This window comes from Acomys minous (genome assembly GCF_964271855.1).
Source record: "Acomys minous genome assembly, chromosome: 1".
NCBI lineage: Eukaryota > Metazoa > Chordata > Mammalia > Rodentia > Muridae > Acomys > Acomys minous.
Window position 1 is genome coordinate 76,124,041 of NC_140483.1, and position 144,179 is coordinate 76,268,219.

Consider the following 144,179-nt stretch of genomic DNA (forward strand, 5'->3'; position numbering starts at 1 on the left):
TTATTAATTGTTGACCGTAAGGCCTGGGCTGTTGTTGTTCTGGTCAGGAAGTCGTCTCCTGTAAAAATATTTTCCAGGCTTATCCCCACTTTTGCTTTTAACTAACTTAGTGTCTCTGATTTTATGTGGAGGTCTTTAATCCACATGGATTTGAGTTTTGTCCAAGGTGACAAATATGAGTCCAGTTGCACTTTTTTACACATAGACATCCAGTTAGACCATCACCACTTGTTGAAGATGCTATCCTTTTTCCATTTAAAGGATTTGGCTTCTTTGTCAAAAAACAAGGGACCATAGGTGTGTCGATTCATCTCTGGGTCTTTGATTCGATTCCACTGATCAACCAGCCTGTTGCTGTGCAAGTACCATGCTGTTTTAATTACTGTTATTTTTAGTATAGCTTGAGATCAGGTATGGAGATTACTCCAGATGATCTTTTATTGTACAAGATGTTTTATCTATTCTGGGTTTTTTGGTTTTTCCATATGAAGTTCAGAATTGAACTTTCAATGTCTTTAAAAATTTGTGTAGGTATTTTGACAGGGATTACGTTGAATCTGTAGATTGTTTTTGGTAAGACGACCATTTCTACTATGTTAATTCTCCAGATCCATGAGCAAGGGGAATCATTTCATCTTTTTATGTCATCTTCAATCTCTTTCTTCAGAGTTTTGAATTTTTTTTCAAACATGTCTTTCACTTGCTTGGTTAGAGTAACTCCTAAATATTTTTTATTGCTTATTGATAATTTGAAGGGTGTGGTTTTTCTAAATTCTTCCTCTGCAAACTTGTCATTTGTGTATAGGAAGGCTACAGACTTTTTTGAGTTAATTTTGTATCCAGCCAATTTGCTGAAGGTGTTTATCAGCTGTAGTATTTCTCTCATGGAATTTAGAGGATCACTTATGTAGACTATCATATCACCTGCAAATCAGGATAATTTGACTTCATCCTTTCACATTTGGATACTTTTGATCTTTTGTTGTCTTATTGCTCTGGCTAGAACTTTTAGTACTATATTGAAGAGATATGGAGAGAGTGGGCAGCCTTGCCTTGTTCCCGATTTTAGTGGAATTATCTTGAATATCTCAACATTTAATTTTATTTTGGCTATTGGATTGCTGTATATAGCCTTTATTATGTTGAGGAAATTGCCTTGTATCCCTGATATCTCTAAAACTTTAAACATGAATTGGTGTTGGATTTTATCTAATGCTTTCTCTGGATCTAAGGAGATGATTTTTTTTTACTTTCACTTTGTTTGTACGGTGTATTAACTTAATGATTTTCCATATATTAAACTATCTCTGCATGCCTGGAATGTAGCCTACCTGTTCATGGTGAATGATATATTTTATGTTTTCTTGTATTTGTTTAGCAACCATTTTGTTGAGGTTTTTTTTTTTTTTTTTTTTTTTGCATCAATGTTCATATGAGAAATTGGTCTGAAATTCTTTTTCTTTGTTGGGTCTTTGTGAGTTTTAGGTATGAATATGACTATGGCCTCATAGAATGAATTTTGTAATGTTACATCAATTTCTATCTTATGGAGTAACTTGAAAAGTATTGGTATTATTTCTCCCTTGGAGGTCTTGTAGAATTCTGCACTGAAACCATATGGCCCTGGGCTTTTTTTGGTTGGGAGACTATCAATGATAGCTTCTATTTCTGTAGGAGAAATGGGACAATTTACCTTGTTAATCTCTTCTTCACTCAATTTTGGCAAGTGAAATTGATGAAGAAAATCATCAATTTCCCTTAGATTTTCAAATTTTGTGGCATAAATGCCTTTGAAGTAGGATCTTATGATTCTTTGTATTTCTTCAGTGTCTTTTGTTATTTCTCCCTTTTCCTCTCTGATTTTTATTGATTTGGATACTGTCTCTCTGCCTTTTAGTTAGTTTGGCTAACAGTTTGTCTAACTTTTTAATTTTCTCAAAGAACCAGCTTTTGAATTTGTTGATTCCTTAGAATGTTCCCTTACTTTCTAATTTATTAATTTCAGCCCTGAGTTTGATTATTTCCAGATGTCTACTCCTCTTGGGTGTTTCTGCTTCTTTTTTTCCCTAGGGCTTCCAGTTGTGTCATAAAGATGCTTATGTGTGATGTTTCCAATTTCTTTTTTAAAGGCACTTAGTACTATGAATTTTTCTCTAAGCACTACTTTTAATGTATCCCACAAATTTTGGTAAGTTTTTCCTTCATTTTCATTGAATTTCAGGAACTCCCTGATTTTTTCTTTATTTCTTCCTTGACTCCGGTGTCATTTAGCAGAGAGTTGTTTAGTTTTCATTTATGTGTAGGCTTTTTGTCATTTCTGTTGTTGTTGAATTGCAGCTTAAGACCATTTTTATCTGATAGGAAACAAGGTATTATTTCAATCCTCTTGTATCTGTTGAGGCTTGCTTTGTGACCTCCAATGTGATCAATTTTGGAGAAGGTTCCTTGGGCTGCAGAGAAGAAGGTATATTCCTTCTTGTTTGGGTGAAAGTTTCTATAGATATCTCTTAGATCCATTTGATTGATTACTGATGTTATTTCTCAGCTTAGTTTCTGTTTCAATGACCTATCCTTCAGTGAGAGTGGGGTGATGAAGTCTCCCACTATTATTGTGTGGGATTCGATATGTTTAAGCTTCATTAACTGATCTTTTACAAATGTGGGTGCCCTTGTTTTGGTAGCATATATGTTTAGAATTGTGATGCCATCTTGGTTGACTTTACCTTTGATGAGTATGAAATGTCCTTCCTCATCCCTTTTGATTAATTTTGGTTGAAAGCCTATTTTGTTTGATATTAAAATAGCTACACCTGCTTGCTTCTTGTGACCATTTGCTTGGAATATTTTTTCCAACTTTTCACCCTGAGATATGTCTATCAATATGAGTGATATATGTTTATTGGATGCAGAAGAATGTTGGATCTTGTTTATGCAACCACTCAGTCTATGTCTTTTTATTGGAAAATTGAGACCATTGATGTTGAGCGATATTAATGACCAGTGACTGTTAAGAGTCTTAATTTTGCTGTTGGTTCCAGTTGAGCCTTTGTGTAGTTTTGTTTTTGCCATGGTATAGTTATCTATTTCCTCAGTAGTTTTGGTTTGTAACTTGTCCCTTTGGAATGAAGTTTTCCTTCTAGTACCTTTTGTAAAGCTAGGTTTGTGGATAGGTACTGTTTGAATTTGTTTTTGTCATGGAATATTTTGTTTTCTCCGTCAATGTTTATTGATAGTTTTGCTGGGTGAAGTAGTCTGGCCTGTCATTTGTGGCATCTTAGCGTTTGCAGGATCTCTATGCAAGTCCTTCTGGCTTTTTTGGTCTCTGCTGAGAAGTCGGGTGTAATTCTGATAGATTTGCCATTAAATGTTATTTGTCCCTTTTCTCTTGCAACTTTTCATTTTTCTTTACGGTTCTGTATATTTTATCTTTTTATTATTATGTGATGGGCATTTTTTCTTTTTCTGGTCTATTATATTTGGTGTTCTGTAGGCCTCTTGTATGTTTATAAGCATCTCTTTCTTTAGATTGGGGATGTTTTCTTCTATGATTTTGTTGAGAATATTTTCTGGGCCTTGGAGTCGGATATCTTCTCTTTTGTCAATGCTTATTATCCTTAGATTTCTTCTTTTCATGGTGTCCTTGATTACTTGGATGTTTTGTGTCAGGGTTTTTCCAGACTTAGCATATTCTTTAATGGTTGTTTCAAGATCTATGATTGTATCTTCTAGACCTGAGATTCATTCCTCAATCTCCTTGATTCTGTTAGAAAAGCTCACCTCTGTGCTGCTTGCCTTTGTCTCTGTGGTCTCATGTTCCTGTTTTTCTTCTGTCTGTGTGTTTATCATTGAATCCATTTTCATCTTCAGAACTTGAACTGATTTTTGATTTCTTTCATTTGATTGTTTATATATTCCTGAGTTTCTTCCATTGACTCTTTATAGGCCTTCAGAGTGTGAACTGTTTTATTGATTTCTTTCATCTGATTGTTTGTATTTTCCTGAAAATTTTCCAGTGCCTCTCTACCGGCTTCTTTTATGTCTTATACCTGTTTGGTTGCGTCTTCCTGCATTTGATTAAGAATTTTATTTGCTTCCTCCATTTTTATTCTCATTACTAAGTATTTGAAGTCATTTTCTTGTATTTCCATTGAGTTTGAGTTCTCTGGGTTGTTTTCTTTGGGATAGATGGAATCTGGAGACACCATATTGTTTTATTTTTTAAAATTTTTTACACATGCTTTTACGCTGTCCTTTAGGCATCTTACTGTCTCTGTTTTTGTTGGGTAGCTTCCAGAGTTGGGTGGAGGGAATCTGATGATAGATTTACCTGTTTTCTCATGATTTCCGTAGGCCAGAAGCTCTGATGCTTCCCTGGTCTGGAGGACAGGAGGCTAGCCCTTTTGTTTTGGACTCTCACAGCCAGTGACCCCCAGCTCCCGTGTACTGTGGGTCCTGCAATTGTTCTGGGTCTCTGAATGTGCAATAGGTCAGGCCAAAGTGTCCACAGCTTTCTGGGTCCCCTTCTAGCACTGGAGCTCTCTCCAGGGACTGAAGCAGGTCAGGGGGTGGTTTTCTGATGTCCACTCTACTTCCTGTCTCCCTGAGAATTCCTTAGTCCTGGAGCTTTGGTGCTCTGCTCTTCTGTGTTTCTGGTAGTGTTTCAAGCCCCAGAGTGCTTGTGGAGTCCAGGTTAATGTCACAGGGCCCAAAATGTCCACACACTGAGTCTAGTTCATGTCTCTGTGCCCAAATGGGTCTCAAGGCTTATTCTATGCATTTAGTCCAGTTAGCACTGAGTGCAACCTTGGTCTTGGGCCCGAAGTGCACACTGAGCTCACCGAGTTCAGTTAGAGTCTCGGGAACCAAACTTTCCCACTGAGTCCAATAAGAGTCTCAGGGCTGGGACTGCCCTTCAAGACCAGCATGAGATTTCCGGGATCAACCCATGCTCTGAGCACAGCTAGGTTCGCTGGGGCCAAACTGCTTGCCAAGCTCAGCTAGAGTCTTTGTGTCCTTTGTGCCCTCCAAGTGCAGTTAGTGACTATGGCCCCAAACCGCATGCCAAGCTCAGTCAGAGTCGCAGGGGTGGAATTGCATATCGAGCTCAGCCAGGGATTCTGGACCCACACTGCATGCTGAATTCAGCCTGGGACTCTGGGCCTAAACTGTGTGGAGAGTCCAGCCAGAGCCTCAGGGCCATGATGCACTCAAAGTTCAACTAGAGTCTCTGGGCTCAACTGCCCACCAAGTCCAACTAGGGAATCTCGGCTGAATCTGTGCACTGAGCTCAGCCTGCATCACAGCAATGGAACTATGTGCTGAGCTGAGCTTGCATCTCCTTGCCAGAACTGCATGAGCTGAGCTAGCGTCTCCATGGTGGAACTGCTCACTGAGCTGAGCCTGTGGCTCAGAAGCTGAACTGCGCTCTGAGCTCAGCCTGCGTCTCAGCAGAAGAACTGCGTGCTTCACTGAGCTAGCGTCTCTGGGGCCAAACTGCATGCTGATTCCAGTTTGGGTCTCAGGGCATGAGCCCTGCATCAAGTTGAAGTTGGGTCACGGAGCCCAAACTATGTGGTGCGGCCGAAATCTTGCTGAGTCCTCCCTCCCACAGAAACTCCCACTGGCCACCACACCAATCACCTCCACCAGAGGCCTCTGACCTGGAAACCTCAGCCACTGACACTGCTGCTGCCGCTGCCATTCCGGTCTGAGAAAATCTGCACTCCTCCTGTGTGCAGGGGCATGCAGGTTTTCTGCACTCTGGTTCCTTCAATCCGTGGAGCACTCCTGCTGCAGTGGTGTAGGTACCTCGGTGTTGCTCGTGCAGAATTCTGTGCAATTCCCTGAATTGTGTACTAGAGCTTCTAAGCATGGTCCACACTGCTCACTGCCATCTTGGATCTCTGCCTGTAGTTCTTTGTCTAGAGTTGAGTTCTCATCAGCTTTCCTTCTTCCACATTAGCAGGTCTGCTGGCATCATCTTTGTCCATGTCGTGTTTAGGCATGGTGATGGTGTGATTTTCTGGGTGTACATTTCGGCATCTCTACAACTGGATTCAGAGGTGAGACCACAGTCTCAACCCATATATCTACAACATAACTAGCACACCAAGGGCTCAATAATCATGGTTGAAGATGGACAAGAAAGATTATGAAATCTAGATAAACATATTGAGTTTTTTGTGAGATTGTGTTTCACCTTAGATTTGAGGACAGGGTTTCATACTGAATCTAAAGTCTCTGATTTGGTTATATTGTTTGTCCATGAAGTTACAGGGATCTTCATATCTCTACTTTCCCAATACTGAGATTACAGGCAATCTCTATGTAGCCCATCATTTTCCTTGAGTGCTGGGCATCTGTACTTGGATCCTCATGCTTGCAGGTACTTTTCCAAGAGTTCAGTCCTGAAGCCCTGACTCTTTTTTTTTTTTTTTTTTTTTTTTTTTTTTTGGTTTTTTGAGACAAGGTTTCTCTGGGTAGCCTTGGCTGTCCTAGACTCGCTTTGTAGACCAGGCTGGCCTCGAACTCACAGCGATCCGCCTGCCTCTGCCTCCCGAGTGCTGGGATTAAAGGCGTGCGCCACCACGCCCGGCCTGAAGCCCTGACTCTTAATGGGCCCAAACAGATGCTGTCAAAACAAACAAGCACAGGCTTTTCATTCAGACTGATTTGATGAGAAACAGTGCTTTTTCCCATCACCAAGACACAATTTCCTGATATTTAAAATGAAAACTAGGATCCCTACTATACTGGGTAATTGAAATGATTATAGATAACAATTTTAAAATATCTGTAATAGTTCATAGCACAAAAGGATAGGGTATATGTTGGTTTCATAAGGACACCATCTTGTTTTCTCTCAATAAATCTCTTATGTGAGGTTTGTTATGTCGTGTGTTGCTGTGGTATTAATTAGATCCCAACTGCCAGAATATCTTTCCCCACAGAGCTACAATAATTGTATGCAAGAAACATTTCACTTGGAGCTGTTATACTTACAGCACATGGGTACTGGGCATCCCCAGGCATGTGCCCCAAATGCTCTTACCCACAAACTCATCTCCATGGGCCAAGGCTCACTCTGTATACTAGTTACTTTCCTGCTGCTGTGATAAAACACTGTATCCAAAAACAACCTATGGGAGAAATCTTATTTTTCCTTATGGTTCCAGAGGGTGAGAGTACAAATTGGAGGGCAGCATGGCAACAACGGAGCATGACGGCAAGACCAGGAAGCTGAGAACTCATATCTTCACTGCACACAGGAAGCATTGAGAACAATGAGAAATTTGGAGAGTCTATAAATCTTGAAAGCATGTCCCCAGTAACATGTTTAGTGTAGCAAGTTTCAACTGCCTACCATTCTCAGATGTATGACCATTTGGAGACCAAGTGTTCAAACACATGAGTTGATTAGGGACATTTCTCATCAAACCACACAGCATTGTTTGTACAAACTAAAGCTGGTGAAACCTGATTCATCGATAGACCAGCATTAATTCCTTCAGAAGACATTGCCATATTTTAAGCATCTACCACTAGACCTGTTTTGTTAACATTTCCTCAAGCAATTTAGCAAACATTTATTTACTCTGCACAGGCACCAATGATAGTCATTTTAAATATAATTCCATTAAAAAAAACTTAGTGGTACCAGTGAGTTTATTAGGCGTTAGTTTTGTTATTTTTTTCTTCTCCTTTATTAATTTATTCTTGTTCCATCTCAATGGTTATCCCATCCCTTGTATCCTCCCATTCTTCCCTCCCTCCCATTTTCCCCTTATTCCCCTCCCCTTTGACTGTTCCTGAGGGGGATTACCTCCCCCTGTATATATTCATAGGGTATCAAGTCTCTTCTTGGTAACCTGCTGTCCTTTTTCTTAGTGCCACCAGGTCTCCCCCTCCAGGGGACATGGTCAAAGGTGAGGCACCAGAGTATGTGAGAAAGTAATATCCCATTCTCCACTCTACTGTGGAGAGTGTTCTGTCCATTGTCTAGATCTGGGTAGGGGTTTAAGGTTTGGAAATCTATCTGGTGCTATCTCAGAAAACTGGGAATAGGGCTTCCTCAAGACCCAGCTATTCCACTCCTTGGAATATACTCAGAAGATGCTCCAGCACACAACAAGAAAATTTGCTCAACCATGTTCATAGCAGCCTTATTCATAATAGCCAGAACATGGAAACAGCCTAAGTGTCCCTCAATAGAAGAATGGATTATTAGGCATTCTTTTTGGGAAGGGTTAGGGCTTACTTAGGCTAATAAGTGCTGTGTACTTGCTGGTGAGTGACTGGTGCTGTGTACTTGCTGGTGAGATACTAGGGATCTTTTATTTATCATGGCATTAGGAGCATAATGACAACCACACCTGTTTAGTGAGGTCTCTGGGTAACAGTGATAGAGAACATAATTTCAAAACTGAGATCTCAGAAGAGAGTGACTTTAGAAAGCACACTAAAAAAGAGCATGTAAGAGAGTTATTAAGGGACTAGTGAGAGGAGTAAGTTGGCAATAGTGCTTCTGTATAAGGATGAGCTTCTGAGCTCAAATCCTAAATAACCACATAAAAAGCTGGAGAGTCTAAAGTGCTAGAGTTACTATAGAGAGACAGGAGGTAGACTTGGAGACTGGGAAGGCTGGGAACCAGCTGGCCTAGTGTATACAGCATGCAAGTAAGAAAGAGAGTGTTGCAAAATGAGGTGGCATTTGAAGACTAACAACTGAGATGGTTGTTTGACATTGGTGAGAGCATAGTGTATGGGCAATAAAAGTTAGAAGAGAAGGCAGAATTAGTAGGGTGCCTAGGTTTCTAAAATTCCCCATGGTTATCAGTCCGCTGCCATTATCTTTGTAAATAAAGATTCAGGTTTGTCTGGGACTTTGTATCTTCCCAGTGTTTCTCACCAGCAGGCAAAACAGAGAGGTCCTAAAAGAAATGATTGATGCATTTAAAGCCATTCAGTCCTTTCTGTAGTAGCATTTCATATGAGCTGTGTGGTTTGATCTAAAAACTTGTGGGATTTCTCCTGTTGAGGTCAGGAGTTACACACAAGAAGCAGAGCACAAAGCAGACAGCTACCTTTTTGCTGTACTCAACTGACCATGTGACTTCTAACAACCATCTCTCTCTCTTTGGGGTATATATCAGAGCTTTGAATGATCATCTTGATCATGAAGTTGAAAGAGTGAATTTGTAATTCCTGACATTGACCAACATTCTTATCGATCATTACCCATTAGATTATGAAAATGCCATTTCATCCCTGCATTGTAAATATGTTTGTGGGCATATATCACCCTTGTAGAGCATTTCCTCTGAAGTGTGCTATTTTTCTTCTCCCCTTTTCCTGGTAGAAAAAGCATGATATAATTTCATCCAATATGCATGCTCATTTAAATGCAAATAAAAATGAAATAACAAGTAAGAGTCACAGGATTGATGATTTCCCCACATACTCTGCACTTCATTTATGTGGATGTCTGGATATATAGTGGCTTTCATAAATGCATTGGCTTAGAGCTTTTTGTCCACTAATTTTGAATAAGTTTTCATGCTTCTTAGTAAGCTTAAGCACTATAATTGCTTGCATTTAACTGCAGCTTGAAGTGGAGAGATTACATCCACTTTTAAAATTCTGTCTTTTCTTTCATTCAGGTTTTTTTATTTCATAAAGATTCTTCATATATATATATATATATATGTGTGTGTGTGTGTGTGTGTGTGTGTGTGTGTGTGTGTGTGTGTACCAGAGTAGATTTATGTCTACATACTATATTGATATAGATGACTGTGAAGGCCAGATACCTTTGTAACCTCTGGAAGTGGAATGACAGGAAGGTATATGTTGCCTGATAAGGGTTTGGAGAACCAAATCTGGGTCCTCTGAAAAAAACAATTAGTGATTTTAAACACTGAGCCATCTCCCCATATACTCTTTACTTTTTATTAATGCAAAATAATATTTTAAAATGTATTTCTTGCAAAATCTTAAGATAGACCTAGAGGACAACAATAAGGTTAGGAACCAGACAATGGCTGGATGTTTCATTTTCCTCATCAAGGTCCCATGATGGAGGACTTATCTTAGAAAAGCCCTTTTCTTTGAAGACGCACATGACAAACGTTTTGGAATGTATGGCTTCTGAACTTGCTCATTCTTCCTACAGTAACCCTCTAAGAAGCAGAAAAGTTTCAGCCAATGAACAAGGTCTCGGTAGGGGAGATAAACATTTTTTTTTAATCCCAAGAGTGGGATGAGGAATAGAGCAGGATGTTTACCACTTAGATGTGAGAGAGCTGGATGTTTTTCTACTTAGAAGTTGAAAACACTTTGTCTGTGTGAGTGTGTGGGGGGCTTGGTTGTTGCCAGGTGAAAAACATAGTTGAATAGAATGAGAGGACATATATATATTCCCAAAGCGGGAGACTGGGCTTTTTGTTGACAGATGGTTTTTGGTTGTTCATCCCTGCACTACAAGATGCTCCTAGAGAGAACTTCTCCAGGGAACCATTCAAAGGTATGGACTCCAGCTGAGGCTTCAGGTTCCAGTTGTTCCAGGTTCCAAAAGCAATTTTTGTGTAAAAGATGGTCTGCTTAAATCCTGATGAATACACCAGGAGAAATGTTGCTAGGAACTGATACACAGGCCTCATTCTTGTTTTTCTTAATTTCCATTCACTTTTTAAATTTTTTTTATTAATTTATTCTTGCTACACCTCAATGGTTATCCCATCCCTTATATCCTCCCATTCTTCCCTTCCTCCCATTTTCCCCTTGTTCTCCTCCCCTATGAAAGTTCCTGAGGGGGATTTCCTCCCCCTGTATATGCTCATAGGGTATCAAGTCTCTTCTTGGTAACCTGCTGTCCTTCCTCTGAGTGCCACCAGGTCTACCCCTCCAGGAGACATTGTCAAATATGAGGCACCAGAGTTCGTGTGAAAGTCATACTCCATTATCCACTCAATTGTGGAGAATGATCTGTCCATTGGCTAGATCTGGGTAAGGGTTAAATGTTTACCGCCTATATTGTCCTTGGCTGGTGCCTTAGTTTGAGCAGGACCTCTGGGCCCAAATCTGCCTATCATAATGTTCTTCTTGTACGTTTCTAGGACCCTATAGATCCTTGTACTTTCCTATTCTCCCATGCTTCTCTCATCTAGAATCCCAATAGGATGTCCTCCCCTCTTTCCCAGTTTCCTGGGAAGTGAAGGCTTTCCTGGGACATACCCTTGGGCTAGTATGCAGATATAAGTGAATATATGCCATTTGAGTCTTTCTGCTTCTGGGTTAACTCACTCATTATGATCATTTCTAGCTCAGTCCATTTGTCCACAAATTTTGGGAATTCCATTTTTTTAATAGCTGAGTAGTATTCCACAGTGAAAATGTACCACAGTTTCTTTATCCATTCTTCTACTGAGGGACACTTAGGCTGTTTCCATGTTCTGGCTATCATGAATAAGGCTGCTATGAACATGGTTGAGCAAATTTTCTTGTGTGCTGGAGCATCTTCTGGGTATATTCCAAGGAGTGGAATAGCTGGGCTTAGAAGCTTCTGTAAGGCAGGAGACACTGTCAAGAGAACAAAGAGACATCCTACAGACTGGGAAAATATCTTCACCAACCCTACATCTGACAAAGGTCTAATATCCAAAATATATAAAGAATTCAAGAAACTAAACACCACCAAACCAAATAACCCAATTGAGAAATTGGGCTTGCAACTAAACACAGAATTCCCAACAGAGGAATATCAAATGGCTGAGAAACAATTAAAGAAATGGAAAACCTCCTTAGTCATCAGGGAAATGCAAATCTAAACAACTCTGAGATTCCATCTTACACCCATCAGAATGGCTAAGATCAAAAATTCAAGCGACACCACATGCTGGCGAGGATGTGGGGAGAGAGGAACACTCCTTCAATGCTGGTGGGAATGCAAACTAGTACAGCCACTTTGGAAATCTATCTGTTGCTATCTCAGAAAACTGAGAATAGGGCTTCCTCAAGACCCAGCTATTCCATTCACTCTTATTTAGAGTAGTCAGGTTGTAAGGGAGGTATGCTAGTTTAATAAGTTAATAATAAAGTATGTGTGTAAAGGCAAATGAGCCTACAGATCTCTTTCAGTAAACATTTATCAATTTGAATTTTATATTTGGTGTGTGTGTGTGTGTGTGTGTGTGTGTGTGTGTGTGTGTTTGTTTGTGTGTATACAAACCAGAGGACAACTCTATTTATTCAGGTATCATTCTTCAGACACTATCTGCTCCATACTTTGAGACAAGGTATTTCACTGGCCTGGAGCTCAACATGTAAGTCCAGACTGACTGGCTAGCAACCTTATGGATCCTATTACCTCTTACTTTACCTCATTATGTGAATGGCTTTTTTCCTAAATACATTTCATATATGCTTTTGTTATATTAATTTTATATAAACTGTTGAATTTCTTAGCAGGGTTCTGCCCTTTAATTGCTTTCATTTTAATATAAACAGCTATGGGGAAATTATAGGCAATTTAATAAAGAAACTCTTTCCACTTTATTATCTTTGGGATTATAAGTGTGTGCCACCACACCTACTTTTCTATTTGTACTCTGAAGAACAAACTCGGTACTTGATACTTGCAATCCAAATGCTTTGCAGGCCTAGTTGCCACTCCAGCTTTCATGCACTTTGTAACTGTCATAAGATGCTGATACACTTCTCTTATTCAACTGTTTACAACTAGTTCTTATTTTTATCACTGCCTGGAAACATCCTCCCAGAAGAATTGCAGGCGGTTGATCACCAAACACCTAGGCATTTGTTTTACCTCTGTTGAAAATGATAGCACTGGGATGGGTGCTCAGATGTGGTTCCTTGGCTAGTGCAAGAAACACTAGGAAAATTTTTGACAGACTGAAGGATAAAAATTTAAAGAAAGAGTGTGCCAAATGCAATGGTCAATGACTATCTTAAGAATTCTCATGTTATTGCTCCTTCAAAACTTTGAGAAAGTGATTTCCTCAGCAATGTTCCATGTCATCATGGCCACACAAAGATAAGGGTGCATGTGGAGACCACACATCAGTATATAAGATTGAGAGAAATTGGAAGATACCATACAATGTTGATATCAGGCTTACATGCTCACATGTATTGCTTCCTAACCCCAAGTTAGACATGATGTTATTTTGCTAGAATTTTAATGCTTTAATAAGTAGAAATGAGCATAGGCAGATGCCTTGGGCTAACTACCCAATCAGCCTTTCTAATGGGCAAGTTCCAGGTAAAACTAAGACTCTCAGTCAAACATCAAGGCTGAATAAGACTGAAAGAGGTGTTGGAGGTACACACACACACACACACACACACACACACACACCGCTATATAAATAAAACCCAAAATTATCTGGTCACATTGCACTGTACTTTGTGTAGCGCTTAGCCATCACGCCACCCTTTCAGGATTCTGGCACTCATATGCTCCAAATGTCTATGCTCAACTTGCTCACCCACATTAGTATTGGGTGCCCAGTGCCTATCACACCCCTAAAATAAGGATCTTGGGGTGGCATCTTGAGAGTTGTGCACTTGCCTTGCTGTGTAAGGGACCTGGCAACCTCTGCTCTGGAGAGTAGCAAGCTGAGAAGACCAGCAGTAGCCAAATGGATCCTTTTCCATATTCATGTGCTTTGTGTGACTTTTCTAAGCCTGACTGTCATGGGCTGCTATTCTAATATCTGGCTGGATTTCTCTCTGTCTCTGTCACTTACCCTTCACTTCTGAGCTTTTATAACTTTGTTCTTCTGTTTCCCACCTGGAATACTCTGCCTCACTTACTGAGAAAGGGCTCACTTGAAAATTGCCTTCCAAAGGCAAATTCAGACAGTCAGAAAATGCAGACAGGTGCAAAGAAGTTTAAACTACTTATAACACATGCAGAGAGAACTTCTATTCACACAATGACGTTGCTTTCAAGATCTCGCTACAGAGTCACACAATCAACATGCAGTCACACAGAGGATACACACAGATCTCTCTCTCTCTCTCTCTCTCTCTCTCTCTCTCTCTCTCTCTCTCTCTCTCTCTCTCTCACACACACACACACACACACACACACACACACACAGTGAGATAGAGAGATTGCATTCCCCCACACTTAGAAAATCAGAACATAATATACTTACTTATTAATTTTCTGTGTATATTTGCATGTATATGACTGTTTGCCTACACGTATTTATGAATGAGCACCATATGTTCACGTGGTCCAGAGGAGAGAGGTAAGATCACTTGGAATAGGAGTTTCAGCTGGCTATGACTACGATCTGTGTATTGAAACAGATCTCAAGTTTTCTGCAAAAACAGTAAATGTTTTAAAAGGAGAGCAATCCATCCAGGCTCTATAATATTTTTTTGTACTTAACATATTGTGACTATCTTCCTATATTAACAAAAGTATTTTACAATGCTTTTAGTATTTACATAAATGCATGTCGTGTTCATAATTTGTTAAACACTTTTGGGGATTTAGGTTATTTTCAACTTTTATCATAAAAACAAAACAAAACTGCAAAAAACATTCTTGAGGCTAAATGTTGCATTCATAATTATCTTCTTATGACTCATTTTCAAAAGAATTACAAGTGCCTTCTGAATGTGAGTGTTCTGAATCTTCTTATTAAATCAACTTGGAAAAAGTACTTGGAAAAATTGCACTTGCACTGACATATATAGGTATATTTCCTCATTATTATTCCTTAGGCAATGTATTATAATACACATATATACTGTTTTAAGTATTATAAATAACCTAGAAAGGGTTTAAAGTATATGAAAGATGTATTAGATTATATACAAACAATGCCATCGTGTAAATGCCTGGAGCAGCAATAGAGATGGGTCTTAGACCCAATCTCCCATGAATACTGTGTGCCAATTGTGGTATTCACATTTACCTCCCTTTATACACACCACAAAATTATGCTTCATGGGTATTGCTGTATGTTTATTCAACACCATATTGATGCACTGATTTTTCGGTGTCATTGAAACATAAGATGACATCATCTTATTTGATTATAATTTGAGTTAAAAAAACACCATATTTCTGTTTTATTTTGCCTTTCTTCAGTAAATAGTAATGTTGATTTCAATCTGCATATATTTATGTTATTTTTATTTCTACTTTTTTATTTTTGTTGTTCTTATTTACCAACTTTTATTCATTCCTTGGCACTCGTATTTTTATACATTTTCGTCTCCTCATAGCTTTATAACCTCCCCTTTCTTGTCCTTATTTCCACCCCATAGTCTCCTTTATTCACGTGTACAGCTTATTTCTAATTTCATGTCATAATCCCATATGTGATTTTATGTATTTATATAATCTACACACCACACATAAAGCAAACATAAAATATTTATCTTTCTGAAACTGGCTTGATTTCCTTAACGATTATTTCCATTTGTATTCATTTTTTAAAATGATATACTTTTTTCTTTATGGCTGAAGACTTTTCATTTTATGTGTATGTCACATTTAGCAAGTCCATTCTTTTGACTGTGGACAGAGCTGCAAGAAACAGTGAAGGGGAATCATTTCTGTGATGTGCTGACTTGGAAAACCAGGACAAGTGGGTGTAGCTGTCATTTAGGGAAGATCTCCTTTTAGATTTTTTTAGAAATCTCCATATTAATGTCATCAATGATTGGACTAGGTCATATCTCCACTGTCGTTGTGTAAGGGATATAATTTTGTCCATATCTTCTCCAGAATTTGTTGTTACATGTTTTGTTTGTTTGTTTCTTTGTGCCTTTCACTTTGATTGGGGCGAGATGAAATTTCAATGTAGTATTGATTGACATTTTTCCAACAAACCTAGAATCACATAGGAGAAGGGATTTTGGGCATTTCATTTGGGTATTGTCTTTTTTTAATTAAATTTATTTTATTTTATTAATTTATTCATATTACATTTCAATGGTTATCCCATCAATTGTATCCTTCTATTCCCTCCCTCTCATTTTCTCCTTACTCCCCTCCCCTATGACTGTGACAGAAGGGGACCTCCTCCCCCTGTATATGCTCATAGCATGTCCAGTCTCTTCTTGGTAGCCTGATATCCTTCCTTTGAGTGCCACTAGGCCTCCCCATCCAAGGATGTGGTCAAATAAGGGGCATCAGAGTTCGTGTGAAAGTCAGGCCCTACTCTTTACTCAATTGTGGAGAATATACTGTCCATTGGCTATATCTGGGTAGGGTTTTGAAGTTTACTGCATGTATTGTCCTTGGCTGTTGCCATAGTTTGAACAGGACCCCTGGGCCCAAATCTGACTATCATAATGTCCTTCTTGTAGGTTTCTAGGACCCTCTGGATCCTTCTACTTTGCCATTCTCCCATGCTTCTCTCATCTATTGTCCCAATAGGATGTCTTCCCCTTTATCTTAATTACATTAGTTAAAATGTGAAGATTCATCCACTGTGGATGACATCATTCTTTATGTAGAAGATTCTAAGTTGTATAAGAATGGTCAATGTATTCTGACAGTCATACATGCATGAATTCATTCCCCTTTGCTTATTGACTGTTATGTTACTAGCTATCTCAAGCTTTGGAGCTGTGATTCTTATGTAATAAGAGGCTACAACCTGGAATTGAGAGTTAATATAAACTTTTTATAGATAATTTGTTTCTGTTCTGGTGTTTTGTCAGAACAACAAAAATGAAACTTAGACACCTGTGAAGTTGAACTTTCCTTATTTCCTTTCCTTCCACATTGGAGACCCTGTGTGAGTTTTCACCCTTTAGCTAAGTAAATCATATTCATTTTTTTATGAGCTGGCTTAAATACTCTGCTTTGTATTGGCTGACAGCAACTTATATTTCAGTTCTTGGACTGAAGAACTCTTTCTTACTTGATGTTGCATTACCTATCCTTCTCTTCTTGTTTGAGCTCTGATAGCTTTTCTTTCAAGACTTCATAGAAAACTACTAAAGGGAAGGTCATGTTAAAATGAGTAAATCAAAAGCACCCAGAAGCATGATATTCAGGGTGTTGGAAGTTTTACTTTTTAAATATGAGCTCTCATGAGCCACAGAGATTCTGGTTTTCCTGGATAAGCATGTCCATATAGTATAAGACTGACTGTAAGTTTTGATCATCATTCAAGATTTTATTTACTTCTCTTGAAATGTAGGTATGGTTTTCAGGTGTAAATTAAAGCTTTGTTACTTGGAAAATTGGTTCTATGTAAATCCTTGAGACAAAAGCTCATATTAGGCCAAATTGTAAAGAGCTGGCTTTTAACAAATGAATTCATCTACTGAGAATTTCAAGTAGCATCCAGATCAAAGGATAGTGATTATCTGCTAATTAACCTAGTTGATGAATGGTAAGCAGGTACTTGATGATGTGAAGCCTGTTAAGCTTCTGCAAAAAGCATTACCCTATTTTTAGGGAAACATCGTTACTTGTAGTAAGTTTTGATTATATATTGACATTTGCAGAAAAGAGTTGGTGGGACATTGTCCTTCCTAGAAGTTGTGTGATTCATACGTGTGGTGAATTAGGAGTCATGACAGTGAAGAAGGTTCTGTCTAACCATCCTCCCCTTCTTCCTCCTCTGCTCTCAGTGTGATTTAAATGAGCCTTTTCATTTGTGTGAAAAATAATAAGAAATCTTATTGAAAACTTGATATCAAAGTAATGACATAACTATGGGTATTTTCAGCATTTTTGGTGCAATGGTTTTCAAAGGAAAGGTTGGAGATATTAAGGACTCCTAAAACCCTTTCAGGAGGACTGTGAGATTAAGCCCTGTTTCATAATATCAGAAGGATGTTTTTATGGTGTTGACATTTTCACATGCATGCAAAATTATGGGTATAACTGCTCATACTTCAGCACAAATTGAGGCAATACACCAAAGTAGTTGTTGACACAGATTAACTGCAAAGGAAAATACACTGTTTTGCCACAAGAATGGTGATGACAATAATGTAAGAAATGTCTTACGGAAGTAGCAGAATGACTAGTACAAATATCTTCCTGATTTACTATGAGGAAATTCTAGCCCAGCACATGTATAAAAAGCCCAACATGGCTGGGTTTAACCATGACCATAGCACAGTGAGGGGCAGAAACAGAAGGCTTACTGTGTTGTCATCCAACTTTAAGGCTTAGTGGACATTGTCTCAAGGGAATAAGGTTGAGTGTTTTAAGTGTACAACACAGAAAATTTTGTCATGGCTTCAGCACATATGTCCATGGGAACATGCATATCTTCTCCCTGTGTACACATACCTCCCTCCTTTCCCCACCCTCTCTCTGTGTCTGTCTCTCTCTGTATCTCTGTCTCTGTTTCTCTCTTTCACACACAGACACACACACACACACACACACACACACACACACAGACACACACACACACACACAAGTATGTATCTAACCTTGAAAAAGCTATAAAATTTAATGAGTCAATATTTTCTAAATACCACATATAAGAAAAGTATGTAAAGTCAAAAGTTCAGTTAAAGTAGAAGGTAGTCTTGTGAGATTTTCTTGTAACAGAGTACAAAAATTAACCCATGTGGTTTCCCGCTGTCTAATGCAATTCACCTAGAGAAACCATCAATTCCATAGAGTATTATTTTATTTGTTATTTGTGTGTGTTAATGAATGTGTGTGCATGCATGCTTCCTTGCTCATGTCTGCATGCATGGAGGTTATTAAAGAGCCAAATGCTGCTATGCTATAGTTGAAGTAAGGTTATGTTCATATTATGATGTAGTTGGGAAGGTGGTTGGGGAATCCCAGTTTCTAAGTTTTCCAGGAAAAATTACCTGCTTTTATCAGGTTGGATCAGAGCTTATGTTAATGGTCTGATTTGTGTGTAACCACCTGTAAACATCCTCTTTCCTCATACTGTCACACTGTAAAGTAGTGGGATTAGGTCTTCTATAGTGACTTTGGAGTGCACAGCACAGGCCATAACAATGGGTCACTTCCCATTCCCCAATATTTGTGTGTAATGAACAGGTGAGTATATATAAGTGTCTTTAAACTACAACAACAACAGCAAAATGTCACCTGGTTTTTGTTGTGGTGTTAGGAGGAGGGGAGAGTACCCATACATGGTCTTCATTGACTGGTTATAGACTGCTATGGCCTGGCCCTGGTTAAAAGAATTGGAAAGAAAGCCAGTTCCTGAGCATTTGTGCCTCCAGAAGGTTTGCCTGACCTCTACTTTTTCAAGATGATAACAGAGGATTAACCATGTCGAGTCCAATCTGTAGACCCATGTACATAGTGTTTACCTTCATATTTTATGCTAAAGGTAATCATGAGTTCATAGCTGAAGTCAGAGGAGGAGAACAGTTAAGTAACCCAGCATGGATAGACATGTGGACGGTGGATCAAAAAGATTATGGACCATTAGTAGCAACCATATTTGGTTATTTAATGCATTGGTGTGTGTGCGTGTGTGCGTGTGTGTGTGTGTGTGTGTGTGTGTGTGTGTGTGTGTGTGTGTGTGCATGTATATAAGGGTGCATACATGCTTATGTCCAAATATCAACTTTGGTTACCATTCATAAGTCATTATCAATCTTAGTCTTTAAGAAAGGGCCATTTACTGAAAATGGAGGTCATTGTTTCAGCTAGTGAACCCCAAGGATTTGTCTGTCTCTACCTCCCCAGCACTGACATTATAAGCTTGGTCCCCCAGACCTGGCTTCTTTGCATGAAAATGTGGGCATCAGGCTTAGTTCATCATGCTTGCGTACCACGCACTTTACTGCTTGAACTATCACTCCATCCCCTAGCTACCATCCTTTTCAAAAGTTCACAACTCTTCCACATTGTTCTTAAGTCCTTTCTTACCCTGATTTATTATATGCTACTATCTTACATAAATAGGAGTGATGTGAGTTTTTCTTAGATATCAATTTATACTACACATTTTATGAAACTGTCCCAGTTAACTCTCACATAATCCAAGTATCAAGTAAGCATAGTTATCTACTGTCATGGCTTGTGTGTTTCACTGTGGCTTATGTGGTTTGGTTGTATTCTCTATCTGATTAATCCAATCACTAAGAGGTAACTGCATGTCTTCTTAGATGAGTGATAGCTGAGTAAGCTGTGATAAAAAACCTGACCAAGGGCAACTTGGGAACAAAGGTTTTATTGTATCTTACTACTCTCAGGTCACAAGCCATTTTTGAGGGAAATCAAGGCAGGAATTCCCAGCAAGAACTGAAGCACAAGCCGAAAAGATAGCTTACTGATATGTTCCTCCTGGCTTATTCAACCAGCTCTCTTCTTTTATCCAGTACTAGATGGAACTGCCTGGAAGTGTTACAGCTCTGAGGGGAAAAGTTTCCCCATGGAAGTGTTACAGCTCTAAGAGGAAGGCTTCCCCAGTGGAGTTGTCACAGTTTGGAGGGGAATGATTTTCTTAATGCAAGTGTTAAAGCTGTGCAGGAAATGCAAATCTGGCAGCCAGGAGCCAAGAAACAGCACAAAGTCATACCATACAACAAACCTCACACAAAAGATTTATTGGGAAAACATAAGAGGATGGCTGCCTCTGCTTGGCCAAGAAGCACCAAGGAATTGCACAGGAGACAGGCTTATGTGGTTTTGTTTTGTGGGGAGGAGATATCCAGGGTGGAGGTTCATGATATTTCAAGCCTTGAGACTCGAGTGAGCCCAGGCATTGTTTTGTTCTCATGCTCAAGGACTGGTAGGTTTTGGTATTTTTTTTTAAACCCAGAGTGGGCTCCAACCTTTTACACCACGCTGCCTACAATGTTCTCCTATATAAATCATCAATCAAGAAAATGCAGACAAGCTGGCCTGCAGACCACTCTTGTGTGGACATCTTTTCATTTCTGGCTCCAATTTCCAAAATGACTCTAGCTTTTGTCAATTGATTAATCTCATTAATTAGCTCAACAATATCCTGATGAGCTCTTACCAAATGAATTACAAGAGGTGAGCCTTGGCTTCAGGAACTGCATCATTGAAAGAGGTTCTTTGTGTAGAGCTCTCTCTTGTCCCTGTCGGATTCTGTTTCTACATAGTGACCAGTCTGCTCTCTCATAAAGTCACACTTCCAAGATATTCTGCCTTGCATCAGGACCAACACAATAATGTACATGAACATTAGATCAAAGTGTGAGACAAATTAAATTTGCCTTCTGCTTATTTTCCATGTATTTGTTTCAATGAATGACAAAATATGTGAGGTCATACATCTACCTTTATCAAACTAGGAAATCGAGGCTCAGAAATAGCATTCATTCACAGCAACTCTACTGGCAAGACTGAACCCATGTCCATCTTATTGCAGAGAACTTTACTTTCATGGACACTTTTAAATCCTTTCCATTAAAATTACCCTCAGTGTATAAGAGAGTGAGTGGATTCATTGACTTGCAAGGTTCAATGGCTACTACTTGAAATGCCCATAACAGTAAGGCAAAACCTCAAAACTATAACTTTTATTATATTTTATTTTTTTTCTTTTTTATTATTAATTTATTCATATTACATCTCAGATGTTAGCCCATCCCTTGTATCTGCCCATTCCTCCCTCCCTCCTGCTTCTTCCCCTCCTCCCCTCCCCTATGTCTGTGACTGAGGGGGACCTCCTCCCCCTATATATGCTCATAGGGTATCAAGTCTCTTCTTGGCGACCTATTATCCTTCCTCTGAGTGCCACCAGGCTTCCCCATCCAAGGGACATGGTCAAATATGGGGCACTAGAGTTTGTGTGAAAGTCAGATCTCCTTCTCTACTTAACAGTGGAGAATTTCTGGTACATCAGCTAGTCTGGGTAGGGGTTCGAATATGCTTATATTTTCCTTGGATGGTGCCATAGTTTGAGGAGGAGAGAATTCTCAACAGAGGAATATCAATGGCTGAGAAATACTTAAAGAAATTCTCCACCTCCTTAGTCATCAGAGAAATGCAAATCAAAACCACACTGAGATTCCATCTTACACCCAGCATAATGGCTAAGATCAATAACTCAACTGACACCACATGCTGGCAGGGATGTGGAGAAAGAGGAACACTCCTTCATTGGTGGTGGGAATGCAAACTAGTACAACCACTTTGGAAATCTATCTGGTGATTTCTCAGAAAAATAGGAATAGGACTTCCTCAAGACCCAGCTATTCCACTCCTTGGAATATACACAGAAGATACACTACCACACAGTAGGGACATATGCTCAACCATGTTCATAGCTGCCTTATTCATAATAGCCAGAACAAGGAAACAGCCTATGTGTCCCTCAGTAGAAGAATGGATGAAGAAACTTTTATTTTAAAAACTTAATATCAACATTGAATTCTGCTCTACCTCTTGTCACATAGACTCCCCCTGTTACCTTAGAGAAGAATGGATGCTCCTGGAATAGATGCATATTTATGGAGTGATTTTAAGTACCTTTGCTATCTTGATGCTTGCCTTAGGAGCCTTCTGTCTCAATCTGAGAAGCACGATATTACATTGGCAACCTGCCTAGAGTATTAAAATTGATCATCATTGTCCCCTGAGTTATTAATTTATTCTGTTGTAAAACACAATGATATATTTGGGCTATCACCTGCCACCATTTTGACACTTCCAGACTCTTTATTGAGCCTGTGCCTATTTTTTAAATGGAGCATCCTATAGTAATGTAAGAAACAACTAGGTAGGAAGGAAAGAAATTGATTATGGTCTCTGGATGTCTGCTGCATAAATGTTTCTTTATAGTTGACTCATTTTCTTTTAAACATTTACTACATATTGACATCAAAGACAGTTTAAAGGTGCATTAGCTGTGAAAGATTTCCACCAAAATATATTATTGGGAAATTGTATTGTCTTCAATGTTAAGGAGCTCAGCTTCCTGTTAACATTAGCATTTAAAATTCCACTCAGGAGTCTGGGACATTATCTCAGTCAGTCAGATGCTTGCTCAGCATGAGGACCAGAGTTAAACCCCACAGACAAAAGAAGGAAAGCTAGAAGATAGCGATAAGTGATATCAAAAAATAAAAAAGTGTGTCATTTGGACATGACATGATATTTCACTCAAGATCTTGATATTCTTGAACTAGTTCATGACAGTTAAGCACATTAATGGACCCATCAACAATTCACCATGGATGGGAGAGAGTCCTGTGAGGCATCATCTCTCCCCTGAGGGACTATTGACAGTTTTTGGCTGAGGGATTGTCATTTGCTTCAGTGATGTAAACACTGGTAAATATCCAGATCTCAAAAATTAACCTCTTATTCAAGCACATGCAGTTAATGTTAATCAAACTCTGTGGGTCACACATATAACAAGGGTAAAATATGAGTAGGAGGACTTTTAAGGAAGAAAGGGGTTCCAATGAAAGACTGAAGGAGGAATGAGAGAGAATAATGGGGGTAAAACAGGTAAAACTTAATGTATACACATAGGAACCTGTCAAATAATAAAATAAAGTACAAAAACACATTTCTAAAAATGCATCACACAGACACACACACACACACACACACACACACACACACACACACTTCTTCCATATACACAAACCTCTTCTTTCAAAGATCTGTTGTAATCTACAATACAGTTGAGATTCTCTGTTGGCCTTCAAAGAAAAAGGTCAAAATCTTGAGCCTGTAGTTAGATTATGGTGAAAGGAAGGCCATGAGTCCCCTAAATGTTGCTGTAACCTATACCTTGGACCCTAGGTGGCAGGGTGAGATTGGACAAAGTCAATGACACAGAGGCAGGAGCAGACTCATTTATTGCTAAATTAGAGCATCAATTTTTGTCTCCCTCCTAGTTTGGTTCCCAAACTGTGATCTGCTACTGTGACATCTCCAGGATGTCACAAGACTATGGACAGTCAATCTCTAGGCATGCCTGGTCTTGGGCCAACTTTTTATGAAGGCCCCCTTCTGTGCAAGTGTGTTGCTAGGCAAGCCAAATTGTTGCTCAAAGCAGGTCTCTTTCTCTTATAAAAACAAAAACATGTTGAGCATGGTTCACAGTGACACCTAAGTCATTCAGAAACAGGGTCATTTTTATACCATAGGCCTCAAAGAATAGACTTTATTGTTAGAGGATCCATGTCGAATCCATCATCCATAAAAACACAAAATGCATATGTTTTGATTCTAACATCAGTTTCAGCCATGGCTGAGCAATATCTACAGGCTTTTGCTTGCCTTTCTGTGGACAGTGTCCATGTTCAACTTTGCATCTCCAATTTGACTTTTGGGATTTGAAAATCTTTTAGCAGTGAAGCTGCAGCCAATGTGCATAGAAGGTTCTAGACAAAAATACAGCTCTTATCTCTAAGAGAATAAGAGATAATTTATTCTGTATCCAAATATGAGTAACCATGGTCCTCAAACACAGATTCAGTTGACCACAATACCATATTGCATCAGATCCTGCCTCTTGTATGACTCTGACTCTGTATATAAACAACTTGTATACTGAAAACACACACACACACACACACACACACACACACACACACACACACACAAACACACACATACTTGTGAGCATGCACTACACTACCAGTACCATACTTTCCCTGTCCTCTGGGGAACACAAGCCAAAGAATTGTCTTCTGTAATTGGATTTTTCTGGTTATGTTACTTTAAATTGCTCTTCTTGCTCTGCTCTTCAGTTATTCAAGGATGATTAACTACAGATGTCCCTTGCAGCTTTGAAAATCTATAGTTCTGTTTGAATGTTTCTTCCCTCCAGGGGACACTTTTCTTTTCCTCATTCATTTATAAGCCAAATTTTTGACATTCCACGTGGATGGCTCTTATATGTCAGATGAAGCAGTTTATACTCCTGGGTGTGCAGAAATGCTGAGAAGTACCACCCCTTGATTGCCAACCTTTTCTTCTGTGTGAAAGACATTCATCACTTTTTCCTTTTAAGACAAAAGTCAGTTATTCCTTATAATCTAAGCTTTCACAGTAAGAGAGTAATATTCACCATGGGGATCATGACCAACTATTTCCTAGGAACATTTTTTTCTTTTTTGTATGTATATCTATGAGCATGTGTATGCACACTCCTATGTACATGAAAGTGGGTGTACATTCACATGTGTCCATGTACATTTACAAGTCAGAGCACAATTTTGAGTGTCATTCCTCTGATTTTATTTATCTTATTTATTGACACAGAGTCTCTCAGTAGCCTGCAGTTTCTTAATAGGCTATACTTACTGACCAATCAGCTGAAGAAATCTGCCTTTCAGTCTCTTCACTGCAGTGGTAATAAGACAGCCATTTACTCTCTGTACTATCTCCCTAGCTCTTCTGATAATATTTTCTTTTTTTATGCTTAAAATTTCTGATTCTACTTCCAACATGTTTGACAAGCTGAGAGCTAGTTACCTATGAAAAGGCAGTGAGTGTATGACAGGGCACTCTGCTCTCACTGGCAGCACCAGATAGTTTCCAATGAGGATGGCACTGAATAACAAACAGGTTTGTGCTACTGCCTGCTATGTACATAGCTCTCATAGTGTGAGATCACAAATTGATGTGAAGACACTTGCTGTGGGATGGTGATCTAGGCAAATGGAGAAGTTGTGAAGGCAGAGTGGTGAGGAATGCTTTGCCTTAATTCTGTTTGTTGCACAACAGTTTCTGAGTTCTAGGACTCTATCTTGACCTGATTGTTAAATCTTATATGTACATTGTTGAGGTTTAAAGGAGAAATGACCTCCATAGGCTCATGTGTTTGTACACTTAGCCTCCACTTGGTGGTGCTGTTTGTATATGCTGTGGAAATTTCTTTAGGTGGAGCCTTCCTGGTAACATAGATTATGAGGATGTGCCTTTCGGTTCTCTAGCCCAATCCCTTCCCTGTTCACTCTTCTGTTCCTGAATGAAGATACAGTGCAACTGGCTGTCTCCTGTTCCTACCACTTCCCTTACCAACCATGATGAATTAATCACCTTGAAGTGCAGTGACAATACATTCTTCCTCTTATAAACTGATTCTTGTTAGGTATTTGGTGACAACAATGAGAACAATGATAGTACACATACTGACCTGTAGTTGCACTTACAAAATCTGCCATTATTTATCAAAAATAATTGGTGGGCCCTAGACTTTGCATCTTACTATATTTTCAGAGTGTAAAAAATAGGAGGCATTGTCACTATTTTGACTATTAGAAAAACTGAAGCATATTGTCTAGTTCTAGTGCACTATTACCACATACTTTATTAATTACTTTTGATTCATTCTTTGATAATTTAATATATTTGTATAATATATATTTAGGTCATATCAACTCCTTACTCTACTAACTACTCCCAGAAATCCTTTTAACTTCCTCCTTATTTTAAATAAAACCTACTTGGTGGCAAATGAGTGACAGTAAGCAAAGTGTATATTATCAAAATGTATAACATTTTCATGGGACACAGCTGATAAAAAAGTCATAAAAACCTACTGAATTAAGTTAGTGTTGCCTATGTGTGCACTAGTATTGTGTAGGTCACTGGCAAATGAATATTTACTCAGGGGCCACAGCACTGAATTAAGATGACTCTTCCTATTGCAGAATCCTTCATATACCAATAGAAATTGTGACTTCATCCCCAATCCATGCTGGAATATTATCTAGCTTGAACTAAAGCAGCTCGGATTTCTCTAGCTCTTGTAATATTTCTCTTCCCACTTCAACAATTTTCTCTGATCCTTGTGGGGAGTGGATAGTTATACAGATGTCTCATTTAGGTCTAAGCACTACAAGTTTCTCATTCTCTGCACTTTGACTTTATGTGAGTCTTTGTGTTAAGACTAGAACCTACTTCATCCAGCAGTTGTTTACTGCACATTTGTTGAGGAAATGAATTGGTAAATTAAATTTGAAATTAATTTCATGAATGGCAGAGTCCTATCTTCTCTTTCTCTCAACACACTTGTATTACTGCACAGGTCTCTGTACTATATAGTCAGTTCCTCATTGTCTTATGCATCACTGTTTTATGTGATTGCCATGGGGATATGTGAATATGTGAAAAAACATCTATTCACCTTGAGGCAGTGGATAGAAAGCAAAGAAGAGATTACACTCAGTTCTAGCATTGTGCACCAATGAATTTTACCTAAAGAAGCATGAATGACTCAAAGAGAATTGAATAACAGACAGACAAACCATATAAGGGTAACAGCTCATAAAACAAACATCTACAGAGCTGTCTGTAGGGATTACAGGCAGATCCACAAAAAGATTCTCCTCTTTTCACTAATTAAAAAAAAACTTTTATAACCCTGAGCATATGTTTGGTGAAGCATTTATGTTGTAGGAATTTTCTTAGTCTTATGATTCTTGTTTGCTTCACAGGCCTTATATGTTTGGATTAGTTTTTCAGTTTTATGAGCCTGGTTTCTCCTTCCATGCATGTGTGTGTGTGTGTGTGTGTGTGTGTGTGTGTGCTTAGATCACATTGTACAGTTTTCACTCATGAGTACTCCCATGGAATAATAATAAACTTATAAATGATCCAGAATCAGTCATCTGACAATAGTTTTGTATATGTTTTGAGCCTTAGTAGGGCCTATCTTTCAAAGTCATATTTTATTTTGCATACTGGGAGCCTAGGCTTTTATAATGTCAGTCATTTTGAACTCTAAACTATTTGTGCCATATCAAAAGGAACAATATGAGGCCACGATAACAATGTCTACCTAGAAGAGCAGCTTTTCACTGTAAATGATGTCTCTGGTGTGCCATGACCTTCACAACTTCTCTCTGAGGCAGGTGGACCCACTCTCACCACTAGAGTTGTACCTGGCAAAAGGTTTCTCCATGCGAAGCCAATGCTAGCTCTCTGTGATGTCCCATCCTCATCCTTTCTCAGCAAGCCATGTGAAAAACGAATCTGCTGTCTCTCCTCTGGGCAGGATACCCTTTTCTTTTTATGCTGTTTGGCATATCCCACCTGCTTTGGATAGAAGCTAAATGAGGCAGGAATCCTCAGACTCAGGCACAGACTCTGATGTTAATGCACCTTCAAATTATCCCTCCCTTTCCATTTAGCTAAATCTTTCTACTGCAAGATGAGCATGCCCAGGGGTATTTTTGCTCATCACTTTCATTTTATACTCATAGAACCTGGAACTTGTGTTAAATGGACAAAAACTGTTTTTAGTCTCTTTTAAGTTTGGCTTCAGACTCAGCAATCTTTGGAATGCAGTCGTCAACTGACTATGCTTTGTGTATGGCCTTGCATTTTCAGGAGTGCTATGCCAATTACCCTTTGGAGTAATATTTTTATCAGTAGTGTACCAATGCCACAGAAACTCTCCACCTAGGCTAGAGAACTAAGTAGGTTTCAGTCCTGCTAGGCAGTTTGTGGACCTTTCTTATAGGATTCATGAGTATTTGATGAGTCGCCCATATGGTGACGATTTCTCTGATGCTTTGGTGGAAAGAGAAGAAGCAAATAAGTAAGTCCACCAAATGGATGGCGGCACCCATAGCCACTGACTGCCTAGGATGTTAATAAACTCACTTCAGGGAAAGGAGAATTAAGGATGCACAGACAGAATCTCTTAGTAAAGTGCCTGTCGTTTCCCTGTGGCTGTAGGAATTACAGTCATCGGTGAGGGTAGAGAGAGGCAACTGATGGTGAATGTGGCCTGCATAGCCCCAAACCCAAGCATACAGGGTCTCTGGTGGCTTTGTTTCTTGCTCTAGCATTCTTTCTATTGCAGAACTGTTACCAGATTTCTTTACAACGTGGAGTCTGCATTGTTCTGTCACTACCATGTCCGATAGCTCTCTGGTGCTGCAGCTATTGCTGTGTGGAGGTCTAGAGCATATTTTCAGTTTCAAGAATTGTAGTCTCCAACAGGGACTCCTTCCAATATCCATTAATGGTCACCTGGCTGCTCCTGCCTTGGGTGTTCTAATAAGTAGAGATTATCTCTCCCAGATGAAACATTCCAGTACCATAATTGCTTTTTAATTAAGCCATCATTGTCTATGGGAATTAATGACTCTTATCTCCCCATGAAGGAGGAAAAGAAGACAGTGTCTTTTTGTATGCTGTTTCCAGGTTGACACAGACTTGTTAACGGAAATGAGCTCAATCACTTTAGTAAGAAATGGCGATCAATTATTGCGAATCTTTTGTTAGCAATTCTTTCTGTGTCTTAAGAATCTTTCTTTTTTTCTATCTATCTTTTTTCTTGTTATTTCTTATCTTGTGAGCACTTTTAAATAGTAATTAATATATGCAGTGCTGGTACTACCTTGTCTGGGCCTACTAATTACTTTTGCTTGTTTGTTTGTTTTGTTTTTTGAGACAGGGTTTCTTTCCGTAGCCTTGGCTGTCCTTGATCAGCTTTGTAGACCAGGCTGGACTCTGAACGCATGAAGATCCATTTGCCTCTTCTTCCTACTCCTTATTGCTGGGATTAAAGGCATGCGGCATCATGCCCTGCTTTGATTATTACTTTTAATTCTCGAGTTTTATGACAAAGGTGAGGTAGTTAGTGCCTCTGTGTTAAAAATTGAATAAATAATATACAACATACTTGATATAAGTTTTAATGTAGAAGCATGGGGGAGAAGGCACGGGAGTTATTCTCTGGAGGACAGAGAGAAAGATACAGATAGATGAAGAGTAAAAGTGTTACAGTAATATAAAGGGAAAGGAGAGCAGTAAATGAAGGGGAGAACAAGAGAGAGTAAGTGAGTTTGCCTTTTTTTATAATCCTGGGCAATGAGAAACCTAGCGGTAGGGAGGTAATAATGTCATAGGTTATTAGGCAGACTGGAGACAGTATGCTAACACTCTGGTCATCAGTTTCCATTACCATTATTTCTTTTTGTCTTCTGTACTTATAATATCCTTGTGATCTCCAGCATAAACTTCCAGCTGTATAGATATGATCCATAACATGGTTCTTGTCTTTTTATTTTTATGTCTCAGTTCTTTTTCTTTCTTTGTTTATTTATTATTTATTTAGAGATGCACGTGAGTTGTATAGAGGCCAGAGGAGGGCATCAGATTTCCTTTAGCTGTACTAACTGGAATCTGGTGAATCTACGCAGGGACTGGGAACCAAAGTCATGTTCTCTGGAAAAGGCACTCCTAACCCCTAAGTTGTTTCTTTGGTTCATTTCTGTCTTGTGTAAGCATGGCATGAATAATAGAAACATGAGTAGATGGAAATATATTCTCACTTATGGTTTGGTTTAATATTTAAATATTTCTCTGCTTCTATTCCTTCCCCTATTCTGGAGCAAAAATAATAACATGAGGCTATATTTAGTAAACATTTTCATGAATTATTAGATCACTGTGATAGGAGAGTGCCTGGAATTTTAATCCACCAAACACAAGCATTTGTACTACTTTCAAAACCCTGATCCAAAGCACTTCTCATTACTATGAATGACTGACATTTGGTGCAGTACTAAGCAGGTTCTATTGACTTCTCATTCTACCACAGGGGAGTTCGCCTTTCATGCCTTATGAGAGAAACATCTATTTACAGTTGATGGTAACACATAGGAAGAACCACAACTGGCCAAAGTGCAGAGAAAAAGAGACACTGAAAGGTTGACCCCTAAATGGGTTATCTATGTCATCCCTCTTTCCAAAGCTCAGGGATAAATGAGGAAAGAGGTACAGAGAATGTCTTCAGAGCTGTGGGGGAAAAAAGGAAGCAGTGTCCTTCTGACCCAGTAAACACACAGCAGTTATAGTCTGTGTTGGCTCAAAACAGACTGACTCTCAGCATAGAGAGAGGAGATGTACATACAGTACCCCAAGGGCGAGTATGGCATAAGTATGTATGTGCATGTATGTGCATGTATGTTGAATATGAGTATATTTGTGTATATGTACATGAGTGTGTATATGTGTGTATTTATGTGCCTGTATATGCATTTATATTTATAAATGTAGGTTCATGAGTGTGATTATGTATGTATATATTTGTATGTGTATGTGTACATGTATGTATGAATATTAATACATGTATGTTTGCAAATGGACTTGAAGGTACATTTCCAGCTTATAGCTGCTGGGAAAGGGTTAGTTTTCTTTATTAAAGTAGGCCTTTGAAAGTCAACCAATCCAGTAGAAGGCCACATACCCAGGAATATATGTGAAGAATAACTTAGATTTCATGGGATTAAAAAAAAAAAGAATGCAGAAATGTGGGTGGTCAGGGAGAGGGGTATATCTCGGAGGAATTGTTGGATAAGCATGAGGATCTGAGTGTGGCTTTTTAGGACCATGGAAAATCTGGTCATGGTAGTGATGGACTGTAACCCCAGTGCTGGAGGTGGAGACAGGTAAAATCCAGGTCTGGCCACCCACCAAATCTAGTAAAAATGGTGACCTAGATGTTTACTGAGAGACCTCAAAAATTAGGCAGAGCAGACACAGCAGACATCTTTAATCCCAGCACCCAAGAAGCAGGGGCAGATGCATCTCTGTGAATTCAAGTTCAGCCTGGTCTACATATTGATTTCCAGAACAGCAAGGGCTAGCAGAGAAACATTGCCTCATAAAAACAAAAATTAAAATAATCATGTAGAGTATAATAGCAGACACCCAATGCCAACTTCTTACCTTCACATCCACATAAAATCACATATGCATGCGTACATATACACATACACACACATACAAAAATATACATGCATATATATATATATATATATATATATATATATATATATGTTTAGTATATACACACACGTACATGCATACATACCTACATAAACACACACACATATATGTGTATATATATATTAAACTCATACCTGTACAAACATGTACACAGATTTAGAATACACCCATAATACACAAACACACACACACACACACACACACACACACACAGACACACACACAGTGGGATTGGATTCAGTGTTGCATGTCTGTGATCCCAACACTTGGAAGACAGAGGCAGGAAGATCTACACCATTTTGAATACAGCTTAGTCTACATTAACTCCAGGCTAGCAGGAACTCTACTATGGAATGTTGTCTCCAAAAATAAAAACAGTAAAAACTAAACCACAGGAAGGTAAAGACTTTTATTGCCAGGAATACTTGTGTGTGTGTGAGTGTGTGTATTGAAGCATTTAGCTGCTCTTGTATGAGCCCTGAAAAAGCTAAATTCAAGGGGCTGAAGGGCTCAGGATCTGGAGAGCTAAGAGCCAAAGTCCTAAATGATAAAAAGCTAAAGAGCTCAAGCTAAAGAGCTCAAGCTAAAATCTCAAGACCTGAAGAAGATAAGGTCCCTTAGGCTTCCACAAGCTCTCTTAAATACCCCTCAACTCAAAGTCCCTCTTATTCTTTAATCCCTTTCAGCTGGTTTCTTGCTCTACCTCTTTACCTAGGCTTAATATTATTAAATATTTTGTACACATTGGTCTTGGATTAAAGCTGTGTGTTTAGGATGTCCAACTGGGGAAAAGACATGTTTTTACAGTTTACAATCTCTGGGATCACAATAAGATCAAAGGCAAGTTTTTATAGTTCACAATCACAGAATCACAATGGGAACAAAGACCCTGCAACAGGGTATCATCCTCTTTTCTGTGTATGACTCCTCCTACTCAAACTATTTCCAGGCTTGAAACTCTATTGAAACTTCCTGTATTACCCATCTTTCTGTCACAATAACAAATACATGAGATATACATCAATTTATGAAGAGAAAAAGTTCATTTGACTCTCTGCTTTGGAGCTTTTAGTCTATGCTCAGTTGGTTATGTTTTTGGGTCTGTGTTGAGGCAAAATTTTCTGACAAAACTATGCATGTCATGACCAGAAAGAAAAAGACAGATAGAGTATATATATATATATATATGGGCCTGAGTTGGGGTGGGGCTGTAGATTAGTGGCAGAATGCTTGCCAGGTATACATAGCCCTGAGTCCCAGACTCAAATTAATCAGGCACTGTGGCAAATTTCTGTAATCCTAGTCTTCAGGAAGTAGAAAGAGAAAGGCCAGAAGTTCAAGATTATCCTCAGCTAGATAGTGAGTAGGAGGTAAACTTAGTACATAGGACTTTCTTCAAAAATCTAAACAAACCAACAAATCAGAAAATGGATGGGATTAGAATCCCATATCCTCCTTCAAGAGCCCCCTGTGGCCTAATAAGATCTGGTAACACTCCATGTAATAAAGGTCCCACCATTGTCCATTAGTGCTAACATGGGGATAGGTCCTTAACACACAAGCTTTGAGAAGACATACCATATGCAAATCAAGCACTTGCTAAGTCATAAATGTTTCATGCTAGGCTAGGTGTGGGACTCTAGCTGGATGCTGTATCAATCCATCATGTTAGGCTCTAGTGACTCTCAGGTGGGAAGAAACCTGCCCAGGGCCATCCTTTCAGGACTGCTCTTTCCATAGTCACTATAATTTTTCTGCATGTTGTTATCTATGACAAAAACTGAGTTGTAGAATCTTCCAGAAAAATTATAGAATGCAACTCATAATTCTATGACATCCATGTAAGCATAGTGGTAAAAATAGTAGAAGCATCATCTGCCAAGAGCTTTGAAGCTCAAGTGAAAGTTCTACATGTATGCTGAAGAAGGGAGCCTGTAAGCTGCAACAGGCTAAAGGCTTCCTGAAAGTAGAGTAGATAGTAAAGAACAGTGGGGATTTATTGTCTAGACATTGAAAAATAGGGTCCCTGCTGTGGGGACCACCATTCCCATGTGGAAGCAGGTGGGAGTGTGTTCCTGGAGATGAAGGAAGGAAAAAATAAAGAAGTACATGGAAAAAGTAAGTCAGAAACTGGAAGCTTGTAGTGTAATGTAAACAGATTATGGTTCTAACAAGTTAGCTTAGACCTGGGAGAGAGTTGAGGGTAGCTACTCTATGTATGAGTTGTCGGTAGAAGTATAACAGACAGGGCTGTGATGGTTAACGCTGTCAACTTAACAGGGTTTAGAAATATGTGTAACAATGTCTTAAAATTTCTGCCACTGAGTTTCTAAACTCGCTCATTAAAGGTGAGAAGACTTACAACTTAATGTGTCTGGGACAACTCCAAGGCTGAAGTCCTGGACTGAATAAAAGGAGAAAGTGAGCTGACCACCGGCATCCATCTCTTTTTTTCCTCACTGTGAATGCCATGTGACCACACTCCTCCAATCACCCTTCCCAACCTCAATGGAATGATTATCTTGAATTGTGTCTTAAAATAAAACCTTCCTTGCTTAAGTTGATTTGTCAGGCATTTGGTTACAGCCATGATGAAGACAGTCTGTGAGTTCACTTCTGGATCCTGCTCTGGTTTCTAAGTTACTGCCCTCCTCAGCAAAGGTCCTTTTGCTCTTCTTGACATCCCAGCCCACCAACTTCACATTACTTTGTCATTGAGATACAAAGACACAACAGTGTTCCTCATTATAAGGGATGTGTCTGCATCTGTGTGTCTTCATGTATAGATGGGCAAAAGAGGCTGAGTCATATATACTCACTCTGTTTTCATCCATTTCTTCCCTAGAGAGATGCAATCACTTTTGCAATGTGGCACTTGTCCCAGATGCCACCAGAGAAGAAAAATATGACATTTTCAACTCTTCATGGCTGCTAAGTGGCAGTTAGTCATTTGAGGACCAAACTCATCTCTATAACATTGTCAAAAAGGAGCTGAGCTGAGGAGAGCTCATTCATACAGTGCTCACCTTGGAAGCAAGAGGACGTGATTTTGTATCCCTAAGAAATGTGGACAAAAAGATGGTGGTAGTTTGTGCATGTACCTAGAGCAGGGGAGGTATAAGGTAAAGAGATAGGCAGATCCTGGTTGTTTCTGGCTAGCTACCATGCTAACCAAAGTGTTTCATGTTTGAGAAAGAGAACCTGTCTGAAAAAATAAGGTGGAAAGTGATAGAGGAAAGCAGTTTGATGTTAACCCTTGGCTTCTACTTCCATACATATAGACATGTACAGAGTACACATCTCCACACATGCACACACACACACACACACACACACACAGAGAGAGAGAGAGAGAGAGAGAGAGAGAGAGAGAGAGAGAGAGAGAGAGAGACAGACAGACAGACAGACAGACAGACAGACAAAGACAGACAGAGAGCGAGATGGAAACAGGGGGAAATGATACATAAATGAGCAACAGGGTTCATGACATAGGCAGCTCCTACTCCCCATATAATGGGGCTCACCTTGAGACTATGCAGACTATTGACTACATCTGAGAACAGGGTCTAGATCCACTCCATTCATGGTCCTTTGTTGGTGCATCAGTCTCTGTAGGTCCCCTTGGGCCCAGATTTGCTGCTTCTGTTGTTCCCTTTATAGAGCTCCTGTCTACCTCTGGCCTTTCTATCCCCCACCTCTTCCCTAAATCATCTTGTGCTCTGTCCCAATGTTTGGCTTTGAGTCTCAGCATCTGCATTGATCCCCTGCATGGTAGAGTCTTTCAGAGGACTTCTGTGGTAGGCTCCTGTCCTGTTCTGTCTCTTAATACTACTAAGCTTTTAAACTCAAAGAATAATTGAAATTTTCCAACAAATAGATGGAACTAGGAAAGATCATTGGGAATGAAATAACCCAGACTGAGAAAGGCACACATTGCATATATTCACTTATAAGTGGATATTAGCCATACAATACCAAATATCCACACTACAATTTACAGACCTAAAGAAGTTAAATAATAAGGAAACCCCTAGAGAAGATGCTTAATGTTCACTTAGAAGGGCAAATAGAGGGGGCATTAGAAGTGCTTGAAAAAAACAGCCTTAAAAAATGTTTCCCTCCTGGTTGAAGTGGTTCATGTTTGTAAGTCTAGCACATGGGCAGGCAGAGGCAGGGGGATCATTTTGAATTTGAAGCCATGCTGGTCTACAAAATGAGTAGACACTCAGAGGCTTCACAGAGAAAAACTGTCTTTGAAAATCAAAACAAAACAAAAAAAAAAACCAAAAATATTTATTCTGATAGAAAAAAATCTGACATGACAAGAACTCTACAGGAAAATGAACAGAGTAAACATATCTGGATGCCAAGGTCTTACATAGATCAAAGCACCAACCAAGGGCCATGCAAAGACCACATATAGGTCCCTATACATATATACCAGATGGGCAAATTAGTCTTCATGTGGGTTCCCTAGAAAGTAGAGTAGGGGATGGTGACACAGAGACTGTCGCCTGCTTTTCTATCACTTTCCTCTGGAGGGGCTGCCTTTCCTGACCTTAATGAAAAAGAATGTTATTTCCTAATGGGACTTGATATGATGAGGTGGATTGGTGGTTTCTCCTTCTTCTGAGGATCAGGGAAGGGAACATAAGGAGAAAAGGGTAGAGGGTGGGACTGGAAGGAGAGGATGGAGGAAATTGTGATCAGGACTTAAAGTGAATAAACTTATAAAAATTTCCCTCTTGAGCAATTATGCTCAAAGTTGTCATTTGGTGTCTAGAGGCATGTGTGCAAATATGCTCACATATGTAACCTTCTTTTGTGAACAGCTACTCCAAATACATACAAATCAATTCCCAACCCCTGCTACAAACACAAAGATTTATAAACCACCTACTCTGGTGCCTCACCTTTGACCATGTTTCCTGGTGGGGGAGACCTGGTGGCACTCAGAGGAAGGACAGCAGGTTACCAAGAAGAGACTTGATACCCTATGAACATACACAGGGGGAGGTAATCCCCCTCAGGAACAGTCAAGGGGAGGGGAATAAGGGGAAAATGGGAGGGAGGGAAGAATGGGAGGATACAAGGGATGGGATAACCATTGAGATGTAACAAGAATAAATTAATAAAGGAGGAAAAAATAAAAAAATTAAAAAAAAGAATTTCTCATAAAGTAACAGTACTTCATTGTCAGCTAAGATCCCTTCATTCTGTAATCTGGGAATCATTTCTGGCAATTAACATTATAACTTTAAATGTTTTTGCTGCTGAATTTTTTCCTCTATTATTAAAAGGATTGGACTAAAAACATTTTCCTATCCTGAAAAATTGCTTGCTTTGCAATTTTAAAAAGCCACCATTAGCTATTCATTCACTGGAATTCCTGTGGTCCAGGCACACAGTACTCTCTTCAACTTATCCATTGACAAACATGTTAGGAGCTTTCTTTATGGGAGATTTTAGTGTTTTAATCTTTAATTAGTGTCATAGTATAAAAACATTAACACAATGTGATGGTTCAGTAGTTAAGAATGTTAGCTGCCATCTAAATGGATATGAATTGCTTTTCTATAACCCATGTCCCACTGCTGCTCACAACCACTTATAACTTTATATCTAGGGATCCAGTGTCTTCTTTATGACACTGGCATGCATGTGTGTTTACATGCCATATATACACTCACACTACACACACACACACACACACACACACACACACACACACCTAAAATAATTTTAAAATAAAAATTTAACCCCCATTCTGAGCAGCAACATGGTAGGTATTGTGCAAACCTGTTTAATCCCTATGAAAGTTGTATCACAGTTTGATAAAAATCATCACAGTGTAAAGAAATCCAGTAAAAGATTCAAGGCTATTCAGGTTCAGAATGCCAGCGGAGGTTCGATACTAGTTTTCCTGGTTCCCAGGCTATGGTTCTTTGCTACGGTGCCATCTTCAAGTGGAATGACCAATACCTCTCTCTCTCTCTCTCTCTCTCTCTCTCTCTCTCTCTCTCTCTCTCTCTCTCTCTGTGTGTGTGTGTGTATGTGTTTGTGTGTGTGTGTGTGTGTGTATGTGTGTGTGTATCTGTGTGTGTTTTCTTGTGTTTATGAATGTTTGTGACTAAGTGCATATGCCTGTGTGTGCTTGTAGAGATCATAGGCTGTCATTGGTTGAGTGTCTTTCTTTATCACTAGACCTTATATAGCCAGGCAGATTCTCTCAATGTACCCAGATCTTGCTGACTCAGCCAGTTATCTAGCCTTGTTATTTCAGAAATATTACATTTATTTGAGTGCTGAGGCTCTGAAATTTGGTCCTCATGCTTTTGCCATGATTTCTTTGCCTTGCAGAGCAATCTCCCCAGATCCAACACTAGTGCTTATAACAGAGAACACATATGACTTTGGCAAACAATACCCAGGGCTCTTTACTGTGGCGATGTCTAAGGGGCATGGTATCATTACCATTAACTAATAAAATGAGCAAACTCTTCAAGAAAACCCTCCCATTAAGACTACAAGCTTCTGTAACTAATACATTTTTATTTAATTACAAAGGCTCCAGAGAAGGAATGTAATTTCATGCTTCATGTTCTTGTTTCACTTATTACTTTAAAGTAACTCTGTCACTAAAAGCATTTTCAAGAGAAATTGCTGCAGAGGATGTAAAAACATGCTTACATGTTTGTATAAATAAAGGGTGCCACAATAAGGGGCGGATAAAGGCTCATTATTAAAACATCTATAACTAAAGTATTGAGCCTTTCTGCACTAGTATGTACAAGTGAATCATATTAGTTACTGCTGAGTACAAGCTAGGAATAAGCTGGGATGATAGGCAAGTGAAGCGCTCAGGCAAAGAGTGAACTGTGTATTGCTTTCTAATTAGAAGGTTTATATTTGAGAAGGTATTATGAAAACTGAATATTGTGCTTCTGCTTGACTTAAACGTTGGGATTACTGTTTCTTAATAATTTTTATTATATATTTATGTGTGTATGGAGGAGGGTGGTACTTGTGTGGTCACAGGACAATTATAGAGTATTAGTTAACTTCTTTCACCATGTAAGTCCAAGGTCACTAAGCTTGGGGTTAAGAGCCTTTACACCTAGTAATGTTATATGGCCTGGTAATACCCTTATATAGGAATTTCCCTCTATTTATCTGTCTGTCTCTCTGTCTCTGTCTCTCTCTGCGTGTTTCTTTTTCTGTTTCCTTGTTTCTCTCTCATTACTCTTTTCCTTCTTTCTTCCCTCTTTCTTGACTTATTTCCACAATTCTATGGAACTTTCTAGAGGAATTTTGTGAATCCTCTTTTAAATAGTAGTATCCAGGCATATTAGGTCAATGGAATAAAACATTGGGCTTCAAGAGTTTATCACTCCAGTTAGTAAGCCCTCAACTTATTAATCAATGCAGAGATTTCATGCTTCTATTTTCTTTAGTGAAGAAACCCCCTTTGTTAAAAAGAATTGTTTTGTTTTGTGCATACGTGGACACAAGAAAACAAACTTATGTGTCATTTTGCAGCTACTGTCTGCCTTGTTTTTCATACAGAATCTCTCACTGACCTGAAGGTTGCCAAGTGGGGAGTTAGCTGGCCAATGAAACCCAGGGTTCTGCATCTCTCCTTCTTTAGAGCTAGGATTACACATGTATCCAATAAAGCATTTCATTTCCCAATTATGATAAGGGTCTATAAGCTCTTGCTGTATAGCAGAAGTTTGAAGAGAAACATGAGGGAATAAGTGGATAATAACATCTAAAATCCTACTCAGGTAGCACACAGGTCACAAGAACATGTATCCAGACCCTGCTTTGTGTCACCATCATTCTTAAGCATCTACAGTTCATTTGCATGTCAGCAATGTCCTCCCATGACCAGCAAATGGAAGAAGCAACTTCTCTGAAAGGCACTGTAGTTGCAGCATTCTTCTTGCTGTTCATTTGCTTGAGTGAGTCTAGGGTTGAGGTCATTATGAATCTCAGCTTCTCATTGCCAGAAGACTCAGCTGGGTTCTGCTTACTGAAGCAATCTATTTGTGTGATAAGGACTACACTTCTGCCTCTTTCTATTAAGTCTGGACTTAATTGACAAGGCCATGGCAGCCTGCTTGCTATCCCAGCAGATGGGATGTGCAAGGGAGAGAAAGGTCTGAGGATTAAGTCCAGACACCTTTCACTGAACATCAGCATAGCCATAGGGACTGAGTCTTGTCTACCCGTAAGAGGCTGGGTAGGGATGTCTGCTAGCCACAAACTGTTCCAGCCACCATCACCTCTTCCCAGCAGCTGTTATTGCTGGCATGTGCTGGAAAATTTTGTTTTTATGTGACATTTATCTCTTTGCTTACTAAAACAAGGCTGTCCACATATAGCTCTTCTTGAGGAGACTTCCATTGCTGACTGCTGGCAAACTTAATATTGTTTCTGTATATCAAAAATTTTGAGTTTTACTGAATTACCCAACAAGCCATATCTTGTTCCTATTCAGATGCCCATACACTAAGGAAAGTTGAAGCATGATTGGTGGATGAGGTGATCAAAGCCTGACCGAAGCAGGTGAATCTCTGTTTCAGTACTTCCGTCTGTTAGGTTTATATATGCAATTTGGATTACTTTTAAATTTTATATGTTGGCATTGGAGGAGATAGCTTATCTGATAAGCACTTGTCTTATTACAAGCATCAGAACCTGAGTTCCATCTCTAAAAGCCACATAAACCCAAAAAATATGACTAACATGGCATATGTTTGCAATCCCAGAACCGAGGAAGCAGAGTCAGGAAGATCTTTGTGCTCTTTGCCTAGCCAGCCTAGCCTTCCTAATGAGCTCTAGGCATCAAGAGACAGAACCGTACAAAAATAAGATGGAAAGCACCTGAAATATCACATCTGGCCTCTAATCATGCATACATATCCACATATACATGTGCACGTGTGTGCACATTGTTACATACATACATACACACACACACACAGGCACACACATGCACAGGCAAATGAACAAGTCATTTGTTGAGTTCTAGTCCTCAAATAGATGGTTTTATGAGGCAGGGTCTTTGGTATGTGAGCAGTCAAGAGACAGTGCTCTTATTATTGCTTGATCCCAGGGAGCTTCCTTGGTTTGTCTACAATATGGGAACCTAGAAAGAAATGGAAATCTCTGAATCAGGATGCAGGTCCTGACAAGATAATAAAATTTCTGGTTTTACTATCTAGGAAAGCTCAGCCTGCAGAATCATGAGAATTATATTTCAGTTTTTGTAAGTAATCTAATTTACATATCTGAAGATACTAAGATAATATTCTGAGGATACAACCGCAATATCATACCCTATTTTTGTCATCTGTTAGGAAATGCTTCTGCTGAGATGGAGTTTTTGTTTACTGTAGTAACTTTCTCATAATTATTTCTATTCTCCAGTGTAAGAAGATATGGGATTGTATCTTTTTAAATTTGAACACTAAATCTTTTCTGTATTTTATCCTTATAAAATGGTTAAAATATTCTGTCTCAGGCTAGATGTGTTGAATAATTCATAAACATTCCCTTCTTATTTTAACTGCCTAAAAATACAATGCCAAATTTCAGTTGACATGCTGAATTTCATAACTTTAAGCAATAACCAATTGTTCCACTGGTATTTTTATACTATTCTTTTAATTGTGTTCCAGCTTAATTTTAAAAATTGTATATATGTTTCTATGATAAGTCATTAAGTTTGCATGTCTAGTAAGTTGTCACAAATACCTTAGTGTTTGTTTGTTTTGTGGAACTGAACAAGTTTTTTGTGTGTATCATTTTGTGTGTGCACATGTGGATGTGTGCATGTGGTGGCCATATGTCAATTTTCATTTTCTACTTGAGGCATTATCCACCTTGATTTCAAAGACAAGGCTTCTCACTGGCCATTTGCTTGAAGATTTGGCTAAGTTGGCTGGTCAGAGATCCTGAGGGATCCTCCTTTCTCCACATTCCTAGTGCTGTGATTATAAGGCAGGTCATCCTGTGAAATGTTGTCATATGTGTTCTGGCACATTGAAGTAAAGTCTTCAATCTTGTTTGGGAAGCACCTTATCATTTGAACCATATCTACAGCCAACCAGTTTCTTTTCAAGACTTGAAGAAAATGAAGGAGCACTGTTCTACTTTGCTTATAATTGCTATGATAAAGAGCATGGCAACTAACTTGAGGAGGAGAGAGGGATTATTTGACTTACATATTCCTACTCAATCTGTATGGGCTAGATTTGTGTCAACTTCACACAAGCTAGAGTCATCAGAAAGGAAGGAGCTTCAGTTGAAAAAATACTTCCATGAGATCTGCTGACAAGCATTTTCTCTATTACTAATCAATGGGAGAGGACCCAGTCCACTGTGGATGGTGCTTTTCCAGGGCTTAGGGTCCTGGTTTATAATAACAAATCAGGCTGAGAAACTCAGTTAGAATCATCCATTCTGCCGAGTTTGAGTTCGTGTCTTGATTTACTTCAATGATGAACTTTGATATGGAAGTTTAAACTGAATAAACCTTTATCTCCCCAACTTGATTTTGGCTTATGATATTTCATTGGAGCAACAGAAACACTAAAAACGACATAGTTTGTGTTCATGATATCAGGGTCCTATGACTCCTTCACCTATTTCAGAAGAGCAGAGACAGTGAACTCTTTTCCTCCAGATAGTCCTGACTTTTAAAGATTTTTCTGTATTAACAAGGAATTGCATTGTTCATTTCCTGTTGCAGGTGTTTCCTGAGGAAACAGTGTCACCCACGTGAATGGGACAATTATATCAACCCATCACCCAATTGCTAATGGAGCACTGTAGAAGAGGGTGTAGAAAGAATATAAAGAAAAGAAAATGAGGAGAAATGCTATGAAATGTTATTTATCGACAGAACATAGCCATTGTGTCCATAAACTTACTATAGCTGTGGTGACTTGTATAAGACCTGAACAAGATCAAGCCACCAAGACCAGTCATGTGGTAATTAACAGATGCAATGGGTTAAAAAGTGGAGAAAGCAGGAAGTGAGGTGAGGGACATTTTGGAAGTTATAGGGGAGTTAAGGGAAGGTATGATCAGGAATCATTGTTTACATGTATGAAATTGTTAAACAGATCAAATAAGTCCTTTTAAAATTGGAGTCATTAAAAATATGATACAAAATAATCACAGTATTTGGACAACATGTAAGATAGAAAAAGGTATATAGCTGGATACAGCAAGAGATTCATCTGTGCTTATATTATCAGGGGTGCTTTCACCCCTTCAATTACTTCTAAAGAGTGGAACCTCTTTGGCTTTCAGCTCCTATTTGGGATTCCACATTAAGAGATTTTAGTCAAGTGACCATATTTACAAATTTTTCCCTTCAAAAGATAAGTTTGAGTCTCACAGGCTGGGAGATGAGCATCCTGAAGGCAGACAGCATTTTATCAGTGCTACTTTATGTTCTTCATGGAAGAAGAACATTGAGAGGTACTAGATCTGATCATAGACGAGCACCACAGCAGAACCATATGCATTAGGAAATCAGACATGTGTTGGTCAAGCACCACCAATGTACCAGGTCCTTCATCTTGGAAAAACAATCAGCTCTGAACATTTTGTAGCTAGAGAAGAAAATGTCATGAGAGGACTACAGAGGCAAGAAAACTGCCCTTTCTTACTTGACTTGGAGGACACAAAGACAATGTAATATAATCCTAGGATCCAAGGAGAACAAGAGGGTGAGCATGCCCTCTGTGGATATTCATATCTGGCCCTGATTTTACATCTTCTTATTCTTGATTTTGGTTAGAGTTTCTTATATTTGCTTTCTAAGCATGTGAAACCATATGGTCTTAGAATATTTCAATGCCTGAGAGAGATGTTAAGCTCTATGGGAAGCCTGGGTGTCTTTTTGCTCACAAACAGACAATCCCTGTGGAGGTGGAAATGTTAAATACGCAGAGTTTTTCCTTCACGGGAAGGAATGAGAAACTAATTTTCTCTCCAGGAAGCTAGAGTGGATATACTTTCTAACCCACAAATATTTGTTCAATGTATGTCGCTGAAGACTTTCTGGTACTGACCCCTCTGCAGATGAGATTTTATAAACTTGTTTTCCTCTGCCAATCTATAGAAGCCATGTGTAATGAAGTTGTCACATGTACTTTGCTAAGACTTTTAATTTAGTCACATTTTGATCCATATTTAGATACCTGTTTCTCAAAGAGGTTTAGGTGTGCTTGTTATGCACATGGGGCTGAATTAGCCATTGCAAGAATATTTTTTCACAAGCTTATGCTATATTTAAATAAGTTTAAAACAAACAACTCGAGGTAAGACTCCAGAAGTTTGAACTAACGAGGGCTACTGAACTGAATTGCAATGAATAACCTTCTGGTCTCCCACAGCTTGTTTCATTGTTGGTCACGAAGGTCACAGAAATTCCTGCCAAACACTGCCAACTATTTAACATCATGAGGATCAGGGCATGTATCCTCTCCATTAGAATTTTTAAAGGAGGCAGCTGGAAAACATACTAACAGTTGAATTCTGATTATTTTCCAAAAACTTTTCATGATATGTTTATATTTTATATAGAGAACGGGGCCTCTTGGACTTAAATCATTGTTAGTTTGCCTTTAGCACTATGGCCTTAATGGATAACCTGTGGCAAAAAAATTTCTCTTTGATTTCTTTGCACCCTGTCTCTCTAATGCTTGCTCTCCACTCATTTGTCTGCTGTCTCTGCAAGGTTCAGTTTCTGTCACTGGTGCATACTGGTGTAGATTTGTGAAAACTGGTTGTTTTACTAACTTTTCTACTGCCATGACAATACATCAAGTCCAAAGCAAATTATAAAATAAAACACTTAATTTGTTCTCATGGTTGCATGGGGTTAGAGTTCATGACCATCACGGTGAGGAACATGGCAGCAGGCAGGCAGGTATGTTTCTGAGCAGAAGATGTAAGCTTATGTATTTTATTTACAAGCAGGAGACAGAGATAAAAAAAACAGAAAATGGTTCAAGTTTTTGAAAATTCACAATCTCCCCCATTGATACACCTCTTTCAACAAGGTCACACCTCCTAATTCTTCAGAAATAGTTTCACCAACTGCTGACCAAATATTCAGATATAGGAACCTATGGGAACAATTCTAATCAAATCACCATATCAGTTCATCCAACCACTGACTCTGGCCAGAGGCTCACATATGATATCCTGGATCTCACCAGCTTGTGCAGCTAGATTGGCTTCTCACTGTTTTATAATCCTTAGCCACCCTCTGTACCTCTTGTTCTTCTTACCTGGTATATCAGATTTGGTATGAGTGTATAGACATATGTGTAGGTGTGTGTGTGTGTGTGTGTGTGTGTGTGTGTGTGTGTGTGTGTGTGTGTGTGTATTGTATGGTAAGCCAGGAGCATATGATAGATGTGTTCTCAGTTGCTTACCACCTTGTATTTTTAGACAAAGTCTCTCAATGAACCTGGAGCCCACTGACGCAGCCATACAGGCTAGTCACCAAGCTTCTCTAATAATTCTATCTCTTCTCCCCTAACATTGGGAATACATGTGTTTGCCACCACACAAAACCTTTTAACCCTGGTTTTTCTAGTTGATCAAACTCAGTTCCTCATGCTTGTGCTATGAGCATTTTATGAATGGAACATCTTCTCCTGTCTCCCATCTCCATTCTTTGGCTTTCTGGCTACAAAGTTATGAAGTGTCACTTTAGCAGAGGTGGTCAGGAGTCCCCTAGTGAAAGCATGTGAAGAATCAGGCTCCATGGCCATGCTTAAAGGACCTTCATCCTTGAGAGCCATACACTCAGATTGGGAGTGGAGAGAGGATGCGTTTCTAGCCAAACATACCAAGCTCACTTGAACTGTGAAGCAAACAGCAGCTCAAAGTGCTGTGATTTCACAAAGTTTCCTACAAAAAACAGAGGAAGCCAGTACTAGAGCCCATATATTGGGCCTGTGAAACTAGCATTTTATTTTATATTTTTTAATATGGTTTAATTAGGATCAACATAGAAAGAGAGGAAGGAAAAAGGAAAAATGCTAAATATTTTTTTTAAAAAAACCTCAGGAATCATATTGTATTTAGTGAACCTAAAATTACACAAAGTACATTCAAATATTTATACACATATACATATATAACTTAAATGAAACCATACCACTTGGGCCAACAATGTTTCTCCTAAGATCCAAAGACTAAGAAAAACCCCAGTACCAGGCTCTAGTAACCACCTTTCTAGTTGTTGGTCAGGAGAGTTCCAGAGAATTCAAAATAAATCCAGGATATTGCTTTTTGTTATCTCACAGAGGCTGATAGCAAGTCCCATTACTGAACACATCATGTGTCACTACCCCTCCATTGGAGTCTGTGTGACAAATGTTACTACAGAACCCAAGGCAATGATCCCAACTCATATGGAGAACCTCATGGAAACCTGTCTGGTGTTCTTGCCAGGAGAAACTAACTGCAGCCCTGCTCCTTTTCTCTTATCACTCATTGTTTAGTAACATTCTGTTTTCTTTTTCTGCCTTTGATTTTATTTATCTTATCAAAGAACTTTTCACACGTAATTATGTTGCCAGGCAACCTTTTACTTGAAACTGCAGCCAGGGGTCATTCAGTCAAGTTTACTACTAGGTTCCATTATACCTGTTAATAAAAACATGGCTAAGAATTAGTCACCAATGAATAGTTCATATTATGATTTACTAATAATGTGTTTGAGTAAAATCAAACTGCCTTGACTCACAGATGTTTGGCATAATGAGAGAACATTTGATAAAGAGGGCACATGCACTGATACCAATCTAATGACTTATGAATGATTGTTCAAGATTTATGATAACATAATTACATTGCATCCTATATTTTTGACTTATATGGACATATAATGTAACCACACTCCCTTGTTGAAATGTGTATAAAAACTTGGTTTGCTTGTCTCCAAAATATAGTCAGACTCAAACTTACCCTGAGTTGTTCTGTTTGTCACTCGTCTAACTTCAGACGACTGATGCTTTGAAAACTCCTGACCCCAAGGACCTATACACTATTGAGACCATCAAAACCAATTATGCTCTTGGGATACAGTACTGAGCTGGATCCAACATGAAAATCTTTCTAAAGACATAATTTAATAGTATCAGAAGCTATGCTGAAGACTGCCAAGGAAAGAAAGCAATCAGTAAATCGTCCTACCTGTGACATCTGTGAACCATAGCAATCACAAACATGGCAAAATATCCCTAAGTGTGAAATAGTGACACTCATAACTTTTTGGTAATTAGCAGCATTTGATTGGCCATTAGGCCTTCTCAGTAGGAGGTAAATCAACACTTCGTACTGGAAACCTACCCAATTACCCGAGTCTCATGATGTCCTGGACCTTATGAAGAACTTTCTATCACCATTTTAAGAAACCAGAATAGTTTGAACTGTATTCTAAATACTTATCTTTATACTCACAGATAAATGTAGATCTCCATTCATCAACAGAACTTATTGGGAAAACTTTGAGACAATAACAGAAAAACCATGACTAGTCAAAATGCAGAGAACCACTGTCCATGGAGTGCCAAACTGTAACCAGTATGTACACAAATGTGCCAGACAGCATCACAGAAGGAGGGGTGGAAAGAACCATAACAGGTAGAAGACCAAGAAGTCTGCTATGAGCCTGTGTCTCCTAGAAATGACATGGAAGAGAAGCTTCACCCATGATATACTGAGAATGTGGCTGCCTAAAAAAAGCTGAAAACATCATTAATATCTTGTGGCTTGAGTGTGAAATTCCCCCTATAGTCTAAAGGATTTGAACACTTACCCTACAGTGGGTAGTGCTATTTGGAAAGTTTGTAGAGCTTTTAGGACAGGAATCTTGCTGAGGAAGTATGTTACTGGTGGAGTGCCATGATGTTTTATAACTAGGACTTACTTTGTTCCCATTCTCTGATTCCTGTATGATAATGTGGTGTGAAGAGCGGTTCTCCTGTTCCTGTTACTTTGCCTTCCCTAGTATAATGGACCTTCCACTGTAATCAATCAGTTCTTCCTTAAGCTATTTTGGTCAAGTGCTTTGACACAGCAGTGTATAAATTTACTATGAGAGTTTATATAATTTTATTTATTTATTTTTTAAATATTTCACTTCTATGCCCAGCATGTGGTTTCTTGATGCTAGCTAAGAAGACACTAGGCTTCTCTTTGTGGACTCAACCTCAATATAGTCTGTTGGGAGAAGTAAAAGAGAATGAATCAATGAATTTAACATGAAGAAAACTTGTTCCTTCCAAGACTCAGAAGTCATTCTTCCAGCTGAATAATTCTATTATACAGGTCAGCTTTTTGTTTTAACCAAGTGGGTAACTCTCTCATCCTGAAAGAATGATCATTTTGGACAAATGAATTACTTTATGCCAAGCTCAGTGCTTGCATATAAGAGTGCTAATTAAAATTTTATTACTTGATTTAAACTCCTATCTCTAAGTGTCTTCTATAAATACAAAGTACCTTTTATTATTTTTCTTTAAATAACCCTGTGACAGAATATAAGTTGCTCTCCTGGAATGTCAGTGTCTGACAGGGGCTGTTCCAAAAAGAGAGGGGCACTGAGCATGAGGATGGAATGATGGGGTTGGTCTATGTTTGTCTGTCCCAAGATGAAATATTTACCAAAGATAGGTGTGAGAAGAAGTATATATGGCAGAGCATCTCTCAGGGTGAGGCAGCTGTCTCCATACTCCATCTGGGGACAAAATCACTATTTCTATTCCTGTGACTCTTGAACCAGTTCCTCTTCTTAATGTATGTCATTTCCTGGGCTGCATACAGGTTGTCAGTGCAGCTTGGCTGAGGTTTAGTTTTACAGGTGGAAAGACATTAGAAACGGCTCAGAAATAAAGGCTAAACTGAGGTTAGCAAAGACTATTTCAATGACAATGCTAAAAAAAAGGATATTCCAAGTATCTATACATATAAAATGTAAAATTTTTCTGAGTCAAGGAAATAAAAATGATTAGATCATCCAAACCCAAATCAGTATGGGTTGACGACTTCATTTGTTTACTCATCATTTATCTGCTGTTAGGCCAAACTGATCATGTTAAGACCATGCATAACTGCAGTCATTTCTCATAAATCCAGGGTCCTTCTGTCATCTTTCCTCTGGGACACTGTAATTGAATTTTAAGGGAATTTGTTGCTTGTTTGCTTGTTTTATGTTTAGATATCCATCCTGGCACTGTGGATACAAGGCAATGGGTGCCTCCTGCCTGGCTGTTCAGTGGTCTCTTGTGCATTTCTCAAGCATACTCCCTTTCTGCTTTCAGGCCCCTTCAATTATGATCACAAACAAAAAGTCTGCCAGTTGGAGCCAGCCTGATTGTTACTGTTACTTTTCATATGTTTATTCTAGGAATTCTCCTCTCATCTTCTCATGGCAAGTTTGTGGCATCTTTCAACATTCTTTTTGACATCTTGACACATATGAATTCTAATGCTGTATTAGATAAATGACATGCATGGTGTTGATGACACATTGTAAAGGTGAGAAGTTTAATTCTGAAGCAGAAGGATTTGACATCACATATGGCTGGAAATCTAGCTTCATATTCTTGGCTTGGATCAGGTTTTCTGTGCCACTATTGCTGCACTATGGTTCTGTGGTCAGTGCATTCTTACAAGGCTAGTTCATCTCCTCAAGACTGTTTGAGATTTTGCCTGGGGATATGTGAATAAATATTTACTCATACCCAATATTGCTCAAGTAAAGAACAAAATATTAATTTTTCCAAAGCTCAATTTGTTATTGTGATAAGTTCACTGGTGTTACTTACAGGAAAACCAATGATTTTAAGGTACCTGCATTACATAGAGGTACACCACAGGTTGAGTGATGTCTCAGAAAAGATATATCCTTGGAATTTCATGTATAATTTACATGTAGCTCAGCAAGTTGAACTAGAGTAGATTCTATGCTCCCCAGTAGTCATTATTGCTTTTATAATTTTTAAGAGTGGGGGGTGGTGGGTTCTTATGAATCCTGTAAATTTCATGAATTTTCTGAGACTTGTGAGATGTATTCATCTTAAGTCTTCAGAAGTCTAATATGGGAGTGGAAACTTTCTATTTAGAGGAAACTTATGAATTGCAGAGAATGCTGCTATATGGCATCTAATTTTTCTCCCCCTTGGGTCTCAAGGTCATCACACTTCTTCACATATTGCAGTAACACTGTGTTCACTTCTAGGCAAGGAAATGAAATTGGGAACAATATGTTTTCTCAATCTCGCTGGGTAAATGAGAAGCCCACATGTGCCTATCAACGCCTCTCTCACCAGAGTGAGCATGGAGCACCTGTACCTATAAAACATAAGATAAAGCATGCTGGATCACTGAAGTACTGGAGGCTGCCCAGAACCCCAGAGGATTGAGTGTGAAATGGACCTGTGCTTGTTAAACCCACTGAAGTTTTTTAATTACTTGGTACTATGCATATGCTTATTATAACCTGTGATAAATGGTACACACATATGTGTATGGGCATGACAGTTAAAGAGCTGTCAGAGTGAGTTTCCACAGTATATTCCAAGGCTACCCAAAGAAGGTGACCCATAAAAGAAAAGCCTTCAGTTATGAATAGGATACAAGAGAATTGTAACCAGATGGGAAAATAAGTGGCTGGGATATTGAATGATAAAATAGTTATGAACATGAGAACCAAATATGTAGGCATGCACTTGAAATCCCAATCCTGGGAAACTGGAGACAGGTAGATCCCTGGAGCTACATGCCAATGACATACATACACAAACATGCACACAAGTACACAAAGAGATGATGAATAGAAAGTTTACAAAGGTCAGTAGAAGCATAAGCCTAAGTCTGTCTATGTATATGTGGGGTGAGCTGTTTAAATGTCTTGTGAGAAACTAAATGATTCCTTCGGTTTCAGAAACATTCACTAAGTGGCCACTGCCAAAGAGGATGCCAAGGACAGATGTCCATATCAACTGTGGTCTTATTACAATAATATGCTCTGACTTTATTTCAGACTGTTAGCAACCTTGCTAGAGATCTGTCTTGGGTGACTGGACTTAGTCCTGCCAACCATAAATTCGAGAATGAATAGTTTTGTGAGTAGTGAAAGGGTTTCACTTTCCACAGTATGTACTTCTACTTGACTTGCATATGGGTGTCTTTCCTCCTGGTGTCCAGACAAGCTTTCCTCTATCTCTCTCTATGTCCCAATCTCCTTCCCATATAAGGATATGTGTCATGCTGGACTGTGTAAGATCTCTTTTTGCCTTTGCCATTTCTTTAAGTACTGTCTGTTCAAATAGTCCCATGCATCAACACACTGGGGAAGGTGTGTCTATTGCAAACAAAATATTTAGAAATGTCAGACTCAAACTACCACTTTATGAGTCAGGAGCCTGGAATTTTCACTCCTCTTGGGTGATGGCTATTAATTTCGCTGGTTGCCTCATGAGCTGAAAGGATTGTTGTGATTCCTTGAATTACATGTGGAATAGATGCCAAGACCTTGTGCATGTTGATGTTGCCTGTCAACATGACAGGCTCTAGATTCACCAAGCAGATAGAGTCCTGAGCATGACTATGAAGGACATTCTATATTTGGTTAATTGAGGGGCAAGACCAGCCATAAAGAGGATGACTCCATGTGTTGAGCTTCTGAGTAAGAAGAGAAAGTGAGATGATGCCAACCTCTCTCTCTCTCTCTCTCCCTCTCCCTCTCCCCCTCCCTCCCTCTCTCTCTCTCTCTCTCTCTCTCTCTCTCTCTCTCTCTCTCTCTCTCTCTCTCTCTCTCTTCCTGTGACCAGAATTCTCCTGTTCCATCTTGAATGCCTTTCCCTACACAACGGGCTCAATTTTTCAACTGTGAGTCAAGTAAACCCTTTATTCCCTAACTTGTTCTTTTAAAATATTGTCTTAAATAAATGATAAAACACACCCAGATGCTTTGCATGGAAAGAAAAAACAATTGCTTGAAGCTTATGATGGAGGGTAGCTGAAGGCACAGTGATATAAAATACATGTGAAATCTAGAGGAAGGACAATAGTAATCTCTGCCTTCACTTCAGCTAGATTTCCCTTTAAGCATTCATAGCTGGTGGTCTTCCTGCATCTCTGAATGTTTCTTACAGTGTCTCAGTCCCTAACTTGTAGGTAGCCAAGGTGAGCAAAACCAAGGCTCTTGAGCTGTCACAAGAAGTTAGAAACTGGAGAAAATGCTTGTGGGGATCTCTGGGCAAAGTCCGATGCTGGCAGCTTAATAGGGCTGAAGTCAGGAACGGACAGCAGTGTTGTGTGGCCTTAGCTCCATGGGTCTGTGAAACATTTGCTGGTGGATAGAACAGCACCTAAAGCATTACTTGAAATAGCACAGTGGACACATACAATCATGTCAGGATGTCTTCCATGGAGTCTGTAGCATTTTGAGGGAAGGTAAAACATGAGACATTTTGCATAGAAGATTTGGGCACATGGGGATTGGAGCACTTTGCTTGGAGACTTAAAAGAGACAAATAAAGGAAGCCAGGTAAGAAAGGGGTGACATTCCACCATAGACTGAGAATGAAATGTATTCACGAACAGTCATAGGGGAGGAGAATAAGGGGAAAATGGGAGGGAGGGAAGAATGGGAGGATACAAGGGATGGGATAACCATTGAGATGTAACAATAATAAATTAATTTAAAAAAAAGGAAAAAAAGAAAGTTAATAGTACCTAAGATAATAGGACCCATTATGAAACACATAAAAGCCATATAAAATATTTGCTGATAAACTAAAAGAGAGAGAGAGAGAGAGAGAGAGAGAGAGAGAGAGAGAGAGAGAGAGAGAGAGAGAGAGACTATGTCAGGGAAAGGTTCTGCAAAGTTGATGCTCTACCACTACTGGCTTATTATCTGAGGGTACATAAAGGATAGTGTACAGTCAGTTTGTCATCCTCTGGGACTGATGCCCCAGCATGGGCCATCAGCTTTTTAAATAGAGTGGATAATTATCACCTCAGAGCAGAGTCTCTGGGAAGCCTAGGCATGTAAGGAGAGAGCACAGTGTCAGCTCTTGATACCATAAGAGAGTCATGATAAAGTTGATCTTTGAGTGTCCAAATGAATTGGGCCTGGGATAATGTTTGTCACTGTAATTAGGGACATTTGTGGTGCAGCAGCATCACACACAAAAGCACGGATAGTTATGGGGTGCTGCTGCAGAGTTAGAAGTCCGGCATATCTGGATATTCAACTTAGCTCAGTCGATTATGGCTGCCTTTCAGTGGGGGTCGCTCTTCCGCTGATATGGGGACCCCAAAATCCTCGAAGGAGCATCACATAGGCCTCAGGGAAAAATAAAGACATAACCTTTTTCATAATAAACACATTCACAAAGAACATGGGAACTATTCCACTCTATGCTAAGGAAATCCAATCTTCAGCAAATGACCTTTAATTACTCTTTCCCAAGCCATAGGATAATGAATTTATGTGTTTTCCTTCTTGTGATAGGATCCTGTGCTACTGAATGTAAAAGAAGTAATTTACTACTGCACGTAGATTAATTATCTTGTTAAATTTATCCATTGTGAATCAGATACATTCATGCACAAAACCTTCTTTATTGCACAAGGTTTATAAATAAAAGTTGGCTGACTTGCCCTCTGGTGTTCACACCATGACTCCACCATGACTGTACCTTCACTTATTCTGAAGAAGAATCTCCTCTGGATGCCCACGGCTTGACTGCGGCTAAAGGCAATCAAAGCAGCAATGGCTAAATTGCCTTGGTAGTTGCTGAAGCCTGCTCCATTATTGCAGCTAGCTTGGTGCAGACCACCTGTGAAGCAGCCCCTAGGTCTGCCTTCTGGTCAGTTTTGGATTTCTACCCACATCCTCTGCTGTGCACAGCAGGTAAATGAAGAACTTTAACACATTTAATATCATCATAAGCTTGTGGAGCTCCTGAGTATCCACTGCTGTCTGATACCAGCAATTGCATTCTAAAAGAATGGTAACACTCTGTGGAAAACTCTTTCTGCACCCTAGGTAAAGGCACAGACCTCACACTAAAGTTCTATAGATGATCCGGAGAGAAACAGGAACTTTGATCTTTGTTCTCTGCAGGAAGCAAGCAGCACCTGAATCAAACTACTCACTCTGGAATCCAGGCCAGCATTCTGAAATCTGAATGACAGATAGGGGCTGAAGAGATGGCTCACTGTACAAAGGTGTTTGTCACCAAGTATGAGGACTTGATATCTGGCACCTACATGGTGGAAAGAGTGAACTGTCTCCCATAATATTTTTTGGCTTCCATATTTATGTTATGGAGTTTGTGATCTCCCTGTAAACACAAAACGAGAATTTACTAGGAAAGTGTACATAGCATCTCTTCTCCAACTTTGGGTAGCAGTCAGAAGTTCTCAGAACTTATGTGCTAGACTCAAGGAAAGAAGGTGAGCATGAAAGTGAAGGGTATGTGCTGGAAAGGTGCTATAGAAAAATTCTAAGGAATCTGGGCAGAGAGATTAATTTATTAAATATCATATGAGCATCAGAACCTGAATTCAGTTCTAAGTATACACAAAAATGAAGATGTAGTGCTTTATACTTGCAATTCCAGTGCTGAGAAGACAGAGACATAGGGATCCTTGTGGCTAGATGCCTAACTAAACGAGCTAAATATGAAATCATCAGAATCAAGTGGGACACCTTGCCTCAAGTGACAGAAAAAAACAGCATGGACTATGGTCTTTACATGTTCCTGTGTATACACACACACAGACAACAATGCTCACATATGTGCACACATGTGTGCACATGATCACACACAGGCACACAGACACACAGACACATACACACACATCTGCATGAATATACATGCATACACAAATTCCCCCAAAAACATTGGAGAAATTATAAACCACAGTGATTTATTTTTTATAGTTCTAGTTTGGGGATCCAGGGTCAAACATCTGGAAAATTCCATATATGATGAGGGATCACTTTTTGTTTCCTACATGGCATCTTATTGCTGTGTGATGAGACTCTGTAACCTTTTCTATAAGGGCAATATACCATTCATGGGCACAAAACTAGTTGGAATATAATGCTAGATTCCAGCTGTAGCTCAAGAGCAATACCCAAGCATCCTTTCTTACTCAACTAAGTAAAAATGAAACACTGTGTCTCTCTAGCTAAGAGATTTCTAAACTTTATGAGGCCTCAACCTAGAGGTGAATTTTTAACAAAGTGTGCATGGCTACACTCCTGCCTCCTGCTCCTCATTCCTTTTCTGCTTCCTTCATAGGAATAAGAGAGCATGGATGTAGACTTATGTGGGAAATAATCTCTGTCCTCAGAAAGAAACCCTAAATTCTTCTATACTTGTCTTTATTATTCTAGTCAGAGCCACTTCCTTTTTATCTGTTTCTAGTGCTGGATTCTGAACTCACCTCAATTTCTGCCATGAGGATGTCTGTCTTTCTGTCTGTCAGTCTGTTCATGGGATAAATAACTTTTCTTATATGACAGCCACACTCCCTGTCAGTGTGTCTTAGTGTTCTTGAAGCTGCATTAGAGATTTTTCACCACATCATGGACTGATAAGTTCTTGTGTGTATGTGTGGTTGAGTGTGTATATGTGTGAGTTTGTGTTTTGTATAGACCTGAGGATAACCTTACCTGTTTTTTACATCACATGTGCCTGACCTTCTGAGACAAGATCTCTCACTGGCCTGGAACTTGCCAATTTATCTGGGCTAGCTGAATAGCCAACTCCAGAGATCCTTTCATGTCTGCATCCAGGTGATTGCGTTATAAGATCTTGACATGATGCCTTGATCTTATAAAATGGGTTATGAGGCACCAAACTCAGGCCTTTAAGCTTGTGTGGCTGTCTTTTAAAGGAGAACCATCAATATAGTGTCGCATTAAGTGTCATAAGCTTGATTTTATTCACTATTTAGTGTGATCCTAATTCTTCCATGGCTAGAAGAGGATGAGACCCAATTGTATGAGAAGAGTTTGACAAATTAATGGCTTACTACTCATTTTCCATCATGGTTGCATGTTCCAAGTTTACTTTTCTTCATTGTTGTCAAGGCTGTCATTCAGAAAAACTTCTTCCTGAAGTCAGAGAACCTCCTTCCCCAGGAAAACCTGGGTGTGGGATACTGCCATAAAATTCTTGTCCTACTCATCCAGAGAAGACCCTTGGGTCTGGTTTCTTTGCTGTTACCTTTCACTGGAGACACAAGCTAAATGCAGGGTATCATAGTGCAATGCTACTCAGATGAGCATCACCAAATACTCCTCATCACAGTCATGTGACCTAAATACCAAAATAGAATAAAAAAGATGAAAGCCTTCTGGGAAGTGAAAAGCAAGATCTGTTTTTTTCAGATAGCCAGGCTTTCATGGCTCATAAATGGCTTTAAAAGCAAAAAATGCCCCCCAAGGCACTGTATCTTAATTCCAACTGTTAATGCATGGGTGGAAAGCACAGCAGATATTATTTTCTATCCTGAGAAGGTGCATGAAGGGCTGAAGGATTTTTTTTTTTTATTTTTTAAGAGGCAAAACTATAGACTCATTGCGGGACCTCTGCATTCCTGAGCACCCTTTCTACAATATACATTAGTATTATGTGCACTACACAGATGCTTGTACACACTTCAGCAACCAGCCCTCTAACATTGTTTAAGAATATAAATTCATCATCATCATCATCATCAACAACAACAACTCCAAAAGGGCTGCTTTTCTGGCTTATCAGGGAAAAGTACATGTTGCAAAGCTTGAGGATTTGAGTTTAAGCCCTGGGACCTACCATGTGGAAGAAGAGAACTAACCCTGCAAGCCTACAGGTTGTTCTGTAACTTAAACACACATGCATGTCATAATATGTGCTCATGGCACGCCAATTCACCCATGCATCATAGAGTCAATAGAATGTTAAAAAGAGTTCATGCCTTTCTTCTTGGTTGGGGCTTTACTATCCTATTTCCAATTGTATAGAGAGTCTTAGGTATGGCTAGGTCATGTGAAGTAGAACACTGTAAATCCAGAAATTGAGTAGCCACATGTCCTCATATATTCTTTTTCATAAGCCCACAGAGCACATCTTGACAGGCATGGTGTTTTCGCATGCAGGCAAGAGGAAATGGTGAAACAATTATGTATTATCTCCAGGAAGGGAAGAGCTGTATCGGCTCTATGTTGCAGATGTGCTAGGCCAGTAAGCTGCTTCCTGGCCTAGCATGTCTGGAACATAAATCAGATGGACAGAACACTGCACCTCAAAAATGACTGTGGGGCACTTGAGCAGATTTTAGGAAATCTATCAGCCTATTCTCTTCCTGCCTGACACAACTGAGATAAAGACAGAGAATGCAACTGAGCTGAGCTGGGTATAGGCTCTAACGTATACTGTCCACCATGCTAAGGAGTCTTCTCGGATAATCCTATCAAACAACTTTCAGCTTGGATCTCTCTTTTACTTGCTTCCAAACTGCCTGTCCCATGAGGGACACAGACAGTGATTTCATTTGAGGAACCTCTAGGCAGGATAACAACAGAGACAACCAAATGCCTAGAGGACAGTGTAAGAAGACTAGGAACAAACTCATAGCCACATATCACCATCAGAAATGACTTGTCCTACCACAAGCAGCCCTGGAGAGATGAACACCCATGAAGAATTTAAATATGAGGTGATGAAATTTTAGAAGCCATGAAAGAGGAAAATAAAACACTCAAAGAAACAAGGGAAAATGCCTTTAAACAGAAAAAAAGAATTGAAAAAATCAGTAAAGAATTACAGGAAAACTCAATCAAATGGAAGAAAGACATGAACACACTATCAAATAACTAAAGAGGGAATTAGAAGTGGCAAAGAAAACAGAAGCAGAGGCAATCGTAGAGTTGGAAAACATAGGGAAGAGAACAGGAACCATGGACATAGCAATGCTATGCGAATATGACAGACTGGAAAATCTCAAGCATGGAAGATGCAATCAAAGTTATTTATATATCAGTCAAAGAAAATGTTGAAACTAAAATGTTCCATACACAAAACACCCACAAAATATGGGACACAATAAAAAGACCAAATCTAAAAATAATTGGAATAGAAGAAAGAAAAGACTCCATGCTCCGAGGTCCAGGAAAAAAAACTCAAAAAATTCATACAGAAAATAAACCCCAACCAAATAAAAAGTCCATAAACATACAAGAAGCCTACAGATCTCCAAATGGATTGGACCAGAAAAGAAACTACTCATGCTACATAATAATCAAAATATTACATAAACAGAAAAAAGAAAGAATACTAAAGGCTGCAGAGAAAAACATCAAGTTGCCCATCAGAATTACACCTTACTTTTTAACAGAGACTATGAAAGCCAGAAGGGCCTAGATGGATATCCTGAAAACAATAAGAGACCACAGATGCCAACCTAGACTATTGACAACACACAGCAAAACTTTCAATCATGATAGATGGAAAAAACAAGATATTCCACGACAAAACCAAGTTTAATCAGTACATAATCACAAATCTAGCCCTACAGAAGGTATTAGAAGGATAACTCCAACTCAAGGAGACTAATTATACCTAGGAAAAAACAAGAAATAAAAAATTCCCCATCCACAAATCCAAAACACAAAAACACATTATACAACCACCAACATCAAAATAAAAGGAACTACAAACCACTGGTCATTAATATCTTTTTACATCAATGGCTTCAGCTCCCCAGTAAAATGACACAGAAAGATTGAATGAATGCTGGTCTAACTGGACAGCTACATGTATAAATTTGTAAATAGATCCATATCTATCACCATGAACAAAAAAAAATTTCAAGTGGATCAAAGACCTCAACATAAAAACAGACACACTGAATCTGTTAGAAGAAAAAGTGGGGAAGAGCCTTGAGCTTATTAGAACAGGAGAAAGCTAACAGAACAAAACAATAGCATACAGAATTGGAAAAGGTCTTCTTCAACCCTACATCTACAAAGGGCTGATATCTAAAATATATGAAGATCTCAAAAAATTAAAAACCGTCATACCAAATAACCCAATTAAAAGTGTGGTATAGCACAAATGAGAAGCTTGCAGAGGAAGAAATTGGGAAAACTACACCCTTCACATTAGCCACAAGCAATATAAAGTACTTAGGTGTTACTCTAACTAAGCAAGTGAAGGACTTGTTTGAAAAAAATTTCAAAACTCTAAAGAAAGAGATTGAAGATGACATGAGAAGATGCTCATGGATCGGAAGAATTAACATAACAAAAACGGCCATCCTACCAAAAGCAATTTACAGATTCAATGCAATCCCTATCAAAATACCTACACAATTTTTTAAAGACATTGAAATTTCAATTCTGAACTTCATATGGAAAAACAAAAACCCAGAATAGCTAAAACAATCTTGTACCATAAAAGGTGCTCCGGAGGAGTCTCCATACCTGATCTCAAACTGTACTATAAAGCACTAATAATTAAAACAGCATGGTACTGGCACAGCAACAGGCTGGTTGATCAGTGGAATTGAATCAAAGACCCAGATATGAATCCACACACATATGGTCACTTGATTTTTGACAAAGAAGCCAAATCCATTTGATGGAAAAGGGATAGCATCTTCAACAAATGGTGCTGGTCTAACTGGATGTCTATGTGTAAAAAAATGCAACTGGATCCATATTTGTCACCTTGTACAAAACTCAAATCCAAGTGGATTAAAGACCTCAACATAAAACCAGAGACACTAAGTCACTTAGAAGAAAAAGTGGGAAAGAGCCTGGAACATATTGGCACAGGAGACAACTTCCTGAACAGAACACCAACAGCCCAGACATTAATGTCAACAATTAATAAATGGGACCTCATGAGGCTGAGAAGCTTCTGTAAGGCAGGAGACACTGTCAAGAGAACAAAGCGACAGCCTACAAACTGGGAAAAGATCTTCACTAACCCTACATCTGACAAAGGTCTAATATCCAAAATATATAAAGAAGTCAAGAAATTAAACACCACCAGACCAAATAACCCAATGGAGAAATAGGGCTTGGAACTAAACAGAGAATTCTCAACAGAGGAATATCAAATGGCTGAGAAACACTTAAAGAAATGCTCAACCTCCTTAATCATCAGGGAAATGCAAATCAAAACAACTCTGAGATTCCATCTTACACCCATCAGAATGGCTAAGATCAAAAATTCAAGCGACACCACATGCTGGCGAGGATGTGGGGAGAGAGGAACACTCCTTCATTGCTGGTGGGAATGCAAAGTACTACATCCACTTTGGAAATCTATCTGGTGCTATCTCAGAAAAATGGGAATAGGGTTTCCTCAAGACCCAGGTATTCCACTCCTTGGAATATATCCAGAAATGCTCCAGCACACAACAAGAAAATTTGCTCAACCATTTTCATAGCAGCCTTATTCATAATAGCCAGATCATAGAAACAGCCTAAGTGTCCCTCAGTAGAAGAATGGATAAAGAAACTGTGGTACATATACACTATGGAATACTATTCAGCTATTAAAAAAAAGAAATTCCTGAAATTTGTGGATAAATGGATTGAGCTAGAAATGATCATAATGAGTGAGTTAACCCAGAAGCAGAAAGACTCAAATGGTATACACTCACTTATATCTGAATATTAGCCCAAGGGGCATGTCCCACGAAAGCCTTCACTTACCAGGAAACTGAGACAGAGAGGAGGACATTCTAGTGGGACTCTAGATGAGAGAAGCATGGGAGAATGGCAAAGTAGAAGGATCCAGAGTGTCCTAGAAGCCTAAAAGTAGAACATTATAATAGACAGATTTGGGCCCAGGGGTCCCGCTCAAACTAAGGCACCAGCCAAGGACAATACAGGCGGTAAACCTTAAACCTCTACCCAGATCTAGACAATGGACAGAACACTCTCCACAGTAGAGTGGAGAGTGGGATATTACTTTGTCACATACTCTGGTGCCTCAACTTTGACCATGTCCCCTGGAGGGGGAGACCTGGTGGCACTCAGAGGAAGGACAGCAGGTTACCAAGAAGAGACTTGATACCCTATGAGCATATAAAGGGGGAGGTAATCCCCCTCAGGAACAGTCATAGGGGAGGGGAATAAGAGGAAAATGGGAGGGAAGGAAGAATGGGAGGATACAAGGGATGGGATAACCATTGAGATGTAACAAGAATAAAATAATAAAGTAAAGAAAAATAACATGTAACCCTCACTGAGCTAATTAGCAAGAAGTCTTCAATTAATGCTCAATAAAATATTGTGAAAGCAGAATTCTGCCTTCCAAAAAAATGTGTGGTATAGAAGTAAACATAATTTTCAAAAGAGGAATATAAAAGACCTGAGAAACACTTAAAGAAATGCCCAAAATCCCTAGTTATCAGGAAAATTCAATTCAAAAACAACTCTGAGATTCCATCTTTCACCTATATGTATTGCTAAGATAAAAAGCCAGGTGACAGCACATGCTGGCAAGGATATAGAAAAAGGGGAACACTGCTCGTTCGCTGGTGGGAGTTAAAACTATTACAACCACTTTGGAAATCAATCTGGTGCTTTCTTATAAAATTGAGAATAATTCTACATTGTTATGGCTGGTAAAACTCAGTCATACAACTCTTGGGAATATACCCAAATGATGCTCTACCATACAAGGATATTTGCTCAACAATATTCATAGAAGCTTTATTCATAATAGCCAGAATCTGGAAACAATCTAGATGTCTCTCAACTGAAAAATAGATTTAAAAACTGTGGTACATCTAAGGAATGGAATTGTATTCTGCTATTAAACCACGGAAATCTTTAAATTTGCCAGCAAATGGATAGAACTAGGAAAGAATATCCTGAGTGAGGTAACCCAGACTCAGAAAGACATGCATGATATTAGCCACATAATACTGTAAAACTACAATATAATACAGAGATTGATAGATCAACCAAGGAACATGTGTGATATGGACCTAGATCCTCTGGTCAGATATGGTAGCACAGTCTCTTTGTGGGATGGACAATGTAGAACTGTGGGAGTCCTTTGGGTATGGTGTCTGGCCTCTGAACTTTAATCACTTGTCCTTGGCAGGGTGGTCATTCAAGGCTATAGGGGACGAGGTTATAGGTAGTACAAACTAGACTTGATTGGCTGAAGTCTGATGTTAGGGGATGAGGGCTCCCCTTTCTGAGAACTGGAGGAGTGAGGGAAAGGTGATGAGGGAGGGACAGGGCATTGAGAGAAGATGAGGGAGTGGGATAGAATCTTGATGTGAATAATTTAAGCTGCAGGACAAGCAGGTAATTTATATTCCTAATCCCACTATATCAGAATAACTCAGAGACTGCTGAAACAATAATGTCTTGGCATAGACAAGGCTTCTTCTTGACTACAGAATCACCATGAATTATTATTAGATGCAATTTTTTGTATGGCATGAGTGATGATTCATGAATGTCTTTTTTTTTTCTGTTCACACAAAGAGCAGAGAACCAGCCTTATTTGTTCTCTGTATCATGCACACCTTCTACACTTATAATGTTAGGACTGTATAATGCTTGTGATAAATTACATGATATCAGAGCAAAAAACTAAACACTGACATTGGATAAGACCTGATGGGGTTCAATACTCTCAGCATGATGGACAATGACATCCTTTGCCCTTAATGTTCCAGCACCAAATGCTTCAGTTCCTGTTCCTCATCAGAAAAAGACAGATACCAGGACACACCTTTGAAGAAAGCTTTCAATCCCAATTCTTCCAGCAATTCAGACTGTCCCACACAGGATTCCAATTAAGCTTAGAATGTCTCAAAATTTAGAAAAAGCTCCACAATGCTATTCCTAGTTTGTTTAACCATTCTCCAATTTTATTTGGGCCCCTACAAAGGTATTATTGATCCCAGAAATAACCTTAAGAGAATTACACCCCATTTCCTTTAAGGGGTGATGAAGTAGGTTTTTGGTTGCTTTCTTGTTTTATAGAGTGTTATTTTTAATGGGAGTTAATTTTAATTTACTATTTTTCTTATTTATAGAGAAGACAAGATTGGACTCAGAGATGTCTCTCTGTTCATTTGTCATTCATTTGTAGGATTGAAGATAAGGGTTGAAAAAAAAGGTGCATTATAGAAATATATAGGGTTGATGGCACAAAAAGCAGATTAGTGAATCTACTCATCAACTTAATGTCTTAATTGTTATTCACAAGGTTATTTTTAATTCAGTGGTATAGAATTCTGTATATAGTTAAAATAAGTTTAATTTTAAATACAGTATAGATTACTCTTCACACATATAATATATATTTCTGCTCTAATCTGAAGTATTGTACCCATATAACTAAATTATAATACAAGGCTTACTTCCAATACTTTGAAAGTGCTATTGTAGGCTGTTTAGGATAAATAAGTTATACAAGTTAAATTTTAGTTCAATAAATAAGCATAATATCTATTAGTTGTCTATTTTTAATCACAAGCATATATATCTTAAGTGGAACAGATAGTTATAATTCTATAAAAAGGTAAGGTAAAATATATAGGTAAGATTTTTAAAAACTGTGAAATACAGAATAAGACATTTAAAGGTTTTTTTTTTTATTACTTCAAGGTTCTTAGACAATGAGACAGGTTAACTCCTTGCAACACCCAGTCTACCTGAAAATTAGGCAAAGAAAACAATGGGGAAAATATCCTCTGCTCTACCTCAGAAAGAATTCTGCTTAGCAAAGATCAAGCTTGGATGCAGGCACAGTCAAATGACAAGCTCTACAAAGACAAGGTATGCAAGTACTCAACCATTTCTGCCTTACAATTATATCTGTCAGATGTATTGGGCCAGAAGAGTGAAGATGCTGCTGCAATTTTATAGAGAGTTTTGGGTGAATGTTCAAATAGCAAATTGTATCTGTAATCTTGTCATTTTGGAAGCTACTAACTTGTACTCCCTATTTACTCAGGTAATAAATTTTATTCCTTCTCAAGTCTCTGATGGGGTTGCAGACCAGGGAGCTTTGTTTTACAATGAAGCTTAGTTGTTTAGGGGTTAAGATGTGTTTAGGTCTACATAGACATTTTAATTTGATAATGAGGAGATGTGAACGAGACTTATTTACATTCAGAATTTTAGACCCACCAAGATAGAAAAGATGTTTTCATCAAGGCTGCCAAATACAAATAGCCAGGACACTAGAAATGCAATATCTATATGATTCCTGATTGTCTCATGGTTCTTCTTGCTATAGGTAATTTATTGTATATGTGTGTAATAATATAGATGTAAATGTAAAAATTTTTAAAAAGTAATAAAAAAGAAAAGTTCATTCAATCCTCAAGAGTCTCATAAGCTATAAATTAGGAACTGCTGTCTTAGGGTCTAAGCTACTACTAGTATTCTGCTAAATTGATGTAGTATCCAACTGACTGCTTTGTACATACCTATGTACAGGTATAAAGTATAGGCTATAAAAAGTATAGGCTCACTCACACAGTGAGTGCCACCAGTTTCCCCTTCTCTTCATTATAAATAAGAAGCATCTGCTCATGAGGGACTTGTCTGCCTGGAAGCCACAGCATTCTCCTGGCATCACACATCAAGCTTAATGGCTGGATGGGAAGCACATGTTTCATGCTCTTGTGGCTTCACCATGGCATCCTGGGCTGGCATTGTGCTAAGGCCAGGGATACCTTTCTAGCTGGAAACAACTGATTGCAATGACGCCTGGGGAAAAGTGGGGTTTTTAGTTATGATGGAAAGACAAACACTGTCTAATTAGATGCCTTTCTTTCTGAATTTTGAAGCACTGTAATCCATTCTGGCAGGAAAGTAAGGGAGTTGGTCATTTTATATACAGTTAGTAAGTTGAGATGAGTGTTGGTGCTCAGTTTTGTAGGATGGCACTGCCTAAACATTGGGTTTCTCATTATAATTCTTCTAATCTAGAAACACCACCCACAGACATTCCCAGAATTGAGTCTCACTGATAATTTAGCTCTTGTCAAGTTGGCAGTCAGTGTTGACCATCACATCTTTCTTCCATGAAGGGACAGCCTTAGCCTACATAGCTGACTTTGCTTTCCCCTTTTGTTTTATTCGAACCCCTTCCTCTTTCCTGAGTTTCATCCATGTCCCCTTTATACCCAGGAAGGTTAATTTCATTCATACTACCTCTGCTATTTCCCTAGCACTCAGATAGCCCAGCCCTGGAACGTGAAGGTCAAAGCATCACTTGGATACAAGGAGAATGGGCCTTACTTTGTTTTCTTCAACTGTAAAATTAACAGATAATTTTTATTGCAAATATTTAATGTAAGTGAAGCAAAGTCCTTGCAGTAAATTACAAAGTAGAACAAAGTGTGCAGAATTCGGATTAGGAATGCAAGATTTTTGCTCTTGTCAATTTTTTTTAGAAGTAAGAGGAAGGCCAAAGACAAGGCAAGAGGTAACAGATGGCACACATTAGTCACTTCTCTGTGGATCTTGACCAAGGAAACTTACAGCAATTGAATTTATTTTGGTTCATGGTCCAAGAGGGTTAGTGTCCATAATGTCAAACCATGATAATGGCCATGAGTGCATGGTGTCTCTTGATAGATGCTGATAGTTGAAATCTTACATCTCAATCACAAACTGAGAAACAGAGATACTGAGTAGAAATGGCACAGGTTTTAAAACTCCCAAAGCATGCCTCCTCTGTATCCTGTCAAGTTGACCATCAGTATAAATCAATACATCCTGTTACCTGGAATAGATTGTGTTGACTATAAGGCTAGTGTCAGGGAGGGACAAAGTGTAGGTCCAAAGTTTTCATTTATTATTCTTTATGGATCCAAATGATAGAGGGACTACTTTGTTCAGTGTGGAATAATTGTGGCATGTAAAAAGGCTCTAAAAATATCACACTGTATGTTGGATATATGCACAGTTTAGAGTCAGTTATGATAAAGAAAGAGTTACAAATATTAGTCCATATTTCCTGCACTTGAAACAATAATTTAGAATTTCTAGAAATCAGCATGTGTATATTTATCCATATCTTAAGAAGCTCATAAAATTTAGAATTAATGAATGCAGTATTAAGAAGTAAATGAACAGTCATCTGTAACCCAAGCCCCCAGGAGTTAAGTATTATTAGCTATTTTGTATGTAATTTTTCAAATGCTTCTTTCTTTTTCAATATATAAAAGGATATATATATATATATATATATATATATATATATATATATATATATATTGGATATAAAAAGATATAGGGTATATATATATATATATATATATATATATATATATATATATATATATATATATGGTATATAGGTATCAGGTATGTAAATTTTTCTTTTATCACTTCTTAAATATCATGAATATACTTTAGAGCCAAGGAACCCTCTTAGCCTCATTTAAAATGATTGGCTATCAACTCACCAGATATGCATGTCACAATTTATTCACCAACATTTTTAATACTATATGTGGGAGTTGTTTTCTGCTTTCAATTATCAGTTACAGGCTTAGGTAACAACCTCTAATTGTCAGATATATGGTCCTGTGACAATTGTTTAGTAAGAATAAATTTGTATTGGACAAGAGTCTAGGTCACCATGATTTCAGTGTGGAGGTACTCAATTCGAGCTTCCAAATTGCTTTCAGAAAAGCAATGCCAGGATTCACTTCACAGAGACAAGCAGGAGAGTTCATTCTAGCACAGCCTTGGCATGTACCACTCAAACTGCCCTCATCAGCTTGCATAGTTTGTGTGTGAAGAACCAGCGATGCGATGCTGTTGGTGTTTTAAATTTCAATATCACATTATTGAACATTGTTTTATGATGAATAGAAAGGCCTGTGATGTTAGTGGCCAAAACAATTCTTCATTCTTAGTACTTTGTAAATTGTGCACAATGCTTTAAATATAGTTCAAAATTGTCACATTTTCCTTCTTAAAGAAAAATTGATTTTCTCCAGCCTTCACTGTGTGATCTTGGGATGTTGGGGGGATTCCCCATATGGACCCTTGAACATTTGCCCTGAGTCTCTGTGATTTCTTGTATCCATCTCTGTTTCCAGTTTGTGCAAGAGGGTTGTCCTGTGGCCTGAGCTCTCTAACAGATTTTTAAAAACTGTTTACTTTTAGTTTTTATAGTCCTGCATCCCTCTATGGCAGCAACTTCCAGATTCATGACCATGAAGACACTGGGAGATGTATGTAGTAGTCTTGACACATCTGTTGCTGTGATGAATTATCAGACAAGGTAACTTGAGGAAGGAAGGTGTTGGTTCTGTTCAAGGTTTGAAGGGAGACTATGCATCATGCCATGGAAGTCAGGGTAACAGTGGGAAATAGTATTGGACCTGCAGTTGGGGGAAAAAGGGATGAGTCCTGGGGCTGAACTGGTTTCTTCCCACTTTTCTTTGCATTCAGCCTGACATTCCAGTCTAGGGGATGACTCAGGGTGGGTCTTTTCTAATAATTAATTTCTGGAGACACCATCACATTCAAATTGAAGTAATATGTCATTACAGCAGGTAACACACTTTCCTTATCGATTCAATTTTTTGAAACTCAATCATATTTCTAAGTTAAAATTACATTTGGTTATTTGTGCATAAGTGTGTGTGTGTGTGTGTGTGTGTGTGTGTGTGTGTGTGTGTGTGTGTGGTGTGATTGGCCAGAGGACAACTTGTAATCAATTCTTTATTTTCATCTTGTGGTCCCCTTTGTATATTCCTTCAAACTACAGGATAGTGCAAAACTCAAAGACAGTGTCTAATTCACAGTGTTTAACACATAAATACATGAGGAAAAGAGTCCTAGATTTGAAGTACCTATTTACCTTTTTAATGCACTTATTATGTTTAACCTTATTTGAACATTTCTTTATTATTAAAATTTTGTGGGCTCCCAGGAGCTCAATAGGTAGAGGCACCTACCATTGCTAAGCTCTATCAAATTGGTCCTTTAGACCCACAAAACAAAATGAGGAAAATGGATCCTCAAGAGTTGGTATCTAATCCTCACATATGTACTCTGGCACCTTCTTGACATCCCTGAGAGTAGACACATAAAAAAAAATGTAATTATTTTTTAAAATTACAGTTATAAAGGAGATGACATTTCAGGTCAAATATAAGATTTATATAATATATATTTATATTTATTATATATTTTTTATATTTATTATAGTTATGTATATGACTTATATAATATATTATATAAAATGAAATTTATATAATATATTAAGTTTAGTTCTACTCAAAAGATCTGCCCTAATTTACATGACTATCAACAATAAATGTAACTTAAGATATTGTCTTTTTTTTGTTGTTGTTAAAGAGAGTTACAGAAATATTTGTATATGTGTAGTCTTTGAAATATGGAGAATTTTCTTATAACATGAATATTGTAGGTTGAAATTTCTTTGTGCAAATGACTGAAAAATTAATTATTCTATTTGGATAAGTAGTTTTGTACAAACATTGACAGCTACCTGTCTCCTTGCAACTTTGTTATCTAGCTTGCCATCCAGTCGTATTTTCCCTCTCTTGTCCAGGAATCTGGGTACATCACTTAGTCTATCTGTTTCTTTACAGCTGCTGTGTGTTAGCAGATCTTTGGAACTGTTTTAAATTACATAGGTGGGAAGTAATTGAGAATGAAAAAGATGAAGAATGAAGATGATGCACTTAATAACAAACTTGGATTTTTTTTTTCTTTTTCATGAAGCTAAGAAGGATTTAAACCTTAAAGAAGTACCAAGAATAAAATAAGGCCCAAGTGAACCATTTGTTACTAAGTGTATTTTACAGGTTGGAGAACTTTAGTCATATGTAGTGGAAAGCAATGTAAGAGGAGAGGGTCACTGTCTACTTTCTATTCACTGGAGGTAACCACTTCCAAGCATGCCTCTGATTCATTTTTTTAAATATACTCTCAACAGTAAAAACATTTTATTAAAATATATAAACACACGGGGAGATAATCATAAATAGAAGGTTACCTTGAATCTTATATGGTTGATTTTATTTATTTACACAAATATTTCTTAAGAACCATTATCACGAATAGTGATGAACAGGCATGGGTACTGCTTTGAAGGTTTCATAAGCTGTTCTATACATGTTTATTGCATGTGTGAGGAGAAGATCACAAGTGAAGTGAGCTGTGTACTTGGTAGTAGCTCACAGAGAGGAAATGAACGTCTTTTTCTTAGTACAGAACCAATGAATATTAGAGGGGCGGGTGTTTGTGAACTTTAGTCTTGATTTTCAACCTGATAGAATGTAACATCATCATGGAAGCAAACCACTTTGTATGTTTGTGAATTCCTAGATTAGGTTAATGAAGGTATTAAAACCCACAAACTGAGGACAGAACCATTCCATAGGATAGAGTCCTAGACTGAATCTAGGAAATCTAGAATTCATCTTTCTGTTCTATAACTTTGGATAAAATAGATCAAGATGCTTCATGCTCCTGATAACATGCCTTTCCAACCATGAAGGACAGGACAGTGCCCTTGAACTGCCAGTGAAATTCATGCTTCCTTTCTTAAGTCATTTTTGTCTGGTATTTGATTGAAGTGAGCACATGTTTAGATTTGTATTCAGGAAAAAAGCCAAGACTATCTGATCCTGAAAACTAAATGAACAAAAAAGGACAGAGCTTAGTCTATGAAAAGATTCAGTATACCAAAAATATCCATTGGTTCTCAAAAAAGAAGCTAGCAAAGGCTGTTTATATAGAATGATAGATGTCAGATTTGGATCCCAGTGGCTGAAGAGTGGGAAAAGCTAAAGGTATGGCACTATTCCATGGCTGAATAGGGCACTGGGTGGAGTTCAGGAGTGACTACACAGGCTCAACTACAGAGGTGATTCAAGCAAGCGATAGGTCATGAACATCACAAAGAAGAGAGAGGGAGAAAGTGAGAGAGAGAGAGAGAGAGAGAGAGAGAGAGAGAGAGAGAGAGAGAGAGAGAGAAAGAGAGAAATGATAGCTGGAGATTATGTGAGTGAGACTCAAGGAACAAATGTAGGGAGAGTTGTGCTAAGTCCCATAGCATGTGGGAGTTAAGGAGGAAGAGATGGATGGAATCACTTCAGAAAGGCACGTGGGTTTTACTATGTGTATTTCTTGTATTGTAGCATCTGTTTTCCCTCTGATGTAAGAGGAAAGATCATCTTATTAGTCAGCAGTGTGCTTCTGCAGGAAACAGAATGAAGAGAAAAGTAACACTTGGAAGAAACAAACTACCATAGAATGACAGCCTAGATTTTTTTGTCAGAAATGTGGCCTCCCTTGAAGGTTTGAATCAGAACATGTAGTGGCACCTAGTGCCTGGGCTATCATTTTTTAGTTAGACAGAGGAATGGAAGAGGCATCTGGCTAAGTTTTTCCAGGCTTGGATTTTATATAGCTCATGCAAGGAGAAAACAAAGGATGGTTCAGAGATATTAAGGTATGAACAAAAATACTGTTAATAATTGTGAGTGCTGAACTAGTAGTTGACTTAATTAATGAAGAATTGTAATGGATGTTACAAATTTTTGTTTTAATCCCAAGTGTGTAATGGGGAACAGACCTGTGAGGGAGCACATAATGTTTATCCACTAGAAAAGAAAACACCTCTTGTGATGGCTTGGTTTTTACTAGCTGAAAAACTCTTAGTATGGACTCTAAGAAGATGGCTATATATGCCCAAAAAATAAGAGGCTGGGCGTTTTGGGCTTGCCATTGTTTCCTATTGTTTGGCAGTTCTTTGTTCCACTTTGAGACAGTCCTAAAGAGATCTGCTCCAGAGAATGCTGTGAAGTTCCACGTTCTGGCTACTTCTCAGGGTTCCAATTACCACTCCAGGTTAAAGCTGCTGTGATTGCAGTCCCCTTTCCTGAATTACTGGTTTTACTATTTAAAAGGTCTGCTGAAATCCAATCAACTATGCCAGTGAAGTTGTTCCCAAGAACTGAGTCTAAGACAGTCCATTACTCCTGTTCCCACTAACCTCTTTTCTCTCCTATCTATAGTTGGAAAGGAGGTAGAAGCATTAAAGAACCCCAGATAAAGTATGTTTGAAAAAAGTCCAAGGATACAGAGAAAGGATAGTAATGGTGGCCTTAGAGAGAGTGTAATTTTAGAACTTCCATACTTAAAGAAATTGGATGAAAAAAGGGCAAGATAAACAGAATGTGGATGGATGTTCTTAGAGTACTGCCATTGCTTTTCTAAACAGAATTGTTATGGGGTGGATTTTATAATGTAGTAGGGAGAAAAGAAAGTCAACTGTCCCTCCATCAGTCACCTGTTGTCATTAGTTCTAGAGTGGTTGTGATGTGTATGTGTATGTTTATGAATATGTGTGTATGTATATGTATATGTAGTTGTAGTTGTAGTTGTAGATGTAGATATAGATGTAGATGCAGGTGCAGATGAAGATGCAGCTGTAGATATAGATGTATATGATGTGTTTAAGGCTGAGATTTTTACAGCTTTCCTATCCTGGGGTTTCCTTCTAAATTCTAGTAAGTGGTCTCACGCTTAAAATAAATTAAAACCAAACAGTGTAGAGTGATTATGGAAGATTCCTGCTGTTGGTCTCTGATCTCCATGTGTATACACTCACCAATACAAACACATGAACACAATCACACACTTGAAAATATACCCAAATCACATTGGGGAAAAACTGTATTCTTACATCCAATAAAAAGCTAGTAATTATTCTTTTCCTTTAGCACTGCAGTATTTGATAGGAAGTAGAATCTCTGGCCTGGATCCTACACTGAATTACCATTTTTTTAAAAAGAAAAGTTTTAATTAGTTAACTACTTTTATGTCTATGAATACTTTGCTTAAATGAGCATATGTGTACTATGTGCATGCCCAGTGCCTATTTAAGTAAAAAATGGACAGCACATCCTGTGGAAATGTAGGTATGGATGACTCTGGGATACATGTAGATGCTAGTAATCGAAGAGGGATCCTTTGCAAGAACATCAAGTGGTCATAATCACTGAGCAATCTCAGTAGCCTCATAATTTTATTCCCTGCAGGTTTTTGTTTTGCCTTGGTAACTATTTCATTCTGACATGTCTATCTTGCCCTACTTTCCTTTGTGTTGTAAAAGTCCTGTCTCTATCATCTATCTATCTATCTATCTCTGTAGGTGCTCATGTGTCTTTGAGAAGACTGGAACACAATGTTGTCTACTGTACTCAAAGAGATCTTAAAGTCAGAGGGTAATTGTAATTAATCTTGATTTTATTCATAAGAAAGATTAAGAAGACTATATTAGGACTGTCTATTTGATGGGATTCAGATTTTAAGGTTTCTGAAGATAGGTGCCCTCAGTAACCACCTCTGTTTTTCTTTTTCTTTTTAGAGAATGTCTCACTATGAATTAGTCAAGCCTGAAACTTTTTATGCAGCTCAGGTAGGCCTTGAACGTATGATCCATCTGCTTCATCCTCTTTAGTGTGTGCCACCATGCCTATTTTATTCCGAGAACTGTAAAGGTACTGGGCTAGGTAGAGAAATACATGGCCAGTTTGCTACCATATCCATTCATGCCCATAGCTGACATTGCAGTTTTCTCTATGTAGATTGCATGGTCTTAAAATATTCAATACTGTGCTCTTGAGAGCCACAATTAATTGAGACAGCTACCCTGTGAGGAGGAATTAGTCTTCATCTTTATTCATTTCTCAGGTTTGCCATAATATATGACCATGTGACAGATGACTTTAAACCACAGAAATTTATTCTCTTCTGGTTATGCATTTGTCTCAAATCAAGATATTTCCAGGATTGGTTTATTCTGGTGGCTCATAAAGAATATTGTTCCCTGTCTTTCTTGGCATCATGACCCTATGACTAAACATGGTTGTCTGTTCTTTGTAGCGGAATATATTTGATCTCTACACCTATGTTTATATGCTAGCTCCCTTATGTTCTATGTGTATTGTTCTCTACGCCCTTATGAATGTATGAGCATGGGTTCTTATGTGCTTGTGGACAGGAGCACATGCATTTGTGCATGCATGAGTGTGTGTGTATGTGTGTGTGTGTGTGTGTGTGTGTGTGTGTGTGTGTGTGTGTGTGTGTGTGTGAAGGCTGGATGATACCATTCATAGTCATTCCTCACATGTGGACCATCTTATTTTTTTAGATCAAGTTTATTACAGACCTGAAAAATTGGTTGGACTGCTTAGCCAGCCTACCATAGGTATCTGGCAGATTCTGTCTCATATATATGAGATTTTAAGTGGGCACCAGAAGGCCAAGATATATTTGAGTGTTCTTTCTGAGGCTCAAGAAAAAGATTCATGCTTACAAGGTAAAAACCTTCACTGAACCATCTTCTCACCCACCCTCAGCTGTTGGATTCTGACTCTAACATAAATGTAAATATAGTTTGATCTTTCATAGACATCCTTAATTAAACAACAAAGACTTGTTCATAATAATTCCTATGTACAGATCCAAGGTAAAAACTTGGAAATTTATTTTTGGGGGCCACTGACTAAAGACCAGGGGAAATCACACTGTAATGTCTCTGTATTAGGAAGCAGTTTGCACACTGTCCATGGCTACTCATTGTCTTTCCTGTTTATCAGTAGGTTTGGCTGGGGATATGAGGCCACGCTATCTTGATATTATAATTAGAGTCATCAGAGGGGTTGCCTTCTTTTCTTCCTCGAACACATACATGAATAAAAGGTCACAAGAGCACACAAGAAGAAAATGAGCAAGTTTCTCATCCTTTACTTACCTTGCTGGTAGCATTTGTAAGTGCCTGTATTTTAACCAATGTGCTTGATTGTAATTTGTTGTGAAACTCTAAGGTGATGAAGAGGGCACTCACCTCCAGCCTCAACTACTTACTGTGTAAATGGCAGCTTTCTGTGTCAAAATGCTAAACCTCAGCTTTCTCTGGCAGTTTGGAACTGGACCAAGAGAGAGTCAGCATATCTCCACAAAGCTTGAGCATAAAAAGTAAAATTTTAGATTTTTGGTTTCCATGTCGTGGGCAGAAGGAAGGTGAGGCTCCTAAGGAAAGATAGAGGTGAAGATTCATCAGAAAAGCCTCTGGTAGACCTTGGATCCAGAAAATCCCTCCCCACTGCCTTTAACCTTCTTGAGACTTTCTTTTTCTTTTCTTTCTTTTTCTTTTTTTACTTTGCTCTTTAACATCACAGATTAAAATCTTAAATATTTTTTTCTTGAAAAACACCATTGTTTTTGTGTTTGCAATCATACAACAAATCTTAAGCATGTTGTCTTTATGGTTTACAATATTTACCTGTGAGCCCTTCTTAGTCTCTGTGAGATGCCCATAGTCACTTGCATGTCCAGTCAATGATGAATAACAAGCAAATCTCAAATGTTTTCTTCTGAAGATGGGTAGCTGTTGATGAGATAGGTCACAAAGCCATTTTGATGCCACAGATAACAAAAAGACAGGGCTGGAAAAAGTTCAGACCTCATTGTTATTGGAGGTTGCCTTAAAGTTCCATCAATAGTATAAGTCTATTTCTTGTTAGAAAAGAAAAAAATATGTCTAAATCCTTCCAGACATCTATTTATAGGATATTGTTCACTTATTTTTAGTTTGTTCTTGTTTTGCCTGGAGATACATATTGGTGTAATATTTGAACTGCCTCACTCGCTCAATTCAGAACACACCATGGACCGTCTCAGTTATTGTTCCCAACAATAATGATTGCTGTTACTGAGGATTTATAGATGTCCTTACATTTCTAAATATCCTGTTATGCCTTTCCATTTCCATAGTAATTTAGATACACTTCTTGTAACATACAGATATCTCTTTGGAAAAACCCTGATGGAGGAACATCTGAATTTACAGAAAGGTGAAATAAGAGTACGGCTATTAATATGCTTTTGTAGAGGATTGAGATAGCAGCTTCCCTGGTGCCTTCGTGTATTCCCTATTCTCTTTACATATCATCAGCAATGTATTAAACATAATAGGCTTTGAATGGAAATGCTCATAATTGTTTCATTAACCTCTTGGGATGGATAGAGCTGTGGATCTAGGGTTATAGTTTGCTGCTGCCAATTGGAGATAAGTCAAAGAGGAGGGGAAACAGTCTAGGAGAAGATAGCCAGAGTCAGTATGGAGGTGGGACTCAATACTTAAAAACATGATTCATACACAGTTTTTAGGAAGCTTCATGCTGGATAAACTAAAATATGCATGAAGTGTTCATGTCTGTGTCCCCAAGTTGCCAAGAGAAAACTCTTTGGAGTAGAACATTAGGCAACAAATGAGGAAGCATGTGCCTGTTCCAGAGTAATGCTGGGAAGCAGTAGTTTTGCAAAGGGGGACTATTTTCTTATGTCTCTCTATATATCACTGACTGTGCTTCCCTCACTGCCATCCTTTTTATGTGCTTGTGTTCAGGTGTACTTAGGTCTTTAAATATATAAATGCACACATAGAGGCAATAGGATAACATCAGCTATCACTCCTCAGGGTCATTAACCATTTTTTAAAAAGACATCTCCTGTGTCTACACTTGGAGCACACCAGGCAAATTATATTGGCTATTCACTGAGCCCTGGGATCCTCCTGTGTCTGCCTCCCCATGGCTCGGAGTATAAGTATGTGTTTCATACCTAGCCTTTAAATGTAGGTTTTATATGATCAAACTCAGGTACCCATGATTGCAAGACAAGAAGTCTACTGACTGAACACAGACTTCTACTTTTCATTTTCCAATTCTTGGGTCATACTGTGAAAATTTCACATTTTGCAAGCTCAAGCCCTTGACCAGAAAGGGAAGTAGAGGCTGTTCGACTTCGTCGTCCTGGGTGTCTGAATTTGGAAGGAATTCTCATTGCTAAGAGCAGCTCTCCAAGGTGGCTGGATTGCCAAAAAAGCAGAATATACTTATAACAAAAGAGAGTTAATTCCTGGATTTCAAGGGTAGGAATGGTGTTGACCTTAACCAGTGTTGGCCCAAAAGTAGAGAGTGTCGTGAATGCAGACAAAGCTACCCTCTGCACATTTGTTCTGTCTTTTTTTTCACATATGGCTTTTACCAATATCTGCAACCAATAATTTCACATTATATTTCCAAATATTTTAATTTCATCATGCAGTCAATATGAAATAATTAATGAAATATTATACATCTTCTGGTATTGTGTATTCACCACTGACAAGCAAAGATGCAAAATGATGTTTATTCTGATCTTCATGAAATACCAAGAGAACATGCTTGTAACAACCCACAAGCTCTGGGAACTGTAGGTGATATGAACTACCAGTACACAAATTGGATTCAATTTGAATTCTCTAAGTACCCTTACTGAAATAAAGGACAAATTTAATGTTCGTTGTTTCTGTCTCTCCGCCTCTGTTTTTCTCTGTGTGGGTTAATAAGAAAGTAGAAATTGAAGTTGGCACAGTGGCATCTGCTTGTAATCCCAGCTATTTGGGAGACAGTTGGGATTACATATTCAAGCCCTAATATAGGGGGTGCTTGTATTGATAAAGCAAAGGTCTGAGACTGTAGTTCAGTGAGGAAGCACTTTCTCACCATGCATAGGGTCTGGAAAACCTCCTCAACACTGGAAAAATCACTTGGAGTCTTTCTATAAGTTCTTCCATATTATTACCTACGTCAGATAGACTGATGGAAAATGTGATATAGGAACAATAACAAGCAGCAGGGTTCAGTAGTGAATGACAAAATTTTAATACAGCTAATGACAAATACATAGACTGACTCTTCTGAGTGATAAGGACTAGTAATGGAATAATAGAATATTGTGACTGACAGCTTTAAGCAGTCTGTGTTTTAGATAGGATATCAAGGAGAACCTCTATAATGAGGCATGCTGTTATTAAGAGACACAGAAATCTGATTTCAGACAGAGCAATCAGCAAGTACAAAGACCACATGGAAGATTTAGGTTTATGAAGAACATAGTAGGGCTTTACATGTTGTGGTCAGGACATGGATTTTCAGTACAACTAGAGGTATTGAAGTTTTGTTCAGAATTTGCCATATTCACAATAGGGAAAGGCTATTTTGCTGCTAAGTAGAGGATGTGTGGTTGGGTCAAAGTGTGGTAGGGTGACAAAATAAGACCAGTATGTTGACTTTTGCCATGTACAGTGAGTATTGTGGTATCTGGAATCACTGCGGTAGAATGGGTGACAGATGTAATTGCATAAGTAACTCCTCCCAATGAAAATATCTCCTCCTGAGTAGGAAAAGAGGATCCTAAGTCTCAGGAAGTAAATGAAGCATACAAAGTCCAGGAAACAACACAAATTTACATGGTTTAGTAAGCTCCTGAAATTTGAAAAGTTCACAAAGTGCTCCACTCCCAGGGTTGTGTAAGCAATTGCAATTGCTTGGAGAGAAGACACCATGGTTTCATTGTCTATCTAATGGATGTACAGGAAGCTTCAGAAACACAGCTTTCATGAATTGTCACTCAGTTGAGTTTGGATTTTCAGTTATTCATTTACATTTGAATCACCTGTAAGTAACTCCCACCTATGAAATTGCAATCAAACACTATAAGAGCTGGACAGAGTCATTTCTTTGGTCTGTAGTCAGTTCTCATTCTTTGGTGAATAGATATCTATCCATTTCTCCTCAGGATAAGGACACAACAAGTGCTCACAGCTAGGGTATGTTGTAGAGGATGAGACATTAGGGCTTGCAAATGAGTTCTTTCTGGGAAACAGAGGCAAAAAGAAAGCTCATGTTTCATTATTACACTTGTAGTCAAGCAACTAGCAGATCTATGGTGGCAAAATAAGTGATAGACAAACATTTTTACTGTGATGTAGTGAAAGCTACATCTGATCCCACTGAGAGTCAGAGGTCTCCTCAACATGCCAGTGAATAAGGAGAAGTTCACGGAAGGCCAAAGTAGGTTTGGGATTGTACTGCCCACATAAACACAGCAAGGATCACACATAAAACTTCACAATTTACAAGAAGCCACATTAAGAAGATAAAAATGAAATCATTAAAAGTATCTTCGAATTATTTAATTTCATATTACAGTTCCAAATATTTTAATTTCAGCATGCAGTCTCTATGAAATAGCTGGTGAGATTATACATCTTCTGGTATTATATATTCAAATTCTGTCACATGTTTCTTCCTTTTAGCCAATGTCAGTTCACTCTATCGAGGTTCATGTAGCTCCAGGTTGTCAAATGAGAAGTGGAACTCTAAAGAAAAATGAGGCTAATATAGTTCGCCTAGGGGCTTATTATATTAGGGTCTGGAGGGGTTAGAAATGGCTTAGTGATTAAGATCACTTCCTGTTCTCTCAGTGCCCATCATGAGCAGATCACAGCCTTCTGTAACTCTAATTTCAGGAGATACTATTACCATCCACTATTATACATATGCACGTATACATACATGCACACATGCCCACATGTGCATGCAACTGAGGACATTTTGAATTTGACAAATTGACCCTGAGTATTTACTTAAAGGACTCTAAGTTGTCAATAAGTGGTAATACGTGTGCACCCCCATGTGCTGTAACATTATTCCCAATTGTCAATCTTTGAAATCCTTCATGCCTAGCAACTAATGAATGAATAAAAAATAAAATTTATATGCATAGGTATTTTATCCAACCATAATGAATAAGTTCATGTTCTTTGCAGAAAAAAACTGTATGTAACTGGACATTAATACATTATAAGAAATAATCCAGATTCAGGAAGATAAATATCATGTTTCTCTCATATGTGAAATCTATATTAACTATGAAAGACATGAAATTACAAGGGACCTATGGGGAAAGATCAAGGAGAATAGCAGGAAGGGGGGATAAAAAAAGGTAACGGTATGATAAAGTCAGAGTGCACCATATGCACATTTGAAACTGTCGCTATATAACAGTATTTTTTTTTAAATAAAACACATAACTAAAAGGCATCACTGGAAAATTATTAAACCCAGGTATACAGGTCAAATAGCAGAGGTAGAGCTGGTGATGGAGAGAAATTCCTGGTTCTCAGACATATCCAGGAACTTGGAATATCAAGAGTCAAAAGAGCTAGGATACAGCAATGCTATTGTGCTGGAAGAATCTATGGCTGAGCTTTGAAGTGTTCACTGGAAAATAAGAGACCAGGACATTTTAATGCCAGGATATGTGAGAAAAAGACTAAGAGAAAGTCTTGGAACAGACAAGTGAACTGAAGTGAATTGAAGAGGGAAAGAGACAAAGAAAAGATCTGGAGCTCAGGGGGCCTTGTATCGCTGCTAAGGACTAAAAGACATCCTTTAGACTTGTATCTTGGTCATAACTGCAGCCATAATGTGAGAACTATGGAAGGGACTGATGTGTGGCATAAGACATCCCTACCAAGTTGTCATCACCAATGAGAATTATTTACCCCAGAGTAACAAAGGGCTGGGAATAAGAGACAAAGAAAGCAGATAGATGGAAATGGAGAAGGGCAAAGTGACAAAGTAAAGGGAAGGGATATTTGTCTTAAAGGGACAAAGAACTGCCTCTGCATAGAGAGGCAAATGACAGTTTATAAAGTTAAAAAGAGACATACACACTACTCACTGTGTTTTGATGAGTTGGCTTGTTTTGATTAGGCATATTTGCTAGGGCAGCCAAAAGCAGGCTTTTTATTGCTCCTTACCCATAATCCTGTTGGCAATCCCCCCCCCAAAAAAAAAAAAAAAAAACTCATGGTGCACCAAGGTGCCATTTCGTGGAGTCAGTTATCTTCGTCTGTCATGGACTTCCTGTCTGGGCTGAATAGACTGTATGTTGTGTCTCTCCAGGAAATGTCTCACATAACATCCTCCAACTATAACATTTGTGTTCCATCCTATTAAAGAATGCAGTATGTGAAGCCGTGTGGTCTTTTAGGGAGAGTGATGCTGCCTTACACATTGAAATTTCAGTACTGAATTTCTACTAACAGCAAGTTCTGTGCTGCAAACCTCAAAGATGATAATTACATTTTTGTAAACATCAGAGTTGCAGATAGGAACTTCTGCGATGGACCCCAAGACAAAGTTTAGAGTGGTTCTCAACCTTCCCAATGCTGGGACCTCTAAATTGAGTTCATCACTTTTTTGTAACCTCCAGCCATAACATTGTCCCATTGTTATTTCATAGCTGTAATTTTGCTACTGTTATGTATCATAATGTAAATCAGATGTGCATATCTGTATATCACTATATCTGATATGAGACCCCCAAAGGGATAATAATCCATACGTTGAGAACCACTGCTTTTGATGGATTTAAACAAAAAAGAGGAAGAGGTGTTGTGGTTGCATTTGAGAAAAAGCCAACAGTGGTGTGCAGCCAAGCTCTGCCCTTCCTGGATTGCAGATCCCTGTACTCCTAGGTACTCCATCTCACCTGTCTCTTTGCATCCTTTCATCTCTGGTGTGGAGGACTATTAAGTGACATTAAGTATCCTAAATATCACCTTCTCCATATGGATCCTTACTTGAAGGACATATTGCACAAAAATGGCCTACCCATCAAGATGAGTCCTTGAATCAGACACCAAATCTCCTGATCTTCCCTTTTCAAGCAGTAAGAAAGGCACAGTCTCCCCCTGGGCTTCACACAAGACCTAGCCAGCAAGCATGCACTGAAACCCCCTAATGTTAAATAAACACAAGCTTTCCCCAGAAGCCAAGCCTTCCTTACCATTGTGATGGCAGCTTTGGCTAACAGTGAAAACAACTGGCTTCATCTCATGGGACATCCATTGACTTCCTTAGACCAATACCTTTCTCTTTATGTCTTGTCCAATGGGAAATCTGATCTTAGTGACAATTGTCTCCTGCATATCTCATCCTTATGAGCATTCCTCTTCCTTGTGGCATCATGTTCCTTTGGTTTGTGTGTGTCTCTGTGTGTTCAGCAGCTTCCGTTACATATCTCATGTCTTATTCCATGGAACTACCCTGTTCCCATATCAACCATGCTCATATAACAGTGATTATTCTCTGTGTCAGGAACATTTTGGACACTTTCCCTCTTTTGTGTACTTACCAGGCCCAGCACCAGGGTGCTCTCTCTCTCTCTCTCTCTCTCTCTCTCTCTCTCTCTCTCTCTCTCTCTCTCTGTGTGTGTGTGTGTGTGTGTGTGTGTGTGTGTGTGTGTGAGTGCTCACAGATTCTCATTCATATGGATTGCAGAGAACACCTTAGTTTTTTGTTAGGGACTTTTTCCTTCTTTTCTTTTTTTTCTTAGGAAGGGCCTGTCATTGGCCTACAATGGCTAGACATTGAGACCCCAGCATCAAGCTCTTTCTGCTTCCCCAGTTTTTGGATAAGAAGAGCATAGCTCTTTTAAAACATTCTGAGAATTGAACTCTGGTCCTTAAGTTTGCAAAGTATGCTCTTTACTGATGGGCTCATGACACTGTCAAAAAGTTCTTAATGTCTGTAAAGTTGACACATTGACAACACTTTCTAGAGGGCCACTGCATCCTGTCCTTCATTAAAAGTATGAGTGTGAGAGAAATCGTTAAAGCAGCTACTATCTCTTTGTTCAAAGCAACATAACTTTTAAGTTATGAATATGTAAGTGAATGGACTTCAGATTTTGAAGGAAACTGACAATTTTGGGCATGTCTTTGAACTGTACTTGACCATTTATGAAACACTAGTACCATAGTTACAGACTGAAGAGTAGGCACAGGTTAAAAAATAAGTAGGAAGACTGTAGTCACTGAAATCCAAATGTATGACTTTATAGAAACCAAAAAAAAAAAAAAAAAAAAAAAACAAAACAAAAAACAAGAACAAAACATACAAACCATCTGGTATTACTCTGCTTATTCTTAAGGGCTGAAAAACAGACTTTTAAAATAAATTTTAATTAATTAATTCACTTTACATTTTAATCATACCCCCTCCCTCCTCTACTTCCAATCCCACCCCTCTCCCTCTTTCCCCCTCCCCTTTCTCTACTCCTCTGAAAAGGGAAGCTCTCCACAACCACCAACCCCAGCTCATCAAGGAACAACAGGACTGAGCATATCCAGCCCTGCCAGGAAGGAGTGATCAAAAGGCAGGCAACCAACTCCAAGCCAGATATAGCCCCTGTTCCCCTTACTGGAAGGACCTAGAGGTCTGAGCTTCCCATCAGCTAAATCTGTGTAGGAGGTTTAAATACAGTCTATGCATGGCCCATAGAAGGTGCTTGAGTCTCTCCAAGCCTCGCTGGGCTCTGGTCAGTTGACTCTGTTGGTCTCCTTGTGGAGATTCTCTCCCCTCAGGTCCATCCTCAACTTTTACACAAGACACCCAATGCTTCCCCCAATGTTTGGCTGTAAGTCTCTGCATTTGTTTGGATCCACTGCTTGGTGGAGCCTTTCATAGGACAACTACACTAGTCTCTTTTCTTCATGAAGTGAGTCTCAGATTGGGCCAGACATTGGTTAAACAGCCCATCAGCTTCTGCTCTATCTTTATTCCCATAAAACACAAATTTAATAAGTGAACCTCACCAGTGGAACAGCTGTGTCCAAGTCATGTATTAAGAACTTGGCCCTGCTCCACCATCCATTGCTGGTTTTCTCCATAAGGCTTTGTTGTTATACAGACACTACCGAAAGAGGCAATAAGTCTGCTCTTTAAGGTTACTGATGCTGAGAGATTGATGAGAATTTGCTTAGTGTGCAAGAAGCCCTGGGTTCCATCCCAGCATTAGGGGAACAGAGTAGGATGGCACATGACTGGAATACCATTCCTCTAGTGGTGGACACTAGAATATCAGTAGTTCAAAGTCATCCTAAGTTACAAGGAGTTTGAAGCCTGCCTGGATTACATGACATTGTGTCTTTCAGATATTCTCCACTCAGCAGGGTATCAGGACAAATGCTGGTACTCTCTGCTGGACTGTGAGTGAGAGTGGTATGGAAAAATAGGATGATAGAAAGAGGCAGAGGGTCAAGAACACTATAAGAAGACCATCAAGGCACGCATATTTGGACCCAGGGAGACTGAACAAACTGATATACCAACCAAGGATAATGCATGCAGTAAACATAGACCCCTATTCACATCTAGACAATAGACAGTTCATTCTCCACAGTTGTGAGGAGAGTAGCGACTGCCTCTGACATGAGCTCTGGTGCCTTCGATGTGATCCCTTCCTCTTGTTGGGGAAGCCTGGCAGCACACAGAGGAATGAGAAGCAGGCTATATGTATGAGACCAGATAGGATGTGTTCATATGATGGGGGAGGAGGTCCCCTTCTGTCATAGGTCTAGAGAAGGAGAATAGGGTAAGAGAGAGGGAGATAGGGGAAAATGGGAAGATAGAATGAGAGGATAATAATTTAGATGTAATCTGAATAAATTATAATACAAGTAAAATATATAAATACATTGTACACATTTTTTTTTAAAAGTGAAAGAAAAGAGGCCACTTCTTTCCCAGTAGTTTGGAGAAATATTCTCTTATGGACTAGCTCAGATTCTAGAAGCTACCTGAATGCAGGGTCATGGTTAGTGGCAGTCAGTGTGAGGCTGTTTTGGAAAGCTACACAGCAAAGGGGAAGTGGGGCGGTATGCAGACATAGAGCCTATTGAACACAGATCAGGAGGCTTTTTTGTGGGGAGATAAATTGAAAGTATTCCTTGTTCCTTGAGAACAGATGGTCAGTTTCCCTACCTCTAAAATTTTATGGAGACACCAATTGTTTTAAAACCTAACATTGAACTTACCCTGGACAGCAAGCAAAGTTTGGAAAATACAATTTCCCCTGACACATTTCTTGTTGAGTAATTGTTAAAGATTCACATTAGAAATAAATATTTGGAAGAATTAATTGTAGCATGACAATTGCTCATTTGTAAATCTCAAAGGTCTACTCCATACCAATCAGGAGATAGAGAGCAGAAATCAGCAATTTAATGTCTTGCTTGAGGAAGGTTTAACAAGTAAGGACACTATGGCAAAGATTTCTCTCTATGTTAGCCATTCTTCCAAGTATCCTGGTCACAGATTTGGGGTGTAGCTGTTTAAAAGAGGGTTCATTAGTTACACAAAATGCCAGTGACTTTCCTAGATCTACAGAAATTAATTCCTAGTTTTCATTATCTATGCAAATCCAAGCTTGCATTTTTCTGTTCACTGAGCAACAAATATCTGTTGCTCTTTAGATTTTGATGGCTTTCTGATATTTAACAATTATATAAACATTAATGAGTATGTGTATTAGGCACAGAGAAGACACTGGTGAGAAAAACCATACTCCTGTGTTTTGCTTTTTAGTTCCATGGGGGATCTAGGCACAGAACCGAAAGCTGGACTTAGGCTTCAACAACTGTGTTAAAAGTTAAGCACTGTAGTATATCAAATGCCTAAATGAAATAATTTATCTCTACAAAACCTGTTTATCTTCTAGAAAATAGAGTATAAACACTTTTTACCCTGCCTCCTTCTTCCATTTATTCTGTCTGTCTGTCACTTTGTCTTTTTTGGCATATGAGTGTGCATCACATGGTATGCATATGGAAGTTAGAAGACAAAATAAAATAATCAATTTTCTTCTACCACGTTGGACCCTGTGGTCAAACTCAGGTCACCAGGCTTTGTAGCATTTGCCCTTAGCTGCTGAGTCACCTTCCTGGCTAAAGATTATGTTCTGAGAATCTGGATGCAAGTAGTGAGGTCTAATACTACCTATGTTCTCTGGATACAGATTCATCACTCCGGAGGCAATAGAAACCACAGAATCAAACAGACTTCTGGAACCAAAGCAGGAGTTCTGTCTCTCTGGACATTTTAGTATGCACAGCAACATGTTTGACTGAACCCCTAGGCAGTAGAATGAGTATTCCCTACTGTTGAAGATATCCTGATTTATTTTGCTTTGTACCACACTTAGTTTCTGTGATTATAGGAGCCTCAAGAATATTATTTACTGTCAAATGCCTGATGATTAGAACAGTGCTAACTGTGGCACTGTGTGTGTGTACATGTGTGTGTGTGTGTGCATATGTATTTACAAACACACAGAGAGAAAGGAGAGAGAAGAGGTAGTTATATATGTGAGAATTAATACATAATATATGTCAAATTGTAGGAATATATATAAGAAGGAGTATACATTGTTACAAAGGTGGCTACATATTTTTTTATTAGTAGAGGGTAAGAAAATGAATACAAAGGGGCCAAGATAGTGGTGACGAAGTCACATGCTGCCTAATCTGTAGGAAAGGGACCACAGATGCTAACTGGTCCCATAGACTGCAGGTGCTCTGGATAACTGATTGGGAGAGATCCACACAGTACGGACCACAGGATTGTCAGACCTCTGGTCATCCAGCACCTCAGGAAGAAGGACAGACTTTTTCACCAAGCACCTGGACTGGCCTCAAACTCTAAGTGACAATCTCTGCCTTGCTTGGCAGGTGAACTGAGAAGTTGAGAGTGAATCTGCTGAAGGGGTGCTTTAATCCTCCTGGACTAGGGAAAGCTATAAGGGTGGACTGGGACCTCTGACCATGCCGCCTTACCCATGCAAGCCCACAGAAAGCCTAGATGCCAGTCAGGCACCCAGTCTGCAGTGGGTGTGGTCCCTGCTGCTGCACACCCTGAGAAGGAAACAAGGCAGCTTTCCTGTGCGGGCAAACTCAATATTTGTGACTGAATCTGCAGTGAGGCTGCCTATATCCTTCTGGACTAGGAAAAGCTATGAAGGTGGTTTGCGGCCTCCGAACCACCCTTTGACCCACAGAAGACCACAGAAAGCCAAAGTGTCATTTGGGCACCCAATCTGCAGTGGGTACAATCCCCACTGCTGCGCACCCAAGAAGAAACTTTGGCCTTATTTGGCAGGTGAACTCAGTTTTGGGACTGAATCTGTGATGGGAGTGCCTGAAACCTCCTGCACTAGGGAAAGCTAAGAGGGTGGATTGGGGCCTAGGAACAGCCCTGATGATGCACAGAAGCCCAGAAAAAGCCTAGGTACCATTTGTGCATCCAGTTTGCAGTGGGTACAGTCCCAACCACTGGGCACCCCAGGAAAAAAATTGGACAGCATTGCTTTCCAGGCAAATTCAGTTTTGGGACTGAATCTGTGGCTAGGGTGCCTCAATCCTCCTGGAGTATGGAAAAGTTTGAAGGTGGATTGGGACCTCAGAGTGCTTCCCCTGAAACACGCAAACCCACAGAAGTCCTAGGCACCATTCAGGAACCCAGTCTGCCGTGGTACTGTCTCAACTTCTATGCGCCCCGATTAGGATACACAGTGTTTGTGCTTGGCAGGATTACTCAGTTTTGGGACTGAATCTGTGACTGGAGTTCCTGAAACCTCTTGGGCTAAGGAAAGCTAGGATGGTGGATTGGGGACTCAGAATGATGCCCCTGAGGCATGTAAGCGCTCAGAAAGCGTAGAGGCCACTCAGGCACGCAGTCAGCAGTGGGTAAAGTCCTGAGCTGCTGCGAGCTCTGACATCAAAACTCAAGGGAGAGCAATCCAGCCCCAAGAGCCTGGTCTGGACCCTGCCTGCAAGTTGCAAGCTACTGGTTACACAGCCACAATGGCATGATCTGCCACCAGAGAGACTGACAGGAGTCAAGTACCACAACAGCCCTCTGACCAGGGCTGGGCAGAAACCAAATAGCTAGCCCCAGAAGACTACCCTGGCACAACTGGTCAAAATGGTCCCAGCCTATCTAGTTCACAGCCTAACTGGGATTCTCACACTCTTGTGAGTGGCTGGACAGGTCAGAGGAGATCAAGCAAATATCTAGTGAACCAACAGCAATCCAAAGGCAGTAGTTACTCTTTCCTTGGCAGGTAGGAGCTGCCTGGTTGGAGCAGACAGAAACCTAAACAATTTCTAGAAGCCAACAGGGGTTCAGACAATCTAAGGTGACCTGAGCCTAGGAGCCGAAGGCCGAGGGCCCAAGGGCAGGATAGTCAAAGTTCAGCCAAACAAAGAAAAAACAATTCTACATTCTCAACCTCAAACTGATATTGGAGCTGCAAAGCACCAGCACCTACCTATGCTGACACAATAGGGAACCCAGGTTTGAAATAAAGTCATCTTTAGCCAAAACCTGGGTACCTGCTTCTCTCAGGTAATAGTTCTCTGACCACCACTGGCAAAGGAACTTGACCTAAAATTACTCACCAACAAACTGCTCTCTATGACCTGTGAAGGAACCCAAAACATACCTCCCAACGTCAGATACATCAACATGACTAAAGGCCAGCATAGAAACATGAATAATAAAACCCAAAACAATATGGCATTTCCAGACCCCAACTATCACAAAGAAAGTAACCTGGAGAACTCAAGCACAAGTGAAATACAGGAAAAAGACATGAAATCACTAGTTATGAATATGATAATGTAGGAAACAAATAAACTCCAAAAAGAAATGCAAGAATAGGAAGCCAAACATGTAGAAGACATGAAAGAGGCCTACAGAGAGTCACTGGAAGGAATCCAGGAAAAATGTACCAATCAGTTGAAGGAAACCAATAAAACAGTTTAGGATCTGAAGAAGAAAATGGAAACAATGGTTAAAATCTGGACAGAAGAAAAACAGGAAGGAGAAGGCTTAGAGAAGAAAGCAAACAACACAAAGACAAATTTCACTAACAGACTCCAAGAGATGGAGGAAAGAATATCAGGTCTAGAAGATACAATCATAAGTCTTGAAGCAACCATCAACGAAAATGCTGTCTGAAAAATTCTTGACACAAAACTTCCATTAAATCACAGACACCAAGAAAAGATGAAACATGAGGATAATAAGCATTGAGGAAAGAGAAGATATCTGACAACAAGACGCAGAAAATATATTCAATAAAATCATTGAAGAAAACTTCCCAAATTAAAATAAATTTATATCTATACAAGAGGCCTACAGAACACTGAACAGAATAGACCAGAAAAGAAAAAAACTTCCTGTCACATAATAATCAAAACACAAAATATACAGAGCATGGGGAAAAGTTTTAAAAGCAGCAAGAGAAAAGGGCCAAGTGAAACTTAATGGCACACCTATCAGAATTACACCCGATTTCTCAGCAGAGACCATTAAAGCCAAAAGGGCCTGGAGAGTGATTTCTCAAACCCAGACCACAGATGCCAGGCCATACTAAAATACCCAGTAAAAATTTCAGTAAACCTTGATGGAGAAAACAACATATTCCATGACAAAACCAATTTCAAATAGTATCTATCCACACGTCTGGCTATACAGAAATTACTAGAAGGAAACCTTCACCCCAAAGGAACAAGATACAACCAAATTTACAGAAGAAATAGATAACCACACCATCGCAAAAACACAACAACACAAACTCCTTGGGGTAAACAACATACAAATTAAGGATCTTAACAATTACTGGTCATTAATATCTCTCAAGATCAATTGTCTAAATATTCCAATAAAAAGACACAGACAAGATGAATGGATATATAAAGAAGATCCAACATTCTTCAGTACTAAAGAAACACATCTCAGCCACAAGGATAGATGTTACCTCAGGGTAAAAGGCAGGAAAAAATATTCTATGCAAATGGTCACAAAAAGCAAGCTTGTGTAGACATTCCAATATCCAATAAAATAGACTTTCAACCAAAATTAATCAAAAGGGACAAGGAAGGACACTTCATACTCATCAAAAGTAAAGTTAAACAAGATGACATCACAATTCTGAACATCTATGCTCACAAAACAAGGGCACCCTCATTTGTAAAAGAACTATTAACAAAGCTTAAACCACACATCGATCTCCCCTACAGTAGAAGTGGGAGATTTCAACACCCTACTTTCACTGAAGGATAGTTCACTGAAACAGAGAAATAATGACATTAATGAATGTAATGAATTAAAGGATTTAACAGATATCTACAGAAATTTTCACCCAAAAACAAAGGATTATACCTTCTTCTCAGCATCCCACATAATCGTGTTGAAAATTGATCAAATAGTAGGTCACAAAGCAAGCCTCAACAAATACAAGAAGACTGAAATAATACCTTGTATCCTATCAGATCACCATGGCTTAAGGCTAGACTTCAATAACAACAGAAATAACAAGAATCCTTTACAGACAGGGAAACTAATTAACTCTACTTAAGACACATGAGTCAGGGAAGAGATAAGAAAGAAATTAAGGACTTCAGGAAATTTAATGAAAATGAAGAAACAACATACCAAAATTAGTGGGACACATTAAAAGTGGTGATATGTGGAAAATTCACAGCACTAAGTGCCTTTAGAGAGAAATGGAAATATCCCACCTAAGCAACTTAACAACACAGTTGAAATCCCTGGAAAAAAAGGAGCAGAAATGCCTAAGAGGAGTAGATGTCTGGAAATAATGAAATTCAGAGCTGATCAAAAAATGATAAACAAAGAAAACAAAGAATCAACAAAACCAGGAGCTAGTTCTTTGAGAAAATCAATAAGATAGAAAAACCATTAGACAAAATAATGAAAAGGCAGAAAGACACTATCTAAATAAAAAAAATCAGAAATGAAAAGGGAGATATAACAACAGACACTGAAGGAATACAAAGAATGGTAAGATCATACTTTAAAGGTATATATATACCCAAAAAATGAAAATTTAAAGTGAATGGACAGTTTTCTTGATCGACTCCATTGTCAAAATTTTATCAAGGTCAGATAAACCAATTAAATATTCCTATTTCTCCTATAGAAATAGAAGCAATCATTAATAATGTCCCCACCAAAAAAAAAAAAAAAAGGGCCAGGGCCAGATGGTTTCAGCTCAGAATTCTATCAGACCTTCAAAGAAAACCTAATACCAATACTTTTCAAGCTACTTGAAAAAATAGAAAGAAGAGAACATTACCAAATTCATTCTATGAGGACACAGTCAACACTGATATCTAAACCCCACAAAGACCCAATAAAAAAGAGAATTTCACACCAATTTCTCTTATGAAAATTGATGTAAAAATGTTCAGTAAAATATTCCTAACATGAATACAAGAACACATCAAAGATATCTTTCACTATGACTAGGTAGCTTCATTCCAGTCATGCAGGGATGGTTTAATATACAAAAATACATCAGTGTAATCCTCCATATGAACAAAGTGAAAAAAAAAAAGCATGATCATCTCCTAGGAGACAGAAAAATCATTTGACAAAACTAACACCCATTCATGTTTAAAGTTCTGGAGAGATTGGTAATTCAAGACACATACCTAAATTTAATAAAGGCTATATACACTAAGCCAATATCCAAGGTCATATTAAATGGAGAGATATACAAGGAAATTCCTCTAAAATCAGGGACCAGAAAAGCCTACCCACTTTCTCCATGTCTTTTCAATATAGTTCTTGAAGTTCTAGCCAGGGCAATAAGACAACAAAAAGAAATGAAGGGGATCAAAATGGAAATGGAGGAAGTCAGATTATCTCTCTTTGAAGATAATAAGATAGTGTATATAAGTGAACCCCCAAATTCCACCAGAGAACTACAACAGCAGATATACACCTTCAGCAAATTGGATGGATACAAAATTAACTCAAAAAAGTCAGTAGTTTCCCTATATACAAATGACAAATATGCAGAAATTAAGAAAATTACACCCTTCACAATAGCCACAAGTAATATAAAATATCTAGGAGTATCTCTAACCAATAAAATGAAGGACTTGTTTGAAAAAAAAACTTTAAATCTCTGAAGAAAGAGATTGAACATGATATTAGAAGATGGAGGGATCTCCCTTGTTAGTGAATCAGGAGAATTAACATAGTAAAAATGGACATCTTATCAAAAGTAATTTACAGATTCAATGTATTTCCTTTCAAAACACCTACACAATTTTAAAAGACATTTAGAAATCAATTCTCAACTTCAAATAAAAAAAAAAAGAATAGCTAAAATAATTCTATACAATAAAAGATCCTCTGGAGGAATGTCCATACCATATCTCAAGCTGTACTATAGAGGAAGAGTAATTAAATCAGCATGGTATTAGCACAACAATATGCAAGTGGATCAATGAAATCAAATTAAAGACCCAGAAATGAATCCATGTACATATGGTCATTTGATTTATGACTAAGAAGCTAAATCTATTTAATGGAAACAGGACAGCTTATGCAACAATTGGTGACAGTGAAACTGGATATCTACATGTAGAAAAATGCAATTGGACCCATGTTTTTCACTATGCCCACAACTCAAGTCAAAGTGGATTAATGACATCAATATAAAACCAGAGACACTAAATCGGTTAGATGAAAAAGTGAGGAAGGGCCTTGAACACATTGGCACAGGAGACAACTTCCTGAAGAGAACACCAACATCCCAGGACTTAAGGTCAAAAATTAACAAATGGGACTGCATGAGGCTTAGAAGCTACTGTACAGCAGGAGACAGTGTCAACAGAACAAAGTGACAGTTACAGACTGGGAAAAGATCTTCACAAACCGTACAACTGACAAAGGTCTAATATCCAAAATATATAAAGAACTCAAGAAAATAAACAACACTAAAACAAATAATCCAACTGAGAAAAGGGGCTGAGAACTAAACAGAGAATTCTCGACAGAGGAATACTGAATGGTTGAGAAACACTTAAAGAAATGCTCAATGACTTTAGTCATCAAAGAAATGAACATCAAAGACTCTGAGATTCCATCTTATATGCATGAGTATGGCTAAGATAAAAGATTTAAGTGACACCACATGCTGGTGAGGATATGGAGAAAGAGGAACACTCCTTCATTGGTGGTGGGAATGCAAACTAGTACTACCACTTTGGAAATCCATCTGGAGCTATCGTAAATGTGGGATTAGGGCTTCCTCAAGACGCAGCTATTCCACTCGTTGGAATATACCCAGATGATGTTTCACACAACATGCTCTACCATGTTCATAGCAGCCTTATTCATAATAGCCAGAACATGAAAACAGCCTAAGTGTCCCTCAGTAGAAGAATGGATAAAGAAACTGCAGTACATTTACACTATGGAATAATACTCAGCTATTAAAAAAATAATTCCAGAAATTTGTGGATAAATAGATTGAACTAGAAATGGTCATAATGAGTGAGTTCACCCAGAAGCAGAAAGACTCAAGAGGTATATACTGACTTATAATTGGACAGTAGCCCAAGGGGCATTTCCCATGAAATCTTCACCTACAAGGAAAATGGAATAGATATTATGACATTCTCTTGGGACTCTAGGTGAGAGAAGTATGGGAAAATGGGGAAATAGAAGGATCCAGAGGGTCTTAGAAACCTACAATAAGAATATTATAATGGGCAGATGTGGGCCCAGGGTTCTGCTCAAACTATGGCACCAACCAAGGACAATATATGCAGAATGCATCCAACCTTTACCCAGATCTAGCAAATGGAAAGGACATTCTACACAGTTGAGTGAAGAGTGGGGACTGACTTTCACATGAACTCTGGTGCCCCATATTTGTCCAAGTCCCCTTGATGGGGAGGCCCAGTTTCACTCAGAGGAAGGAAAGGCTACCACAAAGAGACTGAATACCCTGTGGTCATATACCGGTAGAGAAGGTTCTCCTCAAACACAGTCATAGGTGAGGTGAATAGAGTGAAAGAGGGAGGGAGGGAGGAATGGGAGGATACAAGGAATGGGATAACAATTGAGATATAATATGAATGAATTAATAAAAAATGAGTACATACTTCTGAAGTTATGGTTTCTATAAGAAACTGAGGATTTCAAGGATGAAAGTCATGTTCCAACACAATAGCAAATACCATCTCTTATCAGTACAGTTCATTTTCTTGACCAAGTGTCACACACTGTGGCTGTCCAAAAATGTGTGCTGTACTGCTTTCTTACTACTTATAACTCCTCTTCTATAAAAACCCAAATTCACTCCTTTACCCCCATAATCAATTCTTTCCCTTGCTTTATGTACATGTATAAAGAAACATATCTGTGTGTGTGTGTGTGTGTGTGTGTGTGTGTGTGTGTATGTGGGTGTGTGAATGTGGCAGAAGTGTATGGTTGTGGGATGGCATCAAGATTAAGATACAAAAGAGAGATGGGAAACCACTGAATAGGAGCTACCAAGGATAGAGGATTCACAGGAAAATCCCAAGTTCTGCAAACACTGGCAAAGGTGGGCAGGAATAAAACAGCAATTAAAGGTCATTTACCCACTTGGACCACATTTTTATGTGTAGGACTGTTTTGGAGGAGATTATGGTTGTGGGGTGACATGAAGACTAACATTCAAAAGAAGTTCTGGAAACTACTGCTTAAGAACTAACAAGGCCAGAGCAGTCACAAGAAAAGCCCAAGTTCTCTGATATCTAAACACCAGCAAAGGTGGGCAGTGAGGAAATGTCCTGTAAAGGATTGGTATTCTCTTGGCCGAGCATCATTGAACTTGTAAACTTTCCTTGCTCTCTGGCTACTTCTATTCTTAGCAGTTTACCTCCCTCATTTGTAATAAACTCTCTCTAATTTTATCACATTTCATGAGCCCTTGATCCGACTCTTTGTTCCAGGATATTACAATAAGAAAAATCTCAGCAGGTGGCCTCTGGATTCTGATCCATGTCTGGAACAGTACTCTGATTAGACTTTGGACTTCATGTAGGCAAGGCAGTTGAAAAATTGAATAACTTCAGCCTTATATGGAAAAATAGCTAAAATGATTTCTAATATACTTACATATCCATGATAAAATTTAATTTATAAATTAGGCACAATAAGAGCTCAACAATAACTATCAGTGAAGAGAACATTTTCACAACATACCATTAGAACAATGCCATGAGTATGGTCATTTTTTTTTATTTTGGAGGTGGTACTGTATATGAATATAAATTATGAATTTTTCTAATTCACTTTGCTTTGTCAAAGTGCACAAAGACATTTTCCATAAGTTTAGGAAATGTGCTCATGGCCTAGTTGTAGGCTATGAACTATGAATGCCATGCTCCTGCACTCTTAGAGTTTCTCACAGTCATTTGATAAAATTGGAAGCAAACCAGTGCTGATAAATTTAGTAGTATTGTATTTAAGCAACTATATCTAAGATACACTTTCAATGAGTACTCTGCGGAAGAGGCAATGAGAAAATTATTTTCTTCTTTATTGCTGCTGCATGTTGTTTCCAGGGAATAAATTCCTAGAACTCACCAGGACTTTGGCCTTGATGATGTTAGAGGTAAGTATGGGAGTCTGGTCCCTGGCAACCCTAACAACCTTGAGGCACTTGGGTGTCCTGCAACAGGGCAAAGCATAACTTTTATTTGACTGACTGTTCATGGTGCTTTCTGTAGCTCATCAAACTCCTCTACCCAAACCCTTTTCTTTTTGGTTGGAGAATAGTTTATTGTTCAAAGGGAAATTCAGTCAGAATTTTCTGCTGAGTCTTTTGAAGAAAATCTGATGTAAACCGGAAGAAGTAGTGGTGAGAAGGAAAGGTTTGATAGTTAATGTCCTTCCTGACTCCTTCCCAACCAAAACGTTCTGAATATCTATGCTGCAAATGAAAGGGCATCTGTATTATTAAAAAGGCATTACAAAAGCTTAAACAACACAATCAGCCACTTACATTAATGGTGTGAAATTTCAACATATCATTCACATCAATGGATTGATCAGTGAGAAAGGAAAAAAAATTTCTACCATAGAATGCAAAAACATTCTTTCCTTCCCCAAAGAAGAAATCACCACCACCAATACATACATTTTTGGTACAGTTGCAAATATTCTCAGGCAATCTTGAACTATAAAGATGAGAATGTCCTTGAAATTCTGATATTTATTCCTGCCTCTACTTCTGTCATGTTATGATTAAAAGTGTTCACCACCAAGATAGTTTTTTGTGCCTGAGGACAGAACCCAGGGCTTCCCGCATACTAGTTGTACACACTTCTAAATAGATCACTGGTTAGTACATTTGGTCTTAATAGAGAGTCCATAAAAGTGAAGACCTCTGTTCATTGTCAGCAAGACTGTCTTCGCCTGGTAATTTTTATGCTGCTGGGTTCTGGGAAGGATGCTTTGCAGGCCCCAATTTCTTCAGCCTAGTATAAGACTGCTCTGCTGTGCTGGGACATACCAAAGACATTCAAAGGCAAACTCAGCTCAAGCAATGCTAACTCAAATATTTTCTTCTTAGCAGATTTACTGCAACATAGCACTTTAGCTTTTGACAACTATTTCCAGTAATGACTGGAGAAATAATTCATAATTAAAATAGGTTATAATAAATGACTGCATTCAAACCAGATAAAACATTTACCCCCACCTCTACTGTTTCTTTTAATCCTATTGTTTCACTTATAATACTGTTGATTTCTTTTCTTTCTCTCATAAAAGAATGAAAATGACCATTTCACATCTCAGTTAAAATAAATACAAATTTCTTCCAGCAGGTTCACCAGCAGGTCGCCATTGATTTAGGACACAGGCCAATTAAAATCCAATCAACCTCATTCCCTTATCTCAAGTTGCTATGATTTAAAACAGGGCTGATTGGAGAGAAGCTGGTGCTAGACAGAGTTATTCTTCTTTGCTTTGGCTAGAAGCTAAACAATTGCCTGAGGCAGGTTTCAGAGAGGCAGGTGGCAGAGTCCCTATTAGCCTGCTTGCCACTGTTCTGCCCACATGGATTTGCTGAATTCTCTGAGTGGTGGCAGGCTAGATTTGAAGGCTCTTATACTTACTTGCTGTGAGCCTCCCAGAGTAAGCCTAGCTTGAACTCACACAACCTTTTGTGCATGGTACAGCTCTGAGGTGTCATGAGAAAATTCTGTATCAGTTAATGCTGACCTAATTTCTACAATGCAGAGACACCAAAGGAAAGATGTCCTTGGAATTTCTTATCAACTTAAATGGAAATAATTTGCAAAAACCATTTTCATCTCTCCAAGCTCTCTGCCACATCTGTTTTATGCAGCCCCCTTTACTAATCTTTATAGCAGGAACAACTTAACCTGAAAGGTGAAGGGAGCCATGTGCTCAAGTGCAAGGGTGACAAGGGCTAATGTGTCTCTGTGGCCAAAGACAATTCAGAGCTCTTTTAGTTTCTCGCACACTTACCTTCTTCAGGAGAAACTAAGGAATGATATTGTACAGTCAAGAATGAAGATATTCTAAAGAGCCCCTCTGTTCTTCCAATTGGTATTAGATTATTGAAATAATGTCCTCAAAGAAATTAGAATTTTGCCTGGAAGGTGAGGAAATATCTAAAAGCTTGGTGCTAAACAGAAGTCAACTTTTCTTTGAGAAAGAGATAAAATACAGTTCTGACAACTTTCAGAAACCAAGACAATGAGGAATGAATGAGAGATAACTTTCTTGCCTCCTTTAATACCTTAACGTCTATAAGAGAAAAATGATGACATTCCTCCTTCCTCCTTCAAGGTATGGCTAAGGAGTATGTTTTTGTTGTTATTTTGTTTTATTTTTGTTTTAGATAAGGGAAAAAATAACCTTTGGCCCTTGGAAGGGTAAATATTGAACCAGGCCACTAGAAGAGAGAGAGAGAGAGAGAGAGAGAGAGAGAGAGAGAGAGAGAGAGAGAGAGAGAATAAGAGAAAATGGAAAAACTGGACCCAGTTGCCAAGAGCAAGTCATAAGACCAAGAAGGTATCTTCAGTAAATGATTGAATTATATAGAAGCTGGGGTAAGGGAAATTGAAAGACAGCCCTTGGTTGGAGAAGTATAGGGTAGGGGGTAGGGTGAGAAGTGCTGGGAGGTGTCACAGGTACTGAAAGAGATTTGTAATGGTTTTCTTTGAGACCTAACAGTAAGAACCCTCAAGATGGACTTGGGGTGCAGAAATCAATGTGTATCTTTGTTCCTATTCCCAACATAACTACCTTTCATAACTCCCAAGTTTCTTAATTTTACTGTTACTTGTTTCTTTTGCCCCATGAAGATGAGTACTTGGACTTGCATGTTATGGTTGCCACAGCCAGACTCTGACCTTAACAGCTCTGTTAACATTAAGAGACCAAGAACAGAAGGCCAGTGCTGCACTTCCAAAGACAGAGACCCTAGGCCATGGGGATGTATGGTAGAAGACAGAAGGCACAGAGGTGAGGCTCCTGTTTGGTTGATATAGTGTGTAGTGTATTTGTGTCCACTGGGAACCACTTATGGAAAGGACAATGGAGAAAATGGTTACTTTTGTTTATGAGAGGGCCTGGTTAAATATGCCTAATGAATTCCATGAAAGGTTACATTTTCTCACTGAATCAGCCAAATCCCAAGTTTCTGTATCTCACAAATAGAAAGTTCAATCACAGAAAAGAAAAGAAAACAAACAAACAAACAAAAAACAGAAAATGGGCAACTGATAAGAACTTGCCAAGATATTTGGCCAGAAGAGATAAGTTTGCTCAACTGACAGTTTAAATAAGCCTCTAACTCATGACTAACTCCAGATTTGGTGGTAGTCAATCCATAATTCATTTCTACCCATGCTTCTAGTTTTCAACAACAGTAATATAAATGACTTAACTGTACCTAGGACTACCCTAACTAGCTTTAAATAGAGCCTGTAAGCTTATTTTGTGGTTGTCATTTTGTAAAGTGGAAGCCCCTGCGTGCAGAATTCTTACTTTCATGAAATATAAAACACGTTTGCCAATTAGTAGTCTCTGAGCACCAATTTTAGACTAAACAATTTTCTATTATTCCAGGTTTCCTTCATTTGTTTAGCCAAAAGCTCTTTGTGTCCTATTCTGTGTGGTGGCTCAGTAGTGATATTAGAACTATGTAACTTTATATTCAAGTGGACTTCTCCAGGAGATATTATATGCAAACCTTGCCAAAGTACCACATGGAGAGATATCTGAGAAGAATGCTACTTTGCTAAGAAGAGCAGGGTCTTTCATCTCTTTGGAACGAGTAAGTAAAATCATGGTGTTAGACAGAAGGTTTCCTTCAGGAGGGACAAAGATAGGACATGAAGGACAATAGATGGGATCACTCAAAAGACTAAAACAGGATATAAAGATAATCTTGTTAGTTAGCTAATTGTCAAGACGTAAATATAATGGTCATGGTGCACTTCAGATGAGATCTGTGCATTTTAACCCCACAGCAGGGCTGTTGGTGTTTTCTAGGGATAGATTATAGAGGTAAGAGCAGCTTGATTCTCCTAGAATCTTTCACCTGATTTCTTAGAGCTCAAGAACCTCAAAATATGATGTAAGGGGAACTGTTGAAAGGAATCCATGATAGTAATGTCAGACTAAAACAAATTTAAAATGTCTACCCCAGTCCACTGTGAACAGAGTGCTGTCACCCTATTCCCAAGTAAATGTCAACTTTAGCATGCTTAATCCCTTGGGCATATCCCTTCTTCTTATACATTTACTTAGACTGAATTATGGGTAAACTGTACTTCTTCAAAAAACAGACCATTTTTCTAGATGTGCTCAGATTGCAATAGGCTGAAGGAAGGGGATAACAGAAGTAGAAAATGCATAATCCCCTCAACTTAGCCTAGTCTCCCCCTTTAACAACATAGTCTTGCACATTTCATGTTCCCCTTAAACTCTTAACTTCATGACCTTCTAATGTGTCCTGTCAAATTCTCTTTCAGGACTAAAAGAAACATGACTACTGTTGGGGTCACCATCAGGGGAACTTCTTTGATACAGTGGTATCACAGCATGTGACACAGGGCAGGAATGAGCAAGGAGAGAGGATGAAGTCCTGGATAAAGAGACCCATAATATCTACTTTCCAGACAATAAAATGTCAAAGAAACAAAGAGAGACGTAGGGAAAGCAGATATAGAGGTGCTTGCCACTGCACAAGCAGAAAAGAAAATTTTTAGAGGATGCTTATATAAATAGGAGGATTTAGCATACTTATGTTGGAACATCAGAAAGTATAAAGTCCCCAAGAAAAGAACACACTTATTTTCTTTTCAGAATGTAAAGGCTAATGGAAGTTATGCTAAAAGCCCCTGAGCATGCAAGGAAATAATTATTAAAAACTTGAGGGCTAGAGAGGGCTCAATAGTCAAGAATGCTTAGCGATCTTACTGAGGATCCAGGTTTGTTTTCCAGCACCCACATGGTGTCTCATAACCATTGTAACTCCAGTACCAGGTATCTATCACCTCTTGTAACTTCCGTAGACTCTAGCTCATCAATGGTACACATTCATGTACTCATACATATGTATGAAATTTAACAAAATCTAGGGAATCTTGTTCAATACAGGTCAGGGTTTGGTGTAGGTTTGGGATAATGTTTAGCTTTGGTGACAAAATAAGATGAATGGGATGAGGTTGGGATATAAGCCTCGAAATGTCAGGGGATAGAGGCTCAGGTTACACAAGAAGATATCATGGGATAAGTGTTAATATGCTTTAGTCAGATTGTGTTTGAGAACTTGACAGAACTATGATGATCTCTTAGAACTCTCTTTTATCTTATGATTTTTTTCACATGGAGACTCTCTCTCATCAAGTTTTGCATGTTGTAAAATATGAGTTACCCACTTTTCTTTCTCATTCCCTACTTTGCATTGAGTCAATCTTCATTCCACTTTAGAAGCTTTTCTGGTATGTGAGTTGGATCACGCGTCTCCGATGAATTGTACTCTGCTATGTTCCTGGTCCTTTCATTAACAGGGATTACCCCAGCTCCATTGTTTGTTTCCTACTACTCTTGCAAAACCTCTTTCATTCAGTTGTCATGGAGAACTTCCTCATCACACAGGAAGCCAATCCCCAGCCTATCTATAAAAGGAGGGCCAAGTACTATTTTTTTACTGTATGTTTCAATACCTTTGCATTCTCTTTGTCTCTCTCTGTCTCTCTCTGTCTCTGTCTCTGTCTCTGTCTCTGTCTCTGTCTCTCTGTCTCTGTCTCTGTCTCTGTCTCTCTCTCTCTCTCTCTCTCTCTCTCTCTCTCTCTCTGTGTGTGTGTGTGTGTGTGTGTGTGTGTGTGTGTGTCAGGGAAAACATAAACCAAAGAAAGAATTCAACAGAAGTCCAACTTAACAAACTGATGAACTTATTGGGGTTACATATAGAACTATGACTCTCTGTCTCTGTCTCTGTCTCTGTCTCTGTCTCTGTCTCTGTCTCTGTCTCTGTCTCTGTCTCTGTCTCTCTCTCTCTCTCTCTCTCTCTCTCTCTCTCTCTCTCTGTGTGTGTGTGTGTGTGTGTGTGTGTGTGTGTGTGTATGTGTGTGTGTGTGTCAGGGAAAACATAAACGAAAGAAAGAATTCAACAGAAGTCCATCTTAACAAACTGATGAAATTATTGGGGTTACTTACAGAACTATGACTCAAAGGAAGTGGCAAGTACTAAAATAGTCACACCAATTTGAATGACAGTTCACAAATACTACATCTCTAAACCTCTCTACTAGACTCAATGGAATCCTAGAAGGTTAGGTTTTTTTGTTGTTGTTTTTGTTGTTTTTTGTTTTGTTTTGTTTTGTCCTCAGCAAGCCTCACTTTTTTCCTCAATACTTATTTTTACTTTATTTTATTTTAAACATATATATTTATCTTATTACACATGAATAAAGCAAACTACTTACAGTAGGGAGAACCATGAGACAATCATGAGCTATATAAAAATGTTATTTTCATAGTGATTTGGCTTTTGAAATTAATGTCTTTACTATCTTTTTGGGTCTAAATTTCTGATTGAAAATCAATATCTATAATATCTCATATTTATTAACAAATCCTTTATCTTGATCTAAAAAATTTTCATCCTCTAATCATCTAAACTTGATTGTAAAATAAACTATCAGGCCTTCAACTTACCTCAGAGACTTAAGAAGGAATAAAACTTAAATGCCTGTTTGACCTGGAAATACAGGGTAGCAGCATCCAAAAATGAAAAAAAAAAATGAGTGAGAAAATTTACTGCCTGAATAATCACCCAAAACTCTCTATAACTTTGGAGTCTCATCTTTAGTCTTCTGCCCCAATATCTCTGCCAGACTTATTCATGAGGTAGGAACAATTGAGTATTTGCTTTCCTTGTCTTGGCAGAGTTCGGCCATCAACTCTGGTTGCATCTAAGCTTGCCCATTTTTAGGCAGAAGTCTGCCTTGCAGAAAAAAGGACACTTTCTCCAGTTGCTGGTTTGCCGCATTTGAGGCCAACTCCATAAGGAGGGTTTTTAATGCTCATCATCTTCTTTGGGGTTGCCTAACTTGTCTTGTCCTCAAAGAATCTTTAGAATAATAAAAACATATTTAAATGCCATAATTTGAAAGTTTCTGAGGCTTTTGAAGATGTTATTTAACTATTTTACCTTATATATCTATAGAATCATAGCTATCTGTTAGACATAGGATATATATTCTTGTACTAAATCAGACTAGTATTTGACATGACCATAATTTGTATCAATATACAAATTTCTATACTAATGCCTTAGAGATAAGATTCTTTGTGAATAGCATTAAGGCTTTGAGTTAAAGAGTAGGTTCAATAATCTACCTTTTGTTCTATGCTCCCTCTACATTTCTATATCTCTCTTTCTTTCTTTTCAGCTCCAATATCCTTGCCTGGATGAAAGATAAAAGAAAAGAGAGACATCCCTGAGCTTAGCCTAGTTTTCTTTCTGTCTAAGAACAATGACATCTTATAACCACCTCCCAAGGAAAATAAGCATTTGTAGATTTAAGAGAGCAAACAGAAACCTACCCAAACCCATTGGAGGAAATGAGATGTCACTCACTTAAAGTTTATTCAGGCTGAATTACGGTTTACCATAACTTAGAAGTGGTGAAAGAATTGACGAAAATAGTTAAGCTTGCCAAGGACAGTATTTGTTGTCTAGTTTCTAAATGTTGAGAGATTCCAGGCTTAATAGGAGATTTGTGTGGGACAGATAGAAATCCTGGACCAATTAGGATTAGAAGCTTTAACCAACACTGTGCAGGAAGCTGTCCCATTCTGATGGGTATCAGCAACAGAGGCATCTGTGGCTGGAGCCAGGAGGATGCATAATGTCAGTATCCATCATGCTGAGGAGAATTAATCCTGTCAGGTTTGATCCAGCATCAGTGCCTGCTTCTTTTGTTCTGAGAACATATTTTCTCACAAGTCTTATACAGTTCTAACATTATAATTGTATGAGGTATGCAGGATGTACAGAGCCAACATGAAGCCTCTCTATGCATTTAAATTTGTATCTCTACCAGTCTCAGAGCTATTCCCAAGTAGTGGAATTAGCAATATAAGTTACTGCTTGTTCTGAAGTTTGAATTATTTACATCCTAATAGCCACCCCTCCCTCAACACTGCATGATTCCACCCCTCCGTCATCATTTTCTGATGCTATCGCCTCCCTCATCCCTTTCCCCTCTCTCCCCTAGTCCTTAGAAAGGGAAACCCTCCTCCCCTAATGTCTTCCCTCAGTTTATCTAGTGTTCCTTGTACTACATATAACCTCTTACTCTGTAGCTTGGCAAGGCCACCCTATTTTCTCAGCACTCTGCCCAGGATCCACCTTTGAGTTTCAGTAACTATCCTTATCCCCTGCTTAGTGGAGTCTCTCAGAGGATGTCTACATTGAGCTAAAATCCACATATAAGTGAGTACATACCATGCATGTGTTTTGGGGTCTGGATTATCTCATTTAGTATCATAATTTCTAGTTCCATATATTTCCCTTCAAAATTCAAGATTTTCTTGTTTTTAATACCTGAGTAGTATTCCATTGTGTAGATGTGACACAGTTTCTTTATCCATTCTTTGGTTGAGGGACATCTATGTTGTTTCTAGATTCTGGCTATTACAAAGAATGCTACTATGAATATAGTTGAGCAAATGTCCTTGTTTGTTGGGATATATTACAGGTATATCACAGTAGTGGTCTGGCTGAGTGCTGAGGTTGAGTTGAACTCAATTTCCTGAGAAAGCACCAGATTGATTCCAAAGGTACAAGTTTGGACTCCCACCCACAATGGAGGCGTGTTCCTCTTTCTATACACCTTCACCAGCATGTGCTGTCACCTGTATTCTTTATCTTAGCCATTTGAATTAGTGTAATATGGAATCTCAGAAACATTTTGGTTTGCATTTCCCTAATAACTAAGAATGTTTTAAGTGTTTCCCAACCATTTGATATTCCTCTGTTGAGAATTATGTTTAGTTCTGTAGTCCATTTTTTAATAGAATTATTTGGTTTTGTGACTTTTAATTTCTTGATTTCTTTATATATTCTGGATATTAGCTCTTTGCCAGATGTAGGGCTGGTGAAGATCTCTTCCCACACTGTAAGCTGTCATTTTGTACTATTGAATGTGTCCTTCACCTTACAGAAGCTTTTCAGTTTCATAAGTTCCCATTTATTAATGGTTGAGCTGTTTGTGTTCTTCTCAGGAAGTTGTCTCCTGTGCCAATGATCTTAAGATTATTCCTCATTTTTTCTTCTCACAGATTTAGTGTGTCTGATTTTATGTTGAGGTCCTGAATCTGTTTGGTCTTCAGTTTTGTGCAGGGTGATAGATATGGATCTATTTTTATTTTCCTACTTGTAACCATCCAGTTAGACAAGCACATATGTTGAAGATGCTATCTTATTTCTGCTTTATGGATTTGGCTTCTTAGTCAGAAATCAAGTATCCATAGGTACGTGGGTTTATTTCTTTGTCGTTGATTCCATTGCATTGATCCACCAGTCGATTTCTATGCCAGTACCATGTTGTTCTTATTGCTGTTGCTGTATAGTATAACTTGATATCCAGGATAGATAATCCTCCAGAAGATCTTTTTATTAATAAAGGAACATTTTAGTTCTTCTGGGTTTTTTATTTTTCCATATGAAGTTGAGAACAGGTCTTTCAAGGTCAGTAAAGAATTGTGTGTATTTTGATGGAAATTGCATTGAATCTGTAGATTGTTTTTGTTAAGATGTCCATTTTTACTATTTTGATTCTTCTGACCCACAAGCTTGGAGATCTTCCATGTTCTAATCTTAAAGTTCTATTTTCAGAGATTTGAAGACGTTTTCATACAAATCTTTTTCTTGGTTAAAGTCACACCAATATACTTTATATTATTTGTAGCTATTGTAAAAAGTGTAGTTTCTCAAACTTCTTTCTCAGCCTGTCTGTCACTTGTATACAGGAGTGCTACTATATTTTTTTTTAGTTGATTTTGTATCCAGCCAGTTGGGTGAAGGTGTTTATCAGCTATAGGAGTTCCTGGATAGAATTTTTGGTGTCACTTATGTAAACTATCATACCCTCTGTTAATAGTGATAGTTTGACTTCTTCTTTTATGATATGTATCCTGTTGACCTCATTTAGTTGTCTTATTCCTCTAGTTAGGACTTCAAGTATTATATTGAAGAGATATGGGAGAATGGAATGCCTTGTCTTGTCACTAATTTTACTGGAATTCATTTAGTTTGATATTGGCTGCAGGCTTGCTGTATATTGACTTTATTATGTTTAAGTATGTGCCTTGTATCCCTGCTCTCTCCAGGACTTTCACCAAGAATGGGTGTTGGATTTTGTCAAATGTTTTTCAGCATGTAAGTAGAAGATCATTTTTTTTCTTTCAATTTGTTGATATGATAAATTTCTTTGATGGATTTCTATATATTGAACCATACCTGCATGCCTGGGATGGAGCCTACTTGGTCATGTTGAATGATAGTTTTGATTTGTTCTTGAAATTGTTTTGTGAGTATTTAATTGAGTATTTTTGCATCAGTGTTCATCAGAGAAATTGATCTGAAATTATCTTCCCTTTTTGAGTCTTTCTGTGGTTTTGGTATCAAGATGATTGTAGCCCCATAGAATGAATGTGGTAATGCTTCTTCGGTTTCTATTTTATGGAATATTTTGAAAAAAAAATTGGTATTAACTCTTCTCTGAAAGTCTTGGGCTTTTTTTTCTTGTTGTTGTTGGGAAACTTTTGATGACCACCTCTATTTCCTTAGATGTGATAGGACTGTCCAATTTTTTACTTGATCTTGATTCAATTTTGGTAGTTGGTAGCTATCCAAAAATTCTTCTTTTCATTCATGGTTTCAAATTTTGTGGCATATAGGCTTTTGAATTAAGATCTGATTTTTCTTGGAAATTTTTTTCAGTGTCTGTCATTATGTCTACCCTTTCATTTCTGATTTTCTTGGTTTGCATAAACTGTCTTTTATTTAGTTTGGCTAAAAGTTTATCAATCTTGTTTATTTTCTCAAAGAACCATCTCTTGGTTTCATTGAGTTCTTTGAATTGTTTTCTTTGTTTCCAGTTTATTGATTTCAGCCCTGACTCTGATGATTTCCAGTGATCTACTCCTCTTGGGTATGTCTGTTTCATTTTGTTTTATAGCTTTCCAGTGTTCTGTTAAGTTACTAGTATGGAATCTCTCCAGTTTTATTTTTTTATAAAGGTACTTAGTGCTGTGAACTTTCCTCTTAGGAAAGTTTTCATTGTATTCCATAGGTTTGGATATATTGTGCCTTCAGTTTCATTGAATTTTAGTAAGTTTTCAATTTCTCTTTTTATTTCATCACTTAATCATATATCTTTGAGTAGGGAGTTGTTCAATTTTCATGACTTTGTAGGCTTTCAGTTGTTTCTTTTGTTGCTTACTTCCATCTTTAATCTCTTTAATCTATTGTGGTTTGATAAGATGCAAGGGATTATTTTAATTTGTTACTATCTGTTGAGAATTGCTTTGTGGCCAATTATGTGGTAAATTTTTTAGAAGATTCCATGAGGTGCAGAAAATAATGTGTATTCTTTGATATTTGGGTGAAATGTTCTGTAGATATCAGTTAGGTACATGTGATTTATGATATATATTATTTTCCTTGAGTCTCCATTAGTTTTTGCCTTGATTATGTGTCTATTGTGCAGAGAAGTTGTTGTAGTTTACCACTATTAATGTGTGGGATTTGAAGTGTGGCTTAGGGTTTAGTAATGTTTCTTTTACAAATGTGGGTGCTCATGCATTTGGGCCATAGATTTTTAGAATTAAGATATCATTTTGGCATATTTTTTCTTTGATGAGGATGTAGTGACCTTTCCCATTTATTTTGATTTGATTTGTTTGGAAGTCTATTTTATCAGATACTAGAATGACTACTCCTGCTTGCTTCTTGGGTCCACTTGTTTGGAAAACAGTTTTCCAACCTTTTAATCTGAGGTAATATTTATTTTTATTACTGAGATTTGTTTCTTGTATGCAGCAGAATGATGGATCCTGTTTTTGCATTTATTCTGTCAGCCTGTATCTTTTCACTAGGGAGTTGAGGCCATTGATGATAAGAGATGTTAATGACCAGTGGTTAGTTCCCTTTGCTTTGATATTGTTGGTGGTAGAATGTGTGTGTTTTTTTGTTTTGGACTCATGGATATAGAGTTATTTGTTTTCCTGGGTATAGTTAGCCTTCTTGGGATAGAGTTTTCTTTCTAGTACATTCTATATGGCTGCACTTGTGTTTATGTACTGAATAAAATTGATTTTTTGATGGAATATCTTGTTTTCTCAATCTCTGGTGACTGAAAGCTTTGCTGGGTATAGAAGTCTGGGATGTCATCTATCATCTCTTAATGTTTACATCACTTCTGTCTAGAACTTTCTAGGTTTCATAGTCTCTGTTGAGAATTCCGGTGTAATTCTCGTGGGTTTTTTTTTTATTTGAGAGTTGACCTTTTTTCTCTTTCAGTTTTTGATATTCTTTCTTTGTTCTATACATCGTCTCTCACTTGGGAATCAATGGCACTGGTGTTTATTGCTCACAGTTTGGTCTTTAGCTTGCTATGCTTTCCCAGGTTTCCTGCTAATTAGACCAAGTGTTGAATGGCGCCGCTCTCTTGGATCTGCCTCAATACTACCTTCTATAGCACTGGGGAAGGGCATTACCCATCCTGTGAATTTCATGAACTTCTTTGTCTTTATAAAGTATTTTAAAGAGTCTCTCTCTTAGATAAAATGTTTTAGTTGGGAGGAAATTGATACACAGAACCTTCTGTTTCCTTTCTTTTCTCCTTTTCTTTTTTCCTTCCACCCTTTTCCTTATTTTACCCTTTTTTATCTCCTCTCTTCCTTTTTTTCATTTTTCTTCACAATGCATTTTGCCACTGGAAGTAACATATTTATTTTTGTACATCTTAGGAATTTTTAATGTAGGAAAGAGCATTAGCTGCCTTCTTCCCACCTCTTTCTTCTCTACAATATTTAATTTCTTCCAGAGTACTTACTGCAAGTTGCCATTGTATGCTCATTTATTAATGTGTTTGTCCCTACACATGAGAAGGTAGCCTGGTTAGCATCTCAAGTGTCTGTTTTGATTATTCTGGTGTACTATAAAATAGAACGACATTTAATGTAAGAAGCACACTCAATCCATAGGTATCATGTGTTGATTTCCAGCAGTAATTACATTGGTCTCTTTCATTGAAAGGGCATCCCATATCTTACTTATTGGACAGCATCTATGATGACAAATTTTTCTCTGTCAATGTGAGGAGATTTGAACCAGTTTGGAATCACATGTCTTGCTATGTTTGTTTTTTTGAATGATTTAACGGAGCATGGAAGACTCACTCTAAATATAGATAGTACTGATTGGCAGAAGTACAAGACTGAATCCAAAAGAGAAGTGAGCTGAGCATCAGTATCTATTATTTCTAGCCTCTTGACTAGAGACTCAATGTGACTAGCTGCTATAAATGCATTCCCTTAAGCCTTCTCTTCAATGGTGGACTGCACTTTTAAATTGTAACCTAACATAAAGCTTTCCTGTCTTAATTTATATTTTGTCAGAGCAATGAAAGAACTAACTACTATAGATCCTGTCTCTGGATTTTCATAAAGGAAATATGTATCTCTGTTGATAAGGTAAACCTTTTCTACCACAAGAGTAAGAGAGTTTCCCCTAGCCAAACAGAAACTTGATTTTTCTAACAGGACTTGTAAGTAACTGCTTCACTTGCCTTTCTCGTGGCTGTAGTGGAGATTTCCATGAATAGTTTGCTTCTTAGGCAAAAAAAAATCTATCTGGTGTGTTGTTGTCTGGGCCCCTGATTAAGCACAAGGTTTGTGCTGGGATGTCACTAGAGAATTACCAGATTACATAGGCTTCTTTGTCAGGTCCGTTTCCCTATTGTACCCACAAAAGGATACCCACTTCTTTATGTGGAAGGCAAGGGAACATTTGTCAGATAGTATTTGATTGCTATGAGACTTGTGTAGGAGACAATAATTCCTTGACTGATAGCATCATTTGCTTATCAGTGTCTCAAAGTCATAAAACACCAATATCTTCGATAATAAAAGTACATTAGATACAATTAAAGTAGCTTCTGTTGTTTCCCAACTGTAGGGCCAAATTTCATAAAGCAAAGATGTTTAATAGTCTCACAAGAAAAAAGAAAACAACAAATGTGTTAGAAAGCAATTTGCAAATTTTCATTAGTCCAATATTAAATGATTTAACTGCCAACTTGTTAAACTGATGTGGGTTGACCAGTTGTCTCTCATTTTCCTGATGCTCTTCTGTTTTCACTGATTTCCTCTTGGAGTCTCCCTGGCTGCCTCATAGCCCTCATATTCCATTATTAACTTACATCATAAGGTTTATAAGCCTGACATCCTGTGGAATTTTGTGAGCTCATCCATTATATTCTTGCTTTCCATTCCATTAATTTTGTTGTTTTAGGCCTATTGGCAGTCCTTTTGCTGCTTGTAAGGATAACAGATTGCTGTGGATACTGTTAACATCTGGTACTTAAGATGGCTGTTTTAAGATTCTCTGTCTCTCTACTATATAATTCTGCCATACTTCTGTATGCAAGTACAATGTGGCACAATTTACAATAAACTCACAAGAAGCAGATATATGCTTCCATTTAAGATTGGGTGTGTACTCTTTCTGTGTGGAGTCCTGAGACCTTTCCGTGCCCCACTCAAATCTTCTCAAAGCAAGATACTGTTTACCCTCTAAGGATAGTCAAGGATATCAGAAATTCTTATTTGGGCTATGGTTATTATTCATTTGGGAACCAACTTAATTAGCAACATCAAGCCTTGGGTTTGATAAACATGGATAATCCTGGCATGGTTGTTCACATCTGTAATCCAAGTATGAGGGAGGTAGAAACTGGAAGACTGGAAAATAAAACTCATACACAGTTATATATTGATTGTGAAGCAAGCTTGGAATTCATGTGTCCTTGTATTAAAAAGATATATATATCACTTTTTACAAAATATATGAAGCATCTTTTAAGGACATGGCATTGTAAGTTTTTTGTTTGTTTGTTTTGTTTTGTTTTGGTTCGGTTTGTATACTGATTCATGTTTATTTTCAATTTGTCACAGCACAGAATATCCTAGGAAGAGGGACCCCAACAGAGGAATTGCCTGATTAATTTGTGTTGTGGCAATGACTGTGTGATGTTGTCTTGACTGACATTTGAGAAGGTCCAGCCCACTGTGAAAAGCTCCATCTCCAGATACTGGAGTCAGTAAGTGTGCCAGGAAGCAGCATTGCTCCATAAATTTTGCTTCAAGTTTCTGCCTTGGGTTTCAGTTTTGGTAACCTTCAATCTTATATCATATTTAATGATATTATAAACCACTTGCTTTCATAAGTTACTTTTGCTCAGACTGTTTTTTATCACAGCCACATAAACATAACTACTAGAGTTTGTATGTCTTATCTATCAACGAAGACAAGTAGTGGTGTCCATGGTATTGCTTCCTTTGAAGGGTTCAAGTGGGTGATAGTATTCACAGCCAAATCAGCCATGACTATCAGAGATGGGCACCAGTCACTGTGAAAAGATGAGCACTGGGAAGGTAGGGATGAGCACAGTTGGTAGGTCATGTTTCCTTCTCTCTTGCTCTGTAGGGCCAGGGCTTTCTTAGCCTTTGTAGGTCTTGCAGATATTTGCTTTTGCTTGAGGACTCTGCTTCCCTTTTGAATTGTTGTATCTTTTCTGTCTAGTGCTCTGCCAGGAGCTTGGGCTCTGTAGTTAAAATTGGGGATCCAAGTCATAGAGAAGACAATAAAGGATATTGTCTTTTTCACTCAGTCATGATATCTCTCTGCATGTTGGCATTTGCAAGTTTCCTTAACACCTCTGAGTCCCTATTCTCCTGAATGGGAATAAATACACCTGCCCCACTGATATGTTATACAGATTTCCTTAATCAAGATCTGTGAAGAGAGCTCAGTTGGTAAAATGCTTGCTGTGCAAGCTTGAGGACATGAGTTCCTTTTCCTTCTTTAGTAACCATGTAAAATCTTGGTGCCATGGCATGCACTAGCAATCTCTGTGCAGGGGAAGCAGAGGCAGGTGGAACTCTGAATCTTCCTATCTAGTCAGCCTAGTCTAATTGTTGAGCTCTAGCCGCATGAGAGAACCTGTTTAAAAATGGGTGATAAATGACATGTATGTTTGTTATCTGGCCTGCACACACAACACCCCCATGTGTACCTACATATATATGGAAACACACATACTAACTTACAGAACACACAGACACACATGCACACAGGTTTTCTTAACTTGAATAAACTTAGAGTTCTTGACAGCAGGCACAGAATACAGTAAGCTGGCAAGTATTACACTCTTGTTCCTGGCTCTATTTGTACTCTTTTTGGCTCTGCTAAATGTACATGGGTCTTTTCAGATGATGCTTCTGCAATGACAATGTCTCCCTAATAGGGTTGTTCTCTGGTAGCTGCATTAAGGAGTGAAGAGTGGACATGTCTTATTGCTTGGCTCTTCTGACTCTTGTGTCACTCCATGAAGTAGCTCTTCATTTATCTTCATTCACTGCACCATTGGCTCCTTGTCAATTGCCCATGACAGACCAACAGCATTTACCCACACAGTGCTGGGTTGGCTTCATGAGAGTATATTTTACTCCTCTGGTTTCTGGTGTCTCCACCTCAGTCTATATTTCTGCAGTGTCCTGGGAGACAAAACAACTAGAGACATGTTATGCTGCTGTCTTGGAGGATGGAGCCAATCATTCATATAGCTCTTATTAGCTGGAAACTTTCAGCAAAGAGACTTTATTACAGCATCTCCAAGAAGTGTGACTTTTTTGTTATCCAGCTTTTAGCTCAGAGAGCCTTGTGCTAAGCTTCTGAATTATTTCTTTGTCTGTTTATGAGAGAGACTATGTAGAAGTGACATAAAAGGATGTATTTACACTTCAGAAATGATTCAATGCTTGTTCTTTTTGGACGCTAATGTGTGGGCATTCCAAAAGCCTATGTCTACAAGCCAGGTTCATGGACTTATGTTGTGGTCATTGACCCCATTTCTGAATTTTAACAGAAACAATTATTCACATTCACCTATGGAATATGGGTTCTTATGGATGGGTTCTTATGGCAGAAAATGCTAAGTAAATCCTTGTGACATTCACTTCTTCCTAGGAATTGTCTCAAAGCAATCACTTTCTCTAGAAAATCCATCATTCTGTTGAAGGAGGTATCAGAGGTGGAATGTAAACATCCAATATCTATGTAAGCAGATACATGGATTATGTTGATTTGAACACTGAGAAATTTGCCACAGGTTCAATTGTTCAATTTTTATTCCTTTCCTTTGGCCCTATTTTGTGAGTTTGTGAATGCATTAGGATCTAGGGGCTAGTTGGAAAAAGTAGTTCACAGTGGGTATGGGGTTATGAAGATCTGAGCTTCTCATCTGTTTCTTACTTCTGAGCTGTCATAATGTGAAAGCCCTCCACTCCATGATAAAAAACAAAACAAAAAAGCAACCCTTCATACAAAACAAACAAACAAAAACAAACCTTACAAACACAAGAGCCCAAATAGTTTAATTCTTCTTTACCTTGCTCTTCTCTTAGATATATATTAACTGAAAGGAAAAAAGGTATGAATACTTATGTCTTTCACCTGAGCTGGAAATGATTCTCAAGGGAAAACTGAAGCTGGTTGTGATCAGGGTGCACGATAGTGCACTTGAATTTTAGTTTACTACTTAAGCCATGTGCCATGAAATGCAAACTCTAAAGGTTTTGTTTTGTGTGTGTGTGTGTGTGTGTGTGTGTGTGTGTGTGTGTGCTCATATATAAATATGTGTACCTGTGTGTTGAAGCCAAAGGTCAATCTTATGCACTGTTCCTCAGGTACCATATGTCATATTTTTAGAACAAATTCATCATTTCATAGAGCTTGATGATTTGGATAAGCTGGCTCCACATTAGGCCCCAGTAGATCCCATTTACTCCTTTGTGGACTTTGAATTAAAAAGCATTTCAATAGCTGACTTAAATTTTAGTTCTGCATCTTGAAAACAGGTCTCAGTGTTTAGAAGGGAAGCATCAAGCTATACCCCCAATACTTGGTACTTCATTTTTTGGCACCAAGAAACAAACAAATACACACACACACACACACACACACACACACACACACACACACACACACAAGCCTGGAAGGTAAGAAGCTTTGAGGAGCAGACTGTCTACATTCATATTTGGCCTACATTTCTTAATTTTGCATTTACATTCAGCTAGGAGTGTCACTCAACTTCTCAGTGTCTCAGTTTCTTCCTTTACAAAGAAGAAGCATGATATTAATTTTCTAGCTTCTTGAGAAGATTAAATGAGAAATTCAGTATAATGTGATAGAAAACAAGAACCCAGAAGGAATAGGTTTGTCTAACTGATATAATAATTGTTTAGATGTGAAGGTTGCTGAATGAGGGTAGAAGCAGATGATTTGAGGTGAGAGGTAATGCACTTGTGTAAGACATGGCTATGACACATATCCACTGAACAGACTAAGGTGGACAGTTGACTGGCATGGCCTATATATGAACATGATCACACTGTTCTAGTTTTTTTCTGGTAGGATAGAGTGTCAGGAGCATCTAAGACAAAGTTTGAAAATGAGAAGGTAACCTATCTCTTCTAGGGCCTTAGGGAGACCACTAGGATGAGCAGGAGGTAAACATCATTACATCATTGACTCCTGTGGTGGTAAAGGGCATCCTGACTGTTTCAATGTCTCCTCCACATAGAAGGCTGCCTTGTTAAGACATCTTGTCTGTAGACATCCTACTAATTTCTGTTGTTGTGATAAACACCAAAACCAAAAGAAACTTGGATATGAAAGGGTTTATTCCATATAATAGGTTTTAGTTAAACACTGAGGGAATCTAAGGCATGAGTTCATGGCAGGAACTAGAACAAACACCATGGAAGAATACTTCTTACTGTCTGACTCCCAGGGAAGTAACTCACATATCTTCTTATATAGACCAGTCCCCTCTGTCTAGGTTTGGCACTATTCACAGTGAGCTGTGCCCTTCCATATTAATCAATAATTGACCACAACATGTCTTTAGGCTAATGAGATTGAGGCAATAACACTGTTACACTTTTTAAACCACTGTGGGTCATGTCAAGTAGACAGCCATAGGTAACTATGACAATACAGGTACTATTTGACAATTTCCACTAAGTATCAACACACAGGTGTGTGAGCACACACACACACACACACACACACACTCATATGAGAAAGGCATTCAACATCTCTGCAGTGACCACTAGGGACTATGTCTTCTTTGGTGGGTTCCCTGTGTTGCTGGTATTCCAGGGAAAACAATTGAAGATGAAGCTATTTACTTTACAGTGTCAAAGATAGATTGAACAGAACTCACTACAGAAGCCTCAGCACATGTAAGAACCTTGATGGCCATACTGATTCAAAGATGACATGTGACAAGATTCACAGGTTTTAGGTTATTTAATCCTTTTAGTGATCTTATAGGATTATCATTGAACTTGTTCTTTGGAATATTAAGGCAAGGGTAGACCTGAAGTCAGGACAGAGCAAGAGCAAGGTGGTTGCCACAGCTTGATTTAAATTGGTCCCTCTCTGATCTCCAATGCCTGTGTTTCTTCAAGTTAATTTGTTTTACAAAGAAAAGGACATTGAATGACTTTAAAACACACAGAAAATGCAAGAGCTATGATAGGAACTGGAGAGAAATATTTGAATAAGTGAGAATGTTGTCTCATCAAGAAGGAAAGAAGAGTATTTCCACTCTTTTCATTGAAAACAGGTTCTGCTCTTATACAACACATCGCAACCACAGTTTATTTCTCTGTACTCCTTCTATCTCCCTCCAGTTTCACACGTAGTCAGCTTCCAAGATCTGGATGAAATATGCAAGAGAAAATAGCAAAACAGAACAAAACAAGATACAATAAGACAAGGCAAAATCTCTCATATTGAGCCTGGACAAGGCACCTCAATAGGCATAAAAGAGTCCCTAGAGCAAGAAAAAGAGTTATTTTCTCTTTAACACAACATATTTTAAATAAATAAAAGAGAAATGTAGTATGTTACTCTAACTTGTCTTACAGGAAGGAAGCTAGTTAAAAAGACATTTATGGCTTCCCTCGGGCAATCTGTCTATTAAAATAATGGACCCTAGAAACTGGAATCTCCCCACATGTCCTTTTATGAGCCAAGAAACAGCTGAGACCTTCAGGACAGCCAGAAGATGGGCTTATCTCCTAGATAGAAGATTTATAACTTCTTAGACCACCATAAAGAAGAGATCCTGGGGTCTATACAATGATGAGTCACTTATTGATGGTGGTTTGTCATTGTGATTGGCACTGATTAGTTAGATATATACACACCTCTTGCCATCCATTTAATTGCAGTACTGTTTACACTTGTTGGCAGCTGGGACAGGGTACGGAGATCTGAACATTAATTCTTTAGTCAGCCTTTCAAGACTGCTTGGGGCAACAGCTTATATATTCCTCTTTTATGCTCAGATCATGTCAGTGAGAAGCATTTGTAACTGCCCAAGTGTGTGCTAAGCCAGGACACATAATATATTCTTTTGCCCTCCTCACCAATTTCCATGTTTATGTCCCCAAATTTCAGGAGTTCTTTGCAATGCTAAAAAACTGAAACCTTTAGCAAATTGGCTGACATGTATATCTAGGCCTTATTCTCTAAATCATGGTCTCTTTCTAGTCATGAATATATTCCTGATTAGACATTGATGAATGTCTTTTGACCTGTATATAGCATCAAAGACAGAATAATGAAAAGGAATACTCACCTAGCTTAGTGAACCAATGTATATACTAGAATTTCTTGCAGTGTCAAGGAGGAATCAAGAACAGCTGTATCAGTGAAAATTCAACACCAGAATGGGTGATGACTCCTGAAAGCTACATGTGTGAAAAATCACAGGTAATTTGAAGGACATAGGCTCCACTGTTCAGACACTATCTTCTTTCTAGTTAGTGTAGCTTCAACTGCAATGGTGTAAGCTTTCAGAACTTCTTGAACCTTGTAACTTTCTTTGTTTCCACTATTTCCAGAGTCTTAAGGAACCTTCCATTAGTAGAAGCGGCTCAGTTCAGAGGAAAGATCAGTTTAGTCTAAGTATTTATACTTTGCGCCATCATTTGAGGGACTGCTCCTGTAATGGCTTCTTCTGTGGTTGGTTTTGGACACTTCTGCTAGAACTCACAATACCATGCTGAGCTAGTAGAGTGCTGCATGCTTCTCTTTACGCAAACTGTCTTCATCATGGAGTCCATCATTGCAGGACACAGAGAAAGTCCTTAACAAATGTGTAAGCAATAATTAACACTACAATCAGCCTTCCATCAAATGGGGAAGGGTCAGGCATGTATACTCTATTAATATCAGTAGATTCATGAGTGTGGTAAAGTAGCATGCATCTTATATGGAGAAATAAGACAGATGAAGATGTGACAATGAACAGGCAAGGATTGTCATTAATTATAAAGCAATTTCACTGTGCTCCTATAATGATACTCTATTTAGGAGGCCAGACCATTTCAGTGACATGTGACTCTATATTTCATCCAGAAAGAATTCTCTTTTCTTTGTCCTTTATACAAGCCACTATCTGAGATGCCAACTTATTGAGGACACAATCTCTGAGAATTCCCTGTCCACCCCCATACCTATGTCATACCATTACCATTTCAATTATAAAGCTCATTTTCCTTCTATTGGTCTGAAAGAGTAAAATAAATTCACTGTGTGGGTACATTTTTTTAAGTGTCCATGGTGTTAGCTTATTTATACTCTTCCTTTACACAAAAATGTCTTCTAAAAAGAGGAGGTTAATTTTGCAGCTCACTGGCCCATCCTGTGCATCATGCACTCTGGAGGCTACAGCATGCTTTCTCCTGTCATTGCTGTCAGGATCAAGGCTGTCATATGGGTTGCAGGAGTGTAATGGAGGCTAGTATCAGACAGTATCCTCCATCAGAAGAAATATAGTTAAAGAGGGAAGTTTATATAAAGTTTTGTGGTTATTTGCCCTGAATTTTGTTCTTAAATGATTAACCATAATTGCACATCAGTACTACTTTTTTCAATGTAACCAGTGCCTCTCTGAGCTCAAGCACACGGATGCCAATTTCAATGGTTTGAACATTGGACTTAAAAAATATATCAGTTAAAATCTCTTAGCAGAAGGCATAGATATGTGTGTCACATTCTGTTAGCAATCTTAGTGTGGCTTGGAAATATAAAATCTGGCTGTCTGGATTCAACAAAGGCCACTCTGAGTGCTCTGGGACTGAAAATGACTCCATGACCTTAGGGCTCCTTTCTCACACACAATTTATTCTACAATTACTTAAAATGATATATTTCATTTCAAAGGAACAGTATTTTCTTTCAACTACTAAACTACATCTGCTATCCCTCTTACATTCACTTTAGAAGATACTTGGGCAGCAAAGATTTTTCACATGGAAATGTGGAAATGCTAATGAAGCTTTAGTTTATAGACTTGCAGGTTTCCTTGAGGAGTCAAAGGAACCTTCTGTCATCACTTTTCTTTTCAGTGTTTTCTGTAATCTTTGTTCTTAATAAGTTTTCCCAAGAAGACAACCATTATTAGAATATTTATATTTTGAGAAAGTGAATAATGGCAATTGAAAAAGCAGGAAGTACTTTCCCATTTTAATCCATAGGTTCTAAGTATCTCAAACTATTCAAATCCTTCCTTTTTTGTGTATCACAACATTTTCTTGAGCTTCCCTCAAAAGGACACTCGGCTATATTCCTAGAGAATTTTGTTTTATGTTCCAAGTGTCCCAGAGGAGTTGAAGCCAGCAACAGATGCCTATGTGCACCAGATCATTCACATGTTATGATGCTTACTCCCTTTTTTATGATGCTTGAGTATTGAATAAACTAAGAGACAGGTCTATATGGGTATTCCTAGGAAGATCTAGCTGATGGTATGATCTTCCCCCAAAGAATGAAGAACCTTCTGCAAGCTTGCAAATACAAAGTTCCCAGAAAAAAACAGTGCTGCTTGATTGCCTGCCTTCACTCCTTGCTGATGAAAATATCTTCCTTGTTGCTGCCATGTTGCTCCAACCTTTGCTGTCATCAGAACCAAGCTTCTTTATCTCTTCAATATGGAAAGCACTTCATACTTTCTATCAACACTTCAATGTCAGAGTAGAATTGTTGAGGTGTTCAGCCTTCTGGGATGAGCAGCTGTTGGTTTCTCAGGATCTCTAGCTCACAGGCAGTTCCTACTGAACTGCCTAGCCTGTTTCATGTAAAACAATCTAAGAAAATTTTGTTTTGTAATATGTGTCTGTCCTATCTGTTCTGCTACTCCAATGAACACTGACTAATTCATGAAAAGTCAGAAAAGGGAAAAGAGACAAGGAAATGAGAGACTTATGCAGTAAGGAGGTCTCTGGGTTGAGAAACCATTAGCTGTTGGCTTTCAAATAAGAGATAGTTATGGGAGAGTAGGGGGTTTCTAAATAAACCTCTTTTTCTGGACTCATGACTGGCTGATTGTAGGTGTAAATAGGGAGTGGTTAGTACTGAGTAATAGTATGTCAAATGTTCTAGGAATAGTCAGCAGGGTGAGGGTCAGATGGCAGTAACTAGGAAAACAAATTACTTTAGTTCTAATTCCTATGGTTTCATGAAATTATCACCATTTGACAAAGACGGAGATACTTTACAACATAGTTTGGCTTTGGCTATCAGTGAGCCTTAGCTCATACTGACTTCTCCCTTTCTGGAAATCCTCCTTTTCCTTTCTCAGATTCCCTTTCAGACTCAAAAGGCAAACTGCCTTTTCTCCTTAGATCTTTCTCCACAAGTTCTTCCACAGCCTCTCTCTCACTAGTTGCCTGGTCAGAACTATCTATACCAACCTCTCCACCACACTGAGAATCCATTGTGGTGAGAATCTTGCTCTCTTCTGTTATTATTTCTATGCTAAGCACAGCATCTCATTGATAGTTGAATTATGGAAACCTTATGAGATAGGTTTTACAACAATGGAAGTAGAGATAGTCATTGACCAAGTGATATGTCAGTGACTGTTTCTTGCTCTATGAAGCTGTAAAATAGCTCTGGCTTTCTTGTAACACTTCCAAATGCTGTCATGGGTAATAAACCCTAGTGACAGTAGGGAATATGTCCTTCTAGAGGAGATGGTGCTAATGAGTCAGAAAGGGATAACTGACTTTCTATAATTGTCTTTTTGATATCTGGAATTTTGTACCATGACCCATTTATGCTACATCTACAGTCAGCCACACAAAAACAAAATAAAGTTGAAAGTCATTTCATGGACAAAGGTTCAGGTGGGGTGGTACCTGTATTTGCCTTATGTTTCTTGTCATTTTATAGCTGTGTGAACTTGGACATTTTCTTAGCCTATCTAAACTTTGATTTCTCCTTTTAATAAAAATATAATTATATTTCAGTCAGGATTTTCCAGAGAAAGAGAACACATAGAATGAATATTATACTACAAATGGGGATTTCTGAAATTGACTTATCCAATATGGGCTGGGAAATTCAACAATAGCTTTCTGTATGGGAGAAGCTAAGAAACTTGTAGTGGCCCAGTCTATGCAACTGCTGTCTTAGCCAACACAAACTGGTGCTGAAGGTGTGGAGGGTTCCGGGAGAGCTTCTAGACTTCAATATACTATGTTTTAAAAACTGAGTTTTGATGTCGATTAAGGATTAGCAGCAAAAACAGAATAGGTGCACTCACCTGCAATAAGTTAAGGCCTACTAACAACAGTGCTTTTTCCTAGGGCTTCTTTATATAAGGACCTCTCTGCATTTATAGATGCTACCCACTTTTCTCCTTTAGGTAGTTCTTCTTAGAAATATCTTCACAGATATAGCCAAAGTCAAATCTCCTGGCTGTTCTCATATCAAATATTGTGGAAATTGTCTTGGTTAGATTTCTATTGCTATGAAAAGACACCATAACCAAGACAATTCTTATAAATGGAGACATTTAATTAAGGCTTGTTTACAGTTTCATAGGTATAATCCATTATGATCATAGTGGGAAACATTGTGGCATACAAGCAGGCATAGTACTGCAGGAGAACCTGAGAGTTCTACATCTTTATCTACAGGCAGCAGAAAGAGACTATTGTCACATAACAAATGTAGCTTGAGTACATATATGGCCTTAAATGTCACCTCTACTGTTACACATTCCCTCTAACAAGGCCATCCCTCCTCATAGTGCCACTCCCTATGGATCAAACATTCAAACACAGGAGTCTATGTGGTCGATTCATTTTCAAACCCCCAGTGTAATCAAGATAAAGCAATTGTTTAATGGGGTAGAGAGGGAAAAGTCCTCCCCATGGTCCAGACATCGCTTTGTGTTCACAAATGGGCTTGGTATTTTTGTAAGGATGATAAACTTCCAAACATGTAAGATTGGCAAGTCAGGAGCAAACTTACATCTCGACATGTCTTCATACAAGGAGACAACATAAGCCAACCCACAGCAATGACAGCACTAAAGCAGACAGAACCTACTCACTATTTAACAGTCTGCACATTAGTGTGTTCTGTCCACTTTCCCCATGGTAGGTTGTGGGTGGTTGTTTTTCTGATCTTTTATATTTTCTAAGAGTCCTAGACTGAAAACATAGTGCTTTTATGATGGAAAAATGAATGGTAACGTGATTTTGGCATCTGTAAGTGAAACAAAATTTGGAGGATGACCTGCTGTGTTAAAGATGGTAACCCTGGTTCACAGGAGAATAATTTCTGACAGAGGTGGCATCTTGTCTGATATAGATAAAAACTAGATGGTTCCTGTGCCTTACAGAAGCTTCTGAGAACCTGAAGTTTATATAGAAAGAGAATGGCACACATGACAGTAGTATTGCTCAAATTGGAACGCAATGTGAGAGAAAGAGTCTGTGGCTCCCCACAGACTTCAGACCTGTGGCTCAGTTTTGCTGTATCGAGAAGTGTTCTAAGTATTGGAAATGTGTTAAGGAGCTGCAAGGAACTTGCATTAGTTAAAATACTTGAATCAAAGCTATGTTCTTACTCTTAAATAAAGGCTATTCATAATAACCAATCTAGGTGTTCAACAGTAGATGAATGGCTAAAAAAGATAATGTGGTTCATAAGTACATATATAAATTGCTTTAGCCATACAAAGAATAAAGCTTTGTCATTTCCAGGACAGTGGATGCAACTTGAGATAATTATACTAATACACCAAATTCAGTCTCACAAAAGAAAAATGCCATATTTTTTCTCATTTGTGGCCTTTAGACCTTACAAATACATAAAATAATACTTGTAAAGATAGAAAAAAAAAGTAGAAGTAAAACCGAATAGGGGAATAACAAAGAACCAGTGTGAGGGGAGAAGGACAGATGTTAGTGTATTAGGGTATGGGGAGAACATGCTCAAATTACAATAAAAGCACACATGAAGACCTTATGCAGCCATATGTAGGATGGAAAGAAAATAAAATTCTTTTTTAGCTTAGAGTCCTGGAGGTTCAAAACCAATTGAGGTAGCCCCAGGTGGTTCTACAGAGTATCTTATTGAAGATGACATCATGGTGGTGGGAGCATGTTGAAGAGTGAGAACTCACATTTCCAGACACTAAGCTCTTTTATAGGCACTGAAAGTAGTTGTACAAGAACTACTATATTAAACCTAATTACCTCCCACTAAGCTCCATCTCTTAATGAACCAACAACCCTCACATACACAAAGTAGGGATCAGTCTTCTAACATAAAACCATTGGGATGATGAACCAGATTCAGATATGGAACTGTGGAATGTAATAGGGGGAGGAATGCACAGAGGAATTAGGCAGGAAAACTCAGAAAAAATAAGGTGATGGATGCCAAGTATAGGAGGATATCCCCATTTCTGACATTTAAATTTCGGTGTCACATATTTGAGGGACGACAGGAAACAAGGCACAGCACATCTTGAAAATAGTAAAGGAATTGAAAGAAATTAAAAAAATTTAATTGCTAAGCAATATCATATCAATATTTTTATATTAAACAAATGCAAATACATTAAGAACTGAAATGTGACACAAATCTGCATGAATTATTAAAAAGTAAAATACTAGAGCACAAAAGAAATTTTGTTTCTGCCTCAGGCTGCTTCATTGCACGCCTTCAAACACAAAGGGATTCTTTCTCCTTGGCCAATTTTTTCTTTAATTTCTTTCTCTTTTTTTTGTAACCAGAAACTAAATTTACAAAGAACAGCGAACCCAATGGGAACATGAATTAAGGACCAATTTTCTACTTATTTTTAGCTGGGAAAGTCAGAGGAAGTAACCTGTGATTTTAAAAAAATAAGCAACTAATGTGCATATATAATCTAAGAGAATGCTATTAGGTTCACATAATGGTCTTTCTCATCATTTTGGAGGAATACAAGTTGACCTCTGTGAAAAGTAGTGTAGCTACATCATGGAACATGCATCCCAATTTATCACTCACCAACATACAGGTACTCTTTATCTACTCATCCATCTTTATTTCTATGTTTTTTGTCCCTCTCTCCCTCTTTCCTTTACTCCATCTCTTTCTTCTTCCATCCCTTCCATCTTTTCAATCATTTCATGTCTTCATTACATGGAAAACCTGTTTAGCTTCCATAACCACAGAGTAAAACAGTGTTTTGCTTTGAATGTGAAATGTTCTGTTAGGTTCATGTGTCTGGACACTTGGTCTCTGGCTAGCAATACTGTTTGGGAAGATTGTAGAAGTTTTGGAGGTTAGGCTTTATCAGAGGAAGTGGGTCACTTAGGGTAGGCTTTGAGGTTTTTATAGCACAGCCTACATTCTGTTTATTCTCCACTTTCTTAGTACAGATGTTCTGTTACTACCTGACTTCCCTTTCCTTCTCCCATCCCTCCTGCCTCAAAAAACATGTCATGGAATAATTTTCTGGAAAAGTAAGCCTGAAAAATATGCTTTCTTCCCAAAGTTGCTTTTATCAGGGTATTGTATACTGACAACAGAAAAGTATTTAATATCCACATGTTATTGTACTATTTAGGCTTACAGCTCCAGTTCCTGGACAGGTGAAACAGGAACTCAGTCATGCCTATAATTGCGGAAAAGGGAATGATGGACTACAGAATTTTTTGTAATTTCTTTAGTTGAACTTGTATAACAAGTTCACCATGGGGTAGTCCCTTGACATCTACTGAAGGGTCTGATTGCTTCTTTTGTGCTTCTGTATTGAGATACCAAAGGCTGTGAAATTTATAAAAAAAAAACATATTTATTTCTTACAGTTCTGAACTGTGGAAAATCCAACACGAAAAAGTGTGCATCTAGTGAGTGTCTTCTAGCTGTGCAATAGCACATCAAAAGATATCAGATGACAAAAAATTGCAGGAGATAGAGTCAGCAGCCTCAACATTTTGAACTTATTCCTCACAGTGGGGTTACAATGCCTCTTGCCCACAGATTTTAACATAGCTGCATTTACTGTGGTGCAGATATTTCATCAGATAGAATCTTTCCCCTTTAGAGCAAGACTTTCCAAGAGTCAAAGTAAAGAAAACTCAGTCATAAGGATCCAGAAAGAAAAACAGGTCCACAAGTCTCTGGAAGTTCTTGGAACTTACAATGTACAAAGGAACCCCCTAAGTAACACCTACCATATGAAGAAGACTCCTCCTTATGAAATGAGGCTTCTATTCAGCTGTGCTGTCTGTAAGCTGTACAAGAACACAGTTTTTGTTTTTAAATTTTATTATTTATTAATTTTTTCACTTTACATCCCAGTCACATCTCCCTCCACCCTTTCCTCTAAGTCTCATCCCTACTCTTCACAAAAGGGTGCTCCCCTACCTACACACACCTGCTCATGATTTTACATCAAAACTGAGTTCTTTTTCCCCTGTGTCCTGCCATGGCAGCCACATTAGAGGAAGTGATCAAATGCAGGCTATTGAGTTCATTCAGAGACAGCCCTTGCTCCAACTATAAGAGGTCCCACATGAAGCCTGAGCCTCCCATAAGCTATGTCTGTATAGAGGACTTAGGTCCAGTCTATGCACAGTCCTTGGTTGGTGTTTCAGTCTCCACAAGCTCCTCTGAGCCCTGTTTAGTGGCTTCATTTTTCTTCTTGTGGGGTTTACTTTACCTCTAGATCCTTTTCTCCCCCCCACCCCACTTTCCCACAAGACTCAATCTGCTTTGCCCAATGTTTGGGTGTGTGTGTCAGAATTTTCTTTGAACCACTTCTGGGTGGAAACTGTAAGAGGCTAGCCTCTTGTCTACTAGCATAGCATCATATTATTAATAGTGTCAAGGGATAGCTTTCCCCCATGGGGTGGGTTTGGTGTTGCAATAGGCATTAGTTTGATATTACCGCCATCTTTGCTCTATCATTATCCTTACATGTATTATAGGTAGGGTAAATTTTGGGTTGAAGTTTCTGTGGGTGGGTTGGTAGTCCCTTGCTTCAACCTTAGGATGGATAAAGGAACTGCGGTATATTTACACATTGGAATACTATTCAGCTATTAATACAAAGGAATCATGAAATTAGAATTCAAATGGATGGAACTATTAATGATCATCCTCAGTGAGGAAACCCAGAACCAGAATGACATACATGGTATGTATTCATTTATTAGCAGATTTTAAACATATAATAAAGGATAAACATACTACAATGTAGAGAACCAAATAAGATAAATAATGAGGAGGACTCAAAAGAGGATGCTTAAGCTCATTCAGAAGGGGGAAACAGAATAGACAGATAGTAGTTGAATTGAAGGAACAAGGTAAGAGAGGAAGAGCAGAGAGAAATGAAGGTGATGAGGAGGACTCAAAAGAGGATGCTTAAGCTCATTCAGATAGGGGAAATAGAATAGACAAATAGTAGTTGAAGAGAAGGAACAAGGTAGGAGAGGAAGAACAGAGAGAAATGAAGGTAAAAAGTAGACCTGGGGAGGGTGGGACAAGAGTATGGAAGTTCTGCAGAGAAAAGAGAAACTGTATGTGGGTAACACCTCTGTGACATGCTAGAGATCTAATCCAGGAAATACTTCTAGTACAATATGAAGGGTCTCTAGCTGATATTCCTATTAGCATCAAACATCAAGACTGAAGAAGATGCAGCTTTCTTAAATGGACTTCTCCACTGCAGTGGGCTTTCTAATGATGCCTCCTGGCAACTGTTCTCTCATTCAACTCACTGGTTCACTGAGCTAAATTTGGATGAAAACATTGCTTTGCCTGTGTTGGCAATACTCTATCTGGAGTGAATAGAAGATGGTTACACCTTGATAGGAAAAGGCACATAGCAATTTCCAACACCTGGTTTATAGGTCACAGATTCATACTATGGCAGGATCTGTGCTTTTTTTTCTCCATAAGTAGCAGGTATGTGTGTTGGACTGTCTCTTTCCCAAGATTAACAGGGAACTTCCATTTCATAGTCAAAAGCTTCATCATCCCAACATGGGTCCACCTGAGGTAGTGAAAGACATAAATAGTAAAATCAAATATCTCAGGTATTATTATTATAGTAGTTACGACATTATAATTAGGTCTTTTTCAGCTGTGAAGCTGATAAAGACAAGGTGAAAAAGTGCCTTTGAGAGAGAACCCTGGCTTTGGTCATTTCATGATCACTGCCATAAAAGATATACTGCCATGACTTTCCCACCACAGTGGCCTGAACTTTTAAACTGTGAGTGTGAATAAGCACTTGCTCCTCTAAGTTTCATGTGTTAAAAAATTTTGTCACATTAATAAGAAAAATTACAAACAGAAAGCATTTTATATGTAGATAGTAGTGTAAGGAATCTTCACAAATATGACATTTTCTCTGACATATTAACATATAAGTAAAACTCATGGTAATCTTGAAGCTTTTGGGAGATGTATTCATATTTGAATTGTTCCATCATTGGTCAGGAAGGCATGGTATTCAGTGGAAGAAGGCTGAATATGGGATCCTGATCTAGTGCTTACTAGCTGTGTGGTTTGGGGTCCACCTTTTTTTATAGCTTTAGTTTCCCCATAGGTCAAGGATTAAAATCCTGATCTTTTAGGACTGTTCTAAACAAAATTAAGTACAACTTTTCAAGATGCTCATGAATAGCCTGGCATGTTTTCTAAACACTAGATTTGATTTCACTTTCTCTACTTACTCATCAAAGTTATTTGTGACTCAAGTTTTTGCCCATGGATTCTGAGATAGTGAAACAATACTCTGCCCCCAAAAACATTACACCAGATCAAAAACACTCAACAATTGCACCCTGGTCCTTGTCAAGAAAGTGCCATCTTGCTTTAAAAGGACATGTGATAACATTTTTTTCTCTTTGCAATCGTATCACCTCAGGCTTGCTGCCTTTCACTAATCCTGTGAGGGACAGGCTTGGGCAGTCCTGTCTCTAAGGTGGGAAAGAATACTCCAGATGTGATTATTTCTGCACAAGATGTGGATGTGTTAACCCAGAAGAAAAACTCTAAAGTAGAAATCCATCAGTAAGCCAGTAAGTAGGTGTGTGTGTGTGTTTGTGTGTGTGTGTGTGTGCAGGTGGAGGTCAAAGGTTGACATTGGATTTACTAAATCACTTGGCACCTAAGAGTCTTAAATTTTTATTTGAGACAGGGTCTTTCTCTGAATCTGGAGCTACTGATTCAGCTGGACTGGCTGGCCTGCAAAGCCCATGGATCTACCTGCCTCTCACTTTCCAAATCCTAGGACTATAGGAAGGTTCCCATGGTTGGCTTGTTTATGTGATTCTGGCATATAGAATATAGATCTTCATGGCCAGCAGTAGTTTCATTTTTTATTGTGTATGCAAATTTGAACAGCAGATTTCTGTCAAAAATGTGAAAATAAAGCAGTCCTTGGCGTGCCACAGACCCTGTGCAAAGGAGATAACAGATGTTGCTATCTAAATTCTCCTTTCACATGAACAGGTCAACTTTCTTTGGCTCATTAGGAAGCTAGCATTATTTCCAGAACTTCTCATGACCTATCAGTTAAGGCACAGGCAACTGTGTGATGGAGTTACGTTTTACTGTATTGATGTGTTTACGTAATTTGTAGGGCTGCAAATTCAAAAATGATTGGGATAGATAGGGTCCTGGCAAGTCATCCAGTGAAAAGCTTGCCTATGACCACAAGCTGTCCCTTGTAGCAGTTTCTATGACTTAGTGCAACAATATTTTTTATTGGATTCATCCTTTTAATAGCAACATGCTGAGTAAAAGTGAAAATAATTAGCTAATTCTTATTAATTACTCAGTAGGATGCCAAATATTGTGCCAAGTGCTTTACAGTAATTTCCTCCTGGGATAATTGCTATGACTTGAATCTGAAAGGTTCTAGTTGCCTCCTGCTTTACATGTTTAGTGTCAATTATAAAATGTTATCTTGAGAGGCAGTAGGCTCTTTACCAGGTAGGGTGTTGCTGGTGAAAGTATGTCATCAAGAGTGGGCTGGTTGTTAAAGGTTATACTCAGCCCGTTTTCATTCCTACATTCTCTTGGCTTCCTGAGCAACTGTGAAATGAACACTCTCTGTCAAACATTCTCAGTACTATGACTTTAGTGGTTACACCCTCCCTTCCCCATCATAATTGACAGAAACCAAGTGAAATACTGAGTGAAAACATTAAGTTTTTTCTAACTTTTTAAAAATTAAAATTTCTAAATTTATTCATTTTCCATCCTGGTCACAGACTCCTCCCTCATCTCCTCATGGTACCACCCTCCCATCCTCTCTGCCCATGACCCTCCCCTAGTCTTCTGAGAGAGAGAGCACTTCTCCCCCTCCACCAAGTGACTCTAGCATATCAAGTCTCATTAGGACTGTTTGTATCCTCTTCATCTGCTGCCTGTTATGGCAGCCCTCTAGAGGGAAGTGATCTAAGGGCCAACAGACAGCTTAGCTGCCATATGGGTTCCCTAGTAAGGGGAGCATGGGCTGTCTCTGCCATTGATTTGGTGTCTCCTCTCTGATGAAAATCTTAAACTTTAAATGGTCAAACAATATAAATAGTATGTTATTATGGCTGAACTGTGATGATCCCTGAGGGCCCTCCATCTTGTATTCTTGATGAAGCCATATCATGTTTAACTGGAATTTGATCTCCTTGATAGAGAATGCCATGGAAATTTACTGAATCTATTCTAGAAACCTGATGTGAAGACATTCGACCTAATTTAGCTTCTGCTAAACTACCTGCTTGTGTACAATTCCCTCCAGCTAACTGCTTATATTAGCTTCTGTTAAACTGTTTACTTCTGTGTGAAGCCCCAAGCTCCTTTTAGCTTCAGAGGTCCCCAAATATCTGAGTATAGTCCCAGCATCTGGGACTTTCAACCAGCTATGAACTGTTTCTGAGAAGTCATCTACGGGGGCCTTCCATAACATTTCCACTCTAGAGGTTATCTAGAATCTCCCTTACTGAGATGCCCAGAATACTGTTTCCTGGGTGTTTTTAGATCTTGTCGTTTTCTTTTGTTTGTTTGTTTGTTTGTTTGGTTGTTATTTGTTTTAATATTTTTTTAAATTTTATTAATTTATTCAGATTACAACTCAATTGCCATCACTTTTATTCTCCCATTCCCCCCTCCCTCCCGCTTCCACCCTATTCCCCTCTCCTAGGTCTATGACCGAGGGGGACCTCCCCCACTATGTGGTCATAGGCTATCAAGTCTTATCTTGGTATCTTGATTATTCTTTCTTTGAGTGCCACCAGGCCTCCCCACCAAGGGGAGAGGGTCAAATATGTAGCACCAGAGTTCATGTCAAAGTTAGTCCCCAATATTCTCATAACTGTGGAGAATGTCTTGTCCATTGCGTAGATCAGAGTATAAACCTACAAGAAGAACCTCATGGTGGGTAGATCGGGGCTCCAACGGGTTCTACTCAAACTATTGCACTAACCAAGGACAATACTATAGTAAATATTTTACCCTTACTCAGATCTTGTAATTTTCACAGTCAGTATTAATCATCACAACTGATAATGAGGAAGATAAAGTGACCCACGAACCTGAGAAAAATCACAGGTAGGTCCTGCTACCAAATGATGAGGCTGGAACTCAGTGACCCTTGCCCATGTATTCTACTGACCAGAAAATGATCTGTTTGTCAATTTATTTCTTTTTTCTTTCTTTCTTTCTTTTTTTAATTTCTCATGGGGGAAGTGAAGAAGTGCTGTTGTAGAAATTCCCCCTGATTCTGCTCAAGGTCTGTCTGTAAATGCTGCTCTGGCCCTTTCTGTGAACAGATTTTACCAGCTAGTCAATGTACACAGCCTGCACTCATTTGTGCATGCAGAGATGAGTTCTAAACATTTGAGTGATGCTTATGGCAACAGCCTGTTTTTATTTTGAAGAAGAAAAAAATTCTCCAGGCAATCTCATGTATTTTTCAGAATTTCTATATAAAAGTTGATATAAAGATTGATGATGTTTAAGGTTTGACATTACAGAAATACATATAGGCATGGTAACAACTAATGACCATTTTATTTATAAATACTGTTATTGCATACTGTTATTTCTATATCCACATTGTCAATGGTATCCTTTTAGTTTTCATTTCAGTAATGGACCAAAATATTTGTATGAGATTTTTATGTTTGCATTTTGTGTCATAATATCAAGCCACAAGGTGCCTTGCCCTACCATGATAGAATGGGTGTTTTTCATCTGTCTTCCTGGGCAAAACGAATTCTTGTTACTCAAAATTCATCGTTCATGGCATTCCAGATCATAGCTTTGTGTCTCTTCTTTAAAGATGACTTTCTATCTTCTCCACATTCTTATAAAAGCAATCCTGGATTGGCACATCCATCTTCTGCGGCAGAAAAGTTATATTTGATTGATGTGTAAGGCACTGGATTAATAGGTGCTTATTATCTGACTCTTCCAGATTTACATGAAGTTCTTTTTAATCTGTCCTTCTGGCCTGTTTGTGAAATAGATTCTCTGCTCAGCTTTGATCCAAGGTGTACAGTGTTTCATTTTCATTATCTGACCTTCTATCCCAAAGCTTTCCTGCTTAAAAGGTAGCAGTTGGGGCAGCTAGCATAAAGCCTCCTTGTGTTGTCAATCAGCAGAAAGGGAAATGAATGACTCCATTACACAGACACATTTCCTCCAAAATCCATGCTCCAATGCTTCTTGCCACTCAAAACATGTTAGAATTTATAATCACCATGACAGTGCATCTATCAATGCATCCTTAAAAATGTTTACCAAAAAGCTTAACTGAATATGCAACCTACCCTGAGAAATGCAACACCATGACAAAGCTGGCATACCAGACTGAATCAGAAAAAGGAAGTAAGCTGAGTGCCAGCACTCACATTTCTCTGTTTCTTGAGGGACCCACTTGTGTCATGCTCCTATCACCATGACTTCCCACCTGGATGGACTATTCCTTCTAACCCTAGAAACATGCAGGCCCTTCTTTCCCCCAAGAAACCAGTGGTAAGACTTCTTTTTTAGCAAACAAAACATGGGCTTCATGTGTAACAACCTTTGGATGATCCCAATACACCTCCTGGGAGCATCTCAGGGGATGCACCTAGAATGTACTTTGGGAAAGTACAGCTTCTGATTCAGTGGGGGGTTGTGCTATATGACCTGCACTCTTTCTAAACTCTAGTTTCGTCATCAAAGATGGCACTGAAGGTTTCCCTGTCTACCACATAAAATGATGCTCAGAGAAGTTTCACATAAGCACAATGCATGCACTGTATTTCTGGAATTTAGATAAGCCAAATAGAAATTTGATATTTAAATTCAATCATCAGGAAATCAGTGATATGTTTGTGTGTTCATGTGTGGATGCATATGTGTGCATTTACTTATGTATTTTTGTGTATTTGCATAGGTATAAATATGCACATTTGCATCCATGTATGTACACAATTTCATGAAAGACAAAGCTTGACTTCAGCATTTTCCTATGTCACTCTTCACCTTATTTTTGAACACAGAATTCTTATCTAAACTTGGAGTTCACTAATTCAGCTAGAGTGGCTGGCCAGCATGCCCCCAAGTGTCTACATTTTCCACCTTCTATATCAGTGGTATTACAGACTTCCCTCCTTTTATTTTCTATATTTATTTATGTGTATGTCTTGTGTGTGTGTGTGTGTGTGTGTGTGTGTGTGTGTGTGTGTGTGTGTGAGTGAGTGAGTGTATGTGTATGTATGTGAATGGGTACATGTACTGACTGCTCTTTGAGATGTCCTAAGTTCAATCCCTGGCAGCCATATGGTGGCTCACAACTATTTATCTTGGGACATTGTGCTTCCTTCTGGCATGCAGGTAACATGCAAATAGAGTATTTTATACATAAAATAAATAAATAAACCTAAAAAGAACATCTTAAACTTGTTTAAAAAATAAAAATATATTTCCTTTATGCACTCCTTGGGCAAAGGGATGACTCAAACTTTTGGAAATTATTATGTACATCATGGCACATATTCAGACTGACTGGAGGAAACAAACAATTGCTTCTGCTTTTTCTTTGATAAACTCGTTTATGCCAGACACCATCTCCCTCTTTTGATTCATTTTATGCTTCTTACCTTAGAAAATTTCATCTTTTATTTTGGTCTACTCTAATTGTTAATACCTCATTCCTGGCTTCCATCCCCAGTCCAGTGGTGTGTGTGTGTGTGTGTGTGTGTGTGTGTGTGTGTGTGTGTGTGTGTGTGAATGTGGAGGCTAAAAGTAAACCTTGACTATTTTTGTTATCCTATCCCATACTTTTGAAACTACAATGACTCAATGGAAACTGCAGCTCACTCAGCAGGTGAGACTAGCTGGCCAGCAAGCCCCAAGGATTCCTGAAACTAGAGCACAGGTGACATATCTGATCCCTTATGTTACTTTGCAGACAAAGTCCAGAGGCTCCTCAAGGAGGGTATGTGTACTTTTGCTGTATAGATAAGCTTTGGAATTACTTGGAGAGCTCTTGTAGCAAGGGGCACCTTTAGCTGAGTATATTGTTCTAATAGAAGGCTTTTTAGCATGAGGAAGGGAAATGTCACTCCTACTTATGCTCTCATCTTGGAGTGGTGCTGCAGAGATGATCTGGTCTTTGAAAAGCAAAGATAAAAATCAGGAGATACTGAATTTCAGATGTTCTTTCAATTTCTGGAATTCTCCACCATTAGCTTAAATTTGAAATCTTTTTCCTGAAAGTTAATTTAGCAGTGACTTTCTTGAAGAGATGTTTCCTACTTGGGTTTTGTGTGAGAGAACACAACCAGATGAAACTATCATGGCAGGCACTTGACAGTTGCTTTATTAATTAGTTTGCTTTATTTAGCAGATACTTTTCCTATCATTTTCACTCTTGCTTATGCTGAGTAGTCACCTATTTATGTGATGTGAATTAAACAGTAATGGGATGGGTGCATCATCCAAACACAGCTCCCTACTAGTTGTACTCATACCTAGAAAAGCATCGATTGACTTTGCCAGGAAAACAGCTCAGAATGTTGTACTTCTTACAGAGCTACACATTTCCTTTGTCCAACCTTTTAGTTGTTCTGAGAATCCTTTACATACTGGAATAATTTTCCAGACATGGTCATCTAGCTGTTGTGTGGATATTTGCAGTAGTGAAGAATTTACCCCTTTCAGGGTTAATTGGCCCTACTGGTTAGAATGTGCCATGATTTGGAGAGCCCCGATAAGATTCTCCAGGTTTCTAAACATGTAGGAAAAAAGAACATAAGAAGGACTTGGGGATCTCATTTTTAATATGCTTTTCACTGCAGTATTCACATGCCTCCATCTATTCTTAGTTCAAATTAATATTTATCACTATTTTTTCCAACAAATTAGAGCTTTTCTTCTCAGGAGATCTCCCTTTTAATTTTAAATGTTCTCTTAACATTTGGTGCTCTCTCATTTATCTTTAATACAAAATTCAAAGCATGACTTGATCCTACTCTCATTAATATTTCCTAAGTGTATCACATTCCATAAATATATGATATAGTCATTGCTATAGATTATATCCACCACATACAAACTTCACTTTGTATGTAATCCATTCATGCACCCATGTATGCATGTATGAATACATCTATCCTAGATCAAAACATGCAAACATCTTTCTATCCATCCTCATTTGTATTCATGTATTTTCTTATTTATTAATCTATTAATCAATGGTATTTTCTATGTTTTTAATAAAGGACAGAGATTCAGAATGTTTCTTATATGCTTAATGTCACTTATAAACTTAAGTAAGACTGTTCCTTTTAAAAAACAAAACCCATTTGCATGCTCTAACTTCTATTTGCCTCCTCTATCAATGGAGGTGCCACTCTTGGAAGAATCTTCATAGGAACACTGTATGAAGATTATGGGAAAGATACTTCTCAGACAGACAGCCATTGAAAACAGTGTAGAGCTTAAGTGGACAGTGATGAGTCTGACCCTGAAATACACAATAGACCACACTTTTGCCTTCACAATCACAAACAAATATATGCTTATATTTCAAACTCCAGAAAATAGTAAACATAATTATTTCCTACCTAAGGACTCTCTCCCAGAACAAAGATAATTTCTTTCTGTTTGTGACCTAATTGATAACGTCAATATATCTCCTGGTCAGGAGCCCAGTGGACAGGCACTGGGGTTGTGAGAAAAGAGCCTGACTTTTTTTAACTGAAGTATCTTCTCATTTTTATTATTGAGACTAATTTTGAAACAACCATTCTTTGGGAAGGGACCATTTACAAAAAAATGTCTTCTGGCTCTGTGCTCCTTTTGTGAGTTTTCTTACTTTAAAAGTCTTTTTTTTTTCTATTCAAATGAAGACTTCAAAAATGGTCATTTGTATGAAATATATGATTTATTTTTTGTTAGTTAAGTTATGGATGTATTAAAAATCTCTGAAAAGCGAAAAACTAAGTTGTATACCTCTTAAATATATTGTGATGTTTAAAAATTGTAAATTTCACTGATAGGCAATTTCACAATGCAGGTTCATCTTAATATCAGTTCCATTACTACCTATTTGCTCCAAAGCCTTGACTCAGGTAGACTATCCATTGATAATTGCTAAGAATCCTTTGGAAGGCTATAATTCTGACATCTCTTCTGGCCCTTAAGGTTGTAGTACTATGACTCAAATTGAGTTCACAACTTGTCCACATGGTTTTAGGTTTTAAAAAAATTTGTTTATTTTGTTTTGTTTGTAGCAGCTGAAGCACAGTTTGAGAAAGAGAAGCACCTGATAATTGGAATGTTTGATATATTCTGATGAGATTGGTGCTTCAAACTCAATTATGTGCTAAATTGTGCTTGTTTGAAAGGGCAGGTCTTCTTCTAAGGAAACATTCTGATGTCTTTACTGTATTGTATCATATCAGTGATGTAAAGGGATGCATTTTCTTTCCCACTGCCTTGTGGCACCTCCAGACTAATCATGTCCAGACTTCAGTGACACATATAAGAAATAACTACTGATAGTTTTTAGCTGCTCATCATTAAAGGCCTGACTCAAGGGTGATTTTCTAGAATGCAACGTAGTGCCCAATCTCATCTGTTATCTGCAGAATTGAAATGGATTCTGCTTTTTATCTCTTTCAAATCTCTGTGGACATCACAAAAAGAAACCAGACAACCAAAAAGATCTATGGGAAATAGTTTCTAATCTCTTTCTATGAACCGAAGGTACAAAATAGGGTAATAGAAAGAATGGAAAATGTGGTACAACTCTTTCCCACTGTACTAATCATTATCCTGTTGCTGTGACAAAATACATAATGAAAGCAACTTAAGAAATGAAGTGCTCATTCTGCCTCACAGTTTGAGGCTACAGTCCCTCCTGGTAGAGAAGGTTTGTTTGCAGGAGCATGAAGCAGCTGATCATATTTCATCCACTGACAGAAAGCAGAGAGAGATGGATGATGTCCTCTGTTCACTTTAACTTTTATTCAGTCCAGGAAACCAGTCTATTGGATCATGTCACCCACAGTGAGGGTGAGTCTTTCTACCTAAATTAATTGGTCTCCTATATAATTTTATAACTTTGTAAAACTAGCAAAAATCAATGTCCATAATACACAAAAAAGCACTGTTAGTGCAAACTTGAAGGCTATCAGCAGAAGAGGAATTAGTGTCTGTGGGAAAGTTGTAAGGAGGGAAATTTCTATGAATTAGATGGTTAAGAGTTTATAAATGTTTTAAATAACATCATATACTTTACAAAACTTTCATAATTATGCTTATATGACAGGGAAGTTGCAAAGGTCAGGGGGAAAAACAGTTGGCTCTTTTTCCATGACTTATGTCATGGTCAAAACAAGTTTTAAAAATTTTGTAAATTTTTATAGATTCCCTAAATGCTGTTAAAAATTGAGCTCTGCTGCGCAAGGATTCGCTGGAGTTGTTTTTGCTTATAGAAATGCTGAAATATCACTTGCTTGAAGTCTTTCTCTTTTTTGATGTGTTTTCTCTAAGGCATAAAATGTGTTCCAGCAGAAACCAGAAGAGTGAGACCAAGGAGTGACAAAAAATAATATACTTCCTGAGAGATTTGAAAAAGTGTCTGGATTGGGCATCTATTATTAGCCATGAAAGTTCAATTATACTCTTAATTCTTTTGGCACATAAAGAGAAATAAGTCCCAGTAACAGTTTTGGTGTGACTGCTAAAATGTGAAGTCTTGGAAAGAACAGAGTTTTGGCATTTAAAAATATGGGTGTTCTTAGCACCTGGACTCAAAATTTCTGAATTACAAATGGCATATGCATGTAACTTGAGATTAATATTTTACCGTAAATATTGTACCAACATTACTTTAATTATAATTAACTCAATCATATTTTCAAGGATTCGTTATACTAGAGTTTCTCAAACTGTGAGTTGTAACCACCTTGGTAATCTTATATATCAAAAAATTTAAAATTATGATTCCTTACATTAGCAAAATTACAATTAAGGGATAGCAAAAAAAAATAATTTTATGGTATGAGGTCGTTATTACATAAGAAACAGTAATAAAGGTTCACAGCCTTAGGAAGGTTGAGGTCCATTGCATTATACAAAGAAAAATCTTTTTTTTTTATACAGAAAACATCAAGGAGTAAGTCAGTGTATTGGTCACTGTTCTGTTACTGTGAGGAGACATCATGAGCAAAGCAACTTAGAAAAATAAAAATAAAGCATTTAATTGTGTGCTTGTTCACAGTTTCAAGGGATATACCTTCATAATTATGGTGGGGAATGTGACAGCATGCATCCAGGCATGGTAGTGAAACTTATACCTCATCTACACTATGGAGGCAGAGAGAGAGAGAGAGAGAGAGAGAGAGAGAGAGAGCAAGAGAGAGAGAGAGAGAGAGAGAGAGAGAGAGAGAGAGAGAGAGAGAGAGAGAGAGAGAGAAGACAGACAGTCAGACACAGAGACAGAGACACACAGAGAGAGGCATGTTAGGTCCCTTGTATGTTTTTGAAACCTCACAGCCTACCTGCAGTGACACCTACCTTCTTTAATAAGGCCAAACTGCCCTGTCCTCCCTCTCCAAACAACTCACTGACTGAACTGGAACCAAGTATTAAAACCTATGAGCCCATAAAGGCCACACAAGGGTCAATGTCAAGTATTCTTAAGTAGCTAAGATAAGCTTATTGGGAAATGTGTGTGTGTATGTGTGTGTGTGTGTGTGTGTGTGTGTGTGTGTGTGTGTGTGTGTGTGCTTGTATGTGTGTGTCAATGTGTCTCTGTGTGTATGCATGAACTTACAGGTTACAGATGAACCTTGGATGATTTACCTCGGGTGCCCCATCCATCATTTGTTTTTATTTTTGAGATAGTGTCTCATTGGCATTGAATAGAGAATCTACTGACTAAGCTAAACTGGCTGGCTGGTGAGGGCCATGGATTTTCTTAGTTATATCTCTCTTCATCTATAAGTATAAACACATGACACCATGCTTGGGTTTTTTCATGAGTACTGAGGCTCAAACTCGGTTCCCAATGTATGTGTAGCAAGCACCTTACTGACTCAGCTATATATCCAGGCAATCAATGGAGCAGCTTTACCAAAGGAGCTCCCATAGCTAGGCTATACTTTGTTTGCAGGTCTGGAGAGAGTATCTATCAACAATAAGTAGCCATAATAACAGGGGGAATGATGATTTTGAAAGCTGAGTTATTGTGGAAAGGAAAGGCACAAGGACTGACATTCCCAGGAAAGTCATAAAGAGAATGATGTGTTGACTATAAAGTATGTCAGAGTCAGATTCTCTCATCTTCATTGTGGGTAATCCTGAGATTGCTTCTGCAACTGTGTCTGTGAAGGTGGAGTTGAAACATCATGACAATGTTCCCAGGATTTCTAACCAGCCTATGAAGACTTGTCCCAGAAATTCCATCTCTCGGCTTCTCTGAGGTACATAAGCTAAGTAATCTCTGAGATGCATATCACTGATTGTTCACCTGCGTGGTATGAAATTACACAGACCCAACCTCCTTTGCATGGTTGTGAGGAAGTTTGTAGATTCAGTGAAATCATGTGAAAAGGCCCACCTTAAATGTGCTGACCCAATTCCATGGGCTGAGGACTCAAACTAAACAACAAGCAGCAACCTGAGCACAAGCATTCATCTTTTTCTTCTGGTCTGTTGATACAATTTGACCAGCTGTATCCTCTTCTTGTTTCTCTGATTTCACAGCCATCATGAGCCATACCCCAAAAAGGTAAGTCAGAAGAAATCCTTTTTTTTTTTTTGGTGCTTTTGTTAGATATTTTATAACAACTTTGGTCTAGTATATATTTAATTTATTTTCCTTTATTAATTTATTCTTGTTACATCTCAATGGTTATCCCATCCCTTGTATCCTCCTATTCTTCCCTCCCTCCCATTTTCCCCTTATTCCCCTCCCTTATGACTGTTTCTGAGGGGGATTACTTCCCCCTGTGTATGTTCATAGGGTATCAAGTCTCATCTCAGTCACCTGCTGTCCTTCCTCTGAGTGCCACCAGGTCTCCCCCTCCAGGGGACATGGTCAAAGGTGAGGCACTAGAGTACATGAGAAAGTCATATCCCACTCTCCACTCAACTGTGGAGAATGTTCTGACCATTGGCTAGATCTGGGTAGGTTTTTAAAGTTTACCGCCTATATTGTCCTTGGCTGGTGCCTTAGTTTGAGCGGGACCCCTGGACCCGAATCTGCCTTTCATAATGTCCTACTTGTAGGTTTCTAGGACCCTCTGGATCCTTCTACTTTGCCATTCTCCCATGCTTCTCTCATCTAGAGTCCCAATAGGATGTCCTACCCTCTGTCTCAGTTTCCTGGTAAGTGAAGGCTTTTGTGGGACATGCCCCCTTGGGCTAATATGCAGATATAAGTGAGTATATATCATTTGAGTCCTTCTGCTTCTCGGTTAACACACTTGTTATGATCATTTCTAGCTCAGTCCATTTATCCACAAATTTCTGGAATTCCTTGTTGCATTTTGATATGGATTGCATTGAATCTGTAAATTGCTTTTGGTAAGACGTTCATTTTACTGAGTTAATTGTCCTGATTCATGAACAAGGGATGTCATTAGATCTTCTGATGTCATTTTCAATCTCTTTCTTCAGAAATTTAAAATTTTTTTTGAAACAAGTACTTCACTTGCTTGGTTAGAGTTACTCCTAAAAAGTTTATATTGCTTGTGGCTATCATGAAGGGTGTAGCTTTCTTTATTTCCTCCTCTGCATGTTTTTCACTTGTATATAGGAAGGCTACTGCCTTTTTTGTGTTATCTTTTTTATCCATCCAATTTGCTGAAGGTGTATATCACTTGTCAGAATTCTATGGTGGAATTTTGTTATCACTTACATACACTATTATATCATCAGCAAATAGGAATAATTTGACTTCATCCTTTCTCATTTGGATCTGCTTGTTCTCCTTATTGCTCTGGCTAGAATTTTAAGAACAATATTAAAGAGATAGAGAAAGTGGGCAGCCCTGTCGCCTCTCCAGATTTTGAGGAATTACCTTGAGTATCTTTCCATTTAATTTGATGTTGTCTATTGGCTTGCTGAATATAGCCTTTATTATGTTTAGGTATGTATCTTGTACTGTCGATCTCTCCAAAACGTTAAGCATGACAGGGTGTTGGATTATGTCAAAGGCTTTTTCTTCATCCAAGGAAATGATCATGTGCTTTTTACCTTTCCATTTGTTTATATAGTAGATTACATTGATGGATTTCCCTACATTATACCATCCTTGCATGCCAGGAATTAAGCCTACCTGGTCATGGTGATTGATAACTTTGATATGTTGTTGTATTCATTTTGAGAGTATATTATTGAGTATTTTTGAGTCAATGTTCATAAGAAAGAAATGGTCTGGAATTCTTTTTTTTTTTGTTGTGTCTTTGTTGCGCTTAGGTATCAACCTGACTGTGGCATCAGAGAATGAATTTGGTAGAGTTCCACACATTTCTATCTTTTGGAGTACCTTGAAGATTATTGGTATTAGCTCTTTTTTGAAAGTCTGGCAAAATTATTTGGTTAACCCATCTGGACTTGTGCTTTTTTGGGGGGTAGTGAGACTATCAATGATTGCTTCTATTTCTATAGGAGAAATAGGATTATTTAATTGGTTTATCTGTTCTTGATTCAATTTTGGCAAGTGGGATCGATCAAGAAAATTTTCCATTTCCCTTGGATTTTCAAATTTTGTGGCATATATGCCTTTAAAATAGGATCTTATAATTCTTTGTATTTCTTCAGGGTCTGTTGTTATGTCTCCCTTTTCATTTCTGATTTGGTTGATTTGGATAGTGTCTCTCTGCCTTTTAGTTAGTTTGGCTAATAGTTTGTCTATCTTGTTGATTTTCTCAAAGAACCAGCTCCTGGTGTTCATGATTCTTTGAATTGATCTCTTTGTTTCTAACTTATTGATTTCAGCCTTGATTTTGATTATTTCCAGACGTCTACTCCTCCTGGGAGCATCTGCTTATTTTCTTGGGCATCTAGCTGTGACATTAAGTTGCTTATGTGGGATGTTTACACTTTCCTCTTAAAGGCACTTAGTGCTATGAATTTTTCTCTTAGCACTGCCTTCAATGTGTCCCACAAATTCAGGTATGTTGTTCCTTCATTTTTATTGAATTGCAGGACATCTTCTATTTCTTTCTTAATTTCTTCCTTGAACCAGGTATCATCAAGTAGAGAGTTGTTTAGTATCGATATGTGTGTAGGCTTTCTGTTATTACTGTTGTTGTTGAAGTCCAGTCTTAGACCATGGTGATCTGATAGGATACAAGGTATTATTTCAAACTTCTTGACTCTGTTGAGGCTTGTTTTTTGACCTATTCTGTGATCAGTTTTGGAGAATGTTCCATGGGGTGCTGAGAAGAAGGTATAATCTTTTGTGTTTGGGTGAAAATTTCGGTAGATATCTTTTAGATCCATTTGATTCATGACATTTGTTAAAGTTCTTATTTCTCAGTTTAGTTTTTGTTTCAATGACCTATCCTTCAGTGAAAGTGGAGTGTTGAAGTTCCCCACTATTAGTGTGTGGGGATTGATGTGTGGTTTGAGCTTTGTTTATAGGTCTTAAAGGTCTTTAACAAATGTGGGTGCCCTTGCATTGGGAGCACAGATGTTCAGAATTTTGATGTCATCTTACTTTACTTTACATTTGATGAGTATAAAGTGTCCTTCCTCATCTCTTTTTATTAGTTTTTGTGTAAAGCCTAAATTATTAGATATTAAAATGGCTATACCAGATTACTTCTTGTATCCATTTGCTTGGAATACTTTTTCTCATCTTTTAACCCTGAGATAATGTATATAATTGTGTCTGAGATGTGTTTCTTGGATGCAGAAGAATGTTGGGTCTTGCTTATGCATCCATTCGATTACTCTGTGTCTTTTTATTGGAAATTTGAGACCATTAATATTGACAGATATTAGTGACTAGTTACTGTTAAATTCCTTGATTTTGATGTTGGTTGCAGTAGAGTACTTGTTTGGTTGTTTTTGTAACAGTATAGTTATCTAAATCCTGTATAATTTCAGATGTAGTTTGCCACTTTGGTTTGGATTTTCCTTCTATGAACTTCTTTAAGGCCAGATTATTGGTTAGGAACTGTTTGAATTTGTTTTTATCATGGAAAATCTTGTTTTCTCTATCAATAGTTATTGAAAGTATTTTGGGGGTAGAGTAGTCTTCTCTAGACCCTGTGGTCTCATAGGGCTTGTAGGACCTCTGTCTAGAACCTTCTGGCTTTTATAATCTCTGTTGAAAAATCTGGTGTAATTCTGGTAGGTTTGACATTAAATGTTAATTGGCCATTTTCCCTTGCCGCTTTTAGTAATTTTTCATTATTCTGTATATTTTTTGTCTTGATTATTATGTGGTGGGAGGATTTTCTTTTCTCATTTTTCTATTTGGTGTTCTATAGGCCTTTTATACATTTATTTACACCACCTTCCTTAGATTGGGGAAATTTTCTTCTATGATTTTGTTGAAGATATTTTCAGGTCCTTAGAGCCAGGCATCTTCTATTTACTCAACTCCCATTATCCTCAAATTTCATCTTTTCATGGTGTACTTTATTTCTTGGATGTTTTGTGTCAGAAATTTTTCAGATTTATAATTTTATTTAATGGTTGTTTCAAGTTCTACAATAGAATCTACTGCAGGGATTCATTCCTCCATCTCTTGAATTCTGTTAGAGAAGCTTAGGTCTGTATTACTTGCATGCTTCTTTGAGTTCGTTTGTTCCTGTCTTTCTTCAGTCTGTGTTTTTATCATTGTTTACATTTTTGTCTTCAGATCTTGAAGCTTTTTATTGATTTCCTTCATCTGGCTGTTTGTTTTTTCTGGAGTTTCTTCCAGTGATTGTCTATGGACTGTCAGATCTTGATTTGATTTGTTGATTTCCTTCATCTGATTGTTTGTCTTTTTCTGCATTTTTTCTAGTGCCACTCTATAGGCTTCTTTAATGTCTTCAATCTGTTCGGCTGCATCATCCTGCATTTGTTTTCAGATCTTACTTTCCTCCCTTATCATCTTCCTTACTAAGGATTGGAGATAATTTTCTTCTATTTCAAGTTTGTTTGAATTCTTAGGGTTGATTTCATTGGGATAGTTGTGATCTGGAGATGCCATATTTTTTTAATTTATGCTGTTTATGGTTTTGTGTTGACCTCTAATCATCTTGCTGTCTCTGAAGTTGGGGCCCTGATCCATGCTTTCTTTTCTGACTGGCCAACAGGTACACAGAGCATCCAGAGAGGGAGACAGAGGGTGGGCAGGTGTCACATGCCCACAGGCAAGACTGCTCAGCAGTAGGAAGACTTAAAGCTGTGGCTCGAGGGGTGACTGCAGCTGCCTGAGACCTTGTGTGGGCCCTGGGTCTCTCCAAGGGCTATTGGGCCTGATCTATGCTCTCCGTTTCCCTAGGCCAGAATGCCTGCAGGTGTCAGAGAAAAAGAGATGGGGAGCAGTTGATGCAAACACCCCTGGCTCAGAGTTCTGGTTTTGTGCTCAAGTTGCAGTGGCTTCCAGACCCTGAGCCTTTCTCAGTACTTGCAGGTTGTTCTGAGATCAAAATCATCAATTTTCCTGTGTTTTTCTTGGTCTAATAGTCCCAGTCTGGAGTTACACTGCTCACAGATCAGTCTCAGATAACAAGTTCCTGGTTATCACTCTTAGGAACCTCTCCAGCTCTTGGACAGTGTTCACCCTTCCTACAGGATCTTAGATTAAACCACCATGGTGTACCACTTTAGTGCTGTGTCTGGAGGCGGATGTCCACAGCTGCTTGGTCCCCTGGGAAGGTCCTGGGTTTCTCTGTGGACTGGTAGGCTCAGATCCATGTTCTCTGTTCCCCCTGGGGCAATGGGCACACAAATGGTCTGAGAGGAAGGCATGGGGCGCAGGTGAGGCCAACACCCTTGGCTCTGGTTTTAGGTTTTGCACTCATGCTCACCTGACACTGGCCCCGGGGGCTTTCTCAGGCCTACTGGGTTGGTCTGGCATCAGAGTCACACGTTGTCCTGTGTTTTTCCTGAGCCAGTAGCTCCAGCCTGGAGATACACCACCCACAGGTCAGTCTCAGATATAAAGCTCCCGGTAAATAATGGCAGAAACCTGTCCCGCTGCTGGAAAGAGTGAATCCTTCATCTAAATTCTTAAAACAGACCAGACAAGCTGTGAGCACAGCTTTAGTACTGCAGCTAGCAGGTTTATCCGCAACTGCCTGATCTTCTGTCAGGTTCTGGGACTCTTTGAGGACCAGTGAGTCCAGAAACACTCTCTCTGTTAATCTTGGACTTAGTATGGTCCAGATCTTCTGGATACCATGCCAATTACACCTGCATCCGGGTCACCACACCAAACACCTCCGTAGGTGGGGCCTTGCCTGTGTTCCTGTTTACCTGCTTGCGTTGCTACAGTTCTGGCGGCTGCTCTCCAGGGGGGACCTTGCTCTCTGCATTGGCTCTGATCTTCTCTGTGGGTTCCCAGAAATACATTCTCTGTTCCCACTGGACCTAGTATTGTCCAGATTTTCAAGGCACCACGCTAATCAACTCAGCAGGCAAGACTTTGCCTGTGTTCTGGGCTATGCACTTGTGAGTCTGCAGCAGGGGTCCTTGTTCGCTGTGCCGGGTCTTGGTCTCTCTGAGACCCCCAGAATCACACTCGCTGTTCCTCCTGGACCTAGTGTTGTCCAGATATTCTCTGTACTGTGGGAATCTCCTCACTAGGTGGCGCTTTGCCTGTGTTCAGCTATCTGTTTGGGTGTCTCCAGCCGCAGGGGTGCACTCTAGTGGGTCTGTACTCTGTGTGGTGGTTCAGGGTCTCACTGTGGACCCCCAGAAGCATGCTTTCTGTTCCCTGGACCTATTACTGCCCAGATCTTCTAGACTACGTTGCAATCACCTCAGTAGGCGAGGCCTTGCCAGCTTGCCCAGCTATCAGCTTGAATGTCTGTAGCCATGACTGCTGTTCCCCATGGGGTCCGTGCTCTGCCCATGGGTTCTGCATTTTACTGTGTACCCCCAGAAGCATGCTCTCTGATCCCTTTGGGCATGTTACTATCCAGGTCTTCCAGACACTGTGTCAAACTTCTCTGCATGTGGGATCTTGCCTATATTTCTGGCTACCTGCTTGAGTAGCTGCTACCTCTACCACCACAGTTGCTCTCCAGTTGGTCCGTGATCTCCCTGCCTTTGGGATGTGCAGGATTCCTGTAGTTTATTTCTTTCAAACAGTGGAATGCTCCTGCTGTGGTGGAGTGGGAAGCTTGGTGTTCTTAGATGAAAAAATAATCCAAATCTCTGACTTGATTACCCCGGTTTCTAAACAAGGACCATCCTGCTAAGTGCCATCTTGGATCGCCCCTGCTTTTCTCTTTTTTAAAAATACTTTTTATTAATTAGTTCATATTACATATCACTTGTTATCCCATCCCTTGTATCCTCCCATTCCTCCCTCCCTCCTATTTTCCCCTTACAACTCTCCCCTATGTCTCTGATTGATGGGGACTTACTCCACCTGTGTATGAGCATAGGATATCAAGTTTCTTCTTGGTAGCCTGCTATCCTTCCGCTGAGCACCACCAGGCCTCCCCTTCCAGGGGGTGTGGTCAAATATGGGGCACCAGAGTTTGTGTGAAAGTCAGTCCCCACATTCCACTCAACTGTGAAGAATTTCCTGTCCATTGGCTAGATCTGGGTAGAGATTTGGAGTTTATTGAATATGATAATAATATCCTTGGCTGTTTCCATTGTTTGAGTAGGACCCCTGGGCCTAGATCTGCCCATCATAATTTTCTTCTTGTAGGTTTCTGGCCCCCTGCTTTTCATTCTTGACAGTTTCCTTGAATGCTGGAGATCCCACGATACTCAGTTGCATATGATCACCCGAATTTTGATTCAGAGAGATGCTATAGAGATGTGTTCTCCTGAACTCATTCATCAACACCACTCATTATCAACATAGGGTATGAGAATACACACAAACACATCCAGTTCTTTCCCATGATTATTGTATGTACCAACAAAGACATACTCACAGTGATTAAGTCACAATATGGAAAACTG